General features: G+C 56.0%; 3 protein-coding genes and 1 long non-coding RNA gene across 17 annotated transcripts; 3 read left to right on the top strand and 1 right to left on the bottom strand.

Moving 5' to 3' along the window:
• Window positions 1–3,162: 3,162 nt before the first annotated feature.
• Window positions 3,163–12,362, bottom strand: STING1 (stimulator of interferon response cGAMP interactor 1). 9 transcript variants are annotated; one of them, XM_065030218.1, is made up of 8 exons: window positions 12,346–12,362; window positions 12,000–12,162; window positions 11,453–11,697; window positions 10,697–10,877; window positions 8,919–9,027; window positions 8,523–8,761; window positions 6,218–6,404; window positions 3,164–4,841 (listed from the first exon to the last, which is right to left on the bottom strand). In XM_065030218.1, the coding sequence occupies exons 3-8, from the start codon at window positions 11,695–11,697 to the stop codon at window positions 4,648–4,650; spliced, it is 1,155 nt and encodes a 384-aa protein (XP_064886290.1). In that variant the 5' UTR covers window positions 12,000–12,162; window positions 12,346–12,362; the 3' UTR covers window positions 3,164–4,647. The 9 variants fall into 9 exon arrangements, with proteins under 9 accessions (XP_064886293.1, XP_064886292.1, XP_064886295.1 ...); XM_065030221.1 differs by lacking the exon at window positions 12,346–12,362 and having other exon boundaries at window positions 3,163–4,841; window positions 11,453–11,723; window positions 12,009–12,280; XM_065030220.1 differs by lacking the exon at window positions 12,346–12,362 and having other exon boundaries at window positions 3,163–4,841; window positions 11,453–11,723; window positions 12,000–12,279.
• Window positions 12,363–20,059: 7,697 nt separating this feature from the next.
• On the top strand, window positions 20,060–50,636 carry UBE2D2 (ubiquitin conjugating enzyme E2 D2). 5 transcript variants are annotated; one of them, XM_065030227.1, is made up of 7 exons: window positions 20,060–20,712; window positions 29,567–29,630; window positions 34,698–34,729; window positions 34,821–34,898; window positions 34,987–35,092; window positions 47,076–47,169; window positions 49,001–50,636. In XM_065030227.1, exons 1-7 carry the CDS (start codon window positions 20,620–20,622, stop codon window positions 49,044–49,046), a joined length of 513 nt encoding a protein of 170 aa, XP_064886299.1. In that variant the 5' UTR covers window positions 20,060–20,619; the 3' UTR covers window positions 49,047–50,636. The 5 variants fall into 5 exon arrangements, with proteins under 5 accessions (XP_064886299.1, XP_064886300.1, XP_064886304.1 ...); XM_065030228.1 differs by having other exon boundaries at window positions 20,077–20,643; XM_065030232.1 differs by lacking the exon at window positions 20,060–20,712 and adding an exon at window positions 20,794–20,863.
• A 6,767-nt stretch (window positions 50,637–57,403) lies between these two features.
• Window positions 57,404–70,522, top strand: LOC110359647 (uncharacterized). Its single transcript, XR_010466218.1, has 3 exons — window positions 57,404–63,302; window positions 65,892–66,432; window positions 67,783–70,522. It is a non-coding gene; the product is annotated as an uncharacterized LOC110359647 (long non-coding RNA).
• Window positions 70,523–88,214: 17,692 nt separating this feature from the next.
• On the top strand, window positions 88,215–126,063 carry CXXC5 (CXXC finger protein 5). Of its 2 annotated transcripts, none has more exons than XM_065030213.1 (3): window positions 88,215–88,355; window positions 119,202–120,266; window positions 125,040–126,063. In XM_065030213.1, the coding sequence occupies exons 2-3, from the start codon at window positions 119,481–119,483 to the stop codon at window positions 125,082–125,084; spliced, it is 831 nt and encodes a 276-aa protein (XP_064886285.1). In that variant the 5' UTR covers window positions 88,215–88,355; window positions 119,202–119,480; the 3' UTR covers window positions 125,085–126,063. The 2 variants fall into 2 exon arrangements, with proteins under 2 accessions (XP_064886285.1, XP_064886286.1); XM_065030214.1 differs by having other exon boundaries at window positions 88,329–88,434.
• Window positions 126,064–138,276: the final 12,213 nt, after the last annotated feature.

The following is a 138,276-nucleotide window of genomic DNA, read 5'->3' as shown; positions in this document are numbered from 1 at the left end:
TCCTCGTCCCACACATCCCACACACCCCTCACACCCCTCACACCCCACACACCCCACACATGTCCTTTTCTCCTGGGAGGACAGGCTGGGAGAGTTGAGGTGTTCAGCCTGGAGAAGGCTCCAGGGAGACCTTATTGAGGCCTTTCCGGACTCAAAAGGAGCCTTTAAGAAAGATGGAGACAGACTTTTTAGCAGGGCCTGTTGCAACAGAACAAGGGGTGATGGGTTTAAACTAAAGGAGGGAGATTCAGGATGGACATGAGGAAGAAATTGTTGCCCTGAGGGTGGTGAGAGCCTGGCCCAGGTTGGGCAGAGAGGTGGTGGATGAACCATCCCTGGAGACATCCCAGGCCAGGCTGGACGGGGCTCTGAGCAACCTGAGCTGGTGAAGATGTCCCTGTCATGGCAGGGGGGCACTGGGGGAGCTTTGGAGGTCCCTTCAACACAAACTATTCCATGATTCTGTAAGTCTCATCCAGTGCAGAAGCAGAGGACAAGGCAGGGCCAGAGCAGCACCAGCCACCCCTCGCTGCTGCACTGAGCCCACCCGCAGGTCACCCGGGGCTCTGTGCTTGTCCAGGGACCAGCCATACTGGGGCTCAGGGCCCTGTGTCAGGCTTGGGGCTGTGCTCCTGTTCCCATGGCTTCTGCTCGGGGGGCTCGGGTTGAAGATACCCCTAAATCTACTCATCACCCCTCGGGTCCCTGGCAGTCCCGGTGCAGTGCTGGTGCCCCTCGCACAGCCCTGCCTGCCCGGGCAGCCGTGGCACCGAGGCACGGGGCATTGCTGTGCAGGGCCCTACCCCAGCGCTCGTGATGGCTGCGGACACGTGGGGCTTTAGCCCGCCCGTGGCTGTGGGCACAGCAGTGGTGAGGGCATGGTGCTCGGCATGGTGCTCGGCAGCATGGCCAGGCTGCGGCCCCACGGCACCTTCAGCAGCTGGGGAGTCCCAAGCCAGGTCTGGAATGCTGCAATTAGCACAAAAACTCAGCAGATTTCTGCTGTTAGGGAGCTCAAGGGGAAACCGGTTATCCACTGTTCGCCAGCTTGGGCAGCAGCTTCCACTTCCAAGGTTTGATTTTCCTGCCTGCGATCCAGCTCTGCCTGCGACTCTGCCAGCACAGGCCTGGCCTTGCCGTGTGCTTGGCCCTGGCTTTGCCCTTGAGCACGGCAGGAGCTGAGCCTTTGGCTGTCAGCATGGTCTCTGCTGGAACAAGGTTGTGCTGTCAGGTTTGCTCTGGGCTTGTGCCCGTCCCTGGGCTTGTCAGCCACCTTCAGCCCAACCTGCCTGCGGGCCGTGATGGGCAAGATAAGAAGTGACTGGATGGGAAGGGAGCAGGGCCTTGGGAAGGAGCCGGGGTCTGTGTCTCACGGGGATCCCCGGTGGATTTGTAGAACCATAGAATCACAGAATGTCCCGAGCTGGAAGGGGCCCACAAGGATCATGGAGTCCAGCTCCTGTCCCTGCACAGGACACCCCACAGGTCACACTATGAGGACGTTGTCCAGTCTCTTCTTGAACACTGTCAGGCTGGGGCCGTGACACCTCCCTGGGGAGCCTGTTCAGTGTCCAGCACCTCTGGGTGAAGAAACTTCTCCTCATGTCCAACTGACCCTCCCTGGCACATCTTCTGCCATTCCCTCAGGTCCTGCCTGTGCCCGTGTTGCTGACCGCAGTCCCGGTGCCACAGTCGTGCATTTACCTCGAATCTTGGCAGGTGCCCATGGCATTTGCTCTGTGCCCTTGGCAATGCTGCTCCCAAACAAGACGTGGGTGATCAGGACCCCTGCCCACCAGCCCAGGGCCAGACCCTCAGGTGCAGGACTCTGCTCGCTGCACCCAGGGCTTTGTGTCCCACCACAAGCGGGAGGTCCATCGCCTGCAGCTCCACAGCTCTGCCTCCTCCCTCCGGCCGGCGCAGCACATGGCGACAGCCTCGGCAAGGATCCCCCACAGCTCTGCAGAACAGCTGGCTCCCTGCAGCGGCCTTTGCCGCCGCAAACCCTCCCTTCACTGCCCTTTCATCTGCCATTTGTGTCTTTTGCACAGATGCAGCACCCAGAGATTAGGCTGCAGATTAAGGTTTTACTGAATCCTGGAATGGGTTCCAATTCCCAGTTCCAGCGGACCAACATGCAGCCAAATCTCCTCGGAAAGCTCTGGAGCTGTGGAAACATCTCCAGTTGTGTTCTGCTGTGTGCCTGAAAGGTGGAGCCCTGATATTCAGCTGGGGTGCTTCACTGAGCAGCAGCTGCCAGGTAAGAGCAGTTTTATCCTGGGAAGGAAAGCCAGGGAGAGGCAGAAGGAACTGGAGCTATTTCATGAGTGGATTTAGATGAGAGAGGAATAAGCTGTAGCCGATCCCTCTTTACTTGGGGTCATGCTGGGGGCAGAATGCCTCAGCCCAGAGCACATGTCCAGGCCAGGATAGTGGTACCAACCTGTGAGGGACAGCACATGGTGTCCCACAGGGCTCACAGAGCTCTGAATGTCCCTGGAGCTACATGGGCACCGTGTGAAGGGAAGGATATCCCTGACATTCTGTGATTGTCATTCTGCGATCCTGCTCAGCCACAAACCCCTTCACCTTGGCCTGGGAGCAACAAAAAGCCCAGTGCCCTACCGTGATCCTCACAGCTGCACTGGCTCTGTCCTCTTGGCTGGTTTGTCACCCTGCAGTGCACCACGGTCCTCACATGGGCTGTGTGTGCTCAGAGCCGGGGAGCTGGGCTCTGGCAGGAGCCATGAGGCACAGACACGGCGAGGAGCCTGAGCCGGCTGTTAGAGCCATGGCATACCTGTCACAGAATCACAATCCCAGAATGTCAGGGGTTGAAGTGCCCTGGAAAGCTCATCCAGTGCAATCCCCCCATGGAGCAGGAACACCCAGATGAGGTTACACAGGAAGGTGTCCAGGCGGGTTGGAATGTCTGCACAGAAGGAGACTCCACAACCTCCCTGGGCAGCCTGGGCCAGGCTCTGCCACCCTCACCCCCAACAAGTTTCTTCTCAAATTTAAGTGGAACCTCCTGTGTTCCAGTTTGCACCCATTGCCCCTTGTCCTATCACTGGTTGTCACTGAGAAGAGCCTGGCTCCATCATCCTGACACTTACCCTCTACAGGACCGGAGAGACAGCAGCCACACTGGAGAAATGGTGTCAGGGAATGTGGCTTAACTGGGGACTCCCCAGGATCCGCAAAGAGAGGCAGCAGCATCCCCCAGGATGTCTCTGTGTCCCTGGCTCCAGGCAAACCCATCCAGGCAGCTGTGAATGGCGCCAGGCACAGCACTTGTGTCACCGTCCTTAGCCAGGTAGTTGGGTTCCCTCCTCCGAGCCCCTGGACTCCACAGTCCCCTGGGGGTCTCCATGGCCCAGTGGGTGGTTACGGCTGCGTCTGGGCCCTGGTGCTGGAAGCTCAGGCTGAGTACAATCCTCTGGGATCTCTCTGGGACCTCCTGCCAAAGTCCTGGGAGTTGGGAGGGACCAAACGTAGGGATGCTGCAACATCGGAGCCAACAGAGCTGCCTCCTGCCCCCCCTTGCCTCCCAGGGCAGGACTGGCTGGCCAGATCCTCCTTCAGCTCCTGGAAAAAGGGGAAACTGAGGCACAGGGCCATGGGTACACAGCTCGGGGCCCTGCACCAAGCTCTGCCATGGGCTCTGGCAGCCTGGGGAGCCCTGGGGCCACCATTCTGTCCCATGGCACGCAGCTCTGACCACGCCATGTCACTTGTGCTTGGCTGCCTGAGGGCAGTTGGCTCGCCTGCCCCATGGCCTGCCCCAGGGGCACCTTTGGTATTTTGCTGTCTGCCCGGCTGGCTGGGCTAGTTGAGGGTCCTGCACCCCCAGGCACGGGGGGCTGAGCACCCAACACGTGATGTCTTGCACCAGAACCCTCATGCAAACCCCCCCAGGGCTGCACTTGCCCCTTTCCCAGCGCTCCAGGGGTCTGGCACGTCCTGTGGGGCTGGAGAAACACTTCTGCAGAGAGCTCGGGAGGAACATGGGCACAAAGGGCATCAGATGGCGCTCAGCACAAAACTGCTGGATGGAGCAGAGGCAGGGAGGCTTCCCGCACTGTGGCACCACCAAATGTCACAGTTCCCAGGCCTGGTCTCCTCTGCTTCCTCCTCCACATCCTGAGTGGGTGGAACATGGGGATGTTTGTGTGTGACATCAGGCCGGGAGTCCCGTGCATATTCCATGTGCCTGCAGAAGCCGTCAGATGGGCCAGGCCGGATGGCTGGGGGTGTTGGACCCAGCGCACATGTACACACCATGTCTGGGATTTCCAAAGCCTCCTCTGACAACACAGATGTCCAAGGGCAGACAGCACATCATGCCCAAGATTCAGGATAATGCACTTGCCCCAGAAGAAAACGCTTTATATGACACAAATCAAAGCAGATCGAAAACCAACAATTAATATACGAGATATACATAACCAAGAAGATGGGAACTGTGCCACAGGGCTGTGGTTTGAGTCAGCTGTTCCCAGTCCACGTGGTGCACAGGAGGTTGTGGTGGGAAGTTCCTGCAGGAGCTGCGGATGGCGGCCGCGGGCGGCACGGGATGTGGGAGGAAGGGGCTGGGGCCGGGGAGCGGAGCCCCGAGCCGCGGTGCGGGGCGGCCAGCGCTGCGGTTCAGAAGCCGTCGCTTCGCAAGGGCTGCGGCAGGTCTGACGCGCTGATCTGGAGGTTGAGCTCTGTCGAGGTGAAGGTCGTGGATGGGCTGCAGGGGCGAGTCCCCTCGTGCACGGTGTATTCCTCACAGTGCTGCTGCCGCAGGTGCCAGAGCAGCTCTCTGGACAAGAAGTGGGTCTCTGCTTCACCTGACTCTGCAACAGAAGAAAGACAAAACCCATTGTCACCGGTCTGGCACGAGGCAGCAGCCTGGGCAGGGAGCAGAGTTGCTGGGAGATGCCTCCAAAGATGCAGAATTTCCTGAGAAGTCAAAATACGCCTCTTACTTCTCCTTTCAGCATGCCAGAAGAAATAAATTGAAACAGAGAGTGCAGGAAGGAGAGCAAAAAACAGGCACTATGTGCTGGATTTCTAGTAGTGTTTGTTGTGTTGGATATAAATGCTCCTCCCCATCAGGGAGAGCGTTGAATCTCCTCTCAAAAACAAGGGGATCCATTTCAGCAAGAAGCAGCAAGCTGTTCTCAAGCCCCGCTGCTCTGGCGGAGGTGAGAAGGGGAAGAAAAGGAGGATAGTAAAGGGAAAGCCTCGCTCTGTCCCGTCCCCGCTCAGCAGGAACGGTGCTGAGCCCGCACACCCCAGCACCCGTCCTGCTGCCGGGGGCTGCCAGCCCCAGCAGGAACAGCAGCAGTGACGGGAGCTGCTCCGTCCTCGGCAGCCCCTGTTACACCTCAGCCTTGAGGGAGCGTTCCCGCTGTCCGGGCAGAAGAGCATTTGTCTCAGGTGACTCTGGGTATTGGACAGGGACCAGCTCTGCCAGCGTCCTCCCCACTCCTGAGACCCACAGCAAGAAATCCCTGTGTCAGGGGCAGGGACCCCCCAGGGCCATCTGACAGTGTGGGTCAGGAATAGTGTGGCCAGCAGGCCCAGGGCAGTGACTGTCCCTGTGCTGGGCACTGGGGAGGCCAAACCTCAAACCCTGGGGTCAGTTTTGGGCCCCTCACATCAAGAAAGGCCTTGAGGTGCTGGAGCGAGTTGAGAGAAGGGAACGGAGCTGGTGAGGGGCTGGAGCACAAGTGTGATGGAGCGGCTGAGGGACCTGGGGGTTCAGCTGGAGAACAGGAGCTGAGGGGAGACCTTCTGATCTCTGAACTGCCTGAAAGGAGCTTGGAGCCAGGGGGGTCGGGCTCTGCTCCCCAGGAACAAGCGCCAAGAGCAGAGGAAACGGCCTCAAGTTGCGCCAGGGGAGGTTGAGGTTGGATCTGGGGAACAATTTCTGTGGGGCATTGGAACAGGCTGCCCAGGGCAGTGCTGGAGTCACCATCCCTGGAGGGCTGGACAGACAGAGATGAGGTTCTCAGGACATGGGGCAGTGCTAGGGCTGGGTTACGGTTGGACTTGTTGATCCTGAGGGTTTCTTCCAACCAAAATGATTCTATGACTCTGTGTCTCTCTGTGGGAGGTGTCAGCCAAGCTCTGCACAGATCCCATCTCCTGCCCCTCGTCTGCCCTTACCCGAGGTCACTCAGGCCTGGGGGAGCATGGGGACCCCAACCGTCCCCTGCCTGCTCACCCTCGTAGGCCACGAGCCGGTAGGTGCCCACGCACTCCCGGGAGCCTCTCAGGATCTCCTCCAGCGTCCTGTAGAACAGCTTGGCCTGCTCCACGCGGTCCTCCCGGCTGAAGGCGGCACAGTCATCCTGGGACATGGCGTGGAGGGACTGCAGCGGGGTGGCGTACTCCACTGCGCAGTGCCAGAGCTGCGGGAGGGAGGACAGAGACGTCAGGACAGGGGCACCGAGCGCCCAGCAAAGTGCCGTTGGGGTCCCCAGTGCTGGGCAGAGACTCCTGGGCAGCTCCTGCCCTGTGCTGGTGCTGGGTGCTGGACCCCGGGGATGGGGCCAGTGTCCCCCTGCCCTCAGCTGGGTACAGCTGTGCCCAAGCACCGGGTGGGCTCCGGGAGCTGCCTCCCTCCCGTGGGTGCTGGGGTGCAGCCACTGGCTTTGCAGCATTCCCAAGCCCGGCCTGGGGAGGAGTTTTCCCCATGGAGCTTGGTCCTCCTGGAGATGCCCCTCGCCCGTGTGTGATCACACCTTGGTGTGTTTCCGCTAGAGATGAGAACATCTGAGCACCCCGATGGAGAGCAGGGGAATGGAGAACATCACATTAATGTTTATAAATATATAAAGGGTGAGTGTCAGGAGGATGGAGCCAGGCTCTTCTGGGTGACAACCAGGGACAGGACAAGGGGCAATGGGTACAAAACAGAACACAAGAGGTTCCACTGATGTATGAGAAGAAACTTGTTCCTGGTGAGGGTGTCAGAGCCTGGCCCAGGCTGCCCAGGGGGGTTGTGGAGTCTCCTTCTGTGCAGACATTCCAACCCGCCTGGACACCTTCCTGTGTAACCTCATCTGGGTGTTCCTGCTCCATGGGGGGATTGCACTGGATGAGCTTTCCAGGGCCCTTCCAGCCCCTGACATTCTGGGATTCTGTGAAATGCTGGCAAGGTGAATGCACAGCTGGAAGGAAGCTGATCAAACAAACAAGGAGAGATTTGCTAAGGCCATCAAAAATTCCAAGGAGGAGCAGGGTTACCAGTAACTCTCATACTGGGATGAGGGGATGGCTCAGCAGATCTTTTATGCAGCTGCTTTCCCCACAGCAGATACTGAGATTTATGGTAGGAAGGGAGGGGAGAAATAAGCAACCCAGGAGGGCAGGCCCTATGTGGTTGGGTTCCACCTCATACTCCGGTTTGGCTGGTCTGATCTTTCTGCAACTCTCCTTTCCTTGGGTAGTTTCATTAATGGTCCCGTTCACTGGGGACTTGGAACGTAGCTCCCAGTGCCAGAAATCATGACTTGCCTAAGACAAGAAGGAACAATCTATCCTTGCAGTGGGGGTACTGATGGCAAACTGGACAGTTTGTGTGTGTCAGAAGGACGAGGGACGGGCTCCCTGGGTAAATGCGGAGCAGCAGGAAGAGCTGCCAGCCTGGAGCACAGTCACCGCAGTGACCAAGCCAGTGTCACTGCCACGTGCGCCCTCGGCACTGCCCGGCCAGCGAGCTGGGGACAGCGGGTCAGGACAGTGCTGGGCTGCGGAGCTGCTGGAGGTCACTGGGTGTGAGTGACTCAGCGGGAGCCCGGCAGATGAAACAGCGTCAGTGTCTGCATCCCCACGGGGAAACCCAGCGCTGCCCGCGCTTCCCCGGGAGCAGGGCCAGAAAAGAAGCCCTGTCGGGTTTAGAACCAGCAGCTCAGTGCTCAGCACCATCAAACGGCAAAGTAGGGGGAGCCAGGTGAGAAGCATCGCTCTGCTGATGCCTCCACCCAGGGCTGGGTCAGCAGGACCAGGGGGTTCCCTCCTCCAGGGGTGCAGGGCAGAGGCCCATCTGCCTGGAGGCGTGGAAGGAGGGGAATGCAACAGGAGGTGGAGGGATTTGGGGCTCAGCCTGGGAAAGAGGTGACTGGAGGAAGGGGAGAGTCAAATTATATAATGACTCACACAGACATTTTCAAGCATCTCTTCACAACAAAAGGAAAAATTCACTTGTCCTATGAGAAATGGACCCCACATCTGCTTTCTTTCTGCTCAGTTTCCTGCTGTTTTCCAGACTGAAATCAACTCCAGGAGGGGTTCAGTGAGCCCAACGTCCCCACAAGGGCTGAGCCGGGAGGAGGCAGCCAGGAGGACGGGCTGCAGGGGCCGGCACGGACAGGACCTCTCCATCTCACAGAACCTGAGAGCTGGGGGTACCTGACAGGAGAGGGGACACTGTCCTGCCCTCACAGCTGCCTCTGGGACAGAATCTGAGGCCAGGGAGACCTTTGGGCTGAGCCATACTGACCACTCTGACGCTGCCCTCAGCCTACCTTGTTGTCTTCATCCCTGATGGCGTACAGGCTGTGTTTATAGACCCTTTTTTTGGTGCCAGCTCGGCTCAGGGTAGTTTCGGCGAGGTCTGTCAGGTACTGGATATTGCTGTCAACTTTCTCCAGGTCATCATAGACGTCACAGCTCAGAGGGATCAAGATGTGGAGCTTCCAGGTCTCCCTGCATGTCAGCACGTTGGGGTTGGCTCTGCTGAATTCCTCCATCGACTTTTTCACCCCTGGTGGAAGAGAATATTGGGCAGAGGGGCCTGGTGTGAGTACAGCTGCTTTCTACCTCTGTCCCCATTCCCCTGCTGACACTGTAGAAGCGAGAGGATTGTTATCAGGAGCTATTTCTATCCATAGGCATGATAATGCAGGGAAAGAGCTACGTACGTGGCAGGACTATTTTTAGGTACCCAACGTAATAAGACCAGGCCAGCCCATGAGCGACGTTCTGCTTGGACTTCTCAAACATCTCAGACATTTCCACCGCCGAGGGCTTCTGCAGAGAGAAGGACAGACAGACCAGCGGCGATGACAGCAGACACCAGTCAGTTCCCTATGGGGACTGCGGAGCAGCCGCCTCCCCAGCGAGATCTGAAGAGTGTAACCTCATCTGGGTGTTCCTGCTCCATGGGGGGATTGCACTGGATGAGCTTTCCAGGTCCCTTCCCACCCCTGACATTCTGGGATTCTGTGAACCTGAGTGACCAGCCCTGCTGGCCCTTTCACCACCCCATGGGCCAAATGTCCTCGACGGCCCACACAGCCCTGCAGATGAGGAAGCTGATGCTGGGGTGAGCTGGACACCCTCCTGGCTGCATCCTCCACTGGGACTGCGTGTCCCAGTGCAACCCGTGCATCTGCCCAGTGCTTCCAGCATGCGGGAAGAGACACCCCAGCGCCCGATGGTGGCATTTCCAGGGCCTCTGCCAGCTCTGTGTGTTCATTTAGGTAGAAATGGGTGTTGAAACCCCACATGCACCTGATGGCTGCCCTCCCAAAGCACCTTTCTGTCACCTGTGTGACCCCTCTCGCCTCCCAGCTCTGCTGGGTGAAGCAGAGCCCTCCCCATGCTGCAGAGGTCCCCTGCGCTGGGCTCTGCCACCACAGCACACCTGATCATTAACCCTTTGCAGACCCCGCAGGCTGCTCTTCCCTCAAGCACCAGCTTGACTGAGGGAATTAAAAACACACATTTTTGTGTCACGGGAGCTACGGCTGCAGCAGGGGGTGGCCGTGTTCAGTAATGGCAGCTGGGCCCCACCAGCACGCGTGGCAGTGTGGGGCTGAGATCAGCGTCTCGGCTGAGCTAACGAGAGCGTTTCTGCTGCTGCGGGGCTGTATGTGCAGGGGCAGAACATGAGGAAGGTCAACAAGGGCAAGCGTGGGGTCCTGCACCTGGGGAGGGATAACCCCCGACACCAGTACAGGTTGGGGTGGACCTGCTGGAAAGCAGCTCTGCAGGGAACTTGAAAGTTCTGGTTGACAACAGGGTCGCCATGAGCCAACAATGTGCCCTTGTGGCCGAGAGGCCCGTGGTACCTGGGGTGCATGAAGAAGAGTGTGAGCAGCAGGCTGAGGGAGGTGAATCTTCTCCCTCTGCTCTGCCCTGGGGAGGCCACGTCTGCAGTTCTGGGTCCAGTTCTGGGCTCCCCAGTCTAAGGACAAGGAGTTACTGGAGGGAGTCTAGTGGAGGGACACAAAGATGCTGAGGGTTCTGAAGCATCTTTCTGATGAGGAGAGACTGGGAGAGCTGGGGCTGTTCAGCCTGGAGAAGCTGAGGGGGATCTTATCAATGCTGATAAATATCTCCAGGGTGGGTGTCAGAGGATGGACCAGACTCTGTTAGTGGTGCCCAACGACAGGGTGAGGGGCAACAGGCACAGACTGAAACACAGGAGGTTCCATCTGAACATGAGGAGAAACTTGTTTGCTGGAGGTGCCAGAGCCTGGCCCAGGCTGCCCAGAGCGGGTGTGGAGTCTCCTTCTCTGAGACATTCAAACCCGCCTGGACATGACCCTGTGCGATCTGCTCTGTGACCCTGCAGGGGCTGGACTGGGGATCTTCAGAGGTCTCTTCAACCCCAACCAGTCTGAGATTCTGTGACTGCCTGGGGCTGCTGCGCTCCCTGGGACACCCGGCCGGGCAAGAGGTGTTGGTGCCTTACGTTCAGTCCCAGCACGAAGGTGAGGAGATGGCCCAGGCTGGCCAGGATGAGGTGGAGGCCCAGCTGCCACCTGTCTCCATCGAAAAGAGCCACGTAGGCTGAGCCAGAGACGAGCAACGAGGGCAGGTGCCGGTGCAGGGGGACGCAGGCGCTCAGGGCCCTCCAGAAGCTGCCGTGGTGCCTGCGTGGGAGAGGAGACAGGAGACAGGCAGGTGACCACCCACCATCCCTGTCTGCAGCACTGGCCAGGGGATGGTCCCACTGCCCTGCCAGTGCCACTGACCTTCTGGAGCAGCACAGAGCCCTGTGGGACCCTGCCCAGCACCGGTGTGCACCCAGGCTGGGGCTTCTGCAGCACCCCTGGGTCTGGGAGGGCAGCAGATGCAATGTCACCTTGGACGGCAAGAGGAGGTTATCGCCAACAGCCTCTCGTCCTCTGGCAGTGGGTGAGATTGGGGCTGAGATTGGCTCCCCAGGGAAAGGGCGCACTTGGAAGGAAAGGGAGATGTCAACAGATAATGGGAGAGATGGGCAGGCAGGAGAAGGGAGAGGAGGAGAAGAAGAAGGAGGAGGAGGAAGATGAGGAACTGAGAAAGATGCAAGGCTGATGGACAGCAGCCTGTGCTGCCGGGGCACAGCAGAGCATCACCACAGAGGACACGCATGGGGTTAGAAACAAGGAGGGGATCCCTCCCGACACCCAGAGGCTGCTGTGCCCCTGTCCCCCCAGGAAACTGGGAGACAGCGCTGGCTCACCTGGACTGCAGGTGGAAGATCTCCTCAGCCAGGTAGCAGATGCCCTTGAGCAGCACCCCGATCTGCAGGGCCACAAAGTGGGAGACGAGGCTGCGAGCGGCGGGCGTGAGGGACTCCCCGGCGAGGTACAGCGCCGCGGTGCTCAGGGCCAGCAGCAGGTACATGGCGCGCCGTGCTCGCCCGCCCCGCGCCGTGGGGATGAGCAGGGCGGTGGGGCGGCTCTGCCGCCGCAATTCCTGAGACATCTGCAGCAGAGCGGGGTCAGGAGGGACTGTTGTGGAGTGGAGAAGGGGATGCACATGCACATCGAGCACACTGAGCACATCGAGCACACTGAGCACCCCGGAGCACACAGCAGAGCCGACCCTCCCTTTGCAGGCTGCTGGAATGCAGCAGGTTCCATCGCGCTGCCCAGGCCACCTTGGGGCTGTCTACGCGCCCACGTGGGCTCAGCTAGAGAGAGCCTGGGTGGCCACCCCACTCCCAAATCCATGCCAACCCCACGCCAGCCCTCCCTGCCCCGCAGCCATGGAGTCGCTCCTCTCACCACACCCACTGCAGCAGTTACCGCCGCCAGCGCTGATGCTGCGTTACTGGGCTCCGGGCTCCAGCCTGGGCGGCCGCGGCTCTTCTAGACGCTGCTGCTGCAGACGGACCCAGAACCCCGGCACCGAACAGGCTGCTGGTGCCACAGGTGGAGCTGCGTGGTTCTGATAAAAATCAAAATGAAAGAAAATGAAACTGAAAATGCAGGCAGAAGCAGCAGAGCCCTCCCACACAGGTCACACACAAGGACGTCCAGCCCATGGGGACTCCAGGCGCCGGGCAGCGCTGGGTGGATGTGGCGGGTTTCGACATCCGTGAGGTTTCACCCTGGGAAAGTCCCCACGTACCTGCCAAGTCACAGCAGGGCTGATTGGAGCTGGAAGGAGGGAGGAAACCAGAATTTATTGACATTGAATTATTAAGGGCAGCAGATTTCAAAGGTTGCTTTTATTAAGCACAGCAGTTCCCAGGGGTGAAACACAAGTAAATCCCTTCTAGCAGAGTGAGTGACTCACTTGATGCAGCCTGTGTCCCCCGCAGCCCCCGGAGGTGCTGGCTGGTGACAGTGCCACGGGCACTGGTGACACAGCAGCGGCTTCCTTGGCCGGGCTCTTGCTGGCCAGGCAGGTCCACGAGCCTCCCACATCCATGGTTCCAGTGACCACAGACCCAGAGCAGCCCAGGTACTCCAGGCCTTTGTTGACTCTGTTGTTAGAACTGGGGTTTGCCCTCAAGTCTCCCAGGTCCCTGGTCTGGGCAGCAATCTGTAGCTGAGCAGCATCGCCCATCCTAGAGGAAGATTGACTTGGGACACACATACACAAGTCCATAGGACCTGGTGTGATGCACCTGAGGGTGCTGGGCAAGCTGGCAGTTGACACAGCCTCCCTGATCTCTTTGAAACAACATAGCCATCAGGAGGTTCTGGTGAGTGGGAGAAGGCAAACATCACAGCCAGCTTCAAGCAGGGCCAGAAACAGTGCTTGGTGAACTACAGCCTTCCCAACCTCTCCTCTGTCCCCGGGAAGTTGATGGAGCAAATCCTCCCGGCAATCACTGCCGAGCACCCGAAGGATGAGAAGGGAACAGCCAGCAGGGACTGACAAAGGGCACATCACACCTGACCCACCCGAGTGCCTGAGATTGAGAGGATGAGATGATGGGATGATGAGATGAGATGACTGGCCGCGTGGATGAGGGCAGAACTTTCACTTCAGCAAAGCTTTCAGCACCATTTCCCATGGCCTCTGTGAAGCCAAACTAAGTAGGTACAGGCTGGGTAAGGGTGTGACTGTCCAGAATGTGCTCTGGGTCCGGCTGCATTTGCCCAGGAACGGCTGTGGAGGCAAGAGCATTCTGAGGGACCCTGGCAGCCCCTGCAGGCACCGTGCCGGGGTTTTCTGCGGGCTCCAGCATGCACACAGCACGTGGATCTTGGTTCATCGTACCCACAGGTCACATTTAATTCATGCCTTTGCAAACCCAGAGGTTGGGAGGAAGGAAGAGATGCCGGAGAGACTGGCAGCGTGCTACCTGGACTCATCTCAAGGTTATGGGACTCTGTTTCGGTGGTATCTCGGAAACCTTAGCAAACCCACTTTACAGGGATCTGACCAGTGTCCCCAGCCTGGGCAGCGCTTGTGGATACAGCCAAGGAATGGTTGATTGCTCCTTCAGCACAAAGCTTGGCTCAAACATCAAGCGAATCCCTTCCTGCTCCTGCACTGGCTTGTCCCTGTGCCCGGTGTCACTGCCCAGCCCCGGCTGGTGCTTTGGTGGAGGTGCCCAGCCCTCGTCTGGCGGGTCCCCGAGCCGGTGCCTCTCCTGCCCGGGAGCCCAGCCTCTTGCTATCAGTTCGACCTTCAGCACGCTAACACCCGGTGTTTCCGTCTCTTTCACTTCTGCTCTGAGCCAGCCTTTGCCACACAGTCCCCAACCCACCTCGTACGTCAGCTGTTGCCGGGATGCTAATCGCAATAAAAAAGCAGCGTGGAAGAGCTGTTTGGTCTGCCAGAGCCTGCAGAAGCAGATGACAAGGCTGAAGGGGGCTGAGGTTTGGAGCTAAGCAGAGTTGCACCTGCAGTTCCAGGCCAGCTGCAGACGAGGACAAAATGAGAACTGCCACTTTCTCAGCCACATCGTGTCACCTCTGCAGCACTTCGCTCCTGAACAAGCCTCCCAGCCACCCCCAGCCCCCCCAGGCTCCCTGCCACTCTGACGATGGGACTGAGCCTATGGTGCACAGCGCAGAGCAGAGCTCTGGTGCCTGGTCCAAGAGCTGAGCCTAAACTCCGGGAATGAGATTTGAATGTCTCCAGCGGAGACATCTGCGACATCGGAGCTGGCCTGGGGATGGAGAGCCCAGCTCTGCAGCCAGCAAGAAGCAGCAGCACCACAGCTGCCGCTTTGCCCTCCCCGGCTTTATCTCTCACTGACAATTTGCACTTCTAGATTGTGCCCGGATTGATGTTTCCTCTTTCCCTGCTTGCTGTTATTCCCTCAAGGGAAGGGGACAACAAGTCATGCATGATGCCAAAAGATATTAAATGTGTAAAGCCACCTGGCAAGTGACCTCCCCAGACCAGCGCCGTGGCACTTCCAACCCGGCTAGTGCTGACACCTCTGTCTGAGATTTGGTTGCACAAAGAAATCAACTCTCTGTGAAGCAATCTATAAATGCACCTACACTGCAGACCCCGCTGAGATTAGTAGAGGTTTTTAAACCACTAGTGTGTCAGGCAGCGTAAACCCCCCACGCACCATGTGCCACGGCTTTTTGCTGACCACACAGCAACACGTGCACCAGCTGGTGCTTATTGCTGAAAATCACCAGACTGGCGGTGGCACAGACAGACGCACGGGCCACCCTCACCTTCCCCACGCCCCTCGTCTTGGGCCACCTGCCGCCTTGGGCAGGTCCCACCAATGCATCGGTGGGGTGCTCCTGATTCGGACAAATCACAGCAAAACCGCCTCACCATGTTATTGGAGGTGTCCGTGGTCACCTGCTGGATAACCGACCCACCAGCGCCAAACCAGTGAGCACTAACCTCCCACCCAGCTGGGCCTTACTGGTTTCCACACTGCTGCGGTGAGCGGAGACCAGCCAGGGCAGCTCGGTGGGTGGCGGGTGGGCGTCCCAATGCAGCATGGACCTCAGCACCACGTTCTAATATTTAAAGGGTGGCTACAAAGAAGGTGGAGATGCCCTTTGTACAAGGAATCAGGTGGAAAAGACATGGTGCAATGAGTATAATTAACTCCTGGGAGATTCCAAATGGACACAGGAGTGAATTTTTTTTTTCCAATGAGAATAACCAGCCATTGGAATAATCTCCCCAGGGAAGTGGTGGATTCCCCAACATTGGACACTTCTAAGATTCAGCTGGACAGGGCTGGTCCAGCTTGTCTAGACAGGGCTTTTGCCAAGAAAGGCTGGACCAGTTGATCCTTGAGGTCCCTTCCAACCTGGTATTTGATGATTCATATGATCCTATGATTCCCTGCCGCTGCAAACACCTTTGCTGGCTCTGTGGGACCAGACTGGACCTCGGCTCGCTCTGCCATTGGTATCTGACTCTGCCGGGTGTAACAGAGGGAAGAATTTGTGTGAAATTGTCCGTTCAGGTCGTACTGCCGGGCAGAGCAGGTTCGGGGCGGCCCCCAGCTGGGGCAGCCGGCAACACACCAGCTCTTCTGCTGCACGTCCACGGGGCTTCAGCAGCTCCTGGAAGAAACACCAACCAGCATGGGAAAAAAGTGCCCTCTGAGTCTGTTTTATAAAGAAATGAAGGTTTCAGCAGCTATGGAGACAAGTAATTCTCAGCTCGTGGCCGCAGGAAGGGATGCGGATCCCTTGGGCAAGGGGCAGAGCTTTCTTCTCCCTGACCTTCTGCTTCACTTCTCCACTGCTCCAGCTCCATTTTTCTAGGAGGTTATTGTCTCTGGAGTTTGATTACTGGATGCCCAGCACTGGTAAAGTGTGGGCTTTTCCCTTTTCCAGCTGTGTGTTACCTCCTCTGGGGTTATCTTTTCTCACCTTCTGACAACCAGTGGTAGGACAAGGGGCAATGGGTGCAAACTGGAACACAGGAGGTTCCACTTAAATCTGAGAAGAAACTTGTTCATGGTGAGGGTGGCAGAGCCTGGCCCAGGCTGCCCAGGGGGGTTGTGGAGTCTCCTTCTGTGCAGACATTCCAACCCGCCTGGACACCTTCCTGTGTAACCTCATCTGGGTGTTCCTGCTCCATGGGGGGATTGCACTGGGTGAGCTTTCCAGGGCCCTTCCAACCCCTGACATTCCGTGATCCTGTGATTTTGTCTGAATCCTTCCTGCTTGCTGAAGCCCAGAAAAATCAGATTTAGCCAGCTAGGCTGGGAAGTTTCTACTCCTTTAAATTTTTGTGCCTTTCCTTAAGCATGTCTTTTTTTTTCCCTAGCACAGCACTGCAACCCGACCCTGCTGAGCAAAGCCGGTCGGAGGGAGATGGAAAAGGAAAGGCTGGAGTCATCTGAGGACAGGGCGGGCTCAGCTGGCTCCTCCGGTGATGCTCTGCTGCTTTTTGGGCGGGTGGCGTTGGCACGGGCCGGCGTTGGCAGGCGCGGGCAGCAGATCGCTCCGTGCTTCTCTCTGGAACAGAAGCGAAGAGCACAGTGCTTCCTGCACAATGAGAGACCCCATACCCCCCAGGTACTGCAGGACCAGCTCTCAGAAAGGCAGAGAGCTGCAGGTGGAACATATAAGATGCCGTGCTGGGGTGCTGCACAGGGGACCAACTGGTGCGGGGAGGCAGCACCTGCCTGACTGGGAGCGTTTGCTCCGCAGCGATGGCTGGGGAGCAGCTGGGACTTTTCGGAGCAACCTCAGCCAAAAGCATCTTCTCTGGTGCTGGTGACCAGAACTCGTCCTTCTGGAGAACAGGAACATGGTGGGATGGGAAAAAATGAATAATTTTTTATTCACTGGGCAAGTGTGTGTGCTGGGGACATCTTAAATTACACCTTTAGAATTAACTGCTCTGGCATTCTCATGGGGTATGAAGCTATTGAAACTTCAGTAGCTCTGTGGCCAAACCAGCAAGCAGCTGCATGCGACTTTCTGAACTTTGATACTTAAACTATATATGGTGTAGTCCCACAGTCCTGTACAAGGAAACCAAGCTACTCCTAATCCTAGATGCTAGTCCAGCGAGGTCAGGGTTAACTGTATCTCACATGGGAGTTAACACTGCATTTTCAAGAAGGTTACATGTAGTCCTTGGGGATAAGAGGTTAAAATGTGAATAGAGGGGAAACTAGTTAGTAAATTAAAGCTTGAATTATGAAGTAATGTTAGATTTTTTTAAAGTTTAATGGATACTGTGGTGAGATGAGTTATAGGAACACTGCAAACATCGCTTGTTCTTTAATGTTTTGTGCTACTGGATTATAGAGTGCACCAGAGCATCAGAACTGAAAGCCAGGTTTGGCCCTTTCACTCGGTTTAGAACGTGGGTCAGTGCCACTGTCTGCGTGTTGGGGCAGGGGTGGGAAGAGGCTGAGAAACGCAGGACACCGGCAACAGTCACAGGTGAGGCGAAGAGAAGCGAGGGAGACGGGCAGCAGGGGGGATAAGGAATTCCTGACAAGCAGAAATGGAGAGACACGAGGCAGCTGGGTGGTGAGAAAGGGCTGCAGGCAGGGCCGCAAGGGGGAAATCTAAACAAGGAACCTCAGCAAAGCGGGAAAGGGAAAAAGAATGTCAAAGACGTGAAAACCATGGTGCGGTGGGGCAAAATGCCAGGAGGGGAAAGCCTGACCTCGAGCTCAGCCGGGCCAGGTATTCCCTGGCTGCGCTCCCTGTCGCTCAGGTTAATGTTTGCTTGTGCCTGATGGTTCCTGCGTGTTACGGCGTTTCTGGACGTGTCCGAGCTGCCGTGGAAAGTGTTCAACCTATTGCCACACCAGGCCAAGATCTAACTGTGAATGTTGAGGGAAACAGAGACACGGCCCAGTGTCCAACTGCCCACAGCAAGTTCACGTCACCCACCACAGCTACAGCCGAAGCTCAGAACCTGCAGCCCAGATCTGCCTTCCTGCAGCCCTCAGGGGACGGATTTTGTGAAAAACAACAAAAATGACTTTCCTACTTCCATCTCTTATCTCTTTGAGAAGTTCATGTACCTCTGGTAAAAATCAGCAGATCATCATTATCCCTGGTACTAAAACCACCACAAAACTATTTTCCGATCTCTTTATTTTCCAAACGGTTGATTCCTGGGTTGAGTTTTACAATGCTTTACTAAGAGAGGATTTTTTGAAGCTTGACAAGGAAAATCAGCCATCCAGACTGCTTCTGGTGCTACCGTGAAGGAAAAATAATTTTCCAATCTGGGGACAAAATCCAACACTTTTTTTCTGAGATGAGTTTAATCTTGGCTGCTGTGCAGACCTCTGAGAAGTCATAGAATCACAGAATGTCCTGAGTTGAAAGGGACCCACAAGGATCATGGAGTCCAACTCCTGTCCCTGCACAGGACACCCCACAGGTCACACCATGAGGACGTTGTCCAGTCTCTTCTTGAACACTGTCAGGTTGGGGCCGTGACACCTCCCTGGGGAGCCTGTTCAGTGTCCAGCACCCTCCAGCTCCTCATGTTCAGATGGAGCCTCCTGTGTTTCAGTCTGTGCCCGTTGCCCCTCACCCTGGCGTTGGGCACCACTGAACAGAGTCTGGTCCATCCTCTGACACCCACCCTGAGATGCTGATCCCATTGATCAGATCCCTCTCGGCTTCTCTTCTCCAGCTGAACAGCCCCAGCTCTCTCAGTCTCTCCTCATAAGACACAGAACCCTTCAGATCGTTGGCAGCACCCAGAAACATTCTCTGATGGCCTTTTTTCTGATACAAGCTGCTTAGTCACCTGTAAACAATTCCTATTATTGTCCATACCGCTGATTTCCACGGAGATGCTGGATGGAATTAATTTTACTTCTACATTTGGCATTGGGTCTATGGATGCTGTCACTGCTGGAGAACATTCGTCTCCCCCGGTGACACCGCTGGCCCCGTGGGCGCAGGGAGGGTCCCGAGTCCTGCACTTGGTCACCGAGCTTGTGCTCTTCACTCAACACTGTGTCTCTGGTATGCTTGGCAAGCTCGGTGTTGTATTGGAGGTACTTTGCCATGTAAATAAAAGCCTGTTCAATGGTTCAAACCTTTATTACGCAGCCACAATGTGACCTGCTGGGCGGACTCTTGGCTGAGGGAGCTGGGGCTCTGGAGCTGGACAAGAGGAGACTGAGGGGGGACTCATTCATGGGGACCAATATGGAAAGGGGGAGTGTCAGGAGGATGGAGCCAGGCTCTTCTGGTGACAACCAGTGACAGGACAAGGGACAATGGGTGCAAACTGGAACACAGGAGGTTCCACTTAAAGATGAGAAGAAACTTGTTCCAGGTGAGGGTGGCAGAGCCTGGCCCAGGCTGCCCAGGGAGGTTGTGGAGTCTCCTTCTGTGCAGACATTCCAACCCGCCTGGACACCTTCCTGTGTAACCTCATCTGGGTGTTCCTGCTCCATGGGGGGATTGCACTGGATGAGCTTTCCAGGGCCCTTCCAACCCCTGACACTCTGGGATTCTGTGGCTCTGTTCCCCCACTCTCCCAGCCCTAAAACTGCGTGACCACCTGCCAGCCCCGTGTCTCTACCCACGGGGTCGCTGGGCCAGTGTCACCCCCGCAGGGCACCCCGTGTCACCAGCACCACTCCTGGCGCCACTTCATGTGTTCCCGGGGGTCTCTGCCTGCCCCAGCCGGGGTCACCACCGGGCGGCGACCCATAGGCCCCAGCCCACGGCCGGGAGGATGCCTCGGGCCCCCCGAGGCCTCAACTTCCACCACCCGCAGACCCACGGGGGCGGCGGCGCCTCCTCCCGGGCCGCGCCGGCCCAGCCCCAGCCCCACAGCGGCGGCGCGGCCGGGACTTCTTCCGGTGCCGCCTTCTCGCGAGAAGCCGCCGTCACACGCGCTCGCGGACGAGCCGCGCCTCACGCAGCCGCTGTATCCTTCCGCGCTCTCCCCCTCCCCCTTCTGGAGAGTTCTGTACGGCGGACGCAGGACAAATAGTCCACGCCGTGCCCCGCTCTTGTTCTCCTCCGCCAGGGCCTCCCCCTCCGCCCCCGGCCCGGCCTCGGCCCTGTCGCGGCGGCCGACTCCGCGCCGCCAACCGCGCCGCCATCCGAGGGCGGCGGAGCGCGTCGGGGGGGGTCGGAGCGCGGTGGCGGAGTGATACGCGGAAGGCCAGCGAGGAAGCGCCAGCGCATAAAGAGGCGGCGGAGGGATGCGGTAGGAGCTGCGGCAGCGGCAGCGAGCTCCAGCTCAGCGGAGCCGCCAGCGAGCAGCGCGCCCGGCCGGCCCGCCCGAGGCCCCGGCCCCCCCCTCCGCCGCCGCTGCCTTCTGGGGGGGCCCCCTCCCTCTTTCCCTCCCCCCTCACTCTCTCCTTCCCCTCCTCCCTTCCCCTCCCCCATCTTCTTCCGCGCCGCCGCCACCTCCGCGCTCCTCCTTCCCCCCCTCCCCCTCGGAAAATAGTCCCCGCGGGCTGCCCCCTCCCCGCCCGCCCCTCCTCGCCGCCTCGCGCACACAATGGCGCTGAAGAGAATCCACAAGGTAAGGGCAGCGCCCCGCGCCCCGGCCGGCCCGGCCCCGCCGACCCGCCGCCCGCCTTACATAACCCGGGTAGGCCGCCGCCGCCCGGGCCTGCGGGAGGGAGGGAGGGAGGGGAGGCCGGGCCGGGCCTTGCCCGCCGCCGCGGGGTCGCTCCGCTGCCGGCCGCGGCCTGGGGGGCTCCGGGCGCCTTTCCCCGCCCGCCTTGAGGGGCCAGGGGGAGGTGGGGGCGGAGGAGCCGTTCCCCGGCTGCTCTCGGCGCTGCGGGCCGGGCGCGGGGGCTGCGGGCCTGCCCGCTCGGGCTTTGTTTGCTCCCCCGGGAAGGTCCCTCCTCCCCGGGCGCCTCCCTGGGGTTTGGGGCTGTGCTCTGGCCCCGGGGGCGGCCGGGCCCTGCCGAGGCAACGTGGCCCCGGGAGCCCGGGCCCTGGGGCCGCGAGGGGGCGCCGGCGGTGGGGCCGGGCCGGGCGGGGGCTGCGCGGCCTGGGGAGCGCGGGGCCGTGGGGCCGGACACGCGTGGGGCCCCCGGGAGACGCTGGAAGTTTCGGCGGAGCTTGTTTGGGCTCCGATCCTCCCTCAAGGAGCGATGGGGTTGGGTACTGAACGCGGGGTGTAGCGAACTTGTCATGTTCAGCTCGTCCGAATAGTGTGATTTATCGGTGTAACGGAGCCGCTGCTGCTCTACAGCCTGAGTCATCCAGCAGGGAAAGGTGTGGGTGCCGGTGCCCTGCGCTCGGTGTCCTGCCCTTTCAGGAGAGCACGGCTGCTGAGCCCCCTGTGGCCTTAAAACCCGGCTCTGCCTGGTCATCATAGTGTCTTTTAGCAGGAAAAAACCCTCTGTCCGAGAGCGGAGTATTGAAGTTCCCTTGGTGAGCCAGGCAGGGAGTTTATATCCTTTTCCCTACTAAACGTGTAGCTGTCAGTTTGGAGTCTCCACGCAGGGCTCTAGAAGCCAGTCCTCCCAGTAGGGTTTCTGGTCTTGATTACTGTGCAAATCTGACTTTTGTCTAGAACCAGGCGTGAATCTACTGCCTAATTTAGGGTCACTTTGCTAGCTCTGTCTTGTTATGTATGTAGCGTCAAATTTGGATCATGTGTTAACATATTTGCTTTGATTGTAGGTTATCTTGAAGTTTTTGTGGAGCTTCGTGTGTGGTACTGATCAAATTAAAGCTAAAGTGAAGAAGAGAATTGAAGAGAGCTTGAAGGCTTGTGTGTGCTCCTGGAATAGATAGAGCTTGAGAGGGAAGGACTTCAAATATAATTTTAGTGTATTGAAACTTCATATAAGCGTACAGTAATGGGTTACGTAAGGAAGTTGTTGTCCAGCTGAGTGTTGCTCCTCTGTGATATTCAGTCATGTATTTTACTGATATTCAGTGTAACATGAGGGCTGTTCTATGGAGCGTTTGTGGGTGTTTTGAAGGAGCGATTCCTCCTGGGGAGTGGGCTGTGCCCCCCAGCATCACTGCTGATAGCACAGGGTTCCTGTGGACTGGCTCTATCTCCTGCCAGGTCGCTGGGAACGTGCGTTATTGCAGTTCAGTGGGTGCTGAGGTTCAGGATTCAACACTGTTTCAGAGCACTTCTGTTTCTAGTCTCTGTTTTTTAACAGGAGCGGAGCTGAATGTGTCGAGTCTTTGTTAACATTGCGCTCATGGTCTGATTGTTCGTGCTGCTTTTCAATGATAAAGGATCCTGTGGGATAATGGGGGCTGTGTAAGGTTACAAGAGCCTTTAGAGGCTTGGGAAGTGGGGCGAGAGTGTCGCCAAAGCGATGGTGTGGATTGAGCTCTGCAAAGTACCAAGTGTTTCAGTGGAATCGGAGCGGTGGCTCTTGAGGAAGGAGGTGATGGGGCTGTAGGCAACACTTCCAACAGAAACAAAGTATGTGAAGGTAAATAAAACCTCTTTTTCTGGCAGTCCAAATGCTTTCAAAGTTAAATGGTAGTTAAGCTACAGACTGGAAAAGAGCACTCTTGAGTTACTGTGGCTGTCTTGCTCAGCTACTTGAGTAATAATCACTGGCTGTTTACACTCGAGCTATTTTAAACCCCGTGGAGGGTGTTCCTATCGTCTCATTTTTGTTCTGGTCCTGGGAAGAGCAGCGGTGTCCCCCACACAGTGACCGTCCCTTTGGGATAGCAAGGGAACAGCAAATTTCCGACCTTTGCTGTTGCACCTTGTGGCAAGAACAAAAGCCCGCGGAATGTGGATTAAGTGGAAATAATCCCGGTAGACTTGAGTACAAAGGAGTGATGGGAAGGAAAGCTGCTGCTTAGGCATTTTTAGAGGGTGTTATCAGTCTCAGTGTATCAGGTCTCAGTCTTGCCCCTGGCTCTTGTGCTTGGCCGTTTGGGTTTTATGCTTGACTGCAGACTATGAGGATTTCTCCGAAATGTGTGTGTCCTTGGATAATACAGGGATGAGAACTTGGAAACCAGCAGAAAACCTCAAGGGTAAACCTTTGATACAGTAACACCTGAAATGGTCTCTTGCATGTTGCCCTCTCCTGGGCTGGAAGAGGGGCAGAACAAGAAGTTTTCTGCAGGTGGGTAAGTGTTGTTGCTGCTGTGCGAGATGGCTCGAGAACCTCTGTGGTCTGTCCCAGCGTGTCTCTGGGGACTTGCTTGTTCTTGTGGTTGTTTAGAGACTTGAGCTGGGATAATGCGTCTGCACAAAGCAGCAGCTGTTCTTGAAGCAGATGCTCCGGAAGAGCTCAGACGTGAAACCTGCTATCAGATTCCTGCTTGTATATTCACCGGAGCCTTTCAGGCAGTGATGTTCTTAATTCTTGCTTAGGTTCTTATGCAGGTCTTAAACTTGGAGGTCTTTCCTTGTGAGAGATGTTTGGGATGTAGGAAATGATGCCAGCCAGAGTCCCTGTCAAGTGTGGGGGTAACAGTGAAGTATAGCAACTTCATTGTTATTTTATCATGGATATATTTTTCTAAAAATAGGTCGTGTTTCTTTGAGATTATATATATATATATATATAAAATCTCAATGTGAAGATATCCAGAGGCAGGATGGGAGGGATAACTGCTGGGCCGTAATGAATGGTTTCCATTTTAAGGTTTCAGCAGAAGTACTTTGGATTCAGCCACATCCTCATCTGTGTGCCTTATCTTTAGGGGATGTGTTACCTATAACTGAACAAGTAGGGCACTGTTTGGAGTTCTCTGAATGGGAGAGCAAGTAAAAGGTTAGTTTGTTGGCTTTTATGGGTTTCTCCCACATGAACTGGTTGATGGACCCTGTAACGAGGGGGAGGGGGAAATCAGAAGCTGTGCTGAAGTAAAACATTGTCTTGTGGCAGAGCAACAGTGGCTTATTACTGCTTATAATTTAGAGGCTCAAAACCAGGTAATGTTTTGCAGAACTACACTCTGTGCCATAGCAATGTCCCTGTTGAGCTGTGGAAGATGATGGGCTTGCTTGTAGTCCAGAGCTGCTTGACCTCCTGAGATGTTTGAATATTGCTTGTGCCAGGACAAGCACTGCCCGCGGGTGGGATGCGTTAGACCGGCTAGTTGAACAGCATTGGTGTTGAGTTGTGAGCTACCTTACTGGGATACTTGGGGTTGTTTCTGCACAACCAGATCTGCTTTGCAGCAGCTGGTGGGAACAGCTCGGTCCTTCCGTTAACAGCCTTGTCTGCCGGTGCAGCCCATCTGCGGTGCAGACCTCCTGTGTCGCTGGGACAGGGAATGCTGCTGCAGCTTCTGCTGGCCGGCTTGGCTTTCTGGTACGCAGATTCCACACCAGGAGAGGGTTATACATTCATTGCTTTGGTGTTCTTGCTGTTCAGGCTTTAAAAACAAAGTGGGGGTGACAGTTACATCAGAGCTTCTTTATAATGTGTACCTGGGGTACTCCTGTGCTTCATGCAGCTGGATTCTTGTGCTACTGAACTACTTGCCTTTTAACTCTTGCAGAGTTGCAAGAACTCAGTCAGTGGATCTGAGCCTTTTCAAGCATTGAAAGAGCAGATTCTGTCAAGGGGAAAGGATTAAAATCTTTCTGAAAATTAAAATGAATCTGTTAGTAGGAGAGGTTACCTTAGAATGGCAGATACTCTGGAACCGTGGAAGTCCTGCAGAGCTGTGGATGCTGTAGGGCAGGGGGGTCCAACCATTTTCACCACATCAACCTCATGGTTGCCTTCAAATTGCTGAATGTAGTTTTAGTACCGTATGAATGTAACTACTCCTACTGCTGTAGGGAATCAGATCTGACCTTTGTGTGTGTGAGCAGAGGGACAGCTCGGACTGGAGCAGGGAGGGAGATGCTGGAGAGCAAGCTGACAGGCTGTGGATGGTCCCTGGCTGTTTGCAGTCACACGTCTGGTGTGTTGAAGTGTGTTTGGGGGATGCTGCCATGTACTAAGGTTTATTAAAACTGCTGGAACTGGCTGCTGGAGGATTCTGGCTCTTTTCTTGCTTGGTTGGCTTTTTGATGTTGCTAGTCACGTTAATTATTTTGACTAAAGGCTGTATTAGCATTAATGTAAAATCCTTAAAAATAGGTTTATGGCCAAAGCAGTCTTTACCAGGAGCATGGTAGACTTAGGAGAGAATTGTTGTCTAGCGGAATAAATTTGAACTACTTTAAATTTTAACTACTTTAACAATGTCAAGGTTTAAGGCAAATATCTTTTGGAGTTTAAAACTAATTTGAGCTTAATGTGCAGAGATAGACTTTGAGGTAAAACTTGAAGCACTTGTGTTTGATACCGGCTGTCCCCCGTGCCTGAGGTGTCACTGGCTTGGGCAGTGCGGTGACGGGCTCTGTCACTTCAGCACACTCCAGCTTCCTTATGTGTTTTCCTGGAATCCCTGAGCAGCGGTGTCTTTTGTTGGGAACTGATCAACACAAGTAAATCTGATTTAGGGGCCTAAATGCCCATTTCTTGTATGAGTTTTTTAGCTTTTTTCAGGATAACCAGCCCAGGAGTGTGGTGGTAGAAGTTTCATTCAGCTTTGCCTTTGGGCGAGACACCTTTTGCTTTGCACCACGTTTCCACTTCCTCGTTTCTGCGGAGGAACTAATTAATACTTTCAACTCTAAGCTGGGTCGGGTTAATGGTATGATCTGCAGCAGTGGGCCCAACCTCAAGGGTGTTTTGCTGTAGGGAACAGGGCAGAAACGTGAAGTTCTGTGAGTTGGCTTTCCAGCTGAAGGCACTCAGTGGTGAGGTGGCCTCCTGGGACCTGAACAACTCACACCCAAGGCTGCTGGATTCTTAGCTTTTTAAGTTCCTAAAAGCAAAACCTTCTGCATGTTGTTTAAGGATCAGAAACTGTCTCAAATGGGAACTGGCTACAGCTTGCTTCAGGTATTGGTTGGAAATCGGTGTTGTCAAGATTAGACTTGACCATTGACCAACCAGCCTTCCCAGATGGTGAGGAGCTGGAGAAACCTTGCTGGGCCTGATACGGCAGGAATGGCTCTGGTTTGTAGATGATACCAGGCTGTAATTGAATCCTCTAGGTTTGAGTTCCACTTTTATGGGAACTCCAGAGTTGTTTGTTCAGGTAAACTAGCTGGTTTTCAGTCTCCCTCAGGAATATCTGAAAGCAAAGACCTCACTAGGTGTGGGGTTGTGTTAGCAGGGCTGTGGAAACTGCACCAAAGTCTTCAGAAGGCAAAAATAACCTCTTGGATGCAAAAGCTTGGGACTGTGCTGCAGCAGTGGGTGCTTGTCTCCATCTGCACCTGGATCAGTGCAGCTGTATGCAGGTACCATTCCTGTTTTTAAACTTGGCTCTGCAGGTCTGACAAGTGAGCAGGAGAAGTTTTACTGGCATGGCAGCCTGAAGAGAAGTGTGTTAGAAGCAATTGTCTGTACCCTGCCAGGAAATCCAGAAAGTGTGTGTGTGGAGATGCAGTGCTCTGCTGTGACAAGTGGCTGTGTCCAGAGCTGCCCTGTGAGCTTCAACATCTTCCTTATCTGAGCTGCTCTACAAAAATTTAGAGGATTTCTATTACAAGGGTTTGAGTTGGGAGTTGGTGCTAAACTTTTCCAAGTGCAAGGAGCTTATGTGCTGCTTTTTACACAGGACTTTTAATCTGTGACACTTTGAATCTGTGAGTTTCTAGAGCAGAACCTGAAATGCTGCCTTAGGTGACAACAGCGTTGGTGACACAAGTGGTATGAGCATCCATTGTAAAGTCATCTCTTTTCAAGGGAGATACTGTGCGTGGCTTCAGAAAAACAGTATTCCTTCTAGCTGGAGCTGAAGGTGGAAGAGGAAGAAACAGTATTTTGATGAGGAAAGGGCTGCTATGAACTAAACTTCATTGTTGCCTCTACATCTGTGGTGGGACATACCTGGTGCTATCACTGGGGCTGTGTTGTTTCGTCCAGTTTGGTGTAACAGTGATTTTTTTTTTATTTTTTTTTTTTGAGCAGCGGGATGTGGGATGAATGTTGGGGCAGCTTTGGAGCTGTGTATTCTACTAGCTGGTAGAACACATGCTCAAGCTGCAGCCCCTGTTTGTCACTATTTCCCTTTTCTAATTGGGAAGGTGCATGCTAGGCTTTGAAATATAATCCATAGTAGGTTGTGGTTTTACATGGAAAACATTGATGCTTAGAATTGTACTTCAAGTTTAGTGTTGTTGCATCATATTTATGCGTAAAACAGGAGTGAAGGGGATGAGAAATGGTAAGGAAGAGAGGTTGAGATGTGTGTGTGGGTTTTTAATAGATGTGTTTGGGATTTTGAGTACTGCAGCATTAAATAGTGTAATCCAGAAGATTGGAGTTCAATAGCATTTGGAAGTGTACACTGCATAACTTCAGAAAGAGTTGGTGTATTCCTGTTTTTAAGTTTTCATGCCCATACTTCTGAATTAGTGCATGTGGAGACTCCCTTCATTCTCTGTAGCTGTGACTGTAGAGTGACCATGAAGAACCTGTGTCCCCAGTGAAGCTGCGTGTGTGACCGCACGTCCCGTTGTGCTCACTGTACAGGGTGTCTCTTGCTGGTGCTGAAGCAGAGCATGGTGCGATCGACTACTCTGTGCTTTTCGGACTGGTGCTGTCTGAATGCTTTTATAGTACCTGCACTTCTCTAGGGTAGAGCAGTGTTCTCCTGTTGCTCAGTACTGTACTTGATATTTAATGTCCTGGAGTTAAAGCAGAGAGGTGTATACAGGTGGTGGGGAGGGAGAGCGTGTTACTGATCTTTGTGCAAGCTGATTCTTTCAACCAGAGGTAAGGAGGGAATCCTCACTTGGCTGAAGTTGACTACTATGAACTGATGTGTGTAACTGACAGTGCTGAAAGGCTTTTGTCCTTTGGAGGATATCTGAAGATGCCCTCTGCTTTTGGGGGACAGAAGGCTCTTCAGCAGGTGCTGCATGCTCAGTATTTACTCCTGTCCAAGTCTGTGATGAACCACAAAGAGTGGAAGCAAGGTTTGCTTGGGTCAGTGCTGTGAGAAGCTCATAGGACCATTAGAGAAGCCTCAGCAGCCTGGTGTTTTCAGCTGGTCTCTTAAGGAGCTGGGAGACACCGAGAGCAAAACCAGACTTGCGTGTGCTTTACAGGAGCCGAGGTGTGCAGAGCTTCGCATCTCCACTGCAAGACGTGGGGACTGCGTACTGAGGGGATAATCCCAGGATTCACCTGTTTGATGTAAGGCAGCATTCTTGTGTTGTGACAGAAGAGAATTTGGTGACCTACCAACTCACGCCTAGAACCTGGAACTCCCAGGGTCTGTCTATTCAAGAGCTTAAGTACTGCCTGTACAGAAAGCCACTAAGTGGTGGGCTTTTTCCATTCCTGCAATCAGCTTGCCTTGGTCCTTGTCCTTGAATATTGTATCTATCAAAGCCTCAGAAGTCTGGTACCAGAGACTCCACTGTGGGCTGTTGCTGGGAAGCTGTGCAGGCTGGGAGGTGAGGAGCTGAACATACAGGGGGCCAGGGACTGCATGGGAGCAGCTCCTGAATGTCCTAACAGCTGCCTGGTGTTTAGCTTTAGCTTTCTAGACTGACCTAGCACAGAAAAAAGTTGTTTGGGCCTGTCATGCAAAGCAAGTGAGTGGCTGAGCCAGAAATAGAGCAAAGTTCGACTGTAAAGTTTTGCTCTATTTGCACTTCCCACTGAATGTCCACTTCCTGAGCAAATTGCTCGTGTGAGATACTGGTGACAGTGTGCGGACTCTTTCTGATCCAGGCTGAGATTTTGCTTCAAATTGAAACTTGTTGCAGTTCGGAAGTATTCTGAATTGCTCAAACCATTCAGCTGGAGCAATTGAGACTCATAATAGGGTTTCTTCACAGGAAAGCTTGACTGACACAGCTACTTAAGTGAGAATTTCCATTCCTGGGCTAGCGGTTTTATAGGTAGAGAAGGCTTTGTATTTCGTTCTGTTTAACCACCTATATTCACTGGTGCGTGCATCTGCAGATGAAACAATTATTGAAGCTTTGTGTACTGCAGAAAGGCTCCTGCAGGTGTGTGATGATAAACTAGATCAGTACAGCTGGAGTAACCTGGGAGCTGTTACAATACCGGGGATGAAATAAGGCTGAGACTGAGTTGTTGGATTGAGGCCATTGTGTCTCTGACTTGGAGATGGTGCAGTAGGTGATACCCTGGTAATGCTTGGGATTTCTTAACTTCTATTATCAATGAAGGCAAACCTGATAGACCCTGGGACTTGATGAGGATTGCAGTGACTTAATAGAGTGTGGAAACCTAGAGAGGAAGCTGCTGCATGTGCCAAATGTGTTACCTGGATTTAAGATGCAAATTTGCTTTCTGGGGTCCTGGCTGTTAGTTTTTTGGTGTTACTACTCTTGTGAGCTTAATCTCCATGACCAAGAGAGGCAGCCAAAGTGCCACTAGCAGCGTTTTTAGCAACGGCATGATGGGGTTGGAAACTAAAAGAAACAAACTTTTCCTGTTTTTCAGGAGTTGAATGACCTGGCACGTGACCCTCCAGCACAGTGTTCAGCAGGGCCTGTTGGTGATGACAGTAAGTATGCTACTGCTAGCAAACACTTGCAATCTCTTTTCCTTCTAAAGTGGAATGTCCTGTTCCTTAACAAGGAGAAATTATCTGTTTCTTTTTCTTAGAATACTAGATGCTAATCCTAAATTTGTTGTCCTTCTGTATCTCTTAATACCTTTCTTGTGTATCACAGGAGTTTTGTGTTACTCCCATTTTATTCGCTGGGCAAGTGTCTGTGCTGGGGACATCTTAAATTACACCTTTAGAATTAACTGCTCTGGCATTCTCATGGGGTATGAAGCTATTGAAACTTCAGTAGCTCTGTGGCCAAACCAGCAAGCAGCTGCATGCGACTTTCTGAACGTTGATACTTAAACTATATATGGTGTAGTCCCACAGTCCTGTACAAGGAAACCAAGCTACTTCTAATCTTAGATGCTAGTCCAGCAAGGTCGGGGTTAACTGTATTTCACATGGGAGTTAACACTGCATTTTTAAGAGGGTTACATGTAGTCCTTGGGGATAAGAGAGGTTAAAATGTGGAGGGGAAACTAGTTTATAAGTTAAAGCTTGAATTATGAAGTAATGTTAGATTTTTTTTAAAAGTTTAGTGGTTATTGTGGTCAAATGAGTTATAGGAACACTGGAAACATCACTTGTTCTTTAATGTTTTGTGCTACTGAATTATAGAGTGTACCAGAGTAACAGAACTGAAAGCCAGGTTTGGCTCTTAAGTTTTAGGCAGGATTTCACTCAGTCAAGAATATGACTGGTGGCTTTCTCATGGAGCAAAATCAGAATGTCTAAAGCCTACTGTCATGACTTGACTTGTTGCTTGGTTTGGATGCAGCTGCTGAGCTGTGAGATGGGAAGTGCAGGTGGAGCGCCCCGAAGTTGCCCAGCACAGTTCTGTTGGAACCCTGTTGGGTTCCGTGAGGGACAGCCCGGCACGGTCCCTCTGACCCACACATCAGCCGGCTGTCCTGCTGCAAGGCCGCTCACCTTTGTGCCAGCTGCAGTTGTTGTTCTGTCCTTTTGAAGCTTGAGGAGCAGTGTTCAAGCAGGAAAAAAGCGGTTACTCTATAAAATCCTACCCTGAGTTGGTTTTGTCTAACAGTTTTATAGTAGTATGATCTACTTTTATCTTCTGCATGGATTTTTCCCTAGAGAGGAGGGCAAGATATCGTGTGACTTGACTTAATGGTGTTTATATGGATGCTTTTTTATCTTAGTTGGAGGTCATGTTCCCAGTCTGGTTTGGTTAGCTATGACTAAGACAACTTAAATTGTTGCCCCATACTTTATGGTGCTTCTCTGTGAGAGGCCTTTAAACTGCGGTGGTTTTGCAAGCTGTGCAGCCCTTTCCATATTAACTGGGTTTTTATGCTTTCTGGTGAGCTACTTTGTTACAGCAGCGTGAAGCTCTTGGGTTGTAGCTTAGGGTGAGCAAGGTCAGTAGAATGTTTGCAGTGAGACATGAACACCCACAAGTTCACCTTTTGCCTTATAACTTTACCATGGGTAAAGTTATATATGGGTAGATTAAGATACTTGTTTTATGCATTAAGTGCCAATGCATAAAATGCCAGAGATGAGGAAATGTTTCTGTGTTCTTGTAGCAGCTGTGCTGTGTAGGAAAGGCTACAGAAAACACCTAAGAACTGGGATGCCCATTGAAGAGTGTGCACTGAACTCGCTGTGCAGTGCGGTCTCTGACAAGCATGCTGTTCAGCGAAGCGTCCCAGCTCAAGGGTGGGGGATACTGAAGTAGGGAAACCCTCCATGTATGTGCTAAGAACTCTAAGCTTAAGTATCTTTTCTAAAAGGGGAAAAAAAAATTATCTGCCAAGATCTTCTGAGTCATTTCTGAACTCTTCAGAAGTACTGAAGTGTATAGGAACTTACACATTGCTGTCAATCTAGGACTAGCTTTAAAAAAGCACTTGAAACCTGAGAACAGAAATACTGCAGTTAGTGGTGATGTTGCTGTCCAGCAATGCTTTCAAACGAGTGAAAGCTGTTTGGTTTTGAGGGGTTTTAGCAGTAGTGTCCAGCTGTTTCTAGGTACTCCCCATCTTATTTCTGCTTTCAAAGTAGTATTTTAAAGATGCCTGTAGTTTCATGGAAGAGAAATGACTGAGATGTAGAGCCACTCTGAGGCTTTTCTGTCCTTAAATTGGCAAGTGTGATTTGTGCCATGATAAACTACTTTGTCACTTCCAAAGACTATTGAAGGTGATGGAGATTGTCTGGTGGAGGAGGTGGTGATGTCAGTCGGTGAATGCTTATAATGAAAAGTTATAACTGAACACAAAGCTTTCAAGTAATATTCAATTTGTCTCCTGTGCCACCTTTCAGAAAGACTTCTAATGAAAGACTTTCACTATTGAGAGCGACGCTCGGGGTGTATGTGAGCGAACAGCAGCGACAGCAGTGGGAAGGTGCCTCCTCTGAGCATCCTGTGCTCTGGGGCTGCCTCATCACAATGGCATTTCTCAGGGTTCAGGACGTGCTGTGCTTGCAGAGTGATGTTTTGAGGCTAGTCCAGCCTGTGCAAATTGTCCCCAGTTTTAAGCTTCTTGTCCCTCTAGTTCATAAACTTTGGAGAGTGAAGACCTGTTTCCGCCTTGTTACCTGCAGGGACCAGATTTTCTTTACCTTGGCAATGTCATTTTAGCCCCTCTTCTACCCATCTCTGGCCTTTGTTTTGGAAATATCCTTGGCACTGGATTACATTGGTACACTTAGAGTCCTCTGCAATGGCGCAGTTCCTTCCAAACATGCACCTGAAAGTCAGCAACCCCCTTACTTTGTAAATAGCTTTTTAAATAGCTGATTTCAAAGTCAAGAACCAATTGAAAATAAGCTCTGCATGACAAATCCATCTTTTAGTTTATCAAACTTCTGGATGTTGTGAAAATCTAAAGCTTGGGTTAAACAAGCACTTTCCTTGAGTCTGGGTTTGGGGCAGGCAAGAACCAGCCCCAGAGCTTGTAAAATGTTAAGATTTGCTGTGAAAGTGGTTTTCTTTCTGGTTTCTTGTTGGGTTTAAGACAATAGTCAAATCAGTTTCTGTTTTAGGTGTGCAAAGGTGTGCAGGTAATGTCCAGTGCTGTCGTGTACTCTGGTGCAGTCACGGTGAAGCTCACCAGCATCCACTGATGCGTGTGAAATCCTTGATGTTTTTCCTGTGATGAACCACGGTGGTTTCTGCTGCCCCTCTGTCCTCCTGGTCTGGGTTCCTCACTGTCCTGCCACAGGTGACAAGGGCTTCCTGTGCAGCTGTCGGACCCTTTTAAAATGGGTGAACACTACAGATGAACTCATGAGCTGCTGCCTTGATTTCCTGACTCTACACTGACTATAGAGTTTCTCAAAAGCCCAGTGGGTGTTACCAGCTGTTGTAAACCCTTTGTAACAAACTTGCTGCTCCAACCAAACGCTCTCCTCTTGCCTTAGCAGGGCTGTTCCCACTCTGCATTTCCCTTCCTTGTATGAGATCATTCCCAGTTGTAATGCCTGTACCACGTGTAATTGAAAACTGCTCATGCTAGATTAGAACAAGTACTGCCACTCTGGGCTGGAGCATCTTATGGCACATGTAGGCTTGAGAGCTGTAGGCGCCAGTTGCAAGTTGAGTATTAACACACAGCTGTGGGTGTTGTCAGCTCCTGTGTATTAAAGACTTGTCTTACAACAACAGGGGACTTGTACAGCTCCCCAGCTCTGAAGATATGGTGTAGCTGACATTTATGCAGACGGAAACTTCCCCGGTACTATTTCACAAATAACTAGTGAAGGTGGTGCTCTCTGCACAAGCTGGCTCAGCCTTTGGAGAGCTTAACTGCTGGGGAGAGTCCAGCGCAGCCACCAAGATGCTGAAGGGAGTGGAGCATCTCCCGTGTGAGGAAAGGCTGAGGGAGCTGGGGCTCTGGAGCTGGACAAGAGGAGACTGAGGGGGGACTCATTCCTGGGGATCAAGATGGAAAGGGGGAGTGTCAGGAGGATGGAGCCAGGCTCTTCTGGTGACAACCAGTGACAGGACAAGGGGCAATGGGTGCAAACTGGAGCACAGGAGGTTCCACTTAAATTTGAGAAGAAACTTGTTCCTGGTGAGGGTGGCAGAGCCTGGCCCAGGCTGCCCAGGGGGGTTGTGGAGTCTCCTTCTGTGCAGACATTCCAACCCGCCTGGACACCTTCCTGTGTAACCTCATCTGGGTGTTCCTGCTCCATGGGGGGATTGCACTGCATGAGCTTTCCAGGTCCCTTCCAACCCCTGACATTCTGGGATTCTGTGAACACAGGAACCCTGACAGCTTCCTGACGTGCCTCATGCAGATGAACAGCTTTGATTGTTTTCCTTGTGTTCTGCAGCATAAAGACATTCTTCACAAATCTGTATTGCCAGTTTAAGATGTTCACCTGGACAGATGCATATGAGTGAGACTTAACTGAAGTCTGTGTAGCTTGAAGTGTGCCATGGCACACCTTGGTCCCGAGTATTGAGCGGACTGTCATTCCTGCATCCTCTTAAGACTTGTATTGCTTTCTGCTGCTTTAAGGAAATCTTGATGACTTTGTGGAGACTAAGCTTAAACATTCCATTGAGATCCTACTGGTGTAGGTTACCTCTTTACACATGGTATATACCAAGCTTAGGCTTACTCTCCATTTAACCAAGGATTTGTGTAGGAGAGATCCCCCCTAAGCAAGGTGTGAGTTTGTACTGTACCTTAGCAGGTTGCTCTGCAAGGGCTGACGTTGGAAACTGGGCTTTGATTCAGGTGGTTCATTGGAAACAACAAAGCTCAACCCACTGATTTGTTGGTGCTGAAATGGTGACTGTAACGATCTGTTTGTTTATGGTACTGGGATTTTTTGCAGGGCACAACACGTGTGGTACCACAGCAATCCCAAAGTGCGGACCAAGTCGGTGCAGAGTGTTGGTACTTGGTTTCATTTTTTGGCTTGCTTCCCTGCAGCCTCTCAGAAGGCTGTTTTAAAATAGGCTTTCCTGTGCTGCTTTGTCTGGAAGTAAGTAGTTCATTACTTGAGCTTCTCCAAACTGAAGTAAATCTTTCTCTTTTTCAGTGTTCCATTGGCAAGCTACAATAATGGGACCAGTAAGTATGAGAGAATTGATGTTCATAGCTTTTTATGACTAGTCTTCTTGTAGTACCTCCTCCAACTGCAATGATTCTTTTTCATTAACAGAATGACAGTCCCTATCAAGGTGGAGTATTTTTCTTGACAATTCACTTCCCAACAGATTATCCTTTCAAACCACCTAAGGTGAGTGGCTTGTACCATAAATCTCTTCATTACCATGTGGTGTAATGTACATTTGTGAGCCTACACTGAAATTTTCCTTCTTCTGCAGGTTGCATTTACAACAAGAATCTATCATCCAAATATTAACAGTAACGGCAGCATTTGTCTTGATATTCTACGATCACAGTGGTCCCCAGCACTAACTATTTCAAAAGGTACCTCCAATGCTCATTTAATTTTAATCTGAAATGAATTACTGATTAGGATTTAGGATGTAAGAACTGCTGTGTCGCTGCTCAAGCCCTGGGACATCCTGGTGAGTGCAGGGAGCTCTGGACGTCCCGTTTCCCTGTGACCATGGGGGACTGGTCATCTTTGCTGGTACATCAGATAAGTTTCGCTACACCAAGTACCTACTTTTGCCACCTCACCTCAAAGTCTAATAAAAAACCCACCAAAATTAAAGCTGGCCTGTGCCAGTGGAAGAATACAGTGTTCAGAATGCACGTGGAATAAAATGCATCAGGGAACAGCTGTGGCCTTGAAAAACACTAAATCTGCTTTCACTCTGTTATCTTAAAGTCCCTGTTTCAAGGGAGCATCAGAACTACTTGTTAGTCATTTTTTTAACAAAGCTTTCAATGACATGGACTACCAAAGCATTTTAAAACTTAACTAGCTTGCCCTGTTTTTATTACTTTTTTTCTAGTTAAAAACATCCTTGTGACAGGTGTTTGCTTGTGGTGCGCTATCCCTTCCCTGATAGAGTAGTATTCCTATTATTTAATGCAAATAGGGAGTTTTAAATGCCTTGAAGATGACCCAGGACTGAGTTGTATTGATTTTTGTCTAGTGAAAATGTAGCCCTGTGGTTTGTAGATCCAGCCATGGCAACTGAGAATACTTATGGTCTCTTCTGTGCATGGACCATGTCCTGACTATTCAGTTTTTGTAGCTTCACACTGTCTTTGTAGTTAAACACTACAGATATTGCAGGCCTAGAGCATCCCTTACATTGTGTCCCAGCTCCATGATGCTGCCCTTTTGGCTGTAATTTTTGCCTTCAGCTACATGGGATCTTCCCAGGCTCTTTGTTCAGAGCGATGACTCCTGGTGCCCTCCCTTGCACACCATAACTGTCTCCCTTTCACCGAACTCATAAAAGTTCCAGCCTTCTCTGTCTAACTAAAGGCTTCTGCTTTTATATAAACATGTGGAAAGCCAAAATAATATTGTCGAGGGTTAAGATTGCGGGGTGACAATAAAACCCTGGCAGATGTAGTGATAACCCCCTCTCCCCCCCTCCCCACACTTCCCCCTCCCTCTCCCCCCTTTTCACTAAGGAGAGGCGATTGGGAGGAAAGGAAGGACAGAGTGAAGAGAGTTGGAAAAAAATTAAAGATGTTTTACTAATGCTACTAATAAGAATAGAGAAAATAATACAAAATATACAAAACCAATCTTGAAAGTCTCAGCAACTGCAGAGCCGGCAACCAAAGTCCTGGACTGGACTCTGCAGCCAATCGGAGCTGGATTCAGTCTGTCACTGGCCTCAGTTCGCAGGGACGACTAGCAAGGTCCTCTCCTAATGTCGGCCATAAGCAGAAGGGAAAAGGGAAAAGCACACGGGATCCTCGTGATTTCCCACTTTTATATGAAGTATTCACGTGAATGGGATGTTATACACAGTTGGTCAGTTTCTTGCTCAGTGGTTTCTTGTCGCCCCTCTTGCGAGATGTCCATCTGTGCTTATCAATAAGTTTGCATTCCATTGCTAGGTTTACCAAAACATGTGTCTGGTTCTCCAGGAAAATGCAGTTAATATGAAGGCTTTAGCTGACAGGCAAATTCACTAAAAGAGAAACTTTTTTTTAGCAAAACCAGGACAAATATCTTGTCTCTTGACCAAAGTGAATTGGTGAGAGCACAAGGCTGAAAGTCTCCCCTGTGGGTTGAAGACACTGAGGAAGTGATGTCAGGAAAGGGAATGCGATCGTGAGGTTGACGCAGCTTAACTTACAGATGCTTTCAGCCAAGTACTAGCTACTGTAACAGCACCAAGTTGGTACCAAGTACTGATGTCTGTCATGTTTTGATTAAATTGCCATATAACTGGTTAGAATACAATAGTTGGAGAATATGGAATGTGATGTGGTATCTTTATTTGTTTTAAAGCCTAAAGTGACCATACAGGCAGCAGGTGGTAGATGGCATGCTTGAACACACTGGAGGATAGACTGGAATTAGGACAGCTGGAAAAAGGAGCAAGAATCTAAGAGGTGCTCGTTTCATGAAGGAATTAAAGGCAGCCAAAGAAATTCTTAGAGTGACTTCACAGAAATTCAGAATAGTTTCTCAGAAATAACAGGGGTGTCTTGTCAGAGGGCAGAGCTCAGCTTAGGGGCAAGAGCTGATGCTTAAAAGAAGCATTCCTGCCTTGAACAAGTATAAATCAATTCCACAAAGGCAACTTCAATCATTTAGGGTGGAAATCTCATTTTCAGTAAGTTTAGAGCTGTGTCGTTGTGGACTTGGGGCTGTTTCAGCTCTCTAGTAACTCTGAGCCTTGTCAAAGAATAACTGTGTTCCTAGCAGGGAAAGCTGTTGGGTTATGTAATTAAAAACGAATAACAAGACTGAAGTTATTCAGCATGAAGTTTACATCCCTTCCAAAGCAGCAATTTAGTGTTTGTAGTATAGATTTTAGAGTATTTCTTAAATTGTGCCTCCCTTTAAAAGGGGACGCGATTGGGAGCAAGCTGTTAGAACTTAAAATCTGTAAGCAGATAACTAGAACACAGCTATAAAAAACCCTGTACTTTACTGATAGGGAAATTGGGGAACACTAGAAACAATTCTAGCAAAGAGCATCCAGCTCACATGGGCCAGGTGTTATGTTGGAATTCATGTGTTTTTCACCCTAGCCTGCAAGGGGAAAGGTGAAGGGCTGTGCAGTGGTTTCATTTTCATCTATAGTGCTACTTTTTTGGTGGAAAGACTGAAAAAGTTGGCTGTTCCAGAGGGCACTTGAAGTATCACAGAATCATTTTGGTTGGGAAAGGCCTTTAAGGTCATGGAGTCCAACCCTTAATGCTGTATCTGGCCTGGAAGCCCCCCCTGCCCTCTTTGGGCGTGATCATAAGGGCTGGAGTGTGGGACTATTGGAGCAGGTTTATTGCAGACTGCTAAATAGATAAGGACTCTTCTGTCCCTTGGTGAGCAACTTTATCAAGTGATCTTGGCTGTGCCAGCGGAGGTGACTTGCATCTTGGCTTTTTGTTTGGTCTTCCAACATGTTTGTCCCTCTTAGACTTGTTAAAATGGGTTCTGAAGAACTGAGAGAACATCACTGAGTGTCTCAGTAGAATAGCTAACTTGCTTGTATTAGCAATTCTGAGGTAAGTGTTTCTTAAAGAACACGTATTGTAGGATAAATCATCTCAAAATAGTCTTAAACACACCTTGGGGGTTAATTTAAACTCCAGAGCTTAAGCAGAATATGTAAGCTTAAATTAATGTTATCTCAAAGTCTACATAAATAAGAATCCCTGTTGCCTTAAACAGGAGAATAAAGTGTTTTAATGTGATTATAACTGCTCTCAGCCATTTTTCAGAAAATCCTACTTTGTCTTGAATTTAGCAAGTGCATGTGCAAGAGTTAATACTAAACTCAAGTACTCATTCAGCAAAGGCCAGGCTGACTTGCTCTGTCCCCTCACAGTTCTCCTGACCATGTTTTATAAGCTACATGGCTCATTAGTTATATTAAATATGTTGGAGTACTCTGCCTGGTGAACAGCAGTGAGTAACTTCTGTCTCATTCACTTCCAGAGTTCACCTTGCACTCTTGAAGCTCTTCCCTACCAGTGCAGTGTGAATTTTCTGTGGTGCTGCTCTTACAGGTGTTGAAGAATTGCATTACTAAGACTTCCTGGGTAGGAAATCCCAAGTACCCAGCACCTTAGATGAGCCTGATCCTCCTAGTGCAGTTTTCCAAATCAGGAAATTGGTTTCTAATCATCCTCTTGGGTTTTAATTTGCCAGTTGTGGTGCTTACGTGGCTGGTGGGGGCTGTGGCTTTGTATGGTGAGGATCAGTGTCTCCGGATGTGCTGTGTTGTGGTTCTGGGAGAAACTATGATTCTTGCGTTACCACTGTCTTGCAGCTCAAATGTAGTACTTGTGTCACTAGAGGAGGCTCAGGGGATCTTGACAATGTGTATAAACATGTGAAGGGAGATGACAGAGCCAGGCTGTTCTTGCTGGTGCCCAGTGACAGGACAAGAGGCAGTAGGTGCAAACTGAAACCCAGGAGGCTCCCTCCGAACATCAGGAAACGCTGGCACAGGTTGACTTGGGAGGCTGTGGAGTCCTCACACTTCAGGGATATTCAAAAGTCACCTGGACAACATGGGCAACCTGCTGTAGGTGGCCCTGCTTGAGCGGGGGGATTGGACAAGGTGGTCTTCTAAGATCCCTTCCAACCTCAGCCATTGATACACTGGGCAAAACTCTTGTCACCAGAAACGGTTGAACCAATTTAACAGGAATTCAAGTTGCTTTGAAGCAAGAAGGTTAAACTGCTCAGATGTAAAGGTTCCCTTACTGGTAGACTGGGTAAGATTGCTGGAAGAGTTTGAAATGAGACTGTGGTTAAGAAATAGGATTTAATTGAGTGTAGTCTGGAGTTGCTGTAATTGACTTGGATGCATCCTGCCCATTCACAGTCGGAAGCCAGTCACACGGAAGTTAGCGCTTGAACATCTTGGGCAGTACAACACAACCTGGTTTTGGTTGTGTGTTAATGTTACAGGGTTAATGTTTGTCAGTGCTGATGAAACTTTGTGACAACTGTGTGCCTCATGTGTAAAGGGCCTGAAGCTCAAAAATAGTGATTGTGTAGGTGAATGCTCCTTCCAGGTGTTGGCTTTCTTCCTATTTTTGAGGAACAGAGATCTAATGGACCTTGGTGTGGAGGAGCCCTCACTGGTGTGAGAAGTAGGACAGCTGGATCAAGCCTCTGAAATGGAATTAAGAATTCTCTCAGACGCGTTATGTGGCCAAAGCTCAGATTTACGCTGGCAGAGATGTTTCATAATCCCTGGAGTACCAGGCTGAATGAAACTTGAGCTGACGAAGTTTGTTACTTTCATATTCAGCAGCTTGGCTGGATGAGCCGAATCCAAAAAGCCCAGCACTCTGTGGCCTGGTCCTCTGGAAGGTGACAAGTTACTTTCCATCGAAGAACTTACTGGTGTAATTCTGACCCGGGGCAGAGCCAGCAGGATCAGCTGCTTTCGCTCCTGTGACCTCGCAGTGCTGGTGTGGTGGGTGAGAACTGATACCTGCCCGTTTTATCCAACTGCTCAGAGTCAGTGCATGAGCTTTTCCGTGGCGTGGTCATCTTGAGAGTGCTGTGCCGCTTCAGGTAGGACGGGCAGCTGAGTGAGTGTCATCCTGACAATCTGCCAAACGAAGTAACTGTCTTGGTATCTCCTTGTTACTGTGATAAAACTTTTGTTGGTGCAGTATTTGTGCTTCCTTAGGGATGGACCTTCCTTTAGTGGGCAAAGGCTGGCTTGGCCTTGTCTGAGACCTTTTTCCCTGTGCAGGAGTTGAGTCTACAGCAATAACTTCTCTTTTAAAAGGCATTTTACCTCTTCTCCTCACTCTGCACGTCCAGTGGTGTGCTCTTTGTCTTCAAAGAGAGAGCTAAGGCTTGTGATCTGGTTTGCTGCCCGGTGCCAAAGAAAACACATTCAGATGAATTCTAGATTGGATCTCTTCTTCAGAGAGCACTCATTGCACCAGACAGCTGTTGAATCTGAACACACCAGTTAAGATTGTTTTTCGGTTTGGGTTTTTTGTTGTTTGTTTGTTTTTCTTTTATTTCTTTTTCCTGGGTAGGTCATTATCTTGGAAGAGTTGGTGCTTGCTTCATCTCCCTGCTGTGATTCAACTGGAGATTCTGTTGCTCCTCAGTACCTTCTCCTCATCCTGAAATGTCCCGCAGATGAGTGCTTTACTGGACCAAGTTGGTTTGCAATTCCAGCTGGACTTAAATAGTAGTATCTATAGTGGCTAATAGCCTGTATTAAGGGAACAGCTGGAAGTGATGGATATTAGACTCATTCAGGCTTTGCAAGCAAATTGGATGCTTTAGTTTTGTGTTTGACTTCTTCACTGAGAAAGTGGAGATAATCAGTAAGTCTGTGCTTTATAGGTCATGTTTTGGGCTTCTGTATGAAAAACACTTGTGCTGGTTTAACTGAAAAAGTTCATTTCCTTCATGCAGTTAGAAACCTTTCTTTTTCATAGCTAGCACGGTCATTATTTGGACTTAGTTTGAGGACAAGAGAACACCCTGGGACATTCTGAGCCCTGCCCACAGGTGTGAGGCAGTGAGGAAGGGGATGGATGGGGCAGAGCTTGACTGACACCCAAACTGACCCATGAGTGTTCCAGCCCATTAGTGTCAGGCTTCATATTTAAGCGGAGTCAGGATCTTCCATTCTTTCTCTTGCTTCTTTGCTCTTTTTGTTGAAGCTGGGGGAGCAGTTTGGTATGTTTAGTTTGACCTTTTGCTGTTTTGCAGCGGCCTCTGGGCCTTTTATCCTTTTCTTCTTGCTTTGGGACCAGGTGCTGCTTCCTGGGACGGGCTGCCTGGTGTGGATGGAGTTTGTGAGGAATTACATTGAGTATCTTTTCTATTCTATTTTTAATATATATTTACTAGTAGTGTACTTTTATTTTATTAAACTGTGTTTATCTCAATCCAAGTTTCTCCCCTTTTGATTCTCTCCCATACTTGGGGTGGTTGGAGAGGGTGTGAGTGGCTGTTGTGGTTACATTGCCAGCTTGGGTTGAACCACGACAAGCACCTCCACTTCTTGATGACTTGGGTTCTCTGTCTTAGTACAGGGTGGCAGGGCACAACTGATACTCACCTTTCTAGTTCTGATATCTAAAGAAACCAGAATGCTTAGCTTTTGGGTTAGTCATGCCCTAACAAGGCTTAAATATAGTTTGTGATGACCTGGACTGTTGAGCTTCTGTGGAACTCAACCTAGCCAAATTGACTTGAGCAACATGTGTAAAGGTGAGTTAAACACTGGCTCATGCTCAGCTGCTGCTGCTGCCCCTCAAGGCAACTTCCAGCAGCAGCTACGTGCTCTTGGATGTGTGTGTCATACCTGTGCGACTTGGTTACGGACTCATCCCTGACATCAACAGGAGATAATTGCTGTGGATAAATTACTGGGCACCTTTGACTTCCTCCCCCTGTTGGCACTCCAGGGGAGATGTTTGTCTGCTGGCTGTGGAGCTGCGGGCTTATGCCTTTTAGGATGGCCTGTTCAGCTCCTGAGCTCCAGGAGCTTGATGTGCCTCTCAGCCTTGTCTGGGCTGGTTGATGCTCCAGTAGACAGATGGAGGTTTAAATGGTTTTCTGTATTGCTCATTTGGCTGGTGCTGGAGAGATCTGACTTCATTAATTGTCCTGACTAAAGACTGAGCTGCTTCATAGCAGAAGCAGCTCAGCCATGGAGTTTACATATTGAATGTGTGTCTCCCCACACCTCTCATCTGAGGTGTGGCAGAAGCAGGAGGATGAAATCACTCATCAGAAGCAGCTGGCTACTCTTTGGGGTGTAAGAGCACAGCACAGGAGCTGAGAGGATGAGGTTGATTGTGTGGTGATGAACTAGCTGAACTTGTTGACAAGCTATAAATGGCACGATCCTCTGCACAGAGGAGCTGCCTTGAGACAGATTGTCCTTGAATTTTGGAGTGTTATGTACTCTGTCAAGGGAAGTCTTGGATCAGAGTTGTGCTGCGTTACGCTAGTAGACCTCATTTTGCATCAAAGAGCACATTGCTGGAGCATTCTTGATGTTAAGTGATCGTTCTGCTTGATGAGAGTGTGTTTGTATCGCTGCTCTGTAGGGAAGCAAAGCCCATTACTTTTTTAGGGCCGCTTTGTTAAGTCTCTCAGTGAGTTTGATTCTCCTGGTTCCTTTGGTTGCTGGAAGTACGTACGTGGTCCAGGCCAGTCTGCAGCCCACTGAAGGGGAAGTTGATTGTGTTGTCTGCAGTGGGGAGCTGGGATCACAGCAGAAGGGCTGGAGTTCAGTAGGCTGCTTGGTTGGTGACATAAAACTGAAGAAAAAACAGTGTTTTTTTAAATGAAAGGGAACCTTAAACTCGGTGTTTTAAGTCACTTAATGTTTTGTTGCAGCCTGGACTGCTTTGACAGTTAAGAGTGAAGAGATGAGAACTGGCTGTACTTGAACCCCTTGAATTGATGGGAAGCAAAATTTCTCTATTTTTCTATTACTGCTAAAACTCCAAACAGAAGTTGTGAAGCGCGCACACTTGTACTGCGGCTCTTTCCAAGACTCGAAGGGATCCCGCCTACCCGACACCTCGAGAGCTGCTTTGCCAATGGTCGAGCAGGGCAGGCTGTGGAACGATGTCCCTCACCTGTCCTGAGTAGTTACTCAGCCTGATTCTGTGCTTACAAAACTTGATTTTTGTCACCTTTTTAGTTGTTTTATACTAGTGTTGTAGTCATTTGATTAGTAAGTGTTAAGGCTTTGATATGAAATTCATTGCAATAGTACTTGATGGTGGAAGAAGGCGGTGTGGTGTTTCTCTCTATTCCAGAGTGTTCGTTTAGTTAGTTACTCTGCATTGAAGAACTCCTGTACACTACTACTAAGGATAGCTTCTCTTTCCTCTTGCACTTGGCCCCTTAAACTTTGGGAAGGTACCTTTCTCCAAGGGTTGTTTTGTGTGGTCTGGAGGCTGCTTATGTTGGTAGGTCTAAAACACGTGCATATACACAGTGTTCTGGTGGAAAACCTCAAGAGGGAAACTTCCTGAATTTATTTTGAACAAATAGCTGGGTTCAGCAGGCTATTAAAATTAAAACAGTTTAGGTAACTCAGTTAAAAATGTTTCTTGCTGAGGCTATACAGATGAAAAGGGAAAGATGTGAAGCTACCAGCAAGAGCAGGCATAATGGAGAATAGTTTTGATTAATGAAGGCTCACAAAAATAAAACAGCTGAATGTGGCATTGCAGCTTGAAGCCAAATAATTGTGTCCATTTTTTATTCAAGGCTTTTGGAATAATACTTCTTGTAAAACAAGTGAACTGCTGAGGAATGAAAGCTAGACATAGTTTTGGAAGTGACTAGATTGCCAGAATTCACCATGGGAAGCATTCAGCTACTGGTGGAGTGGTAACAAATCAGACTGCTTTAGTGACATGGGAGTGTGTGTGTGTGTTTTTAATGGCAGCAAGAAGCAATGACACACTCATGTCAACAGCCTCTAAAGCAAGAACTAAAACTCCTGGGCTGGGACAGGGCTTCTCTCTCCTTCTGCTTTCAGCAAAGGTGCTGGTGTGCCTTGCCAGCTTAAGCTGATGTGTGGGCAACGTGGGGCTGCTCGTGCGTGGGAGGACACTGTTACCGTGGTGCCCATGCTGAGCAGCAGCTGGACCTTTGTTCTGGTGGGGCTTTGTGAGGGCATTGGGAGGTGTACGAGGAGGAGCTGCCGCCCAGCCCCACGGCTGTGGGGAACGGGGCATTTTGGTGGCCGGGGAAGGCAGAGAGGACTGCACAGGCTTGCAGCTGGGTTCTGCTGATGAGGAGTGAGCCATCTCCTTCAAAAAGAGTCCTTGGGAGTAAAGGACTGTGGTAAGATAAAACTTGAGGGGGGTAGTTATAATAGCTGACCAAAAGACTTTGGTTGGGTTTCCTGTAGCCTCTGTTAAAGGGAGGGGACAGATGTTTGCTGTTTTACTCATCCTACCAGCTGAAGAAATGCAGTGACCGAAGCAGTGGAGTCTGATAACTACCAAGAATACTCCACAAAAGTAGCTGGAGCAACGACTGTATTTGAAGTTAAACTGACAGGCAGCAACAGGGTGTAAGGTGGCAGAAAAATTCCCATTACTGAACACTTGTTTGAGCCTTACTCAGCGGACATCAGGAGAAAACAAGTGCTGGAGCTGTTGGAAGGTGCTAAAGGTGCCGTGTCCCTTGCCAAGGGACAGCAGTTTGGAACTGGCGGCTTCAGGTGCCTCCAGTGCCAAATGAAAATCTTCACACTGTATTCTGAGGGGTGGTTGAATAGATGCTCTGAGTGTCAGATGATGGTGGAGGATAATTAAGCTCTTAACTTTTTTGAACTCTACAGCAGAAAATTAGGAAAAGGAGGAAGAGGTTGTTCTTAATCTAGAACAAGAAATATGTTTGCTTAAATCAGGAACACCTTGTTACTGAACTTCTAGAAGCTTTTAACTTGAAATTGATAATTCATTAGTTAAGACCTGGGGAAGCTTTCACTTTTGTCACACTTGAAAAACTTTTCTGAGTTGACATGAATATTGGCCAGAAGGCCACCAGCACCCTGGCCTGTATCAGAAATGTGGCCAGTAGGCCCAGGGCAGTGACCGTCCCTGTGCTGGGCACTGGGGAGGCCAAACCTCAGATCTTGGCGTCAGCTTTGGGCCCCTCATGCCCAGAAAGGCCTTGAGGTGCTGGAGCGAGTGGAGAGAAGGGAACGGAGCTGGTGAGGGGCTGGAGCACAAGTGTGATGGAGCGGCTGAGGGACCTGGGGGTTCAGCTGGAGAACAGGAGCTGAGGGGAGACCTTCTGATCTCTGAACTGCCTGAAAGGAGCTTGGAGCCAGGGGGGTCGGGCTCTGCTCCCCAGGAACAAGCGCCAGGAGCAGAGGAAATGGCCTCAAGTTGCGCCGGGGAGGTTGAGGTTGGATATTAGGAAAAGTTTCTTCCTGGAAAGGGTTGTGAAGCATTGGAACAGGCTGCCCAGGGCAGTGCTGGAATCACCATCCCTGGAGGGTTGGACAGGCGGAGGTGAGGTTCTCAGGATAGGGGGCAGTGGTGGCCTTGCAAGTTTGAGGTTTACAGTTTAACTCAATGATCTTAAAGATCTTTTCCAACTTAGATTATTCTATGAATATTGGACCTATTCTCCCCTTTCTCTCTGCCTGTATCTAGCTGTTCTTTGTCTTGTGATCTCTTTTAGATTGTCTTAAAAACAAACAAAAACCAAAACAAAATGGCCCCAAACAAACCAAATCACCCCAAAGCCCAGCCCTGCCAGTGCAGCACAGGCACGCCATGCTGTTCTTTCACCTCTGATGGCATCTCTGGCACAGTAGCTCTGCCACCTCCTCCACAGCACCGTAGCAACTGATGGAAGTTTGAACAGATTTGTGTTTAGTGCCTCCAAACCTGGAGCTGCTGTCACCTCCAACTTGGATGTATTGTGACAACTCCACTGTTGCTGTGATTGCTGAAGGGACATACAGAGTGAGGCTGTTGGAGTAAAACAAGCTGCGAGAAAGGGATGCAGAGGAATGTTTGGCATTTCTCTGTGGGGGCAAGACGTCCCTGACACACCTCACGTTGTGTCGTCCCAATGTGCTTTGCTTATAATTTGCTGCCTTCCCATCTCTTTCCGCTTCGGTGTGGACACAGGAATGTGCACGTGCTACTTGTAGCTTTGTGGGCAGGATCTGGGCTCCTTTAGGGATGAAGGTGGTTGCTGCCTTGAGCAGGATGTGGCATCTGGAATATATATGGTACATATTTATAGTGAAACCTTAAAGTTCAGGGCTTTCTCGATTAATTTTGAATACTGTTCTACAATTAATCCATCTCAACCTACCTTATGCTCAGAAAATAATTGGATAAAGCCTCTTAATTCTCTGCAAGACTAGCATTTTTTTAAACAGTCCTTAAGTAGCTGTGAGCAGCTCATGCTGCCTTTATCTTGCTTGGGTCTGGCTGCTGTTTGACTTCTGCTTAGTTCCTCAAGTCATGACCAATGAGGTTACCTGGTTTAGGGCAACGCTGAATTTCAAGTGCAAAAGCAAGGCTGTTTTCTGAGAAGACTTCCAGGTATGGTTTCAGATTGCAGGGTTCTGCCTGAAGTAGATACGCCTGTCCAGGAGGTTACCCCTTGTGGTGACAATTAAACTTGTGGTCGTGCAAAGCTGTTTAGTTAAATGGTAAGAAGTTTTGTTCAAAATGACTTGGCTGAAGTGTGGGGGACTTCTAAAAGATGATGCTGGAGGGGAAGACAGTGGGTGGACTGACTTGTACAGGTGTTTTCAGGTGCACTTAAGCTCTAATTGAGTATCTTGTTTTATTTTTCTCTCCTCAGTACTTTTGTCCATCTGTTCTCTGTTGTGTGATCCCAATCCAGATGATCCTTTAGTGCCTGAGATTGCACGGATCTACAAAACAGATAGAGAAAAGTGAGTATGGAAGCCAAAAACCATGTAACGTTCTTGACAGCAGAGTCCACACTTGAATAGGAAAGGGAAACTGAAAGGACCTGCCTCTTGGGAAAGAGTGTGAACTTTGATTTGCCTTTTTCACTTTAATTGTGGTCTTTTTAGAGTTGTTTTTTTTCCCTGGGATCTGGGATGCAGCTTTTCTACCAGCACTGCATTGCTGTAGGGAACAGGTATAAATGTCAGTAGAAGTGAAGGGTGTAGAGGCCTCCTACTTGTGTGGGTTTGTTACTGCATTCTCATTCCACTCAGGGATCTCTCACTAGCGTTATAGCTGTTAACTACCAGTTTTCTTGATCTAATGAAAATGTGGACAGTGTGAATCTGTTTCATACAGAGCTCTTAAATTGGATGTGACCAGCTTTAGGAGCCTCCACTGCCTGCTTTAATTCTACATAACCAGCAGAGGGAGAACAAGTTACTCTAGTAGGAGAGTGTTTCTGTGCTATTGGTGATGGAATCATTAAAAAATTCCCTGTTTCATCTTCATTTGACAACTCAAGGGAACTACAAGTGGTGTAGAGGTGGGGTGGGAGTTTGCATGATGTTAACAGTGAGAAAGGAGAGCCCTCTGGTCCCAGCGAGGAGATTTAAATTGCTTTCTTTGAAAGCAACAGCTTGGTGACCATGGTAAACACTTTCCTACACCACTGTTCCCTTCCAGGTCTGATCAGTAGTGTTTAATTTCTGAAGCTCCATGGTCATCTGATGAGAACAAGAGAAGAAGGAAGGGAAAATGATCCACAAACTTGCTTACTCTGCTGCATACTTGAGTATGTTAGAGAAGCTCATGCATCCTGTTGTTAATGAGCTGCCGGAGCAGCAGTATGTGTTTTGAGATGCAGCTAACAGTGACTGCACTTAATGTATGCAGACCTCTCCTATTTTTCCAAAAATAGGGGAATTTTGTGCTTAAATATAACTGGACTTGCTTCTTGAGTAGTCTCAGAACAGTGAAGTAACAAATGCTCTCGCCTTCACAAGTGGATTGTCAGATTCTTTAAGCTAACGCATGTTGTCTGGAGACAGAATTCCCGCACAGGAGCCCAGTACATAAGGAGGAAACTCCTTGCTATAAGTGTTTTATGCTTTTTTCCTACAAATTGTGTAGAACAAGAACAAGCTTATCTCTGACAACAGAAGGTACTGGTATCACAATGACTGCTTTGTTTTACTGAGCTTCCTTTAGCAGTGGCTCTGGCTAGAAAGGATATTTGGGCTCAAAAAGCTACAAGCAACTGGGGAATAGGAGCATATTGTGTCTTCAGAGTAAAAAAATTCTGGTGGACAAACAGTGTCCTCATAGTCATCGAAACAGCCAAATGCAATATGTAGCTTGAACCAAGGCTGCTGGGGTTTGGCAGCCCAGCAGGTACCAGGGACCAGGCTGAACTTCAAGGAAGGAAGAATGAGGTGGGAGGGGAACATCTATTCTTTTCCAGAATGCTGAAATTCAAACAGACTGTAATAGTTTCCCTGGGGATGCAGCGGTTGGGGCTGCAGGTAAAGGCTGCTGGAATATCCTTCCCCACAGACTTGCACTAGCTCTGTTCTGTGGCTTGAGTCACAAAGATCTCATATTCCTGTTGTAAATATGCCTAGATAGTTATTTTCCATGAAATGCTGTGGCTTTTCGTGTTTCCTCTGTTTGCCTAATATTTCAGTTTGCTCTTAAATTTTACAAATTCATGATACTACTGGAGAAAATATAAGTTCAAGTGTAGACTGTAGTGCTGGAGTGGCAATGCTGTTTGGATGTTATGTTGAGTAAACCCTCTTTTTATACATACAGGTACAACAGAATAGCTCGGGAATGGACTCAGAAGTATGCGATGTAATTAAAGAAATTATTGGATAACCTCTACAAATAAAGATAGGGGAACTCTGAAAGAGAAAGTCCTTTTGATTTCCATTTGACTGCTTTCTATGAGCCCACGCCTCATCTTCCCCTGTGCACATGTTTACCTGATACAGCAGTGCTGCGTGTTGTACATACTTGGAACAACAAAATAGAAATACTGTATTTCCCCGTACCAACATTGACTCCTAGCAGAGAAGTGTGTGTGTGAAAAGCTGGTTCTTCAGTCATAACTTTGTGAGCCTAAAAGCATTCCTGGGCAATTTAAATTGGGTAATAAAATGCGAATGGGTGAGTTATGGTGGATTTCGTATTCCCAGGGACAGTGTTGCTGATCCGTGAAGGCTTTTAAGTGGAATCCTTTTAAACTCATAACAGTTATGAAAAGCAAGGTGAAGAACTTGAAGCTGTTTCTGTATTCATTTTATTCTGAAGGACCTACACCTTAGGTAAATGTTATGACCAATGAGATAAACTGTACCCACATCCTGTGTTTAAGGTCTAAGTTTAACCGGTCAACATTTAAATGGATTGGAGCTATTAGTGCATCAAGTGATGTTGATTTGTTTCAACTCTGTCCCCTCCTTCATACTTTTTTTGGTTTGTATGTGGTTTCTCAGTTAATACATAGCTAATAGCTCTTATTTTTCTTAAGTTTTTTAACTGCTTAGGTCTTTCTGGATGTAAGGGTAAAAATCCATTTGACGGAAAACTTGTGTATATTTAAAGACCCAGCTGCTCCCCTGGAGCTTGTACGTTCAAGAATGATTAATCTGTGTAATAAACTGATTACTACAGTCATTACATATAACTTTGTGTGAATAGGCTTTTAATTTTGAAGAGAAGCTTGTTACAGGCTAAAACTACCGGTGGATTTCTCTCAAACTCTTGCCTTGGCAAAGGGTTGATTTGGAAGTCGTGAAGCAGTTTGGTTTGCATCACACAAGGCTGTACACCTGACCGAGACGTCAGCCTAAGCACGTACATGGAATCAGGATGTGTAGAGTGCCAGGAACTCGACTGTTAAACCAAATAAGCAGTTTACTAAATGAGAATCTGAGTGACATTTTACAAAGCCTAATGGTATTACTCCCACTTGCATGGGACCTAACACAATGCATATGTACTGTAGGTAAGTGAAACCATATGTAACTAAAATAATGGATGTAAAAGGGTAAAAAAGAAAAAAACCTACCAAACACATCAGCACAAACTTTCATAAAATGTAGCTTTTACATAATTACTTTGCACTAAACATTTGCAAATGTTCATACAGTTTTAAATTGTACTTGTATGTGTCTTTTTTGAACAAAGTCTTCACTTGAATCTAGTGAAAAATGTAGTTTGAACCTTTTCTTTGTATACAAGTGTATTTGCCAGCATCGTTGGTGTGAAATAGGTGAGTCTGCAAGTTTATCTCCTTAGTAGAATTGTAAACGAAGCCATCGCCTATGAGGGAGCGGCCGTGGCCTCCGGCTCTCCAGCCACAGGGTCTGTCCCGTCCGCTCCCAAATGCATCTTTACACTCTTGCACAAATGAGGAATAAATGTCCACTGCTTTTGGTCTAAACCTGTTCCCCTTGTCTCATCTCTCGATGTCCTCGTGTCCGCACAGCTGGATGTAAATGTCTGCGGTGTTTCTTGGAGTCCTCGCAGTAGGTGGCAGCGGGACGTGTGGAGACGGCTGCGCAGGTGACGTGACACGGCTGCTTCGGTGGAAGGGAAACAGCCTGTGGCCGTGGTTCCTGGCTTAGTGACAATGTAGGGATGAGAGGGACAAACGTGGTGTGCAGGAGTGTGAACTGGCTGTTGGCTCATCTGGAACTCTTGGTGTGTCGTGGCACAAGGTGATGTCTTTACCGGCTCAGAAGGCTGTGGGTGGCGTGTCACCGGTGTGACCATGGAGAAAAACTCGTGTTGTTGAAGCAGGTGTGCAAGCTGGGGCTGCGAGTGTGTCCTGGGCTGGCTTCACCTCCCGCTGATCCTGGGTGGTTCTGGTGTGTGGCTGGGGCTCTTGCCAGCCCTGTGACCGCGGGGACACCTGCAGCCCCACGCTGGGGACCAGGGTGTGGGGGTGGAGTGCCTGCACACCTTGTGGGTTACCCTGAACTGCGTTACAAGCGAGCCACCTTACAGTTTTTCGTATTTGGCTGTTTTTTGGCATTGGTGCTTACTGGGAGAGATCAAAGGCTGCATAGGAGAGCAGGCAATAAGTGTGGAAGTTGAGGATGATGGTTTCCTTTTCTGACGGGGCAGCAGTCGCATCGATGAGGTGACTGGGAAGTGATGTGGCCACATATGAGTTGGAACAGCAGAGTTGTGGGTGTTGAAACAACATCTGCTCGTGCTGGTGCGTTTGAGCAGCTCAGGCTGTCCGATGCTGTGGCAGGTTGTGGGGCAGTAGAAGTGAGACTGGACTTGGCGGTGCCAGGTTAGCAGTTGGACTCTGCTCCTACAGGCATTTTCCAACCAGAACAATTCCATGGTCCTGCCCTTAGGGAGGATGTGCTGTCCCGCATGGGTTCACCAGGTGGTGTTGAGTGTTGTACTGTGGATTAGATAAAGGAGACTTTTTATTTTTTCTAGGTTTTAACTTAAAACCTGATCCAGCTTAGCCTTTTGGGGGACTAGAAACTTGCTCTTTTGTGTATTGTGCATGTTCTGATATAAAACAGCACGAAAAATGAAGGCTCTGCTCATTGCCTTTCTAGGAACTCTGAGCTCATCAATCATGACACAAACTTTTTCAATCCTTGTCCAATTTGTTCTTTTTTTTCCTTGATCTAGTGTTTTAAGTGAACTGCTGCACTCTGCGTGGCTTTTGTTGTGCTGGCACTTCTGTGGATGTTCATACAACTTATTGGTTTTGTCATGTGCTTTATTCAAAAAGCAAATTGTTGGGCTGCTTAGATTCCTCCGGCTCTGGCAGTGCTGTAAAGCTGAAATGCTGGGCCGGGGTATGTTCCTGTGCCCATCAGTGCCTGTGCTGCAGCAGAGTGAACCGGAGGGAAAGAACTCCACCGAGCTGCCCGGTGTGGATGTTGGGTAAGCACCGTCACCCCTGCACACCTTCTGTGCTGGGGGCTGCCTCTGGTTTGGTGTTTGGGGCCGGTTGTGTTTGTGGGTTGTGCTCATCTACAAGAGAACGTGATCCCGTGTGTTGCAGAACCGTTCCGGTCGGTGCAGGAGGTGCCAGGCAGCTCAGGGCCCTGTGGGGCCGGTACCGGGCAGCGCGGGAGGCCTGAGCGCTGTGCTTGGAATATCCAGCTTGTCCTTCAGTAGCACGTGCTGCTGCGGTTCTTTGAGAGCTTTTTAGCAATGTGAGAGTGGTAGACTTTAAGTGTTATTTATTATTACCTTTCTATACCAATGCTTTCACAGTATCACAGAATGTCAGGGGTTGGAAGGGCCCTGGAAAGCTCATCCAGTGCAATCCCCCCATGGAGCAGGAACACCCAGATGAGGTTACACAGGAAGGTGTCCAGGCGGGTTGGAATGTCTGCACAGAAGGAGACTCCACAACCCCCCTGGGCAGCCTGGGCCAGGCTCTGCACCCTCACCGGGAACAAGTTTCTTCTCAAATTTAAGTGGAACCTCCTGTGTTCCAGTTTGTACCCATTGCCCCTTGTCCTGTCACTGGTTGTCACCGAGAAGAGCCTGGCTCCATCCTCCTGACACTCACCCTTTATATATTTATAACCATGAATGAGTCCCCCCTCAGTCTCCTCCAAGCTAAACAGCCCCAGCTCCCTCAGCCTTTCAAGTAGGCTTGTACTGAAGCACCTACAGACTTTGAGTCTGCACCCACGGAATGATGTAGAAAAAACAATGGACTGAACTGGGTGTAATGTTGTGTCCCAGTAAAGCGAACTGTAGCCTGTCCCATGCCACCAAGGCCATGGCTTTCCATGCCTTTTGTAGCAGCAGCTGCAATTTCTGACAGTCTTGGTGCTGTTGACAGCAGCAAACCAGCTCTGGAGCGGGTCCTGTTCCCAGCTCTGTGCAGGGGACAGTGGGAAGGGCTTTGCCCAGTTGACTGTGATTTCTCTTGTGCCCTGAGCAGCTCTTGCTGGCAGAGGAAAACTGCTCAGAGCAGTGAACAGTCACTGTCACCTTGCTCTGAAGAACCAGGATAAGATAAACTGTCTCTGAACATACCCAGGTGGAGGAGCCCGTGTCTCAGCTCGGAAGCCCCTTCTGCAAGAGAAAAAGCCCCAGTACATTTGGGTGGGAGTAAACTGTGCTCCCGAAGTAACTTTAGAGCAATTTTGCTCTCCTTCAGCGTTAGGGAAGCCTACCTTATCTCCTACAGGTAGCCATAGAAGAGTTTCATCCCCCAGCTACTGTTTCCTTCCACTCCTTGTCTCCTTTGTATAGATTAGAATGAGTCCGTGATCAGTTGGAGATGTGAGTTGCTTGGGGGTTTGGCAGAAGCTGTTTCCTACAAGGACGAGTGTGTTGAGGGCACCTGATGGAAGGTTTAAATGAGGAGCTGACCTGTGTGGCTCTTCTGGATGTGTGGAGACCAACCCCTGCCCCAGTGCCTGTGATGGCGTTTTGGGGGTTCCTGCAGCCGCTGCCCCCCTGTGCTGGAGCGTGTGTGGCTGGGGCTGCGCTAACTCCGCTGTGCTCTTGGATGTGCTGCAATTTGATCATTAAATAATTCCCTTAATGTGACTTGACTGTGCCTTTTTTTTGTTCTTTACCTGTGACTCTTACCTGTTGTGTGTGTGGTTTTTTTGTATTTTTAACTTTTTTTGGCTCATTTTCTTTGCTCTTGTGGCTGCTCCCCTTCTCCCCAATGATCCGGTTCTGCACTGTCCCCAGCCATCTCCAGGTGCCTTGCTCTTGTTCTGTGTAACTCCGTGCCAAGCCTGGCTTGCTCCCTGCACACAGGCAATACTTTTGGGCAACGCTGAGGAACCCTGGCAGTTTACTACCCATTTCTTGCTGTAGAAATGTTTTCAGCAAGCCCAGCACTGCCCTCTTGTTGCAACCTGGGTTCTCAGACAGAGCTGCTACTGATCCCCATGTCTGTGATTCACCTGCTGTCAGCTCTGTAAAGCTGGGATCAACTCAGTAAAGCCGGGATCAGCTCTGGTGCAAGGGCGCAAGGCACATGTGCTGTGGGGGGGAGCCAGAGACATCTTGACTGTTTGGGGGTTCCCACAACTGGCTTGGGGGGGGTTACTCTGCCTCCCATTTGGCATCCACAGGTTTTGTTGTTGTGTTTTTGCCTCAGAGCATCCCCCTCCTTCCCTGTGTGACAACAGTTTTTGTCATATAATTCAGACAAAGCATCTCAGGGTGAGTGGGGATCAGATGTATTCACAATTCTTATCCTTTCTGGAACAAATGTGTTCTTAATGAATACTCTTTATGGATAAATCCCTTGCTGAGTTGCTTGGTGAGAGATTTATCAGTGAGTTTGTCAGAGAGTTGCTTGGCTGTACTTCCTTCCTTGCCCCCAGCTATGGGGAAAAGTCATTCAGCTCCCACCCATGGAAGTTCTTGCTGGTCTGGAGCTTCTTGTAGACAGCAGCTGGGTCACAGAGTCACAGAGTGTCAGGGGTTGGAAGGGCCCTGGAAAGCTCATCCAGTGCAATCCCCCCATGGAGCAGGAACACCCAGATGAGGTTACACAGGAAGGTGTCCAGGCGGGTTGGAATGTCTGCACAGAAGGAGACTCCACAACCCCCCTGGGCAGCCTGGGCCAGGCTCTGACACCCTCACCGGGAACAAGTTTCTTCTCAAATTTAAGTGGAACCTCCTGTGTTCCAGTTTGTACCCATTGCCCCTTGTCCTGTCACTGGTTGTCACCAGAAGAGCCTGGCTCCATCCTCCTGACACTGCCCCTTTCCATATTGATCCCCATGAATGAGTCCCCCCTCAGTCTCCTCTTGTCCAGCTCCAGAGCCCCAGCTCCCTCAGCCTTTCCTCACATGGGAGATGCTCCACTCCCTTAATGGCTTCCCTGATTTGCCCCCTTTTTTATTTTACATTTTATTTTTCATATTTATTTTTTTTCAACCCACCTTGGCTGGCACCTTGCAGGATGACAGCTCAGATTTTTCAGGCAAACAAAGGAGACTGAGCGGCGCGGTTGGCGTGACCCGGGACGGTGTGTGATGGCTCTGGACGTGCCCGCACTGTTTGCTGTAACTAAGCAGGTGCCGGCTGCGACTCGTGGCAGAGATAACGGGTGTGCGTGTCGCCCGGCCGTGGCACCTCGGTCGTGTGCTGCGTGTTGGTCTGGCTGAGTTAGTGCCTGGGATTGACCCTGTTGCATTTATCGCTTGTTTGAAGCTCCATGCATTCTGTTTTTTTTGCTGTTGTAACCCTAAATAGCATCATAAAGTACTCGGTGTTTCAACTTGCCGTCCCTTCTTGGAAAATGCTGATGAAGAGGCTGTGGGAGCTTCTCCATATCCTCCTCATGGGAGGACAGGCTTTTGCCAAGCAGATGTTCCTGGGCTCGTTGCTGGGCTCAAATGCTGTGGTCTGAGATGATGTACAGCAGGTAAGCACAGACACTCTGCTGGCACCTCTATTTAAATGATAAAATCTTTCCTCAAGTCACATCTTAGAAATAGCACGACAGAATCATTTTGGTTGGAAGAGACCACTAAGGCTGAGTCCAACCATAACTCTGGCACTGCCCCATGTCCTGAGAACCTCACATCTGTCTGTCCAGCCCTCCAGGGATGGTGACTCCAGCACTGCCCCGGGCAGCCTGTTCCAATGCCCCACAGCCCTTTGGGGAAGAAATTGTTCCCAGATCCAACCTCAACCTCCCCTGGCGCAACTTGAGGCTGTTCCCTCTCATCCTCTTGCCTTGGTCGAGTAACTTAACTCACAAACACCGTGGCCTTACCTTACCCTGAACTCCATGAGATTCTTAATCCTTCACACTCAGCCTCATTTCTCCTTTTTATTGCTGCTCTTTTTCTCCTGGCAAACTCGTCTTTCTGTGGTGCTGTGTGTGTCCCAGCCCTTGCCCTGCGTTAGCAGCCGTGTCTGAGCACAGACACCCTGGCTGGGCACCAAGCCTGTGTCCAGCAAGAGCTGTGGGACCATTTTCCCTGTCCGGGCGGGTGTAGGACTGGGGTGGGGGAGCTGGAAGCCTCTCGGGCCTCTCCAACCTCAGAGGGAGAATCTACCCGTGCAATCACTGTAAAAACTGCTCGGTGTTTCTAGGTTTGGGGTCTGTTTTGTCTGGCTCTGTGTTTCAACCTGTGCTGCTGCTTGTGATTTTTTGTTTGCTGGGAGAGGAGTTGGAGCTGGCGATGAGACCAGGAGTCCTCAAACCTCTTGGTGTGAATGGGATGTGCTGAATTCATGCCTTCTGCCCCTGAAGTGAAAGAGCCCAGACTGAGTATTCACACACAGAAAGAAACCCAACCCCAAAACTCCTTCCAAAGCAAGGCCACTGGGTGTCACATCCCTGCTGCTTTGCCCAGGAGAGGAGGGGATGCTGGGGCACCTCTTCTGGATGGGGACACTGCTCCCAGCAGGGATGTGGCACCTTCACCAAGGGTGCTGGGCAGGCTGCAAGAGACCCCTTGAGTGCCAGGGGGTCCTGGGGCAAAAGTTGCTGCTGCAGCTGGGGCAGCGGGAAGGGCAGGCTGGGGTCATGGGGGAAGCACTTGACACCCACCAGGAAGAGGAGTTTATCACCCCAGTGTGAATGGTTGGGCCAGATTTGGGCTTTGCAGCTGGGCACGAGGGGGTGGATGCTGGGAGCCCGGGGAGGGCGAGGATAAGGGACGGGGGGTGCGGGACCGCTGGGTGCCCTGCAGGGCACTGGCCACCCCACGGGTGAGCACGTGGCGTCGCTCGGTGCGGGTGAAAAAAGTACAGCCGGAAATAGGAAATAAACCGCTAGAAAGGGGGTGACCCCGGCAGTGAGGAGCTGCCCGCGCGGCCCCTGCGCTGTGCGGGGGCTCCGCTCGCCGCTGCCGGGGGGGGGCAGCACAGCCCCGGGAACGCGGCGCTGCCGGACCCGACCCGGCCGGACCCGACCCGACCCGACCCGACCCGACCCGACCCGACCCGACCCGACCCGCCTGCTGCCCCTGCTGCCCCATCCCCCGCCCCTGTCCCATCCCCCCCTGCCCCTGCTACTCCCCCTGCCCCTGCTATCCCCCTGTCCCTGCTATCCCCCTGCCCCATCTCCTGCCCCTGCTATCCCCCCTGCCCCATGTCCTGCCCCTTTTATCCCCCCCTGCCCAATCCCCATCCCCTGCTATTCCCCCTGCCCCATCCCCTGCTATCTCCCCTGCTCCATCTCCTGCCCTTTTTATCCCCCCCTGCCCCATCCCCTGCCCCATGCCCTGCCCCATGCCCTGCCCCATTTCCCCCAGCCCCATCCCTGCCTGCCCCTGGGCTGCCAGCGGGACAGGGCACTGAGAGCACTTTTATGTAGGAAGCTGCTATTGTTACGAGTTTTTGTTGTGATGATGATGATAAAAAGCAAGCCTCCCCCAGGAGATGAGGTGATGTGCTCTGCGATGCTCCAGTGTCCCAAGTCCTCCCCCAGGTGTCTCCTGGGGGCGCAGAGGGCTTGTCCTGCTGCTGTGACTGCTCAGCAGCCCCTGGGAAACCTGCTGGGCAATAGAGGGGACCCAGCACAGGGGAGGTGGGACATCACCTTATCGCAGTCCTCTCTTGCAGATTTAAGGCCAAGATGGGGGGTGCTGGACCTGCCCCCAGCCCCATCCTGGCAGGAGTGGACCCGCCAGCAGGAGGCACTTGGGGGCCGTGCAGCGCCGGGCTGGGGGCAGCCGGGGCTGGTGCCTCCTCCTGGGCCCTCACGCCTCTGCCGAGGTGCTGCTGGCACATGGGGGGCCTGGCCCTCGCTGCCCCCGTGCCCCACAGCCGGGCTCTGGCTCGGGGTGCCCCCATGGCACCAGCTCCCCCCTCCCTGGCCTGGCTTGCTCCATGTCCTTCCAGCTTGCGCCGTGAATAATTCACCACCTCTGTCCCCGTTGTTTCCTTGCAGGTATTTATAGCCTGTGATCACGTCTCCTTGGAGGCAGCTTGCTTTGCCGTGGTGTAAATTTAGCTCCCGCCGTCTCTTACATGTCATGCCCTCCAGTCCTTGCAGGAGCCCTTCCACGCAGCTCCTCGCCAGTGGGTGTTGGAGCCCCCATGCTCCCCCCTCTGCTGCCACAGCCCCGTGGCTGCCCCCATAGCTGCCTGCTGCCCACCCTGCCCCACGGGGCCGTCCTGGGGCGCAGCAGGGAGATGCTGTGCAGTGCCGTGCTGTGCCGTGCTGTGCTGTGCCGTGCGTCCTCCTCTCGGCAGCCCGGCCCTGGACGCCAGGACAGCTCAACTCGCCCCCGGCAGCTGCACGGGGTGACTGAGCCGTTCAGCTGCTGCGGCACGGGGGACGCTTTGAAATTCCTGGACTGCCATCTGTGCTATGCAAATCCCCCAATCTGACGGCTGCATGTTGGACCCGCTTCCGGACCTGGCGACGGGAGCTGTTATTATCTTGCTCCTCCTCCCTTCCAGCACCCAGCGGCAGATTTGGGGCAGCAGAAACATCGCCCTTCCCCACGGGGAGAAGCCTGACGTCCTTTGGCAAAAGGCCCTTGGTCTGCCCTGGCTGGGCCACGGAGTCAGCAGGGAATGTGTTGGCTGGGGGGCTTGAGGGGATGGTTGTGCCACTGGGTCACCGTGAGTCCCCAGGGTGCCGGGTCTGGTGGCTCGTACCGCGGTGCCCTGCGAGCCCCTGTGCTCCCAGGCAGGAGGTGTGCAGCCAGGGCTGGGGCCGAGGGGCAGCAGGGTCAGTGCCGGGATGGAGCCGGGCGCGGGGTTGCGTGGTTCAGCTGTGCTGTCCTCAGGTGTGCTCCGAGGGTGGGGACTGGTGGGGACTGACCTGCGCTTCACCAGGGGGACAGGATCCAGGGCTGACGGGTGTCTCTGAGCAGTGTTCCCAGCACCGAGAATTGGGCAGGAGGCGGGTGCAGCCACTGTAGCACCCACGGATGTCCTGAGTACAGGGTGAGTGCTGAGCGGGTGGGTGGCACTCAGGGCTGAGCTGTTGCCACAGGACACCCTGCTCCCCCACCCCAGGGACCCTGTCCCCAGCCTGGAGCTGCATGAACCACACACAGACACAAAAAAAACCAGAACCAAGCACTGTCCCCCCCCGCCCTTTCCTCAATGTGGAGCTGGTGCGCAAACACCTCCATGAGCTGTCCTGGCTTTTCCCCCAGCTCACCCTGAGATGTATTGGGGCGTGAGGCTGTATCAAGGGTGCTGAGGTGGCAGCGAGGGGCCACTGTCCCCAGTGTGGCCCCCCGCTACGTGCTCTTTAACCGCCAAGCTGGTGGGACGGTGTCCCCTGGCTGGGGCTGGGACAGCAGCAGCTCCCTGGGGTGACGAGGGAAGCGGGGGGCAGGTTTGCCAGCTCTGATCGGGGAAGGTAATTAATGAGCATCCTGCGCTGCTCCCCGCTGTGCCTCCATCCCCGGGGGACCCCTCGGCCGGCAGCGCGGGTACCGCCTGCTCCCGCCGGCGCTGGGGGCTGGGGGACTTGGCGGCACGGGGCCTCGTTAATATTTTAGGAGCTCTTTTGTCCACAGGGGATGAGGAGGCTCGCTCGCAATCGCCTTTCATCTCCATGAGGCCTCAGCATGGGCTCCAGCCTCTTATCTACCGCCGCCTTGCCGCTTCGCTACAGCCAGATTGATACGGGGCTTGGGCTCTTTTTTTTTTTCTGGGCAGGGCTGGAAAAAAAGCCTGGATGCTCCTGGCCAAAGGGCACCCGCAGCGGTGGCAGCTGCCGCAGCATCCCTGCCTGCCCCTGCCTGCACCCCTCCAGGCAGGGCTCTGCCAGGGGCTGGACATGCCCCCTGCAGCCCCGGGGAGGGCTCAGAGGTGGCTGCAGCGTCTGGACATGCGTGTCCCCCCGTGGTGGCAGGGAGAGGGGATTTGGGACGCATGTGCAGTGCCTGCGGGGTCCCTGACCACAACTGAACTGGGGTGGGATGCACTGGGGGCGGCTGCGTCCCCAGGGCTCTGCCAATGGGTGCACTGAAACAGTGTCATCCAGGGGGTGTCCAACGTGGCCGTGAAACACCAGCCCTGGCTGGGAAGGGGCAGAGCCGGGGCACAGCGGGGTTGGTGCGAGGAGGAAGAGGGTGATGAAGGAGCAAGTGGCTGGAGGGCGAAAGTGGGGGCTGAGCTGCACTTCTGCTCCCCACAACCTGGAGATCACAACCAAAGCTGGGAGAGCAGAGGGTGCCCTGGGAACAGGTCTGGCTCAGCTCTGGGGCTTTTCCCAGTCATGCCCCATGGATGGTCCTCCCTTGGTCCTCTCTCGGTCCTATCGCTTGCTCGGCCGGTGCCGGGCTGTCCCCAGCTCCCACACTCATGGGCTTGGCCCTTCTTGTCTCCCGCAGCAGCATTGCTCATGGTGCCTTTTCCTCAGTGCTTGTCCCAGATCAGCAAGTGGTGTGGGCTGTGCTGGGTCCTTGCTTGGGGTCCCTGGGGGCTCTCCAAGTCACCCACACCCATGCACGGGCTCTGCTGTTTTCAGTGTTGCATTTCTCTTCCTGGCTCTGTCCATTGTCCATCCCTTGTGTCACTGAGGAACAATGGAGCAGGAGTCACCTTGCCCTGGGAAAAACCCAACCCACATGCCTGGCCAAGTTCAACTGTGGGGGACGGCCTTGGCAAGAACAAGATGTAGCTGCCCATGTGTCTGTCCCACCAGAGCCAAACCCATCTGTCCGTCCCTTTGCACAAGCAAGAACTTGGGTGCTGGGAGGAGATCGTGCTGATGGACTTCAGGGGAGTTTGCTGGCTGTGTCCTGCCAGTGCTGATGGCTTCTTCCCATGGGAAAAATCCTCCTCCATCTCCTTCACCCAGGGATGCACACCAGGGGTCAGAGCTCCTCCATCCCGCAGCGGTGGGGAACATGCTGTCCCCAGGGATCCGAGCATCCCTCCTGCCGCTGCCGCGCTGCCGGCTCGCCCCAGCTGGCAGGCCCGGCTTGGGGACCGGGGGATGGCTGGCGCCTGCGCTCAGCAAGGCGGTGAGCTCACGGGTTTAATTTTCTCAAGGCTTCGTTTGGCTCTGACATGTGATCCTCGTTACAGGAAGGACGCGGCAAACGCGATGTCCCCTGGGGCTGGCTGGCTCGACCTTGTGGGAAGAGGTAAGAGCACATCATAGCTTTTCCGCCCCACTGGTGTTGCTTCCAACAGCAATTTAATATCTCCCTGATAACCCAGGCTGAGTTTCAGGCACTGTTAGGAAAAAAAGCAACAAAGAGGCATCCGCTGACAAGTACGTGTCCTCAGCTGAGGTCCCCGGGTGTGGGTGTGTGTGGCTGGCCCTGCACCGTGGCCCGTGCTGCCCATCACCAGCCCCAGGCCTGTTCTTGTCCCCTGGCAGGGAGCAGGTTCCCTGGCCAGGGATGTGATGCCCTCCTGGAGTGGCAAGTGGGGGCCATCACCTGCCGTGCTTGGTGGATGGGGAATGGCCACTGGCCCCATCTAGGACAAGGTGGGAGCTGTCACAGCTCCAGCCCACCCCGTGGCAAAGCTGCCGCCACACCCCAGCATCCTGACCCCGTATGATCCCACCCGGCTCCCACCCCGGGGCAGCTGCTGGTGGGGGGCTGGGATGCTCCTGTGGGCTTTGCCCAGCCCCGGGGCAAGTGCTGGCTGCACCGGTGCTCCTGCACAGGCAGTGAGGATGGGACTCACCTTTGGGTGCAGCGGGGATGGGACTCGCCTTTGGGCGCAGCAGGATTTGGGACGGGCTCAGCTCGCATACACAGCCCTCTGAGCTCTGCTCTCCAGGCTGGTCTGGCCAGACACAGCTCTCCAGGTCCAGGTCTCTGACCATGGCTCCCCAGACTCGGCTCTCGGAGCTCAGTTCTCCAGACTCTGTTTCCCAGGCTCCTTTCCTTGGATTCAGTTCCCTCTGCCCACCTCTGTGGGCTCTCCGGGCTCCGTGCCTTGGGCATGGCTCTCCAGGCTTTTCAGGCATGGCTGGAGGTCGCTCTCCATACTCGACTCCCCGGGTACCCCTTTTGGAGGTGTCTCCCCAGGCTCGGTGCCTCCGTGGTGGTTTCCCAGCAGCTCCTGATCTGGGCTCCCCAGCCAACCAGGTGCCAGCAGAGGGCCTCCCTTACCAAACAGAGCGTTGCGCCGCCACCAAATTATAAAACACATTATCTATTTTGCGAAACTTTGTGCGAGTACCAGGAAATGGGCTGGAGTTTATTCTCCTCCAGAAGACCGGAGACAACGTGTTCCCCCCTGCTTCTTTTTTTGATGCCGGCACTCGACATGCATTAAAGCCGCGGGAGTGTTCATCATTAAAATGGCAATTGTGAAGCGAGGCAATAAATTTAACATCATAAAAGGCACTGGGAGGGTCTCGTTCATCTGTTGCTCTTCAAAGGAAAGTGTTAGTTGCTTCCAAAATAAAATAATTGGGAAGAAGCAGGTGAGAGGGAAACGGGTGGCAGCGTCCCCGCCTGCCGGGGTGCTGCACGGAGCCAACGTGGGGCTTTGGCCGGGAGACGTGACCCTTGGGGCTGCACGTCTGGGGCTGCTGGCGGGGGAGCGCTGAGGCTGTGGCTCTGCAGGTGTTGGGGACATGTGGCTGCATCTCTCGGGGTCTGCGCGTTGCGGGGGGACAAGCAGAGGAGCGAGGGTGTTGTGAACATCCCCCCTTCTGTGGGTGCGATGGCCCTGTCCCCAACCCAGCCGGGGTGAGGGGGACAGGGAAACCCATCAGCCAGGGTGGCAATGGGGAGGGACCCCAGCTCTGCCCTCAGTGGCTGCGGGGCCAGGGGATCCCCCGGGATTGGGGCTGCTCTGTGCTGGGAGCACCCGGCTCCCACCGCCGCCCCGCCGATGGCCATCGCCCCACGCCAGCCCCGCGGTGGCGTCTGCCGGCAGAATGAGCCGTCGTATGGGAACCGTTTGCTAAATAATTCAGGAGATTTCTTTTTTCCTTTTTTCTTTTTTTTTTTTTTTTTGTTGAGAAAGCCGGTTTGCTTGCTTTTTTTTCCTTTAAGGTCGTAGTATTTTCCAAGCTGGGTTTCGAGCGGGGGGGCGCGGACACGCTCAGGCAATACCGCCATGTGTTTACAGCTCCGCTCCCGGCGTTATTTAGGGATTGTAAAACCACAGCGGCTCACTCGCTCCCCCTCGCTCGCCGCAGCCAATTTTTTTCCTCCATGTGGCTCTCGCTGCAGCGGCAAAGGTCAGCCCTGCTCCTTTGAAAGCAGCACCCCCCTGTTATCAGATTTAGGAGTCCTGGGGGGAGGCTGGAGCTGAAATTCAGGCAGAGCCAGCTGGCTGTGCCCCGGAGCGGGGGTGCTGGTGCTGGCCGGGGGGCACAGTTGGGCTGGAGGGTGGGATGGATGGACGGGCGGATGGATGGATAAAGGGGGGGGTTGCAGCAGGGTGAGCCCCCGTGCCTGAGAAGCGAAGGGACAACAGAGCTGGGGGGGCTGACAGCAGCGAGCGTGTGAATAATGGGGGCGAAGGTAATAATACAGCTGATTAGAGGCGGCTCCTGCGAGGAGATGCTGAGCGGCCTCGGGAGGGGGTTATGCTGTGAGATAAAAATCTCTGCCAGGGTGAGGTGACCGTGGTTTGGAGCCCCACAGAGGACGGCTGGGGGTGGCGGCAGAGGGGCGAGCCCTACAGAAGGTTGGGGGTCACAGTGACGGGATGAACCCCACAGCAGAGGGATGGGGCACAGAGAGGGGGCAGCGCCCACGGCAAAGGGCTGGGGACCGCGGCAGGGGGCTGGGAGTGGGTGGTCCCCTGGGGTGCTCTGCTCTGGGAACAGGGCAGCAGCCCTGGGCAGTGGAGGGGAGGTTCGGGAGAGGGCACGCTCCCCATGGGGACATGGCCTTCAGTGGGGTGATCAGGCAGAGTAGTGGGTCCAGGGGGGTCCCTGGGGAGAGGGAACAAGGCAGGAGGGAGCAGAGAAAGGGGTGAGGGCAGGACCCGGCCATGGGGCAGGACCCAGTTGTGGGGCAGGACCCGGCTGTGGGGCAGGACCCGGCTGTGGGGCAGGACCCGGCCATGGGGCAGGACCTGGCCATGGGGCAGGAGGTCCTGGCAGCGCTGCCGGCAGCCCCGGTGCCGCTCGCTCCCGGGAGCCGTTCCCCGCTGGCCCTGTCCTGGCCCAGGCGCCGCCTTCAAACTTTGCCAGCGGATGGTTTTTAATTAAAACCAGAGGACGTTGCTCTGCGCCCCGGCCCTTTGGGGATGACCACTGCTCACATCCTCCGCCTTTGGTCTTCCTGCTGCACAGCTTGACGCAGGGAGATGAAAGTCCCCCCCGCCAAAAGAGCACCAGAAGAAGGGCGGTTGTAAAATCACGTCGCCGAGACGTCCCTGGCCGAGGGTCCGGTGAGGTGCTGGCTGCCCGGAGCCACGGCCGGGCCAGCGGCAGCCTGGGGAGCGGGGCTGTCGCCTTCAGCCCTGCTAAAAATAACAGCTCGGAGCGCGGTGAGCGCCGGGCGCCTAACTGGAACCAGCTTTCCAAACTCCCAGCTGGAAGCGGCTCTTGATGCCTACACCAGCCTTTCTGGGAAAGAGCAATTAAAAATAGCGAAGGACTGAAAGCGCCATCCCTACCGCCCGTCCTGCCCCTGCCCGGGTCGCACACGGGGAGCCACGTCTGGGGGGGCAGCCGTGTCCCCTTGCTCAGCCTGGAGAGGCCAGCAGGGCCTGGAGCAGCGGAGATGATGCTGCAGGAGTGTCCTGGGGGGATTCAGCTTCCCTGATCATGGGAGAAGGGGTGCAGCAGAGCCAGAGCCCCCCCAGAGAGTGTTGCTGGGGCTATTCCACCCTTCTCTCCTGCCAGTTGCCAGCAGCCAGCTGTGGCTGCACCCAGGCTGGAGCTCAGAACAGCAAAAGGCAGGCTGTCCTGGGGGGGTTGGACAGAACAACACCCTGCAGGCCCCTCCAGCTGTCTGGGGTGGGAGAAAGGCTCTGGGGGGGACGCAGGGGGCTCAGAGCAAACCACAGGGCTCCAGCCGACCCACCCCCACGGGCTCCAGCCCATCCTCTGAGGCTCAGCCCCCACTTCCACGGACCCCATGGCTGGGGGTTGCTGACCCCCGCTGAGGCTGGCGACAGCCCCACACATCTGGCCGGTGCCACCTGCCCGATGCCCTGTGCCAAACTTGTCACCTCTTTGGCCAACCTGCCGTCGTGGGGCTGCTGTCCCTGCTCCCGCTGCACCCCCAGCTCGCTCCCCATTTCTCCCCGCTCTGACCGCTTCGCCTGTCCCCAGCCAGGACCAGTTTGGTCCCTTGGGGTCCCTTAGGTGGCTGGGCACCCTCCCAGCGCCAGGGCTGCTCTGGGCACCCACGCTGTCACCCCGAGCCACGGGTCGCCTGCCAGAATCTGCCTGCGTTTCCTTCCGCCTCCCTAACGAGGGCAAACGAGGCCAGGGCAGAGCCCCCGAAACTCCCCCAGCGGCGGCTCCCCTGGCGTTCGTTTCCTCTCCGCTGCATTCGTCTCGTTACGTCCTAATTCCCTAACGAAGGGCCATGAGAGAGGAAGTCTTGCGGAAGCCCGTCCTGGCAGCACTCTTCCTGCTACCAACCCGCGCTTCAGCTCCGGCACAGCGTGGTTTCCTCGGGATTGGACAGGACAGAGTTAGTGTATTTGGACTGGCGCAAACCACCCGGCTCTCCTTCCCCTCTGCGCTGAACAGGGCCATGCTCATTCTTCTTCCCGTTTCGCATTTATCAAGGTCACAAACAAGGATGTCCCATGCCTTGCTCCAAAATACTGACAAAATGCTCTTTTTTTCCCATGCCATCAGTATGCCGTGGGTTTTGAGGTGCCTCTGAGCACCCCAAGAGCTCCCCATGTGCCGAATCTGCCGGCTGAGCCACAGTCCCCCTGGTGCCTGCAGGATGGCGTTTCGGCATCATCCTAGGACAGCAACCCTCCCATCTCAGCGGGGTTTCTGAGCACCAATGTGAACATCCACCATCACCAGTTCTCCTCAGCAGTGTGCTGACGCCCTGATCGCCTCTTCGTTACTGCTGCTGGGAAGAAACCCTCACCCTTTTTCTCGTTCCCATGGCCCGGGAGATTCCTGCATCCCTTGGCTTCCCTCAACAACTTCCAGCTCCCGCAGACTTCTTTACCTCCCTCATCACCCGATACTGGCCTCCAGATCCGTGAGAAACAGGGTGACAGTCCACGCGTGGGGGCTGGAGGAAGGATGGATGAACAGACACCACCGAGTTTGTGCAGCTGGTGAGGAGCAGATCTGCCGTGGCTTGGCATGGTGCTCAGCCCGGCTGCCCGCTGGCCATCCCTGCCAGCTCCAGCAACGGACGTGATGCCACCTCTTGGTAATAAAATCCTTCCTCCACACATATACATACACAATCAGGGACGGGACTTTTATCGTTGTTTTTTCTTTTAGAGCCAGCCATGTCCATGCAGTGACACTGGAAACATCGGGCAGACAAAGCAGTGTGGCTGGGTCTCTGTCACGCTGTCCTGGCAGGGATGGATGTGCACATGAGCGGGTGCAACTGGGTTGCGTGTGGGTAAAGAGTTTAATGGTCTAGAACGCTCCTTTTGGGACGTGTAGAAAAAAAGCAAAGCTTTGCAAAGTGGCAAACATGGGGGTGTCTGCCGTCTGGGAGGCAGCCCCGAGATGCTCCTGCTCGCTGCTCAGCAGCTGCGGCAGACCAGCAAAGCTCTTGAGAAGATGAGGATCTGCCCTGCACCCTCCTGAGGGCGTTTTGCTTCTGCAAAAACCCCAGAGAAAGCCCAGGGCTGGGGCTCAGCTGGGCAGGGGTGTCCTGAGGGGGTGCGCGCAGCAGTGATGTCCCACACGGTCACGAGGGTCTATGGAAAAGGGGCAGCTCATGGTGGCTCCACCTGGAGAGCAGCTCCGGAGCCTGGCAGAGATTGAAAAGGGAGATGGGGCTTCTCCTGCCTCCTCTGCGCTCGCTGCTGTCCCGGGCAGGGCTGGTTGAAGGCAGGTGGGCGCAGGCAGGAGCACAGCAGGGGTGGGGGAGCAGCCTGGTGGGTGCCCAGCTGGTGCGTGGGCCCACGGATGCTGCACACAGGAAGGAGAAATGGGAAAGCGGCTTCTTCACATCCCTGGGCTGTGGGTGCTGTGGGAAGGCAGGAGGGGGGCAGGCAGAGGGGCAGAGCCTGGGGGAGCCCCTGCCTTGTGCCCAGAGGGGACAGAGAGCCCATGGGGCTGGGCAGGTGGAGGGCAGCACTCATGGGGCTGGACTGGGCTCCACCGGTGCCCATGGGCATTGCCAACGCAGTCAGGCCAGGAGCAGGACTCTGCCAGTAGCCCACAGTCCCCACCAAGGCTGGTCCCAGACACAGACTAAGCCCCTGCACCCTCCAGCCCAGGAGGGTCCAGGGGGATGAGGTGCAGGCAGGAGCCCTTTCTCCTGGAGCCATCGTCCTGCTCGGCCCAGGGAGGTGCTGGGACCTCCCAAGGGAACAGGCATTTTCAGACCTCCTGGGTTTGGATCCTGACTCCTGATGGACCTGTCAGCTTGGGGCGGGGGGACAGAGCTCCATCTCTGCAGGGCTGTAGTGAGAGATCAGTTCCAGACTGCTGGGTATATGCTGGGATGATGAATATATGTCCCAGAGAGGGGGGCATGTTGCTAATATGGATCTGTTTTTCTATACACCCACATGTCCATCTTTCCCCTCCTCTTCAGCACCGGTTGTTTCCCTGACTGAAGATGATGGCTAAAGACAGACTCCTCCATTGGCCCATGAATGCCCATACCCACGGGGACGGGAGCACTCATGAAGAAGCACAGCCAGCTCTCTGGTGACCACCAGAGCTCAGCTCTTCCCAAGGATCAGCTCTCTGGCTGCCTCAGGAGCAAAGACAGATGCCCAGAGAAGCCTGGGTGCTCCTCACTATGGTGGTCAACAGCTGGAGCTGGGCCTACAGCGGTCCAGGGGCTTGCATTTTGTGTTGAGAAGACATCCAACACCGAGAACACATCCAGCATACCTGGGACATGGACAGAGTGCCACTACAAGATGAACACTCAGCGATACCTTCATGTCTTTAGAGTTGCCAGCTTGGGTCCTGGAGTGTGTCACCACATCTGCCTTGCTTCGAGGAGCACAAGGAGCAGGAACCTGCCACCTCTCACCGGTGGCTTCTGCACACAGAAGAGCTGGTCCCCTGGGGCAGCTGTTCCCAAGAGCCACTGAAATGCTGTGAGTGGGGTCAAGACGTGGGCAACTACGTGTCAGGGTGGCATCTCCTGGAGCCAGTGGCCGATGGAGGGTGGACTGAGAGTGAACTGTGAGCTGGGCTTGACCAAAAGGGGTCATTTCAATGAGGTGCAGGGAAAATCAAGCCTTATGACCACAGGAGGCAGTGGGAGAGGGTTGCGGAGGAGCAGCAAGGGAGGGGGTGGCACCCTGAGAGGAGGAGCCTGTGCTGGTGGGAGGTTGGAGTGGTGAAGGTGCCGCAAGGTGTGTTTAATTCCCTGGGTGGCTTCAACGAAGGACGCCCTAGCAGCACGGCACAGTTTCGCCCAGCTGCGCTTGTCTGCAATACAGCCACCCCTGCTTCCCCAAAATACTTGGGAGGGCTGGAGTAGGCCAACTCCACCACCCTCATCGATGCTGCAGGGAGCCTATTTTAAGCCTTGCTAACGTAGGAGGATTAAATTTGGCTGGCTGAGACACGTCCTGCTCCCAGCTGTCCCCCAGCCTCCCCTGAGGTTGGCAGCTCTGCTGCAGGCTCGGCTCATGATGCAGGAGGCTGCCCTGCACCCCCGGGGTCGGCCGCCCTGCCAAGGGGAGCCCAAATCTGGGGCATCTTCTTGGCTGCAGAGGCACCCGGCACAAGTTGATGGTAAAAACTCTTCCAGGCATTGGCATCAATGGGTTGACCGGTGGGAAGCGATAGGGGATCAACCCCGGTGATACAGATGGGTCTGAAGTGTGCAGAGGTCTTCAGCACCATGGTCCCCTCTACAGGGCCCTTACTGGGGGAGCGGGGTGATGGGGGAGTCCAGGCCTTCCCCTGCTGGGGCAAGGGCAGAGAAACACCCCTGGGGATGCCTGCCCCTGCCTGTCCTGCCTGCCCCTCTCCTTCCTGTTCCTGCCTGTCCTGCCTGCCAAGGATGCAGGTGCCCGGGCAGCCCTGCCGAGACCAGCTTGGTGACCCAGCCCCACAGGCATTGGGCTCTCCGCAGAGTGCAGGTCCTCTTGCTTGCCCTCGCTCCCCCAGCCCCCGCATACACTCTGCGTTCCTGGTCAAGCGTGTTGTTTTATTAATTTATGGAGTGCTTGTTGCTGGAGGCCTTGCAGAAGAGCCTCATGGAAAATTGCATTTTGCCTGCGCAGATTTATCTGCCCGCGCCTGCCGTGTGTATTTAAGGGAGCGTCACACCCAGCCCAGCCGTCACTGGCTGCGTTACCAAACGCCGTCTGGAGCCTGGGCAGCGAGGGACAAATGTTCGGCCGGAGGAAATGAGGCAAGTGGCGGAGGGGAGAGCGCTGATTTACACGTGGCGGGGCAGACCACCGCCTCCTCCCCAGCACCGCACCGGCCTCCGCCGCTGGTTCCTGCTGCCACGGGGAATGTCACTCGATGGCTCTTCCTCCGTTTGTTCATTTGGAAGATGGGGGGTAATAATACCCGTCACCTATTCGCGAGGCTGTTGTGAATTTTCATGAGCTACCATCTGAACGGGGCTTTGAGCAGGAAAACTGCTGTATCAGCTCTAGGCAATGATAAACAATACTCAGCATTTACATATTCAAAGCACTTTGATTAACTCTTGGGGTTTTAAGGACTTGAGTCGATTCCCACCCGAGTGCAATAGCAGCTGGACGGGGTGAGCTGGGGGAGAGCTGGGGCTTCACCCCCCGGCCAGGGCCAGGGGAACCCCCACCACAGTCGCACAAAGCACCTCCTGCCTGAAATCCCTGCATGATAAAGGAAAAACAAATAAGGCTCATCCAGGCTTGCGGAAGGGGTGAGATCCCGCAATGCGAAGCGGGAAGCAGGCGCAGAGTGAGGAGTTTCGTCAGTTTTGCTGCAAAAGCTGTAACCAGGTGTTAAATAGCTGTGAAATTCTAACTTGATTCATGCAGGAGTTGCCAAATAGATTTTACTTTTCCTTCTTTAAAAAACAAATTAGAGAAAGACGGGCCTATGCTTTCCCTGAGGCAAAGCGCTGCAGATACCGTGTGGCCTCCTCCCCAGCTCAGCTGCTAATGCCACAGGGGCAAAAAGCGAAGGAGACCAAAGCCAGGAAAATGATTTATCATTTTACTCAGCAGATTTTTATTCTTTCTTACCAAGTCTTTTCAGTCCTCTGATTTTAAATACCACCCCTCCCAGTCCAGCGGATGATCAGTCTCCCCCGGGGTGCTTGCTGCAAGAGGATCCTTCAGCATTATTATTAAAATCACTGCCAAACAATAGCAAAACCTGGTGAAACTTTGGTCCTGCCGAACCCAGCGACTTCAGGCAGCGGCCGGGGGCTGCCTGCGCAGGGGAAGGGGGGTGTCAGATCCCAGGCTAAAACCCTGCCTAAGCGCTGCCGAGCCGCCCCGGCAGCTCCTTCTGCCATTAATTAAAGGCGCTCTCGGAAAAAGTCTCTCTCCCTGCTCCAGCGTTGGGGGAACAGCCGTTATCCCGCACCGCACGATTTCAGCGCATCCCCCCCACCCCGAGGCAGGCAGGGACGTGCTGCTGCGACGTCCAACGCTGTTTTACGGAGCCACCGTGTCCCTGGCCCCGACAATCCGGCACCGGCTGGGAAAGATAAAGGGCAGAGCCACAGCCATCGCTCCCGGGCGGCTGCGAGCGCGGAGCGGGGCTGCGCTGGCCGCGGCGCATGTGCACTGCGAGCCAGGCACTTCGCTTTCCTATATTAAAAAAGGTTTCCCCGCCGCCAGGAAGGAAACTTTGGGCAACGTCCCCTGTGCAGCAGCCTGAAAGCAGCAGCCGGAGCGAAGCCCTTGCCAGCTCCGGGGACGGCAGATGCTCAGAGCTGGCAGGGATGGGGCGAGCGTGGGGGTCTGCACAGGCACAGCCGCTCGGGTGCTTGTCCCAGCGCTGGTGGCCGGTCCTGGAGCTCTTTGTGCGCGGTGCTGGAGACACCTGCGAGGAGCCGCAAGGCCCCGGGTTATGGAGCGGGACCAGCGGGAGGGCCGGGTCCTGCTGCCGCGTCTGAAACGACTCCGTGGATTGGGGGACCCCAAACGAGATGTCCCAGCTTCCAGGAGGAAGGATCTGGCAGGGCACTAGGGTAGCCCCGGCTGGGTTTGGAGTCCGGGGCTGATCCCGTCCGTGTCCCGCTGGGTCACAAGGACACGGTGATGGGGCAGCATCACCCCAGCAAAACTCACTGGAGTCCCAGGGGCCCGTGTGTGTGTCCCCCAGCCCCCCAAACGGCTCCTCCGGGGCCTGGCAGGACACCCCCGGGGCCGGGCTCTTGCCATTCAACCCCTGCCCGGTCCCGGGGTTCACGCATCGCCCGGGACACCGGGCGGCTTCCCGCTGCCCCCGCGCCCTTAGCGCTGCCCCTTCCGCGGGGGCGACGCCGGGGAGGGAGATGCGGACGGGCCCGGGGGAGCCGCCAGCGGGCTCCGGGGCGATGCCGAGCGGGGACACCGGGGAGGACCGGGACGGGGGGGCCGGGAGGGTGGAAGGGGAGGTGGGTCGGAGGGGGGGAAACCGGGGTGCCGGGTGCCTGGTGCCGTGCCGCGGTGCCACCCGCGCCGCGATCGATCCGCATCGACCGTCCCCGCCGCGCTGCTCCACTTTCCAGCCAATGTCAGGCGGCGGCGGCGGCGGCCCGGGGAGCCCCGCCGGTGGCACCGCACCCGCCTGGCGCGCCGCCCGCCCGCGCTGCCCCGAAGAGCCGGCCTGGACCGCACCGCGCCGCGGAGCGCACCGCCCGGCCCCAGCGCCGGAGCCGGGCAGCGGGCGGGGCAGCGGACCGGGAACGGGACCGGGCGCAGAACGGGGAACCGGGCACGGAACCGGGAACAAAACGGGGCACGGAACCGGGCACAGAATGGGGAATCGGGCACAGAACCTGGCACCGGACTGGGCACTGCGCAGAACACCAAACGGGGCACCGAACCGGGCACAGAACCAGGAACAAAACCGGGCACGGAACCGGGCATAGAATGGGGAACTGGACGGGGCACAGAACTGGGCACTGTGCTGAGCACCAAACTGGGCACAGAACAGGGGACAAAACCGGGCACAGAATGGGGCAGAGAACCAGGCACCAGAACGGGCACTGCGCTGAGCACCAAATGGAACACCGAACCGGGCACAAAATCGGGCACAGAACTGGGCACAGAATGGGAAACTGGACCGGGCATGGAACTGGGCACTGTGCTGAGCACCAAACGGGGCACCAGGCTGGGCACAGAACCACGTGTCACACTGGACACTGCTGCAGCAGGCACTAACCTGGATACCAGAACAGGCAAAGAACTGGGCACTGGGCCAGGCACTGCTGCAGTGGGCGCCAAATGGGACATCGAACCAGGCAAAGAACTGGGCAACACAGCTGGCAGTGCTGAGCAAGGCACTGAACCAGGCATGGAATTGGGCATCAGGCTGGGCAGCATCATGCCAGGAACCAAACCGGCACTGAATGAGGCACCAGATCAGGCAGGACTGTGCCAGCATGGAACTGGGCAGTGTCACACCAGGCACCAAACCAGAAACTTAACCAGGCACTGTGCTGGGCGCAAAACCTAAGTGAACACTGTCCTGGGCAGCACCAAACTGGGCACTGCTGCACCGGGCACCAACCTGAACACAGTGCCAGGCAGCACCACACCAGCACCGATGTGGGCAGTGCCGTACTGGGCACTGCCACAGTGGGCACTGCACTGGGCATCACTGCGTCAGGCACTGCCAGGCTGTGCTGCACCAGGCGTAGCCGCACCAGGCACATCCACTGCGTCGCACTGGGCGCTGCACTGCGGTGGGCAGCACAGGGGGCACCACTGCACCAGGCACTGCACCGCTGCCCTGCACCGGACCACTGTCCCACAGCATCACCCTGCACCAACACCTGGCACCCTACACCACTACACCAACTCTGCACGATCCCACTCTTCCCCCCAGTCCCACCCCAGCACTGCACCTTTCCACTCAGGGTGACGCTGCGCCAGGTCTGCACCCTGCTGGCCTTCACACTTGCTCCCTGTGCCAGCAGATCCCTGGGAAGGTGCACGTGTGCCCCTAGAACACCAGCACCGCAGCCCTGTCCCCTGAGTACCCACGGGGGACTGCTCCTGCACCCAGCCCTGTCACCCTGAGAGCCTGTCCCAAGGGTGCAAGTGTCACCTGCCACCCACGGTTAACTGGGTACAGCAGCAACAGGTCTGCCATCCCTGGGCTGCCAGGATGGGCATAGCAGTGCCCCACCACACTCATGCCTTTGGGATTTTGGAACGGGGACTGATGCATGGAGCTGGAGGCTTCACCCAGCTTTACCCCTGTGGCCCCCACAGCACGGCCAGGCCTGTTGTCCCCCCCAAGTGCCTGCAGCACCAGGAGGGTGCTGCGACCATCGTGCAGCTGCAGGAGGATTGCCGGCTTGCGTTATTTCCGTGATAGCGCCAAAATATGTCCAAACACTGCCTCCATTATCTCCTCCTCGGTGCTCAGCGCAAGTGGGAGAGCGACCCGGGCATGTTTTGAAACGCAGCCTTTGCGCTAGGTACACAAACCGGCGACTTTAGCCTACCACGGAAACGCTCGCCGCCGACTTAATAGAGCAGCTTTTGATTGTGTGCGTAACGCTTTCGAAACCCGCCCGCCACTCGCCTCAACCGCTTTACAACCGGCAATGCAAACAGTTGAAAAACAAGGCTGGCCAGAACCTGATTTGAAATCAGCTCCTAATAAGGGTCCCACCGGAGGAGCTGCGTTTCGACCGTACGTTAAGATGAGAGCGCTAGCGATACGTTTTTCAAGGCATTCTTTGTGAAAAAGCTGGGGAAGAGAGATTTTAAAGTACCTAGTGTCACAGCACAGGCAACTTCAGAGGACGGTTTTAAGGAGCAGTGAGTAACTGGAGGGACCAGGAGAAGTGTTGGGAGCAGCAGGAAAGGGGGGAAGCTGGGGTGTCTCAGGGGCAGTTCAGAGCCCCTGTCCCCACCACCCCACCACTTTGGGCTGGCATCGCCCATCTCCCGCTGAGATGTCCCGTGCTGTCCCCAGGGCCAGTGTCCCTGTGTTGCTGGGGACAGGCTGGAGAGGCTGACTGGGGTTCATTGCCCGTGGGGGACACGCCAGCACCCCGGCAGCGCGGGGAGCGCTAAAGATCACATAGTCTATTGGGTAAGTGCTGTGTGCAGCCAGTCTTCCCAGTGAGATGGCAATGGGTGCCAGGAGAAGAGGGCAGCGGGGGGGTGGCGGGTCCCAAAGGTGGGTTGAGCACCCCCAATGTGCCACTGTCACCCATGCCTGGGGCCAGGGCAGGTGAAGTCAGGAGCTTGGGGTGGCTCTGGGAGGTGACTCAGTTTCCCCGCAGTGATGCTGGCGGGGGGCCCCGCTGGCCGGGCGGCCGGTGGTGGTGGCGGTGGTGGCCGTTGGGCTGTCAGGCGGGCGGCTGCAGAGGCTTCCTGTTTCTGCAGGATCCGGCTGGCATTGTGCCGCACAGCGAGGGGGGCAGAGCCTCTTCTTGCACCTGCCCAGAGCATCTGCTAGGGAGAAAATCTCCATGGCAACTCCGCCGGTTCCTCCATCCCTGTTCCATAGGGGACAGGGGGCTCTGCCTCTGTCTCTCCCCATGCAGCCGGGATGTCCCCACGGTAGGGACAGGACACTGGTGCCCTGGGAGATCGGCTTCTGGGCAAGGACAGCTTTGCTGCAGGGCAACATGGAAGCCTGATCCCTCTCTGAGGGGGCTTCTAGGTCTCAGACCACCAGTGACGGGAGGTGAGATCTGGGATCCACCCAATTTAAGCACCAGCTCTGCGCTTTGCTCGCAGCCTCAGGGAAGGCAGATGGTTTCCCATCTTCCCTGACACATCCCACCAGGACACTCCGAACCTCCCTGTGCCTCGGCTGGAGTTGAGACCTTTGCTCTTTCCAATGTCTGTGTGAGGGAGTTTTGAGGAGGTGGCATGAGGTCCAGCAGGGCCAGGGCTCCTGAACCTGGAGCTGCAGGGTGCAAAGTCCATGTCGCTCATTTGGGCACCGTCCCCTGAGGCTCCTGATGGGGACTGCTGACCATCACGAGCAGCCCCAGCACCTTCCCCTCATATGGGTGCAGGGGGAGAGATGGGAGGTCCTCTCTTGGACACAGAGGTCCTTGAATGTCTGGTGTCCCTCGGGATGCTGAGCAGTGTGAGCAACCTCAGCCAGCTCCCATGGACCCTGAGCACCCACCGTCTTGCTCTGCCCTTGCTGCAGGGGCTCTGCCGGGGACCGTGAGCTGTGGGGACTGGAAGGGGCCATGGAAGAGGTGGGAGGAGATGGTTTCCAGCCAATATTGAAGAGGAAAGGGAGGGAAACGAAGCTGGAAACAACATTCATGAGCGCTATGGAGACTCTCCTCACATCATCTGGCTCTGCCTTCTATAATGGTACAGATGCACCAAGGGGCACACTGGGTTTTTTTTTTGAAGGTCTGGAGCGACCCAGTGCCGTGCAAATCCTCTCCTGTTTCCAGGAGCAACTGGGATGCTGGGGGAGAACCCCATCTCTCCGAAGGCCACCAGTCCCACCAGAGCCTCAGGTCTCACCAGTGACCAGTAACTGGATGAGGAAAGCGCAGCCCTCAGTCTGGGTGAGGGTAGGACCGTTTTTCCAAGTGTAGACAGGTTGTCCCACTACAGCGAGATGCCCAAATGTTTTGTTTCTGCTGCCAGGATGCTGCCAGTCCTCTGGACGAGAAGCAGCCTCTGCCCCAGAAGGTGTGTAAAGGGAGGATAAAGAGTGGGACAACTGAAGGTGTGCCCTCTCTGTTTTATAAAGGTGGGAAACTGAGGCATGGGATGATTTAGGGACTCAGTCAAGCCATGTGTGACACGGGTGGTAACTGATGTCGCATGCAGATGGCCCGAATCCCAGGCTCTTTTCTGAATCACTGCTGAATTTTCCGAGAAGCAAAAAATAGCAATTTTTGATTGCCTCTGAAGTACCCGTTGAGGATGCTGCGCCCTCAGGAAGGAGCGAGCGGTTAGTGGAAAGTCTGCCAGGGCAGCGACCCGAGTGCAGGGAGACGGTCCAAGTGTGGAGGAGCAAGGGACAGAGATGTTGTCCTCCCCAGGGCCATGCTGGAGATGAGTATTTGGGATCACCTGTAAACGGGAGCACGTGTCAGCAGCCACATCGCCATGGAGATCTGCTACGGCACATGGTGGTCCCCTTCCAGGAGGTCATTCATGCCTGGAGAGTTTGGTGCAGCTTGAACAACCTGCTGGTGCCACGTGTCAAGAGGGTCCTCGTTGGGACAGTGTCTGTGCCCATGCCAGGCTGCCAAAGCAGCACCAAAGTACCACACCTGGCATGAGGACCTGGGTGCTCTGGGACCTGTAAATCTGACCCCACAGCCAGGGTGTTGCTTGAAGGAATCTGGGTTCCACCTCTGGGCGGCGTTGATCCCTTCCTGGGGACCTTGCTGGTGGGTTCGAGCCGGGTGCTGGGGACTGGGTGTCCCTTTTCCCAGCTGCTGGTGAGACACATGTGCTCTCAGCCTGGCTTTGCCCCATCCTGGCTTACGTGCCAGGTGGTGGAAGAGTTTGGCCTTTGCTGCAGTCAGAGGGAAGCGCTTGTTGAGAACTGGCCATGTGTGAAGACAAAACGGAGGGAATGTCACGTCCCGGCGTTGCCGTCGCCAGGGGCAGCCGAGGGGGCTGGGACCACTTTGGGGGTCAGTGCTGCATGAGGAGCTGCAATGGGCTGAAGTTACCAGCTTCACCCCTCTCAGACATCTGCTGTGTGGCTCGTGCAGAGCAAAAGGACCCCAGGATGTCCCCAGGGGTGTCTGAGCCCCAAACCCTCCCGCTTGCCCCACTGTGAGGGTTGTGTCCGTCTGTCCCGCTGTGCCAGGACCCCAGTGGAGGTCCCCAGCTGCCTGTGGAGGGTCACATCCTGACCAGGTGCTGGACTTCTCCAACAGGTTGAAGTGGGGAAGAATCGCTTCTGAAAGCGAGAGGTTTCATGAGCCGCCCCAGGGCTGGGTGTCACTGGGTCGGGTGGCTGGTGTCCCTGAGCTGGGACAGTGCTCCTGGCCCAGAGGAGCTCGACCGCTTGGGATCTGGGCAAGGACTGGACAAAATGTGCTCATCACCTCGATTTGGACCAGAATCTGCTATTTTAGTCACTGTGACCTGACGCTCTGTAGTTGCCCTTGAAAACAGCCGCCGGGCAGTGGCAGGGGCTGGGTTTCAGCAACGCCTCCAAACCCCAGCTGTGGGAGCAGCACCACAGGGCGGTTCCACGGAGAAGCCCCGAGGACGAGCGTGGAACAGGGTAAAATGTTCGATCCAGATAATGCCAGAGCTCCGGGTTCTTGCGCTATGTGAGAACAGGAAAAGATGGCCAAGTCCAAGGGAACGATGCTGAAGTCATCTGCGTTAAAAATGGCACCAAAATCAGCCTTTTCCTGTGAAATAATTTGGCTGGAATGAAATTGTTTTTCCTGATGGCAGCCAGCTCCTTCAGGGGTTAACTGCAGCCCTGTCTAGAGAACTGTAAAAGGTGTTTCCGAAATATTTCCACTGCCCCGTTGTTTTTATGGCCAGGAAAGGCAGGGCAGGCCCGCCCGGGCAGGAGGGGGCTGCTGCTGGCTGCGCAGATGGAAACCAGGTTGGGGAGAGCTGGGGGAATCTCAGGCTGGGCATCAAGTCACCGGCGGTAGGGGTTGCAGGGAGAGACCTGCCCCATGGGGGTGACGGATGGCCCCCCCTGGATTGGGACACAGGGTGAGGCTGCTGGGATGGAGGTGATGGGGTCAGCTCTGGCCAGTTGCTTCCAAGGAGGGTTATGGAGGGTCTGGAGACCCTGTGGATGGGGTTTTTTTTTGGGGGTTGTGGAGTCACGTTCAACCAGTCTAATTCTCCCACCCTTTCCCGGTGTTGATGGTTGGGAACTTCATGAGTCTCAAACAAGGGAAAGGATGGAGAGAAACCACCCTGCCGATGGTGGATCTCAAAGTCCAAGGGGGTAGAAGCACAGAGGTCTGCAGATCTGAAGGCCACGGGAGATGCTGTAATGCTGTCTGGGTGCTCTCCCACACGTGCCCTGGGCTATTTGACTTCATTGGGGTGCCCTTGGGTCAGGCTTGGACACGTGCGGGAGGCAACAGCCTGAGGGACACAAAGGCTGCTGGCCCTTGGTGTGCTGGTCACCCTGAAACTCATCCTAAAAACCACATTGCAGAGAGCGTGGCCAGCAGGCAAGTGTTGCTCTGGCCCATGCCGAGCACCCAGGAGGTTCCCCCTGCCTTGTCCCTCCTTCCAGCCACCTCCAGCACTTGCTCCCTCCCGCTCTCCTGCGCAAGCCTTGGCTGTCCTGCTTCCCTGCCTGCAGGCCAGACAGCCTTCCAAGTGCTTTGTGCTTAAGCTCAGGCCCAGAAATTTGTGTCCAGACTGCAGCAAAGAAGCAGGAGCCAAGTTTGATTTGGGCAAAAAGTATATTGAATTCCCTGAGCTGTGCAGCACAGGGCGGTCCCAGGGAGCCCAGCTGGGATGGCGGTGGGCTGGGGGGCGGGTGGGCTCCGGGCTGCACTGTACCTGGGAAGGGGCATCCCAGGCTTAAGGATAAATGGAGGAAAGAGGTAATGTTTAGTGATGGGATTTCTGCAGCCCTGTGGCCGGGGCCGCCTTGCAGCCACGTGCATGGGTGGCTGGCAAGAGCAGGCGTTCTGTGGCCACACTCACCAGGCTGGGTTGAGGGGAATTTTTATTTTCACTCTGAGCCTTTTCTCACTCTCAGAAGTAATGACATTCAGGACCCAGCATTAATGCACCATTAAGACTGCAAATTTCAGCACACAGACATCAGGAGATGCAAATACTCGGGGCTGCTGTCAGCTGTGCCTCTGCTGTGACAGCGAAGGAAGGGGCTGGCATGTGCCTGACCTTTGCTACCGCCATGAAATCCCCAGTGACGCTCAGCTCCTGGCTCTCGCCTCCCTCCCCAAACCCTTTGTCTTCCCCCACCTCTGTCAGGGCCCACACCCCCTGACAGTCCTGGCGGACACATGGTGGCACAAGGTGGTGTTTGCACTCATCTGTGCCCATCCATGGAGAGTGTCCCTTGCCTTGGGACCCCGTGCTCATACTTGTGTCTTGGGGTGTGCCCAAGGGTTTCCTGGGGAGTGGGATGGGGGGAGGCAAGCTGTGCCGCAGGTGCTTGGGCTGTGCAGGGCTGTGTCCATCCATAAGCCACCAAAGGTGACAGCCTGAGGATGAGGAAGAGAGGGGCTGTTGGGGAGGATGCTGCAGGAGCCCTTTCTGCAGCCAGCAGGCACTGCCTGTTCTACCTCACTATTGTGCTGTGCTCTGCTGGCAGGGACCTGCTTTTCCATAAATTTGGGTGGAAGGGAGAGTTTGGCAGAGCCCTGGGCTGCAGGGGAGGATTTATGGCTGCTTCGTGTTCTTCTTGCAGGGCTGAGGCTCCTGCAGACATGCCCAGCGAGAGGACAAGGAGAAGGAGGAGGAAGAGATGGAGGAGGGAGTCCACACTGGCCTCTGTTCAGGGAACAGGGTCCTAGTCCCTGATCAGGGGAGCGTGGAGGCTGGACCAGGCAGGACAAGGAGGGACATGGAGCAACCATGGTGCTGGGGGGCCAGGGCAGGGCTGGGACCCCCGTGCGGGGCTGGAGGTGGGTGATACTGCCCAGCGTGGGCCACACACTGTGTCTCACAGTGATGGGGAAGCGGTGAGGAGACACCTCATCTGCCTCTGGGAACCAGCGACATCTCCCAGCTCCAGCCTGGCCACCTGCCTCGGGGCACCCGGAGTACCTCAGTGCCTGGAGCATCTCAGGCAAAGCCACTGGCTGCTGCGGGTCCCAGTGACGTGCACCGTCCTCCTTGAGCAGGCACCAGCATGCTCCTGGGCATGTTTGCTGACAAAAGATGGGTTTCTACCACCAGCCCATTGCCTCCTGCATGGCTGCCAGCCTGGGGAGTGGTCCTGGGTGCTCCCCCACCTCAGGCAGTGCACGTTCTTGCATCCCTCCTGGAAGACATCGAGCCCAGGAAGCATCTGGGGCTGGGTCGTGGGGATGAAAACATGCTCTGATAGCTCCAGCTCCCTCTGAGGTGATGAGTTGTGTTGGCCCACACTGCTGGGAAAGGACTTTTTCCCTTTCCACTGAGGTTTCAGTTTCCCAGGCAGCCTGAAGTGGCACCGGAGCCTTCCCGGCGGAGCCTCGTGGCTCTTCATTCTTCCCGTCAGTCCTGCCCGCTCGCTTTAACTTGAAACAATAGTCGCCCGAGGAGGGAGGCGCATCTCAAATGTCCCTCCTCTCTCCTTTGCGGCGAGTGCAAAATAGGTTTCGGCCACATTTCCAGATGGAAACGTGAGGCCCGAGGATGGATAAAGAGTTTTCTTAAGGCTTTGGAGCAAGGTGTGGACAGCGCTCAGAATAGCATTGCGAAATCTCAACTGCCAAGCCCTTAGCCTAACCAGAAGGTTATTCTTCTTCCCTTATGCTCATACATATCCATTAGGATGAGACCATATGTGTGAGATGTAGATGAATTTCTTTCCTCTTGACAAGTCCAGTTGGTCTTCCTAGGTAAGGAGATGGTGGTCTGTTCCCATCCAACTCTAGCCTGGCTCTTTGCCGCGATTTCTTGGGTTGCGTTTGCCCCAGAAGGAATGGAACTACGAGTCGGAGCTTCAGGCCTCGCTCTTCTCCACCCTCCGGGGCTGTTGATGCCAGACGTTCCCAGGGAGCTGCAGACGTGTCCCCTGAGTGTGGGGACCAGTGAGTGCGGGGAGGAGAGTGGCAAGGTGGGATGGGGCAGTAGGGAGGAGCTGCGGGCTGGTCCCCAGTAAGGACCCGTCTTCCCAGCCAGGTTACAGAGGCTTCCTGGTGAAAAGGCAGTTTCTCCGACAGCAGGAGAAGTGGGCAAGCGCACCCCAATGCTCCTGCTTTGCAGGTGGCTGCATGAGGTGTCTCCCAGTAGACCTTGATGTGACCCTTGCACATCTCAGCTTACCCAAGAATTTGGTGCTGCTCTTGTTGAACTCTGATGTTAAAGGGTCCCTTGACGATGAAGCGAGGAGAGATATCTTGGAGGTTCCTTTGGTGGTTAAGGATGTGATGTGAGAGACATGCAGTTTTTGCTCAGCCCCTCAGCTTCCTTTCTGGAGGAAGAGTCACCTGGACATAACGAGTCCTTTTGACATCTTCCAATCCATTACAGGCTGCAGATCAGCACAGAGGTGGCATCAGCCTGGATGATGGATGGTGTTTAGGTGATCAAGAGGGGACAGCTTCCTATACCAATAGAGTCGGATCTGTCAGCTTCTTTCAATACCATCGATCACGCGTTGCTGCTGACGTCTTTTACAGGCAGTAAATGGGAGCAGAGAGGAGCGCGGTGGGTTTGGGGTGCTGCTCCAGGTGTAAGAGTCAGGGGAAGATTTTGCCTGAGGTGGGGGATCTAGGCAAAGGACACCAACCCAAGCAGAGAAGGCAGTGTTGGAGAGTCCTTTCTGCAAGGAAGGGTGTGCACAACTCACATCCTGGCTCCCCGGTCAACGTGTGTCAGTCACAGCTCAGCTGCAGCGGCATCACTGGGAGGAGGGGATGGGAAACGGGGGGACATGCATCCAGGTGGGACCTCACATTATGCACCTTTTCTCAGGGCCTCGTGAGCGTGGGAGGTGACAGAGCATCCTTCGCCTGCCAGACTCGGCCTCCCCCAGACTTTCTCACTGCCAAATGGGGTGCAACCTGGGCGGTCACGGGGGGACCTGACCTGCCCCCCCAGGGATGCAACAGATGATGAGTGTTTTTCATGGGGAGTCTCGTAACCCTCAGGGTTAAGCTCTGCTCCAAGGTTGCCCTGCTTCTGTGTCTCCTGGGAGATTCACCTCTTCAGAGCATCCCCTGGAGCTGGTGTCCATGCTTGCAAGGGACTTCTGGTGGGCCAGCTCCCCCAAACTAGGCCCTGCCATGGTGCAAAGGGATCCCTGTGAAATGGAGATGGTGACCTGCTTAGGGAACCTTCTCCTGTTCTGGTGGGACATTGTTGGCTGCTGGACACCAATGTGTCCAGGGGGGTGCTGCCGTGATCCAGGTCTTATGCTACAAGCTCCAGGCCATTGCTTCTCTGTGGCCTTCACCAAAATGCAAATGTGCTCAGATGAGACTCCCCATCACCCTGGGGAAGGCAGAGCCCCGAGGCTGCGGGAAAGCGCCTGGGCAGGACCTGGGGTGCAGGCAGCACGGCGGCTGGTGTGCTGGGCAGAAGGGGATGTCCTGCCTGACACCCTGGTGCCAGCACAGTTTGCACAGTTGTTTCTCCATGTCTCCTGACTCAAGCGTGCCCAAATTAGCTCTTGCCACAAGTAACGCTTGATATTTCCCAGGGAAATCATTTAACTTGCACGGCTCTTTCTAAAATTGTGGTTGTCCTGATCCATCAATGTTTGCTGGTTCGGGTGGACAGCTGCTGCGGGCAGGAGCGGTTTGGAAAGCCCCATCTGGCCCCATAGTCCCCGCAGTGGGGGATGCGAGGAGGGACCATGTTGAGCAGGTGTCTTCTCGTCACAGGTGGTGGGACTGAAGGATCCTGTCCTACCACAGGACTGATGCTGGATTTGAGACAGTGATACAGGGCTGGCCAGGATATGAAACACGGGAGGACATGAGGGGAACAGGAATAATTTTGCCCCTGAGTCTGGCTTGCTCTGCATTTCAGCTCTGAGCTAAAGGGCAACCACCTTGGCCTGAGAATGGATGTTTTCATGCCACTAGTGTCTTCCCCGACCCAAGTGCTGAGCAGTGGTTTGGGGTGAGCCAAAACTCTGCAGATATTGGGAAAGCTCCATGTTAACGTGACCCAGGACCAGTGTCCCCTGTCTGGCTGTGCATCACAGCGCTTGCCTGCCCCTCTCTCGTAGGACAACGCTTCTGTAAGCTCCCAGCAGCCGATGTGGGCAGCAGGAAGCACCAGGCAGGGATCTGCACCCCGTGCCCAGCCCCGCGGCTGCCTGCCCTGCCTGCGCAGGCAGATGGCTTTTGCAGGACGCTCCGGATGTTGGAGCGAGGCTATTTTGGACCACGTGGGCGTCTGAATTCCAGGCGAATCCCCGGCTCAAAAAAAAAAAAACAACAAACCCCAAAGCCTGCCGGGGTCCCCGGAGGTGGAAACGCTGCAGCTCGAATGTCCCCGTGGCACGTAGCCCACCCACAGCTACGCCTGTTCGCCCACCAGCCCACCTGCCCCTGGCCCAGCGGCAGGACCTGTCGCACCCACTCGCCCTTCACCCAGCGCAGTCTGCATGTCCAGGGTACCCGGGTGGCCGTGGTGTGCCTTTGTGGCACCTGAGCAGCTCCTCAGCCCCCAGCAAGCGCTGATGCGGGAGGGGGTCTTGCCTTTCTCCTTGCTGCGGGCTGGGGGATGCTCTCCACGCCGCACTCCCCCCTTGCTCTGCCACGCCGGGTGGGAGAGGGCAGAGGGAATCCGGCTGCCTGCCCTTCTCCCAACCGCCGGCGCGGCGTCTGTTTGCTTTGAGGCCTGGGTCCCTCCTGCCAGGACATTCCCGGGCAGCGGCTGCTGCCATTTGCAGAGGAGCTGGGGGGACAGCCCAGACCATGGCCCCCCCAGTGCCACACGCCTGCTCTGCACCCATGTCCCTATCCCCAAGCCCTCTGGGGACCCACGCTGGGCTCCCACTAGGGAACCCTGTGAACAGTGAGCGTTCGTGTTCCCCCCCAGCCCTTTCTAGGAAGAGGTGGCCGGTCCCTGCCATGATCGGCTGCAGGACGTCCCTGGGAAGCGGGGCCAGCGCGAGCCACTGTGGCCAGCGCCCGCCACGTGGGAGACAGCTGGGGTTAAAAATTAACACAACCAGAGCCTCAATTAGCGGGTGGTGGGGCCGGTGGAGGGCTACGTGCTGCTCGGGGCACCCCCTCCCTGGGACTCGAGGCTTTTGCAGCTGGGAAGGTGGGGACTCCCGTGGCCTCCAGCCAGGGGACATGGGGGCAGAGGCACAGGCAGAGCCTGCCAGTGGCAGCTGGCCAAGCATGACGGTGGGTCACATCGACCCCAGCCCTGGTGGGCACACTCTTGGAGCTCAGTGCCCCAAAACCGTCAGCTGCTCCAGCTTGGCTATCTGGCACCATTGAGGCCAAGGGGAGCAAATTGGCTTGTCCAGATTCCTCCTGCCCGGGGTCTGGGAGGTTACGTGGGGAAGATCATTTCAAGAGGCTTTTGATGGCTGAAGAGATCCCACTCTCCACCTCTCCCAAACCAGGGATGTCACCAAGGTCTGGGGCTCCTGGTGCAGTATCTGGCCGGATTTGTGTCCCCTCTGGCAGCAGACACCCCGCACCTGGCATGGAGGAGGTGATAAGTGAGTGCCAGCTCTGTAACCCACTTGGATGGTGGCGGCTGTGCTGGGGGGGTTGGGTTGAGTGTTGTGGAGCGTGTTTGTGTTCTGGAGGCTGTTGGGATGGGACTCCCATGTGTGCAACCTTGGCAGCCCCCCAGCTGCTGTCCCGCAGCACCCTGCTGCCACCGGGGGGGGCCACGGACCTGTGTGACCCCCTCCCCACTCCAGGGTCAGGCTGCCCAGCATCACCTCCATTTCCTGTGTCCCCTCCGTTACTCCCAGCCCTGTGCCTCTGTCCAGAGCTGGGCAGAGGTCCCAGATCCGCTCCCTGGCTGGGGTGGCAGCAGCGCAGACCGCGTTGTGGGGGCCCGGTGCCTGTCTTGGTGGGGGACATTTGGCACTGGTTCTGGCAGGCAGAGACTGGGGGCAGCGCTGCTGTTTGCAGGCAACTTCCACCCTGTCCCCTTGCCATCGGCCATGTCCCTGCAGCTTCCACCCCCGGCCCCTGTGGCCTTCATCCCCCATCTACTGTGCCCTCTACCCTGCCCCTCTGGCCCTCCATCCCTGTCCCACCTGCCCTCTATCCTCATCTCTGACATCCTCCATCCCTGACTTCCTCAGTCTCTATCACTGTCCCTGTCATCTTCTATCCCCATCCCATCCATCCTCCATCCTTGTCCCCGTTGCCTGTCCCCTTTGCTCTCCATCCCTGCCCTCCTGTTGCCACCCGCTCCCATCATGACACAGGAACAGGGTCCCATGGCAGGACAAAGGCTTGTGGGCTGCATCCCCAGGCCGACGCCCTTGTCCCCATGTTCTGAGGATGTACCAGTTCGGGGGCACTGGGGGACCCTGTCATCTCCGAGGCTGCAGCACTGGGTGCCAGGCAGCAGGTACCAGCTCAGGGATGCTGGGGAGCCTGGAGGTTTGCTGGGGAGAGCTGGGCTGGAGCCCCAGCTTTGCTGCTGCCACTGTGAGCAAGTCCCTGCTGGGCTCTGTGCCTCAGTTTCCCCTCTGTTAGAGGACTTCAGCTCCCAATAAAGGAAACTTTCGTTTGTGGGAGTTTTCCAAATATGCTGAGCTATGGAATCCTGCTGTGGCTGGGAGAGGACCTTTGGTGGGCGGCAAACTCCAGGTGCAACTGCTATGGGCCGTGCCTTTGCGAGTGGGACATCAGTGCCCTGCAGCTCACAGGGGCACTGGGAGTCGGCGTGCACTTGGGTCCCTAAAAATAGCAAAAAAGGGCAGAAGAAACAGCCTGTGTGAAGCCCACACAGGTGAGAGGGTGTTGTTTGCTGGGCAGGATCGCCGGTGTCACCGCAGCCGGGCTGGGGTGCGGTTCTGGGGCTTGCTGTCCCTTCTCCCATGTCACCTCTGCCACCTGCATCCCACACGCCTGGCACGAGACTCTTCCGATGCCTGTTATTGGTGGCAAGACGCTTGAATGGTGTAGGCAGGTGGGCAAGGAGCACATGGTGGGGGGCAAGCAGAGGAGCTGAGGGGGCTGGTGGCGATGCCAGCCAGTGACAGGGCACAAGGGGTGCCCAGAGGGATGGGACAGTGACCCCCATTGCTGCCACCCGGGAGGGAGCTTTTTGGGAAGGCAGAGCATCATCACAGCGCCCATGTTTGAAAATTCAGTCGTTAAATGTGCAAAAGGTGCATAACTAATGAGATGCGGATCAAATACAAACAACGTATCTGTGCTGCTTTCTTCCCCGCCCGCCCCCCCCCCCCATCTTACATTTTTTGTTTCATTTTGAGGCGGGAGCGGGGTGGGAAGCGATTTTGCATTCCTGTGAAAAAAAATCAACGGCAACACAAACCCAGTTTCATTTTTGTCAGGGTTTCTGCTTTTGGGAGGTTTTGGGTATTTTGCTGGCAACTGAAAAGGCTGCAGGAATTGGGGGTGGTGGGGCTTTTTTTGGGCTGTTTGTCCCTGGAAAGCTGCTCTTGGCTGAGCAGTGGGGGTTTGAAGAGTTTTTTAAACTTCCAATTTTTCAGTGCCTGCCCTTCAAAGGAGAAAAGAAGAAATGTCCCTGCAAGCACCAAAAAAAACCCTGCCAAAAAGTTGAGCAGAAAACTTCTGGGGCGAGTGTGTCCACCCCTCATCCCTGTAGGGGCCAAAGCTCTGGGAGATTTGTCCCCTCCCTCTGGGTGACTTATCAGTATCTGCTGTTTGTTCAGGGGGATTTCACGGATGCTCTGCCTTGGGAACAGGAAAGGGCCCTCCCCGTGGCAGTGGCAGGTTGGGGTCCCCATGAGGGGGACAAGGGCATGTGGGCACCCCAAAGGGGACATGGAGGTACAGGGGGACAGGGCACATGCTGGGAGCCACCATAAGTGGGGACACAGAGGGGTGGGGAACACTCTGTGGTCACCCCACGGTGGGGGACACAGAGGGATGGGGAACATTCTGGGGTCACCCACGGTGGGGGACATAGAGGGATGGGGGCCACCTGCTGAGGTGAAGCTTCATGGGTGGATGGGGGTTGGAGGAGCCCCCTGGCGTGACACCCTACAGAGCACATGGCTGGTGGATGCAGGCCAGGGTGACACCCCTGAGGCTGGGCAGGGGACAGCCCGTGGTGGGGACACACACAGGGGTGTCACCCCTCAGGACGGAGGGCAAAGGAGGACGCACAGCAGGGTGACACTCCACTGGGAATGGATGTGGATTTGGGGGGCACAGTGGGGTGATACCCATGGGGGCAGGAGGGACATGGGGGTACACAGCAGGGTGACACCTGTGGGCATGGATGAGACACGGAGGGCACACCACAGTGTCACCCCTGAGGGTGGATGGGACATGGGGGTACACAGCAGGAGGCCACCCATGGGAACAGATGGGACAGGGGGTGCACACCACAATGTCATGCTGTGGGGGTGGGCAGGATGTAGGATGCACAGCAGAGTGAGACTTGTGGGGGTGGATGGGACATGGGGGGACGACACCATGGTGACATCCTACAGGACCTGATGGGACACGGGGGGGCGTGGCACAGTGGGATGACACCCGTGTGGGTGGATGGGACATGGGGGAGCAGACTGTGGTGACACTCATGGGGGTGGTTAGGACCCCACAGTGACACCCGTGGGGGATGGACAGCCCATAGGGGGCACAGTGAGGTGACACCCGTGCGAGCAATGGGACACAAGGGGCACAGCATGGTGGCACCCGTGGGGGTGGCTGGCACAGGGTGGGCACAGCGGGTGACATGGGGGGTGCACAGCAGGTGACATGGGGAGTGCACAGAGGGTGACACAGGGAGTACACAGAGGGTGATATGGGGGGTGCACAGAAGGTGACATGGGGTGCACAGCGAGTGATATGAGGGGTGCACAGAGGGTGACACAGGGAGTACACAGAGGGTGATATAGGGGGTGCACAGAGGGTGATACGGGAGTGCACAGGAGGTGGCCCGGGGCTGCACAGTGGGTGACACAGGGGTGCACAGCGGGTGACAGGGGGGGTGCGCAGAAGGTGGTATGAGGGATGCACAGAGGGTGATATGGGGATACACAGGGGGTGACCCGGGGGTGCACCCCGACATGAGGGGGGGAGTGAGGGGTGTGCGGCGGGCGGCGCGCGCGTGGGGCGGCGGGGGGCGCGCGCGGCGCGCGTGGCTGGGCGCGCGGGGCGGTCCGGTCCGGTCCGGGTTTTGCCGGCAGCCGCGGGCAGCGGCGGCAGCGCCGTGCAGCGATTCGGGGCTGAGCACTCCCAGAGCGAGCGGCGATGTGGAGGTGGGTGTGCGGCGGCGGCGAGGCACCGTGCCCGCCTCGGCTCCCCTCGCCCGGGCCCCCCCTCCCCGGCGTCGGGCAGGTGCTAACCCCCCCCTCCCCCTGCTTTTCTTCCCCCCGGCTCCCGGGCAGCCCCCGCCGCTCCCGGCAGTGCTGCCCGCGGTGGCGGCTCCCGGACCGCCGGTAGGTGCCGGCCCTCGGGGCCGCTCCGGCGGGCGGCGGCGGCGGAGTTGGAGTGTGTGGGGTGGTGGGGGTGGTGGAGAAAGGGGAGGGGGGAGAAGAAAAAGTTTGGCGGGGGGCGGCTGCGGCTCGCCCCGCTCCGCCCGGCGCCGTTACCGGGCTGCCCGCGGCGGCGGCGGGGAGCGGAGCTGGCCGCCTGCCCGCCTGCCCGCGCCGGGGCCCGGCCGGTGCTGCCTGCGCGGCGCCCGAGCGGCCCCGCCGCTTCCCGGGGAGGGGCGGCGGGGTAACGAGCAAAGTTTTTCTCGGTGCGGCTGAACCCCCCCTCCCCGTCCCCTTGGCCACTACCCCGCTCCCCGGCAGGGATGCGCTGGGAGCCGGGGGGAAGAATGGGGACGAGCTCCCCCCCGCCGCCCCGGGCCGCCGCGGCATCGCCCGGTGGTTTCCCGGGTGACAATGGTGGCGGCGGGGCCGGGGGGCGGCGGGGGCGGCCGCTCCGGCAGCGCCGCGGCGCCGGGGGAAGGCGGCGCGCCCCGGGCAGCGCGGGGCCGGTCACTGCCACCCGCGGCGGTTCTCGCGTGGGGGGGCGGGGGGTCACCCCCACCCGGCACCTGGGGCTCGCAGCGGCCCCTCCGCGCTCAGTTCCCCGTGGGGAGCTCTCGCTTCTCCCGGCGTGCGCCGGGCTCCGGCGGCAGTCGGGCTCCTCCGGCGGTGGCCGGCAGTGGGGTGGCCGTGGGAGCGGCGCCGCTCGCCATCGCCCAGCCATGTGCAGGAACTAACCCAACTTTATTATCCCTCCCCCTTCCTAAGTAATTCCCCCCCCCCCGGCTTCGCCGTCAAATGGGATTCCCACATCTCCCGCTCCCCCCCACCTCCGGTGGGGAAGGCACCCATCGCACCCCGAGTCCCAAAGATCCAGCCGGATCCCCGCGTCCGCTGTGGAATATCCCTCATATGCGCCCGACGCGGGTGCTGCCAGCCCCAAAGCCATCGTGGGTTTTATGAGCGATGCCTGATCCTGGGATTATGGCACCAAACTCCGCTGAATCGCGGCCCCACGAGCTCCACGGCGGTTTCCCGCCCCCCCCGTCCCCCTTTATTTTATTTTTATTATTACTGTGGTTCTTTTAGCTGCATCCCGCAAACGGCGACGTCCTTCTTGCGGGCCCGTGTTTGCTTTGGGTCGGTTTATTCTTTGCTGGGATGATTGATTGGGGAGAGAAGGGGGGTGGGGTGGGATGGGGATGGGGGGGGCCAAAGCGCCGCCGCCGGCCCCGCTCAGCGTCCCACGCATAAACAAAGCTGCGCACACATCCTGCGATAACGGATCACATGTGTGCGCCGCCCCGTCGCCCCTGACCCCGGCTGGGCAACCTTTACCCCCCGCCGTCCTCTCCCTGCAAACGACCCCGGGAAAGGAGGGGGGGAAGATAGGGGGGGCTGCTGTGCCACGGGGATTGGGGGGGGTTGAGACAGGATTTGGGGAATGGGGGATGCACAAGCCTGGCTACCTGGGGCGCAGGGCCGGAGCCGGCGGAAGTTTTGTTTCTCTGGAAACGGGCCCTTGCTGTGTCAGCAACCCCTTTGTGCCGCTTTGTCCGTTCCTCCCCGGCCCCCTCGCCCGGTGGCGGGGCCGCACCTGGGGCTGCGGCGGGACGGAACCCCCCCTGCTCCCCATCAGCTTGCTGCTCCCCGGGGAGTTGAGTTGCAGCCCCCTCCCTGGGAGGGCAGCGGGGTTGAGATGAGGAGGGGTTGGACGGGAAAGTGGGGGGAGTGATGTGGTGACCCCCCAAAGGTCCTGCTCAGCGGGAGCGCTCGTAGGCATGGAAACCCTTATCCGTCCATCTGTCCGTCCGGTTTTCCTTAAAATTTCTATCTGGAAAAGCTTTGCAGAACCATCTTCATTAGCAGCAGCCCCAGTTCCCAGCATCCAGACCCGGCAGGGACGCCAGCTCTCACCTCCTCGGTGGTGCCGGCGGCTCTTGCCACCGCATCAAATTCAAATCAGTCACGGTGTCACGTGGGCCGAGCTTCGAACCCAAAAAGTGTCACCGTGCGTGGTGGCCCTGGCTCCTGGCAGATACCCGGAAAAGGCCTGGCAAACCCAGGATGCCGGTACCGGCATCACCCCGATGATGCTGGCAGATGTTGCTCTGTGACCTCCGGGCTGGTGTTGGGGTGTGTGTGTGTGGGGGGGCGTCACGATGACGGGACGATGGGGATGGGGACGCGCTGGCGTGTGACAACAAAAGCAAAGTAACAAAGGACCCGCCGGTGGCGCTCAGAAGTTCATGCCGGCCCCCCACCGTGGTTGTCCGGCACTGTCCGGGGATTGGGTGGCCTCATGGGCAGGGAGGGGACTTTGCCTGTTTGCCAGCGGGGGTTGCAGGCAGGGGTTTGGGGGTGTTTGTGCCAGGCTCCGCGCACGCCTCCCCCACCCCGCCACGCTGGGAAGGAGGCAGGAGGCGGCCGAGTCGTCCTTGACATGGACTTTGTGGCGGGCATGCGGGCAGCCGGCGCCGCGCTGCCAGGCGCCTGCCTGCACCTCCTGCCCGCGGCGCAGGGAGGGCAGGCAGGGCAGAGGGGCTCCGGGCGCCGTGCCCCGAAATTCAGCCCGTCTTTCCTTTTCCTCCTCCTTGCCAAAGCTGAGTGGTGGGGGAAATGCTATGTGGGCATGAGGTGGGGGGCGATATTTTGAGGATCCCTTGTCCTGCTCCTCTTGTCACCTGGGCTCATCCAGGCTGGAAATGGGCAGGTGTTGGCAGCGCAGGTGCTGCTTGCCTGGGACCTGAGGATGCTGCAGGGCTTGGGGGTGGCGTCCTCTCCCCAAAGTTGTCCCTTCTGCCACAGCTCCTACCTGAGGGGCTGGAGGAGGGCTGGATCCAGGGTGCTTGGCCCTTGCAGCCAGCCCCCCTACATCTCCTGCAACAGCCGTTCAAGGCTCAGCTGGGGCTGGACCCGGCCCTGGTGTGTCCCGGACCCTCCACCTCTGTCCCCCCAGCAGGGACGTTCCCCGGGCTGGCGGGAGCGGGTGCTGCCGCTCCCCCGTCTCTCCTCACCCCGCTGCCACGTTTGTTTTCCCAAACTCCGACCGTACGAACAACCTCTTGATTAAGTGTATTAATAGTTAAACTTTCAGCTCATAGCTTAAACTCACCAGACCACGAAAAGCTCCCTCCTTTACTCATGCTCTGTTGCTCAACTAAAATATTGCACTCAAAAGGGTTGTTTTTTTTTTTCTTTTTCCCCTCCTTTTCCCCTGACTCAACTTTGACTCCTGGGAGCGTGGGGGGTCTTGCAGGGCCCCCCCTCCCATCTTGGGGGACCCCCTGTTGTCCCACTGCCCAGGACAGGGCGGTTGGAGGGCCTTGCCTGGCTGGGTGTCCCCTCTTGAAGCCCAGCCAGGCTGGGGAGGAGGATGGGAACCGCCATCCCGGGGAGATAGTGGCCCCCTTCCCTGCTGGGGACATGGGGAGGGGCTGTGGTGGTTGTGGATGGGATGGAACTGCCAGTGGTACCTGGTGTATGGGGTCAGGTGATAGTGCAGGAGGAACAGTGAGAGGTTCAGCCATGACAAATGCCAGGGTCCTGCAGCTGGGTGGGGGCAAAGGGTGGGTTGGGAGCAGCCCTGCAGAGAAGGACTGGGGGATACTGGTGGGTGACAGATGGGACATGAGCCGGCAATGTGCACTTGCAGCCTAGAAACCAAATTGCATCCTGGGCTGCATCCCCAGCAGTGTGGGCAGCAGGTCGAGGAGGGGATGCTCCCTCTGTGCTCCGCTTTGGTGAGACCCCCTGCAGTGCTGGTCCAGCTCTGGGGTCCCCAGCACAGGACACACATGGACCTGCTGGAGAGGGGCCAGAGGAGCCACAGGAATGATCTGAGGCTGGAACAGCTCTGCTGTGGATAGAAGTTGCAAGAGCTGGGGTTCTTCAGCCAGGAGAAGGGAGACCTCATTGCACCTTTCAGTATATAAAAGAGGCTTGTAAGAAAGATGGAGAGAGACTTTTCTCCAGGACCTGTAGTGATGGGACAAGAGGCCAAGGTTTTACACTGAAAGAGGGCGGGTTTAGGTTGGACATAAGGAAGGAATGTTTTATGATGAGGGTGGTGAGGCACTGGGACAGGCTGTCTAAGGAGATTGTGGATGCCCCATCCCTGCCAAGTGTTCAAGGTCAGGTTGGACAGGGCTCTGAGCACCCTGGTCTGGTTGAAGATGCTCATGGTCTTTGGAGGTTTCTTCCCATCCAAACCCTTCTGTGTTTTGCTGAAGGGGGGCAGTGGCATAGGATGGGCAGGAGGGGAGAGCGAGGGGGTAGCTGGAGGAGGAGGCTCTGCCATGGGGAGCTGGGCAGGATCAGGCCTGTGCCAGAGGGACCTGCCCTGGGGGAGCTGGGCTGTGACTATTGCTGGGGAACCTGCCAGGTGAGCATCAGGGCACGGGGGCGAGGAGCTGCCTGTGTCCCCATCTGTGCCCCGTGTCCCCTGGGATGCCGGCAGTGTTGGAGCCCTAGGAGAGCTGCAGGGAGAGCCAGGCAGCAGGACAGTGAGACACCAATGAGGGGCTGTGGGTGACCTGTGAGTCCCATTGCCTTTGGGAGCATCCAAAGGGCACGTTTCACCCTGGACAATCACCCTGAAAACCAGGGTCGAAAGAAGCTTTTGGGTCCATCAAGATCTCAGCGCCGATGGTGCAAATGTGCCGTGGAGCAGGTCCTCACCCTGCCCAGTATTCTCTCCTTTCAGGGCTGGGGGTGCATCGATAACGTCTTTGGAGTGGTTTCATCCTGGCTTGCAAGCAAGTGGAGGGCACTGACGATCTGAGATGACAGCCCTTGCCACACATGGGTGGCAGCCTGTTATTATGTGAATAAAAGGATTTTTAAGGTCGCAAGGTTTTCAAGAGGCTGCCTTGGTGTCTCTGGTTTCCACCCATCCATCGTTATGGCATGGAAGAGGGACCTGAGTAACGACCCTTCTGTGTCCACCTCATGAAGGTTGACTCCCAGGCCCTGGTCTTCCCTTGGGATTTGTGGGTCTGGCGCTATGTCCTTATACTCGAACAGTGTTGCTTGTACCAAAGCATCTTCTCTGGAGACATTCAAAACCCGCCTGGACATGTTCCTGTGCGACCTCACCTAGGCGTTCCTGCTCCAGCAGGGGGATTGGACTAGATGATCTTTTGAGGTCCCTTCCAATCCCAAACATACTGTGATACTGTGATCTTCCACTGCCTGAACTTGAACATCCTTTGTGCTGGGAGTATGAGGACACATCACCTCCATAGAGTGATGCCTATGGCGTGGTGGCCCAGGTGTGCGTGGGGCTCAACCCTCGGACTGGTGGCAAAGAAAGAAAATGCTGGTTTGTGATTTTCTGTCTTCACTCTCCCAGCTTAGTGAGGTGGGAGCTGGAAGAGGGCTTAGGTCACTGGCTGTGCCGCAATACATGTCTTCAGTGGGGACATGATGTAGATGATGGATGGGACCTGCACCGCAGTATGAGACGTAGCCTGTTATTTCTGGGTCACTTCTGAGATGGGCTACATCCCGAGGGTCTGATTGTCACTTTCATGGCACCAGACATTGGGTGGTGGCTTGGCTGGGGAATGGTGCTGTCCTGGCCCCGCAGGCTGTGAGGTGCTTCTGGGTGACTCCAGTGCTGCCACCCATGAGACCCCACCTGACCCTGGCATATGTTTGCTCAGCAGTTGTTTGGCTGCCTGGTAATGGCCCAGCTTGAGCAAGGGTTGGGTTTGTGCTCTGGTGTGATGAGATGGGGTATGGTCACCCCCAGTGTCCTCTGGTGCTGCTGTCTCTGGTCATCCCTTGGTTTGCTGGTGGTTGCCGCTGTTGGAAGGCAGCACTGCTCTAGCCTGCGGCTGTGGCTTGATGGATGTTTCATTTTTGGCTTTGCAAACCTTCCTTGAGTTCCTGCCTCTGCTCCAGCTCTTCATAGGGATGTCTGGGCAACATCCATCTCCCATGGTCTTCCTTATGAGAGTCTTCAGCTGTGTCCCAACGAGCAACACAGTTCTATCTACTCAGACTGGAGGTGGTCTGTTAGTGCCTCCAAGGGTCCTGCGTCATCAGTTCTCACTTTTTGCTGGGACCCTTGTGACTTGGGTGCCTCTGTCTCCCTTGGAGGCTGACAGAGAAGCAGTTTGGGGTCCAGGTCTGAGTCCCGAGTTCCTCACTTGAACATCCCAACCCTGAAGGGTCCCAAGTGTTTGCAGGTCCAGGTGCTCTCAGCTCTGCTGCCTCCATGCCCTGCAGCCTCTTCTCCTCCGCACCCGCTTGCCGCTCGGAGGCAGGTTCCTGCTGTCCAGCCTCTCCTGGAGCTGGAGCGTGGTCAGGGAGGACCATTCATGCCTAAGGAGCATTGATGTGGTGGGAACGGATTAAGACCTTCCATGCTGGTACACAGCCTGATGGAGGGAGAGGCCCATGCTCTGCCCTCTGCTTTGCAGGGCTCTGTCTTTGGGTATGGGTCCATGTCAAGAGAGGGAAAACTGCCTGCAGATGTTGTTTGGAAGGTATATGGGGTCTTCCCTCCTTTCATAGCCTCATAAAATGGTTTGGGTTGCAAGGGACCTTCAAAGATCATCTAATCTAACCCTCCCTCAGAAGATCTAGGCATGTATTTCACTAGACCAGGTTCCTCAATGCCCCATCCAACCTGACCTTGAACACTCCTAATGATGGTGCCTCCACAACTCCTCTGGGCAGCCTGTCCCAGTGTCTCACCACCCCCATTGTAAAACATTTCTTTCGCATGTCCAGTCTGACCTTCTTTGAGTTTAAAACTGTGCCTTGTCCTGTCACTACATGCCCTGGTGGGAACTCTTCTTCTGTCTATCCTGTAAACCTTCTTTATAAGTTGAGAGGTCACTCAGCAGGTCCATCTCTGGACTGGTGGACTGGGCCAGGGGGAGCTGGGGGGCTGGCTTGGGGACAGGCAGGGCAGTTGGACCCGGGGCCAGGAGTGCCAGGCTGGGTTGTTCTTCCCCATCTTCCCCTCCTGCATCCATGCGTGTTCGGGGTCACTGCAGCGGGGTGGATCCAGCACCCGTTGCTGCCGGCTGGGGACTGTCCCCCATTCCTGCCACCCGTGGGAGCGAGTGGCCGAGGACGGCTGGCTGCGGGAGCTCCCCGTGCCCTCTGCTTTACCTTCTGCATCTCCCTAATCTGATGACCGGAGGTATGCGAAGCATTTCAAATATGGCCTCGTTAGCTGGCTCCGGACAGAGCACGCAAGAGGCGTTTCTTCACACTCCTATTCCAGCCGGCTGTTGCCGTTCCCTCCTCCCACGGGCATCCCGTTGCCGCTTGCCCCGCGCTGGCTGGGCTCAGCATGGAGCCGTCCTGCCCAGCGGCGGGATGGATGTGTCCTGGTGCAGGTCAGCTCTCGGCTGCACTGGACACCGTGGGCAGGTGATGGGTCCCACCGTGGTTTGAGAGTGTCATTGGGCAAGGGGCGAATGTGTGCCCATGCTGGGGAGCAGGTGTCCCCTCTGCCCGCAACCTGGGCGGGTGGTCTGACCTCTCAGCCCGCCCAGGGGCTTGGAGGGGCAGCCCAGGAAACAAGTGATGGATGGGGTGGGGGTCCCAGGGAGTCCCCTGGGAGCAGAGGACTCTCTGGGAGGTGCTGGGTGGCGGATGGGGGATGGGGGCTGCTGGTTGCGGTGGGAAGTGGACCTGGTGGGGCGCACAGTGCAGCTCAGTGCAGGGGTGGGAGAACCCAGGGTCCCCAGGTCACACAGGCGCTCCCCAGGGACATGGTGGCCCAGCTCTGGCCAGCTCTCTAGAGTGGTCCTTGTGCTGTGCTCACAGAGGTGCTGTGGCACCCACCTCGGAGTGCTGTGCACCCCCCAGCCCTCCCTGGGAGTGGCACGGAGCACCCTGTCCATCTGTCTGTCTGTCCCATCCCCTGCATACCCCAGTGCACATCACCGGATCAGCACACTAAGCTGCCGCTGGACGTGGCCCTGCGCCAGTGGTGCTGCTGCACTTCTGCCCGGCCAGAGCCGCCTGCCCGCAGTGCCAGTGCTGGCGGGGACCCGCCGCTTTCCATGTCCCCAGTGTCCCCTGCTTTGCTGCGGCAGCAGCGGGAGCCTGGCAGCGTCTCCCCGCTCTGCTGAAGGAGCTATTTAAAGCTGGGGCTGGGGGAGAAAAATGAATGTAGGAGATGAAGATGATGAAGGTGGCTCCGGCCGCCCTTGGGGACAGCTGGCCCAGCGTCAGCGTCCCTAGGGAGGGGACACCATGGCCCGGCATGGTCCGGCATGGCCCCGGCAGGGCTGGGAGCAGGACGCCAGGCGTTTGTGCTTTAATGCATCAGGACAGCTTGCAAATTCCAGGCTGGCGCGGCGAGGTGCCGGCCGCCGAGCGTGCGCTGTCTCGTGGCCGAGAGGGCCGCGCTGCCATAACCGGTTAGTTGTCTCGGTGGCTGCCGGCGGGCACGAGGGCTGTCGGGGGGCCGGGGGCCAGAGCGGGGCTGCGGGCAGCCCCTGCCTCCCGCCGTGCTGGGGGTCTCTATGCAGCCCCTGCTGCAGCTGAGACCCGGGGCAGCCCTGCTGCGGTGGCAGTGCAGCAGCAGCGGGAGGTTGGCCTGAGAAAGGCAGGTCTGCAGGGACCCTGTCCTGTAGGGACCCCTGTCCCCCCTGTCCCCACTTTCTGTAGACCCCCCTGACTTCCCCACCTGCAGGGACCCTTCTGCAGTGCCCAGTGTCCCCTCCTCATGTCACTCCCTTCTGCAGGGACCCTTGCCCTCAGTTCTTCAGGGCCACCTGTCCCCCTGCTCTGCAGAGCCTCCTGCTCCTTGTCTGCAGGGACCCCTGTCCCCTCCACCTTCAGAGCCCTGTCCCCCCTCAGCATCTACAGGAAACCCTGTCCCCCCTTTTGCAGGGGCCCCTGCTGCTTTCTGCAGAGCCTCTTGTTCCCCCTTCTGCAGAGCCCTGTGTCCCCCCCGGTTTGCAGGGACCCTTGTCCCCATCTCTGCAGACCCCCTGTCCCCCATCTTGCAGAGCCCAAGGGTGATTCCCAAGCATGCCCCCCCAGTACTGATGAGGACCCAGAGGCAGATCAAGAACCGAATCCCTGGGAGAGGGTACGCGCTGTCATCTCTACACATGGGGAAACTGAGGCAGGGAAGGGCAGCACTGCTGCCCACGCTCCCGGTACCGCCGCGGTCCGGCAGGCTGGGGCCAGTGGCAAGGACATGCTCCTGGGGATCCCCGCGCACCCCATGCAAACTGTCAATTGATGCTTTTCCACTGAATCCTTCCTAAGAGGCGGTTTCTCATCCTTTGCCTAAATATTTCCTAAATGAGCCGAGACCCACAGCTGAGACCATTGCCTGACGTGGCCGCGTATCACCTCCCTCTCCATGTCCTCACATTTGAGTTCTTTAAATAAAATAGCCTTAAAAACACATATTGGCCACCTTGCTGGGACAAAACAGTGTCACCTTGAGTGCTGAACCCGCAACGTTGGGGCCCTGGGTGCTGGCCGGTCTCTGTGTGTCCCCAGCCCCACTCCTGCCATGGTCGCCGCATCTCGGGGGGTGGAGGATGGGGCTTTTTCTCTTTGCGAAGGCGTTGGGGGATTAGCGAGAGGATTAGTAAATATGACCCCAGGTAAAGATTAAGACCCAAATAAAAAAGGAAAAAAGGTGTTTTTTTTCCCCCCATGCTGATGCACCGTGAAGATTAAAACGGGATGAATTCAGGCAGTGACGGCAGCTCGTTTAGTGTTGGGGTGGGGGTGGTGGTGGTGGGGCCTATCAGTGGGTCTGCAGATTCCAGAGCTGGGGGGAATGGGGGACCTGGGGGGTTGTGGCAGGTCACCGGGGGTCCCCAGGGGCTGGGCTGCTTGTGGCTGGTTCTGGCCAGAACTGGCAGTGGGTGATGGGGAGGGGATTTTTTGAGTGGGGGGCATATTGATAACTGCTGCCAGCCTAATCCTGGAAATAACTGGTGCTCAGCACAGGGTGGTGGCTTCAGCAGCTTGTCCCACAGGCTGATAGCACGAGAAATAACGCTGGGAAGCACCCGTGGCAGCCAGGAAGGCAGCGGGGAGTGAGAGCCCCCCCCCCCGCAGCTTTCCCCATAGCTGTGGGACCCGCTCTTGTCCCACCCGAGCCCCCCCGGCCCCATCCTGCCAACTGTCCCACTGTGCAGCTCCCTCCAGGGGTTTACTAGGACCTGGTGCTGAATATTCAGGCAATAAAACTCCTGGGATTTGGCTGGGCCTCCTCCCTTGGTGGCTTTGGGACTGTGGGGCTGGGGGTGCTCCAGGCGGGGTCCTGGCAATCTCAGGGGTGATGTTCCCCTGGGAAGTTCTGGGAGGGGGGGGCAGAACATAGGGATCCCCTCCAGGACACAGGGGGTCCCCCTGTGCTGATATCCCCCATCCCTGCCATGGTGATCCCATGTCACTTTGGTGATGGAAGGGAGAGATGCTGAAACCAGGGCAAAGGAAACTGAGGAGAATACGATTGGGAGACCCCCCCAGCCTGGGCTGTCCTGCCTTTCTGAAGGACTATGTGACCAGTATGTGTACTGGGAGGAAACTGGAGTGGCCCTCTCTGGGGAGAGCAACGCAGGCCGGACAGCAGTGACCCTGGTGTCCTTGTCCCTTCTCCTCCCTGTTGGCCCAGGGCAGGGCTGGCCCTGGGGCAATTCCCCTCCTGGGAGCCCAGACCTGTCCCTGCACCCATGGGTGCTCCAGGGGGTGTGGTGGAGCCATCCCTGCTCCGAGCACCTCATGGTGTGTTATCCCCTCATTGGGGCTGAGCCTTTTTGGGGGGCTGAGCACTGGCTTGGTGGTCAGACCCTGTTTCAGGAGGCTGAGCACTGGCTTGGGTGTCAAGTACCATTTTGGGGGGCTAAGCACCATTTTTGGGGGCTGAACAGCATTTTTGGGGGCTGAATACTGGCTTGGGGGGTCAAACAGCAGTTTGGGGTTTTGAGCATTGTATTGTGGAGCTGAGCGCTGTTTCCATGGGCTGAGCACTGGCTTGGGGCTCAAGCATCATTCTGGAAGGCTAAGCACTGGCTTGGGGGTCAAGCACCGGTTTGGGGGGTCGAGCGCTGGTTTAGGAAGCTAAGCACCATTTTGAGGGGCTGAGCACCAGCATGGGGGTACAGCACCATTTTAGGGAGCTGAGCACCAGTTTGAAGTCTGAGAACTAGCTTGGGGGTCGAGCACCATTTTGGAGGGGCTGAGCATAAGCTCAAGGGTCAAGTGCCAGTTCAGAGGGTTGAACACCCGCTCAGGGTTCAGCCCCAGCTTGAGCGGCTGAGCCCTGGCTTGGGGGTTGAGTACTTGTTTGGGGGGCTGATCGCTGGTTCTGGGGTTGAGCCCCAGCTCAAGAGGCTGAACACCGTCTTGGGGGTCGAGCACCATCTCAAGGGTCAAGCGCTGGCTCGGGAGGCTGAGCACCATCCCTGCAGCTGGGCGCACCAAGGGTAATGCTGGCAGGTCCAGGCACCACTCATTCGGGTGTTTCACAGTCTGTGGGGTTGGATCCGGCGGTGCTGAAGACCATCAGGCAGCTGGGGGCTGGATCCTGCCTGAGAGTGCTGAGGTGGGGCACCCCGCTGGATGTGCTCCTGCCTCGCACCCTGTGCTGTGCTGCTGGGGGCTGGTGGTGCCTGGGGGGGTGGTTCCTGCTCCCTCGTTGCACCCTGTCCCACTCCATACTTGCTCATATGGGGTGGCCACGGGATGGGGAGTAGCATGAAAAGCTGACTCTGGGTCCCTTTGCTGGCACCAAGGGGGTGGGTGCACCCCTGCCTCAGTTTCCCTGCTGCAGCGGAGCTCCTCCAGGGCTCTCCCCGCTGCCTCCTGCCCGGGGGGTTTGGTTGTCTGGCTGTTCTCCCACCGTGCTGTTGTGGGACATCGTTGCCCGGACAGGCAGGGCAGGCAGGGACGGGAAGGAACGTGGTGCCCCACGACAGGGCTGCTGGTACGCCGGGTGATGCTGGGTGCCGAGACATCCCTCTGAGTATTCTCGAGAGCTGGGGTGTGATGGGGTGTGCTGGCAGGTGCTCCATGGTGGAGCCTGAGCCTGCTCTCCTGCTGATCCCAGCAGCTGTCACCAGCCAGGAACAGAATCCAGCGGGACCTTCTCCTGGAGCAGAGCTGCCCCTTGGGCTGGTACCCGCGCCATGGTGCTGGTGTGTGTGTGCAGAGAGCACCGTCCTCCTCCCGCTGCTGCTGTCAGAGAGGGCAGAGCCGCACAGTCCCCTTCCCCGGGGACATGCGGGTCTGGGACAGTGTGAGGAGAGGATGAAGGGGAGCCCGAGGTGTTTCCCAACCCTGGGACAAGCAAGGGCACGAGGCCATTTTTTGTGCTTTGTAGGTCACCTTGAACCCTGCCAGTCCTGGCTGTCCTGGGGACCCATTGGTCACCCTGCCTGCACCTGGGGTGGCAGCTGCTGCACCCTCCCTTCTGCCCCAGGGGAGCCCAGGGGACAAGAGCTGGGCCTTTTCTGGCGCCAGAACTGTGTCCTGTACCAGGGCTTGTCCCTCGTGCCGCTGCTGCCGCAGTATCTGCTCTGGTGGCACCGTTGGGCTCCTCGTGGTGTTGCCTTTCTCTCTGTGTGCTGCAGTCCCCCTCCCTGGGGATGCCCCTGTCCCCCAAGGGGTGGAGGACAGATCCTGACCAGGAGGGGGATGCCTGTGGCTGCATACCCAGTGTCTGCATCCACAGCGCTCCCCGCCGTGGGTCTGGGCTCTCTCTGCGTCCCCAGCAGGGGACATGCCAGTGCCATGTCACCATGGGCTTCCTGGGGTGTGGTGGCACTGGGAGACAGGTGGGATGTAACAATGGTAGAAGGTGCCCTTGTAGGAGAGGGAGGAATGATGATGCTGGGAACACCAATCTGAGTCCCATCCTGGAGGACAAAATCCTGCTCTTCCCTTCCCTGGTTGGCTTTGCCCTGGGATGCTGCCACTAGCTGCCCCCCGAAAGCTCTCCTGTGGGTGACCATGGGGCAAAGGGCCAGGGGTCTCCCTACACCCATCCCAAACCTGCCCAGGGTCCCCCGATCCCGGAGGCCAGTGGCCTGGAGCAGCTGCTGGGTCCCTCAGGAGCAGGTTCACCCCACCTGGCCCCACTGCCCTGAGCACCCGATATCATTTATTTATTGGGCGTAAAAAAAGCAATTAAGGAGAACCTTGGAAGGACGGGGTTGGGGGAGGGCCCAGGGCTGTCTGTGGAGTTTGAAGGTGCGGGTGGGTGCCAGGGCGTCAGAAGCTGTCACTGGAGTGTGGGCAGACACTGTGCAACACAACTGTCTTTTCTGCTGGATGCAGCAAAACCTCTGTGCTCCCTGTCACCCTCGTGGATGCTCGTACCAGGGTGGCCATGGCATGGGGAGAAACATGAAAAGCTGACTCTGGGTCCCTTTGCTGGCACCAAGGGGGTGGGTGCACCCCTGCCTCAGTTTCCCTGCTGCAGCGGAGCTCCTCCAGGGCTCTCCCCGCTGCCTCCTGCCCAGGGGGCTTGGTTGTCTGGCTGTTCTCCCACTGGGCTGTTGTGGGACATCGCTGCCCGGACAGGCAGGGCAGGCAGGGACGGGAAGGAACGTGGTGCCCCACGACAGGGCTGCTGGTACGCCGGGTGATGCCGGGTGCCGAGACATGCCTCTGAGTATTCCTGGGAGTCTGGCTGTGAGTGTGTGTGTATGGGGTGCTCCAAAAGACACAAACCCCCTGTGCCCTCAAGGCTGAGACTTCCCTAGACTCATCCCACAGGTCAGAATAGCTGTGGGGTGAGGGGGATGCTCAACCGCATCTCTCCCCGATGCTTCAGCTGCATCCGGGATGCAGGAGCTGCCTCGCTCCAGAGGGACCCTCTGGTGGGGGCCCCCGGCCGCGCTTTGTGCCGGCGGGGCCGTGACACGTAGGAAATCACGTGGCTTGGGAACCGGGGTCTTTACGGGAAGCGAGAACCGAGCTGGGGGGGGACAGGGACAGCTCCGCCCCACTGGGGCTCAGGATCGGGCCCCCAAAGCAGCTGCCCCATGGCTGTTCCCGGCAAGCCGGGTGAGGGGCGGTGAGTGGGGGCGAGCAGCCGTCGTCCCCCCCGGAGCAGATGGTCCCTCGGCAGCAAGCTGCCCCTTCCGCATCGATTCCCCGCGCTGGCCGTTGAACGATTGCTTTCCGGGGTTAATTAAACTCTCCTCGCTGAGGGCTGCTGGGCGGCGGGGCCCTACCTGCCTGCAGCCCTGGCAGACCCCCCCGAAATGGAAGGGATGAGCCTGTATCTGGGGTTTGCTTCCAAGCCAAACCCTCACCGGTAATATCCATCTGGGATTGCGGCCGCGGTGCCGGCAGGATCGCATCACCGGCTGCTTGTCTCTCCAGGGCACTGGAGCAAGGTCGCTGCCGAGCCAGCTGTACCTGCTGCCTGGGCAGCTCTGGGGGGCCAGGGCAGGGTCTCCCTGGCGTCTTCCCTCCCAACCACTGTTATTTTGGAAGCAGTTCCTGCTACCTTGCTCCCGTAGGGTTTGTGCTGTGACTGACCACATCTCTGCAATGATTTTGGGGAAAGGCGTCGAGTATTTGGCAGCCGGAGGGTGCCTGTGGCGCAGCGCGGTTTGCAGAGCGGGTCGCCAGCCCTGCGATTGTTGGGAGTTGCTGCTTCTTGCATATCTAAATGTGCCCTTTCAGCGGGTGCTGTCGGTCGAAACTGCCATCTTTTGCCTCATTGTCAGCCTCGGCGAGGTTACGCATCGTTTGCTGACTCACAGCCTCCTGCTCTAATTACTCGGCTCCACTCCTTCCCTGGAGCCGCCCGGCCAGTCCCGGCACATCGCTCCCGGCAGCCGGGCTGTGCTGCTGCTGTGGGGGGCTGGAGCCGGGGCACTCCGAGCAAACCCCTGCCTGCACCCCTCCCTGCCTGCACCCCTCCCTGCCGGCACCCATTGCTGCCCGCAGGCATTGCACCGAGTCACCCAGCACAGCCAAAAGCTCCTTTCCTGGTCACCACCTCCAGCATCCCCCTGCTCGCACCCCCCGGGGTGGTTTTGGGGTGCAGCATGGGGAGTTGGTGGGTGCTGGCAGGGTGAGCACGTGGCATTGCCCGACCCATCGTGCAGACGCGATGCCGGGGGGATTCAGGGCTGGCTGCCTCGCTGGGCATCCCCCGGTCATCGCCCTGCCGTGGGATGCTCACCCCTGAGTAGCCTGGGCGCGCAGCCCCCCTCGGCGCAGGGAACCGGCCTCCCCCCTCGGCGGCAGCGCCGGCTGGGACGAGCCGCACACTAAACCCGTTAGCTGAGCCTCTTTGATCCCCGTCTGATATGATCAGCCGGCCGGTAAGCTCTCAGCCGGGCCCAGCGTGATTTCCAGCCTCGCAGTGATTCGAACAGACGCCACAATTACCGCCGGGGTCAGGCTGGTCCCGCTCCCAGTCCTGCTCCTCCGCGTCCGCCCAGACACAAAGCTGCAAGGGAAAGCTCTGGCTCTGCCCTTAGTATTATTTATATATTTTTTAAAATATCCCCGTAGCCCAGGTTTGCCAGCACGGTGTCGTGTTGGTGGGAAGCGCCTGCTCTCCGCTCCGGCATCTTGCTTCTCAGCAGCTTGTTCCTTCCAGGTAGAGTGGGACCCAAACCCACCCACCCCAGCGAGGCACATGGGTGCTCAAGTTGGCTTTAGTGCGTTTAATTTTGATCTCCTCGTGCGATTCGGGTGGTAATAGTGGGGCAGAAACAACATGCCTGCAAATCCATCTTGCTAACGGAGGTGAAACCAAGCCGGGTAATCCGGTGGTAACGACAACGCTCCAAGCCGGGTAATACACTTGCGCTCGCCTTGGAAGAGGAGATATTTTATTTATTTATATATCAAGAAAAAAACCCACATATATGTGTTTGCACAGGCTTCTGTCTGTCACAGAATGGTACAACCACGCATCTTATCTTGTAAAGCCATATTTTGGCCCTTTTTTTTCCCCCAAGAAAGTGAATTTTAAGCACCGGGAGACAGTGATGGTTTCTTTGGAGCTGTTACGATCTGCCATGTACAATAAATCCGTCTTAGTTTGTGGATTATTGGCCCAATAGACCGTAACAGCTCTGTCAGCCCCTCCTGGCGTGCTGTGTCCGGCGAGCTCAGCCTTCTGTGGGTTTTCCTTTATTTTTTTATTTTTAGCAGAAATTTCCTAAGGATTTTTCCATGCCGTGTGCATGTACAGCGGCTGATAGGGAAATCACAGGAGCTCAGTTGTGTGCCCATTTTGTATTTCCCCTCTGAAAATACCCAACGGCACAAATCTACACGCTGGAGTCCAAACCCCTGGAATACGCAGAAGCAGGAAGGCAGAGCTGTCGCTGCCGGAGCATGGGGGGCTGGTGTGGGGCTGGTCTGGGGCCGCCTCGGCAGTGCAGGTTTTGGGGGACGGGGTTTTTTGTTGCTTTCCAGCAGGGTTTTTCTGGGACAACCCTGCTCCTGTCCATCCTTCCTGGTCCCCTGTGCTTGATCCAAGCCTGGAAAACCAGGATTTCCCAGGGATGGCATAGGATGGTGTGCTGGCTCCTCCATCCTCACCTGGCAGAGTGCTCCTGTCACCCCAGCCTGAATTTGGGAGGGGTCTGAGCCCCCATGGGCAGGGGAACTTGCAGCCGGTCCTGCCCCGATGCTGGGAACCGCCCGGTCCCGCTGCCTGGGCTCAGCATGGCCCTGGGTGATGCAGCGGGGTGAGATGTGGGGTGAAATGTGGGGTGCAGTTGTGGGGCATGGGGCGTGGATGCAGTCAGGGGGTGCTGGTGCAGGCAGGAGCCGCCGCGCTGCCCACTTTTTACCTGGGGCGTTCCTCCCCAGTCCCTGTTGTCTCTGCTGCCCCATGGGGATGCCAGGGGCTGGTGGCACAGGGTGGGGGGGATCAGAGCTGTTGTAGGACTGCGGCATCTGGGGGGACACACACGCATCTGCCTTTGTCCTCGAGACCGAGCAGCGGACTGTGCCTGGAGGAGGGTGCGTAGGGTTTGGGATGGGACAAGCTGAGCAGTCAGTGCCGTCAGCAGTAGCCGGGCTTGGGATGGGGCTGGCGGGTGGCCCCGCCGTGGCAGGGACGGCCGGTGCCGGTGGTGCCGTGGGGGCTGCCGGCCGACGGCGCCTTTAAAGTCCCCCCAGCGCCAGCGCTGGGGGAGCCGCTCTGGTCCCAGCAGCTCCGTAAGCCCATTAAGAGCTCAGGGAGCCTTACGCCTCGGGGGGCTGCAGGAGGGACTTGCACTACTTCGGCTTAAACCCCTTGAGCTGAAGCGGGGCCGCCCGCTGCAGGGACATGAGGACGTCCGTGACCATCCTCCAGAGATGACATCCCAAATCCCCGCGGGTGCCAGGCGCTTCCCTCGGCTGCAGGGAACGGTGACGACTGCAGCCCTGGGAGCACCCTGGTGCGGGGCTTTGGCTTTGATGCATCATTAAAATTCATCATTGGGGTAAAGAGTTACCTCTTCCTCTGTAAAATCCTTAAGGATGATGTTCCCCCTCCCGGCGCTGAAGTTGAGCTTCATATCATTTAGGAGAAAGGTGCAGGGAGGCTTTAGCTTGGCGAAGAGGAGACTGATGGGTGACTCATTAATGTTTATCAATATATAAAGGGTGTCAGGAGGATGGAGCCAGGCTCTTCTCAGTGACAACCAGTGATAGGACAAGGGGTAATGGGTGCAAACTGGAACAAAAAAGGTTCCACTTAAATTTGAGAAGAAACTTGTTCCTGGTGAGGGTGGCAGAGCCTGGCCCAGGCTGCCCAGGGAGGCTGTGGAGTCTCCTTCTGTGCAGACATTCCAACCCGCCTGGACACCTTCCTGTGTAACCTCATCTGGGTGTTCCTGCTCCATGGGGGGATTGCACTGGATGAGCTTTCCAGGTCTCTTCCAGCTCCTGACATTCTGGGATTCTGTGAGGCTACGTGGATCCATCCAGGCTGCACAAGGATGGGGAGGCCACCCTGGTCATGGGGAACCTGCTCAGGGAATTTTTTTCTCTTAACCTGGGTGTGCCCAATGTCAAATGTGTGAAAAACTACCAAAGAGGAAAAAAACCTCAAGGATGGGTCTTGGTGAAGCCCTTGGAATGGCAGTGTGCAGTGTTGCCCCCACCCTGCTCCCAGCTGCACCTCGGATTTGCTGACCACCCACCAGAAGACCACGGAACACATTGTGGACAATAATTGAAATGCCGTTGGCTCATCCTGGCTGTGGGGACAAGTTTCATTGTGCCCGATCCATCACCTGCAGACCGTTCCTGCTGCTGGGACATGGAGGCTGCTGGGGCTCCCTGCGCAGCTTGTCCCACTGCCCCTGCTTGTTCCCCAGGCTCCCCTGGTCTCTGCCACCATGGGGCAAGTCACCAGGGACAAGGTGTGTGGCATGGTGGTGTCAACGTGGGGAAGATGGAGAAGGAGGAGATGGAACAGGCTGGAGAAAGCAGCAGGTGGAGGAGAATGTCCATCGTGGAAGCTGAGTGTGGGTGGTGGGGATGTCAGCCCTTTGGGTTGGTGCCCTGTGCTCTGAAGGGCCCGTGCCTGCCCTCTCGGGGGCGTGCTGGTGCTGCAGCAGGAGGACCCGTCTGGACATGGGGACGTGGGTGTTGGGTTTCAGGAGGACATGGGATCAAACCCTTTTGCAAGGGTGAAGGAAGATTATTATCTTGCAGGGGGGTCACCAGTTGAGCACCAGGTCTCTGGTAAGAGGCTGGGGCTCTGAATGCAGCCAAGGCTGGCTGGGGAAGGGGTGACCCACCACATGGCAAGTGCTGACTGTGACAACCACATCCAGCTTGTTCCCTGCCATTCCAGCTTGCCACCCTCTTCCTCAGCTTGTGAGGAAGTGAGGAAAGGCAGAGGCATTGATATCTAAGTAGTTTTAGTTGTAGACCCTCAGAGCCTGGAACCAAGAAGGACCAGTGAGTCCAGAAGGATGCTTACACCCTGTGATCAAGTCTCCTCCAAGCCCATCTCCAGTGTGATAAGCTCCCATCACCCAGCGTTTCTTTCATGATCAAGGCTCAGTCTTGCAACTCTTCCCCATCTTTTTCCATGTTGCGACGTCTTGTTAGGTGGATTATTCCACGACAGCTCTCCTTGAGGCCTCATGCAAAGCGAACCCCTCTGTTTCTGACTCTGTGTCCTGCAGCTCTTTCGTCAGAGGGTCACCCCCATCCTGACTCGTGTCATGGCTGGTGGTGGCCAATTCCTCCTTCCCAGGGCTGGTTCTTTGAGATCTTCAGCTTCACCCATCTCACTTCTTCTTTGATAAGACACGGTGTTGGTGGTTAAATTACCGTAGAATCAGAGAATGGTTTGGGTTGGAAGGGACCTTCAAAGTCAGCCAGTCGGCCCCCCGTGCTATGGGCAGGAACATCTTCACCAAACCAGGTTGCTGAAAGCTCTGTCCAGCCTGGCCTTGAACACTTCCAGGGATGGGGCATCCACAGCTTCCCTGGGCCTTGTTGGTACAAGTCTGTGCCAGTGTCTCACCACCCTCATGGTGAAACATTTCCTTCCTTATGTCCAACCAAGCCTTTCAGTTTAAAACTGTTGCCTCTTGTCCTGTCACAGCAGACCCTGGTCAAAACTCTGTCCCCATCTTTCTTGTAAACTCCCTTCATATATGGAAAGGTCGTGTGGCTGTGTGAGAGGCATCCACTGAAAGTCTAAGTGCTTCGTAGTGGTCCAGTTGCTTTCTGCAGCCAAACTGGTATCTGATCAAAGACAGAAGCTGGGCCTTGTTGGTACAAGTCCTCCCCACCACATCCCTAAGGCAGGACTTCTTGTCCCAGCAGTTTGCTGGGAACAATTGTCCTCACGACTCTTCTCATCAGCTTGCCCAGGACTGCTGTTCTTCCATCCTTCTGCAGGGAAGGCAGACACCCTTCCTCTTGGGCTCGTTCTTGAAGAAGCGTCAAGAACCAAGAGAGCTGTTGGATGTCTTCTCTGAAGGAGAGCTTGTTGTGGGGTGGGAGCTCTGCCTGTGCTCCTCTGGCCTCAGAGGCGTTTGCCTGTCCAAGAGCACAGCATGTGTTCGGTGCAGGGCTCCTTCCTGGCTAGGGTCCTGGTTGAAGGTAGAACTTCTCACTTGCAACATCACAGTTGGTCACCGTTGAAGCCCTGGCAGCCAGGATGGGGCTGTTCTCGCTCGCTCATCCTGCGGTGCCCCAGCATCAGGGTTCCCTGAACACTGGACGTGGTGCAAACCTTCCCTGGCTCCGTTGTCCTGGAGGACAGGGAGCTGGCTGCTCCCTGGGCTTCCCCCAGTACGAAAGGGAGAAGCATCATCTCTTTATCCTGGGGTGCTCCAGCTCGGCCATTGCATTGGACGCTGCACCAACATGGTTTCCTTGGCTGCCCTTGCCCTCGAGTGTGTGGACAAGTTGGGAGATCTGTGTCTAGTGCTATGACTGCATGTCACAGGGAAGACAAAAGGGAGAAGGGCAGTGATGGTCGCAGGAAAATAAGAACTGGTGGAACCAGCGTCTGCGGTGTTCCCCATGGTGAACCAAAATGACACAGCACCTGCAGAGCATCACAGGTCCTGGAGGTGTTGGCAGCAAATGTCCCTGTCCTCTGGTACCCGCTGGCCTTGTGGTGGCAGCTGTCCCTCTGTCCAGGTCTCCAGCACCGTCCTCGTGCTCAGTGTCTCCCAGCCCGGTGTGCAGAGCCCGGCAGGGCTGCCCTGAGCTGTCCCTGGCTCTCTGGTTTCCATCCCCATCTCCGGCAGGATCTGCTCGGTGCCGGGGTCACCCGTGGCCTCCCGGCCGTGCTGGGGAGCAGGAATGTTCCGGGGCGCATGGCAGTGAGCTCGGGCGAGCACTTGCATCCAAGACAGAGCGTGCTGTGGTTTGCTGTGTATTATTCTGGATTTAAAAGGAAAAAAATGATTGCTCTTTCCCAGTTCCTGCATTTCCTGAGAGCAGTCTCGCTCCTAGCTTATCTTCAGACAGCCTCAGGGGTATTCCCGTGGAGTTTGGGAGTTTAATCAGGCATTGCTGGGGCATGTGAACTCTGTGTCGAGCCGCCGTTCCCATGGAGGGGAGCGCCTCTCGCAGATATTTGGGTTGGCGAGCCTGGGCTGGGGGCTGGGCTGGCTGGGAACACGCTGCGCCTTTCCTGGGGATGCGGCTGGGAATGGCAGGGGGTGACAACCCGTCTGGGGGGCGACAACCTGCCCTGGGGGGTGATGACCCACCCGGGGGTGGCCTGCGGGCAGGGTGGGTGGTTCCTGGGGCAGGGGGTTTGGCTTTCGCCCCTCCAGCCCTGCTCTGCCACCTGCCTCCCTTCTTTCCCAGCCTGTGGATTTTCCTTGTAGCGTCCTGGGCAGGGTCCGCTGCTCCCGGCCTGACCCGCCGCCCTCACCTGGTCCCTCCAGCCCTGACCCAACTCCGCCGCTCATTTTATTTCAGGGGATTTTGAATTCGGCAGAGAAACAGGACCCAGGTGGAAATGCCCGACGCCGGGCTCTGCTTCACTGGTGAAATCGAGCGCTTTTGTTGCTGGCTCTTTAGCAGGCAGTATTTCTTTTTTTGGGGGCTGGATATATTCCTGGCAAGTAAAATGACGGATGCTCTGTTTCGTTTCCAGTGGCAGCGTTTCAGATTCCTTGCTCCAGGGCAGGAGCCGAGCGAACTCCGATTCCGGAGCAGCTCTGGTACCTTGGCAGCTTAAAGGCCATGGGGCTTGCTTGAGTGACAAGCAGCACCGAGTGCGGGGAAAGCTCTAGAGAGGCGATTTTGTGCGGTGTGCCCTCCGTCTCTTGCAGGAGCGAGAGCCCGCTGAGTGGGGAGGCAGCTTTTTATTGTCTTCGTGCTTCGGAGGCAGACCAGGTGGTGGTGGAAAGGTGATGCACAGAAGGGTGGTGAGCCCGGCCTGGCTGATGAACAGGAATGCTCCCTGAGTAGATGAGGAGGAGCACAAAGTCTTGGGGCTCGGCTGTGTCTCTTCCCCCTGGGAGCTGCTGGACCCCTCGTACCTGGCTCGGCCAGCACCTCCCGTTGTCCCCGGGTTGCAGGAATGGGTGCGGGTCCGGCAGCCCTGGGAGCACCGTCCTGTGGCATCAGGCAGCCCATTGCCAGGGATGCTGGGATGAAGCGTGAGGGATGGAGGTCCATGCACTGGAGGGGGGACAGGGCAGATTGGGGAAGGCTCCTCAGCCACTTTTGTCCCACCAGGATGGACACAAAGTGTGCACAGGGCTGCAGGCAGGGCGGGGGGTGGTGCTGGCAGCAGGCTGGGCTTGCCTGTCCCTGCCCGAGTGCCTCTGCCCTTTTTTCTGCTGGTGGATATGACCCCAGCGAGGGGTGCTGGCAGCTGGGCAGTCAGACCTGCCCCCAAAACCTCTCAAGCCCGTCCAGTCCACTGGGGTTACTCGGAGCGATTCCCCCAGGCACCAAGGCGGGCTGTGATGCCTGGGTCATCGGCCTCATTGCTGCAGTGAGCTTTGGCAGTGCTCAGCGAGGCTGTGAGGCTGCGAGGGGTGACCTGGGCTCCCTGAGGGCTGCTACCCCCTCCCAAAACCATGCCGGTCTTCTTCCCCCTGTCCCCAGCTCTGGCCAAGCAGCCTTCCTCCTGTTTCTCTTCTTCCTCCTATTTTCCTCCTGCCAGTGAAGCCAAGTAAAATGCTACGCTGACCAAAAATAACAACCGCCGGCAGATCCAGACAATGGATAAACCCCCGGCGAGGGCGAGGGCGACCCGAATCCTCCCGGAGGAAGACGGGATTATTCGCCGTCCTCTCAGACATCTGTCAATAGCCGCCGTGTACGGACCCCAGCAGCTTTTCGACAGTGCCACCGCCTCCCCGGTGGTAACTGCGATTCCTCCAAAGCAGTCGCCTTCGGGAGCGGGTTCATGCGGGGGGCTCAGGGGGGATCATGCGCCTTAATCGCACTGGTGCAGAAGCAGCAGGGACCCAGCCCTGCGGGGTGTTTCTGGTGTGGGCGGCACAGATGCGTCTTGGATACCCATGTCTTGTTCAGCTCCCAGAGTGGTGCCGGCCAGGCTGGGTGCTCACTGCACCCGTGCTGGCACAGCTCCCACGCTCGCTTGGTCCGCGGGGTGCAGACATCCTGACACTGCTGCCTTTGAGGTGGGGGTCTTCGCACTGTGAGGTTCCCAGCACCCGTTAATGACCAAACTCAAATGCACTGAGCTGGCCTTGATGCTCTCAAGTGCACACTCATTCTGCCAATGCACTTCTTGCTCGCCAGTGGTGACGGTGACACAGGGGCTGGCGTGGGTGCACCAGCCCATCCCACCACCAGCTCTTCTGGGACCTGGAACAGCTGCTCTGTTTGTGCTCTGCCACCACGGAGCTGCGTGGTGGGACATGGAGGAGTGAGGTTTTGAGAGGGCTGGGGGCACAAGAGAACCTCCCTGGGCTGGGGCTGCTCTTAGAGGTGGCACTGGTGGTTTTGGGGCACTGTGGAGGTGTCACTTGGAGGTGGCACTGGTGGATTTGGGCACCATGGAGGTGGCACTGATAGATTTGGGGCTCTTTACCATCAAATATTCCCATGCGGCTGCACCTACAACTTTTTTTCTTATTTTTAATTAACTTCTTGGAGATCTACGCCGGCTGATCAGTCTCTCTGTGACCTGGTTGTCAGTTAGACCCCAAGTAATTTACTCCGTAATCACCCCATCTGTTAACAGGAGCGATTCACACGTCTGAGCTTGGCCTTGGCGGGCTGTGTGAGGGTCTCCTGGGGCAAAGCCTTGTCCAGGGCCCCACAGCCCTTTGCAGTGGCTCTCGGGGTGCCCGTTGTTGCTGGCATCTGTTACCAGGCAGTGCCTGCCCCCCGTTGACCTTGGCCCATTCAGCCTGGTCTGCTGGAATCACCTTGGGGACCTCCCTTGGTGGAGGGAACGCCAAGGACTAGCTGGACCAAAGTGCTGGGGTCCCTCCAGGAGGGTCTGGGGGGACTTTGGGGTGTGCAGGGGGTTCTGGTGGGCTGGAAGCGATGCTGCGTCTCCAGGGGGGCAGCGGTGGGCGATGCCAGGCGGGGGAGTGGGCGAGCGGCAGAGCCGTGCCACCGCGCGTGAATGTCAGATGCTGCTTGGCTGCGAGCGGGGCTCGTGTGAGCGCAGATCTGTTCAATCCCATTTGGAGGGTGGGGGGAAGGCGGGGGGGGCCCTTCCTGAGGCTCAATCTGGTAGGTTTTAGTTACAGTCGTTTTAGGATTTGGGCAGCGAATTGGCACAGCGTTGGCACGGGGAGGCGGCGGGGGGATTGATGAGTGCTTGGGAGGGGAGGCTGCCAAGGCTCCCTCGTCCCCCCAGATTGGGGAAGGGGGAGTCTGTGCAGGTGGGGAGCAGCCCCCGGGGCTGAGCAGTGCGGCCGTCACCCTGTTCTCTGGGCAGCAGCTGGACGAGCGGAGGAGGAGGCGTCTGGCGTTGTCCGCAGGGCACCCGCAGCCCCGCAGTGCTCGGGTGGACGCTTCCAATCGTGTTATCTCCATAACCGCCCGGCTCCGGCCGCTCCGAGTGGCAGCAGAGATAAGTGGATTTCCAGGGAGCGCCTGGTCGTCTGACATTTAAGACTCCTTAATCCGTAACCACCACCACCCCGCGGAGCCAGGACGCAGCCACGTTTCCCAGCCGGGCAGCGTGGGGCGGCCCCGGGCGCAGCTCGGTCACTGCGGTGGTGGCTCCGGCTGTGCCGGCACTGCAGCTCATTGGGCAGCCAGATATGCACAGGCCTGGCCGTAGGGTGAGGTTCAAGGATGTGCATGGAGGTGGTGGCATCCCTGTGGACATCCTCGTCCTCCCACAGTGGTAACCTCCATGGATGTCCAGGGCACATCGGTGATGGGCTCTGCCTTGCCTGGGTGCATTTACCTGTGTCAGGCGTCCCTGCGTGGCTGTACCTTACCAGCACAGTGTGCCAGGAGGTTCGGAAGCCTGCAGCAGCCATGGGGCTACTTGAGGAAACCCACCACCACCCTTTGCTGGAGCCCACCTGGGGAGGTGGCGTCACCTCCTGCCTCTCAGCTGGTCCCCTGCCGGATGGTGGCACAGCCTCACCGCGCTGTGCCGGGAGGACACGCCTGGCAGGACACATCCCTGGCCCTCGCTGACCAGGCTGCGTGTGCATCCAGAGCTGCTCTTGGGAGACACCACCAGAGCAGAGTGGCTGCCTCTGCGGAGGAGACGGGTGAAAGCCACTCTGTGCACCATGATGATTCACCATCTGCTTCCAGGGCTAACTCCAGATGCTGGATTTAATCTTCCATAGCCTTTTTAATTCAGGAGTTGGCTTCTTAATGTCCCTCAGTGCCACCTCGGCAGCAGACATGAGCAGAGTGGCTGCCATGACCGGCCCTTCGAAGGGTGTTCTGGAGCATGGGAGATGAACTATGTCCATGCGAGTTGCCCATCTGTCGACCCATCAGACCTCTGGCTCGTTAACCTGCAAATATCCAGCGTGAGGCTTCACATTTCTGACACTGCCCAAACCTCCCCCAGGCCTGGGTGTCGTTGTCTGGAGAAAATGCAGTGGCTGATGGTAATTTCCATGGTGCATCCAGGAGTCGATCTTCTGGCTGGACCAGTTTTGGGGAGGATGATTGGGAAGAGCGGAGCTTGGGGGCTGTTGGGTTGACAGAGGTTGCAAACAGCGTGGGTGATGAGTGTGCTTGTCTTTGCCTCAGGGTGTCCGTGCCTGGTTATCACACGCTGTGTTCTCCCCGAATGGATCTCCTCCAGGGACATTCAGCCTTGGCAAATTGCTGCTTGATTTTTCCCTTGGTTCACCTTGTTTCTCTGCGCGGCTTTGGCAGAAGCAGCAGCCCAGAGGTGACAGTGCCATGGGTCTGTACCCTGCCTGGCTGGGATCCCAGCAGCTCAGGACTTGCTGCTGCGGTCAGAGAGGTCCAGTAGCCCTTTGATCTGGCACCGGCTGCCTGACTTCTGCTTGGTGAAGCTGTGATGAGATGTCACCACTGGCTTTGACTTGACCCATCTCACCCAGTGGAGGGAGCAGCAGGTCGACTGCTGTGTGAACTGGGTACTGGGCAGCTGAGCCGGGTGTTGTGGCGCTGGGGCTGGAGCTGCCTTGAACCTTGTCCTGGTGTTGTTTGTTCTCGTGAGCCTTTGACCTGGGTTGCAGCTGGACCCTCTGACTCATGCTGGTGCTGCAGTGCAGTGGTCCTGTCCTACCTACTGGCTTTTCTCATCTCAAGGTGTGTTTCAGACACCAGGATGCCTCAAGGATGTCTTGGGACTCCTACCCTGCAGTGCTGGCCACCCCGAGGTCAAGTCTGTGGCTGTTGGCCAGTGTGGTTGACGAGCATGGGGCCCACCTCTGGCCCCCCTCTGGAGCTGCGGGTGGTTCCTCCAGTTGGGCAGGTGCCTCTGGCCTTGGAGAGGGATGGGTGCGGGTGGTGGACGCCATCCTTACCTCTGCCCGTGGTGCAGCCAAGTCTGTCCATCCATCCTTCTGTTCATCTGTCCATCACCAGGACTTTCCGAGGGAGGTGGGAGCCGCCCTGGGCGGGCGGCCATGTGGTTAAGGGGGAGGAAGCGGGGACAAAAACCCAGCGGAGGGGACAATTACCGCCTTTCTCAAGGCTGAAAAGACGACGGAGTCCCTTCCGTCCTCTGTCTGCTCTGAGCGGACAAACCCGCCACCCCTGGTGCCCACCCAGTGCCCAGGGATTAGAAAAAAGCCGAACTTTTATTTTCTCCCTTTGTCTCCGGAGCCCGGGAGCAGCTCAGCTTCGCCTTTGCTGCTTTCTTCTCCCTTTACGGCCGTGTCTGTGCACGGCTGACCGACCGGAGGCTTTTCTGGGAGGAGGCTGATTTATTTAAAATTAAAGGAAAGTAGAAGTTCTTTCTCGAAGGCGAGACTTTTTACATTGGCAGGAGCTGATGGCTTTCCAGCGATGCAGTGAAATAACACAGAGTAGGGGGCTGGAAATCACAGTTTGTAATTTTTTTAATGAGAAACGAAGCTCCTCTCCTACTGCCCCCCTTACAGTGAATGGTGCCCATCAGCAGGGAGACTCAGTCCATCAGATGGGGATGGTTTCTATGGGTGCTGGACCTCCAGTGATCCTTTTGTGCCCTTTTCTTTTGTCGGAGCCATTAGGACCATTGCAGCACGGTCCTGAGGGCAGCACTGTGCTGGGATGCAGGAGCTGTGGGGCAGAGTGAAGAGGGATGTGGGGGTGCTGGGCAGCCCTGGGGGAAAGAGAGCCCCCTTTTCCCCCGAGCACGGGATAGCACCGCTGCCTTGTCCCAGCCAAGCATCCTGGGGTGCAGGTTTTTGGGGTGACCCACAGAAGTGGTTCTGGGTGGAAGTGGGCAGGGTGAAGCGGGTGACACTCAAGTGACAGTCTGGCCTGGGTGCTGTAGCTCACTGATCACCCTGAGGCACCCGACTTTCAGGCTCTTCCCACAGCTGCTGGCTCAGCCTGTAGTTGGGGGGAGCGGGGTCCTGCAAAGGGCCGGGGACGCCCCGGGGTGGGTTGGGGCCTCCTGACCTTGGTGGTGTCCCCTTGAACCCTGGCGTCCCTCCAGGCTGCTAAGCTGCTGGTGCAAAGGCCCGGGCGAGGGAGCCCATCACGTGCCCCTTAATGCCGCTGGACTAAGCACCTTCTGACAGGGACCCAGATGACGCTGCCGTCACCTTCCCATGGGATGGGGGCTGGAAGAGGGGCAGAAACAGGATGGGGGGGCCCTTGTGGTCTTTACTCGGGTCAATCATAAAGAAGGGATTAAGATCATTCATTCTCCCCCCCGCTGCAGTTAGCAATCCAGCCGGGCAGAGGCTGGCAAGGAGCGCCTGAGATGCCTGCTGAGCTAGGTGGTCCCCCGGTGTTGGGGTGCATGGAGCACCCCCTTTGTGCAAATTAGCCAGGCACCCCATGGCAAACTGGTCCTGGGGTGCCTGTGGGGGACAGCGTAGGGACACACCTGCCACAAGCTCTGGGGGGCTGGAGGGCAGCGCCGGGTGGTCACACATGGCAGGAGCTGTCGACGGCAGAGCGGTGGCTGGGACAATGGCAGGGCTGTGCGGTGGCACTGCTTGGCACAGCTCAGTACCGTTCGGTATGGCTGGGCACAGCTGGGCACAGTTCGGTACAGCACCCTGTGCCAGCAGCCAGGCACAGCCTCGCGCGGCTGCACCTGAGGGGAACACAGCGGTGTGCCCCTTGTCCCCGCAGGTGACAGGGCAGCTGCGCTGGGTGGACCGGGGTGGTCTTGTCCCACAGTGCCACCAGCCACAGTGGTGGGTGCTTGGGGGTCTGTGCTCCAGGCTCTGCAGCCGTCAGTGCTGGTCAGAGGAGGCTGTGGCTGGTGGGGGCTGGGAGCTGCTGGCACCCAGTTTAGGCAACAGGGTGGGACCAGCGGGCAGCTGCCTGCTAGAGCCAGCTGGGAAAGGCTGGCCGGTACCGCTGGCTACAGATGTGAAATGACGGAGACAGTGACCAACAGTGTTCCTCCAGTCAGCGCTTCGGCACCTGGACCCCGCCACGCTGTGCCGTGGGGCTGGGGATCCCCTTGGTGTGGCGGTGAGCCCCCGGCGGGCACAGCTTGGGTGCTGTGCCAGGGCGGTGTGAGCTGAGCTCCTGCTCTCTCTTCTGCTCTGCTCCTGGTTAGGCCGGAGACCCTGGTTAATGCTGCGTCAGCACCACGGTTACAAGACCATGAGGCTGGTAAATCCTGGGCCAATTGTCCCAGTGCTGGCTCCCTGCTCGGCGGCCGAGCTCCCACCACGCCACGGGACGGAAGAGGCGCAGGACCGCAGGAAAGGCGGCCGCGAGCAGGCGGCAGATAACGCCGCCGGGTGCTTTATCTCACATCCTCCCGTCCGGTGCTTTTCCTGCCGCGCTCCCCACTCCAGCCCTGGCGCCCGGTGCTTTGGGTGTTAAGGTGTGACCCATCCTGACGCCTCCAGGGACGGGTCCCCCGTCTCCCCAGCTGCTGGGGTGGGTGCCCCAGCTGCATGGCGGCGGCTCACCCACACTGCCAGCACTCATGTGGGGGGCACCCCGTCCCGCTCCTCGTGTCCCCCCGCCTGGCTCGGGGAAGGGCATCCTGTCCTGCCGCCACAGCCCTCCCTCCCCACGTGGTCTGGCCAGCTCCAGGCTGGAACCCGAGCCCTGCATCGATCCGCGCTGCGTCTCAAATCCCGCAGCAGCTGAAGCAAGCGGTTTTTGTGCGAGGGCGGGGAGGTTTCTCCGCAGGCGAGCTGGCTCTGGCACTGGGCTGAGACAGGCTGTCTTCCTCTGTCAGGGCTGTGGTGTTTGGCGCAGGGACCTTGTCCCCGTCAGTGCCGTAATGGCGATGGCTGCAGCTTGGCCTCTGAGCTGTGTCCATGGGGAAGGGTCTGGGGCTGCAGCAGGGCTGGGGTTGCATTGCACCTCGGCTGTGACAAAGGGGACACAAAGGGTAATGGATGAGCAGGAGCGGGGTGCCGGGATGCCCCTCGCTCTGCTGCATCGTCCCCCGGCAGGAGCAGGAGTCCCGGCAGAGCTTTCTGCACATGGCCACATCCCTGCCCGGACTCTGGAGGCTGCTGGGGTGGAGGGACAGGGTGGGCGAGGGGCCTCCTCCCAGCGCTGCCCTCCCCCAGCTGCTGCCGGGGTGGGGACGTGGGTTCCTGCTCCGCTAAGCCCTGCAGCTTTTCTCCTCTAAAGCCTGATTACTCTGGCGGTGCCTGTGCGTGCGTGCGTGCTCGGGAGGGGAGGAGGAGGAATTTCACAACAACAAGTGTTTGCAGCCACGCTGGGCCCAGCTGCCCCGGAACCGCCTCAGGGACAGCGGCATCGCCCCCATTCTGGGGAGTGGTGCTGAGTGGGGCTCTTGCTGTCACCGCTGAGCCCCTGCCTCTGCTGGAGTGGCTGGGTGCCCGTGGTGGGCGAGCGGGCAGAGAACGCCGGGGCATGGCAGGAGGTCAGCACTGGGGCATAGAGGTGGATGCTCTGGCTCCCTGGGGGCTTTGGAGGTGGACACCAAGGCTGCCCATGGGACTCTGAGGCAGACGCTGCAGCTCTTGGTGGGGTTTGGAGGTAGACGCTGCAGTTCCCTATGTGGCTTCCTTCCCCTGCCCAGCACTGGTGTGCGGTGCTGGCCTGGGGACAGGGGTCCAGGACAAGGAGAAGGAAAAGAAGGAGGAGCGGGATGGTGAGGGGCACAGCTGAACCTGAGCTGGGTGAGCAGCATCATCCCGGGGAGTGTGGGATGCAGCCCTGCAACCTGCCGGCTCTTTGGCACCCAGCTGGGGGGACATGGGTGGCCGCAGGGTGGGGAACTGAGTACCCCTCGCATGAGCTCTGGCTGCCGGCTCGGGAACATCCCATGGGCGCCTGCGGTCCTGTCCGGCGTGGGGCCACACGCCGCTGGAGTGGAGCAGGAGATGAGCCCCGTGACTGCCCCGGAGCTGCGGCCCCTGGGGGAGGAGAGCTGGGCACACAGAGCCTTTAAGCATCACGATGCCATTGCTACCAGGCCAGGACTTCCCCAGTGACCCCCCAGTTCTGTCTGGATGGCGACGCTTTTAAAGAGCAGCGGAACGGATCCCCACCGAGGTCCGTTCCCTGGAGTTCCTTTGTTCGTGGTGCTGAGACTTCCATGGCAGGGGGAGGAAGGGCCGCTTTGAAAAGCCCGTTGGCTCTTGCCAGCGCTAACTCTCTTTTCTTTTCCACTTCCAGAGCCGCGTGTTGTGTACCAGAGCCGCAGAGTATGTCTGTGCACTGAGATCGGACTGAAGCCCTCGGCAGCCGGCGCTGGAGGAGACGCCTTGTTGATGAACGTTCCCATCTGAGCATTCCCTGGCGGCTGCTGCTACCAGAAGGGCTTTGGGGGTCTTTCGCTTTGGCATTGGGGGTGGGTTTTGGGGTTTTTTTGCATTTGCCTTTTTTTTTTTTTTTTTTAAATTTATTTTTTTTTTTTAATTTTGGGTTTGGTTTTGTTATTGTGCTCTGGGCACCATGTCAAATTCGGGCTCCCATCAAGACACTGGGAACAAGCCAGAGACTGAAAAAAATAACCAAGATGACTCTCAACCCCCTGTCAACTCCGAGAGGAGGAACAAAAGTGGAATAATAAGTGAACCTTTGAACAAAAGTCTTAAGAAGTCCCGTCCACTCTCCCACTATTCCACCTTTGGTAGCAGCAGCTCGGTAAGCGAACATTCAGAGAAAGGCAACCTCTTAGCTAATGGCAACGAAGCAACTGTGGATAAAAGTCATTCTACCTCAAAGCACAAAAACATCTCTAGTATGCTGAGCAAATTAGACCGGGTGTCAGAGCTCTCCGCAGAAGGACAGACCGCCCTACAACAGTTTGCTCAGTCGACAGAAATGCTCAAAAGAGTGGTACAGGAGCATCTTCCTCTAGCGAGCGACCACGGGACTGGTATCTCTGACATGGAGGCAGTCTCAGCTGCAGAGACAATGAACGGCCCCTCTGATTTTCCTTACCTGGGGGCTTTTCCCATCAACCCAGGCCTTTTCATTATGACCCCTGCCGGCGTGTTTCTGGCAGAGAGCGCGCTCCATATGGCTGGCTTGGCAGAGTATCCCATGCAGAATGAGTTGGCATCTGCCATCAATTCGGGGAAAAAGAAACGGAAAAGATGCGGCATGTGCCCGCCCTGCCGAAGACGGATAAACTGCGAGCAGTGCAGCAGTTGTAGGAATCGCAAAACTGGCCACCAGATTTGCAAATTCCGAAAATGTGAAGAACTCAAAAAGAAGCCTTCTGCAGCACTGGAGGTAACCGGCCCCTCTCAGGCACCCTAACCCCTCCTCGGGCTGCGCTCCTGGGTTCGGATCTTGCCCTAGATAATAAAACGCCTGGTACTTCTTACTTTTTTATTTTTCCCTTTTCCATTGACAGTTCTCACAGTGAGATGTGTGCTCTGTCCAGTGCCCCCAGTCCCTGCCCTCCCTTATGTATGTTGGTTGGCCTGGGGAGGAGGGCTGGGGTCTTCCCCTGGGGTCCCTGGGTGCAGGGGGCTTTACTCTCCCCTTCGCAAGCACGGGCAGCAGCAGGTCCTGCTTGAATTCAGTGCTGGTGTCCCTTGTCCTGGGGGGCTGTGGCTCCCCAAGCCACGGAGCAGCTTCTGACCCGGCCATGGGGATGCAGGAGACAGCTTTTCGGGGCAGAGCTTCAGGGTAGTCGGTGGCGGTGAGACCCACGGCCACGGTGCGGCCAGAGTCCAGCCCCTTCGCGCTGAGCGGGAGCAAAGGGGTGCTTGGTTTGGGGTGGGAAATGGCTGCAGCGTGTGCCAGGCTGTGCCGAGTGTCCCTGGGCCGGTGTCTGTGCAGGCGGTCAGGGTGAGTCCCTGCAGCACTCGCTGGGGGTCCCGGTGTCCCCAGTGTGAGGCTTTTGGAACATACTCAGGCTGTCACCACCTGCCACCAGTACAGACTACATCCACCCGTGGGTGTTGCCGTTGGCCGAGAGCCACTGCCAGCCGCCGTTGGGTTGAGGTGGTGATGGCCAAATCCGCTGGGGAGGTGCGATATTTGCGTGGGGGGTGCTGGAAAAGTCCAGTGACTTGGGTCATCATGTGGGTCTGAAATTCAGCCAGGGCTGTGGGCAGCTGCGGTGGCGTGGTGTGGCATTCCATGGCATGGGTGAGGCACTGGGACATGTTGCGAGGGTTGTGCAGGGGCACATTGCTCTGGCAGAGCCTGCGCTGGGCCAAGACCCATCAGCCAGGTTCCTCGTGTGTTAGAGTTAAGCCAGGTTTGATTTTGCTGGGAACTGATCTTGCCATTGGTTATTCTTCCCCCCGTGGAGCACATCCCCAGAGCTGGTGAGGGCTTAAAGTCACCCAGACATCAGCTGGATCGGGCATCCTGGCGCAAGGGCATTGCCCATCCTCTGGTTGTCCCGAGGAGACAACCCACCGTTTTCATAGCCACGCTGTACGTTTTTCAATTAGCATCAGCTCTGAATGAATAGTGAAGGAGAAAAAAAAAAAAACCTGTTTGGGCGGTGGGGATGAGGAGAGGGGGACTGTGTCTTTCAAAAGCCGCTGTATTGCTAAATTATATTCTTGTTCTAATTTGCTGAGTCAGTGATCTGGAAAAAGGGAGAAAGGGAAAATAAAAAAGTTCATCTTTTCCGAACAGTCCTAAATCGGGTCAATAGACTCGGGGCTCGAAGCAGCCGGAGGAGCTGCTCCTTTCTCCCAGCGCTGCTCCGGGCCTGGAGATGATAAATAGCCCATGAAACAGTCACCCCCTTGATTGGTTTCCCCATCGTGTGGCTGGCTGAGAAATTGAAGCCACTGAAACAAGGCTCTTCATGTGACAGAGTTGGACCCCACTGAGGGTGGGTCCCCATCCCTCCTGGGCACAACCATAGGTCTGTTGAGGCTGAAGAGATGCTGTGCTGGTGGGGATGGATGCCTGCGCAGATGTGGGTTGCTCCAGGGCATCACCATCCCCTTTTCAGAGCAGATCCTCCCCTCTGTCAGGATATCCACTTGTGCAGTGTATTGGTGTTGATAGAGTTGACTGAGATTGTGGCCATATGTAGCTGGGTCATGGCTGCTGGGACCCCCGCTGATGTCCCAAGACCACCTGGGTAAATGACTGAGTTTTTAGGCCTCACCCCATGTCAACCAGCGTTGGCAGTGCGTTGCATTGGGCCAACCCTAGGGCAGCCACTGGCACCTGCCTTGTGGTGGAGAGTCATCTGGTGACACATAAACTCAGGACTCCATGGACTGCTGGTCCTGGTGGGGCGTCATCACACCATAGTGCTGATGCTGGCACAGGAGAAGGCTGTTTGGTGGCCTTTTATATGGGGCTGAAAAGTTCGCAGGGCTTTATGAAGCATCATCCTGCTCTGAGGGGACCTGTTCCATTGCCTAGGAGAATGGCAGTGGTGGTGACTCTGGTCTGCCAGCCCTGCATGTTCAGAGAGGCATCCTTGGGAGCCCAGAGAGGGGCCATGGCTGTGATTAAACATTGATCTAAAATCAAGCAGGAAAAAAATTAGAATGAAACGTTTATGACAGCGTAAAAATTGGGGTAAATTCCTCTACCACTGTTAAGCTTTATCTGAACATCTATAGAGCACAAATAACTGGTCGCCATTGATGTCCCGGTGCGGTGGTGGCCAGATGAGGCTGCTGAGGCAGGTTGGATGCTCAGAGCAGGCAGCAGCGTATCCCTGCCCTGACCAGGCTCCTCCAGGCTCTGCCAGGGCCAGCAACCCCTGGAGTTTTCATGGGGGCCGGTGGCCAACCCTGGACAGGTTGCCATGGGCTTGTCTCCAGAGCTGTAGGTCACACAAAGGTCATGGATAGTAGGGATTTGACTTGATAGAGCTGTTCTCCATCTGGAGAAGCCTTGGTGAAGTGCCTTGGTGTCCCAGCTAATGCTGCTGTAGCGTCACCACCCTCGCATGAGTCTCAATGGAGAGAGACTTTTCACCAAGGCCTGTTGTGACAGGACAAAGGAAAACAGTTTTAAACTGAACATAGGGAAGAAATGTTCTATGATGGGAGTGATGAGACACTGGTACAGGCTGCCCAGAGAAGCTATGGTGCCCCATCTCTGGATGTGTTCAAGGCCAGGTTGAACATGGCTTTGAGCAAACTGGTCTAGTGGAAGATGTCCCTGCCCATGGTGGTGGTTGGACTGGATGGTCTATGAAGGTGTCTTCCAACCTAAAGCCTCCTGTGATTTCATGATTGTGGGGACAAGGGCGGGATCTATCCTGGGCATCCATGTTAGAGCTGGTTGTCTATTTTCCTTCAATAACGGAGAGGTGGAGGTGTCTAAGGTGATCCGTATCAGACATCAGACCAATGGGTCCTCTCAGACCCATTGGGAGCTCCTCCCTTTGTTTCTCTCTCCTGGGATGATGTACCTCAGTAGATGGCCCTTGCCGGCAAGTCTGTCACACTCAGCCCTGCAGGTCCTGCATCCCACACCTTGGGCGGGATCCAGCATTGCTGATGTGCTGTGCCACAGCCCAGGGCATGGTTGGCCAGAGGCACTTGTGTCTTCCCCAGATGCCAGGTTATGTATTGCAGAGACCTTTGGGGAGGCGCTGATGCCTACAGCTCTCTGCCTGTTGGCTGCCCCAGCTCAGTTTGCCCTGAGGACCAGACACAGTCTAGGAGCAGGAGAAGGTGCAGCCTGTCAGCAGCCCAGCTGGGCGTCACCATCTCTTGCCCTTTCTTGCCTTTTATGCCCCCTCCCCTTGCCCAAGCCCCATGTTTGGGTCATGGTGTCTGTGGAAGTGAGCACGTTGGGGTCTCTCCCTCATGGCTGGGGGGGACACACTGCCCTGGTTACTCCTTGAGGCTTAGTGGGTGTCTTGAGCCAAGAGAAGGACCCAGTCAGAGCTGGCTGTCTCCTGCGTGGGGTTAGGGACCCGAACATGGCATGGTTTTGACTATTGGGACAACACGAGGTGCCCTAGTCCTGCACAATGCCAGGAGCTGGTGCTGGAGCTGAGGCTGGCTGTCCCCACGAATGCCCTGTGGCAGTCCAGCTGCTGCCCCGTGCCTGTCACCGCAGCCTGTGGCTTGTTTCCCATTGGTTTCTCTTGTTTGGAAATGCAGGAACCGAAGGGCCCTCTGAGTCACATCCTTGTCGTGGTTGTGTGGCCCTATCTGCTGGCTAGCATGGCTTGGCCTTGCTTGGGGGCTGTTGGCATTGAGAGACGTTGTGGTCCTTGCGTACTCCACCCATGGTCTCATGAACATTGCACAGGCTTCCTACTTCATCCATCTGGGAAACATTCTCCCTCCAGAGGACCACAGAGTCACTGGGGCCATTGGCCCACACCACCTTTCCTGGAGGTGGCTTCAAAGAGGTCTTGTCTGTTGTTGGGCGCTTTGTTTTGTGTTGGACTGGGCCCGGTGGGACTCATCCCTCTTCCCCTGCGAGATGCCTGGAGGTCCCCTGTGGTACTCAGGTCTGCTTTGCTGGAGACAAGGTTGTTCATCATGGCTGGGTGGCAGCAGCATGATGTCCCCTGTGTCCTGAGCTACTCCTGGGTCTGGTGTCCCCAAGCCCAGCCAGTTCACTCCTGCCTCAGTTTCCCCCTAAATGCCCTCCTAAACCCAGCTGTTGGCTGGGCTTCTGTCTGATGGGTGCCTGTCCGTGGCAGGGAAGGTGGGGGCTGGCAGTGAGGGGTCCACCATACTTGGCCATGCCAGCTCACCGCGGCCCAGCCATTGTGCTCGCTATCGGCTGAGGGGAAATCGGGGGCCGCGCCATTGTGCCGGCTGCGGCGTGGGGACACAGGAACAATGGCTGAGCTGCTGTGCCGGGGAGGGGGGGCAGTGGGGGGAGCCCTGGCTTCCTCTGGCCACCATCCCGACATTTGCCGGTGGGCTGGAAACCTCAGGATGCGCGGCTGTGCTGGGGGGTGCTGAGCCCAGGCTGGTGCCAGAGCCTGTGCCAGGGATGGAGCGGGGGGGTGCACAACCCCGGTGCCACACGGCTGTACCGGACCCGACCTAATGCCTTGTCCCTTCTCCTGCCCCCCTCCCTGTCTCTCTTCCTTTCCAGAAGGTGATGCTTCCCACAGGAGCCGCGTTCAGATGGTTCCAGTAGGAACGGGGATCCCAAAGCTCTGTCATCCAAGTGCAATGTCACTGCTTGCTTGTGTTGTCTCAGGCAAGGGATTTTGGCTGAAATGAATGGATGCACCTGTGTCTCTTTAGAACCAAAAATATTTTCTCGCAAATCTCATTCCTGTTTTTATAATTTTTTTTTTTTTTTTTGCGTTCGTTTTAACATCTTCGAGTCCTAGTCAGACATTTAACTGCTTTTCAAATAAAAATAATTAAAAGAAAAAAACAATGGATCTGTAAAGTACCAAGACTTAATAGACAGAGTATGGACAATCAGTTTCTTTCTGTGTTTTGGTGTTGATGTTGTTTATGTGTGAAAGATGCAGTACTTGTGTAGGGAATGTAAATTTACAGTAACCTTTTTAAATCTAGTTACTAATAAGCACTACTGTAATTTAGCACAGTTGTTTAATTGCACCCTCATTTATACTTTTTATTTGATTCTTTCCCATCATACAATAGAGTGGATAGTTTCTAGAATGCCTCAACTTCATGTTTATAAATGAGAATATGTTTAAAGCGATGTAGTATCCCTTTTCCTAGCCATTCACCTATGTAAGTTTAACCCGCAAGAGGTTCGGTATAAAAGGTGGAAGAAAACAATTGCTACACAACCGGCTGTCTTTGAAAAAGAGAAAAAAAGGAAAAAAAAAAGAGAAAAAAAGTCATTGTTAGTTTATTAATATAGAACAAGAAACACTGCGTACAGAAAAACCTCCTAATTGCAATGGTTTACTCCTAGAAGTAATTTTTGTAAACTTACTGAAGTTAAAAAAATCAAAATAAAAATAATATTGCAGGACCTGTGCTGAAGCAGTTACGAAAAGTGATATTTCTCTTCTGTTCAAATCCCCGTCTCTCCAGCTCTCTCTACATCATTAAATTGAAATGCTGTTTGTAATGTTTTAGCGATCCAGGCTGTTTTTGTGAATAAAATGAATGCATGTTTTGTGTCATGATTTACAGCTTTGTTATTTCTCTCCCACCCCCCTCTCCAGCCGTCCCGGCCCCCCAGTGCTGATGGCGGCCGGTCCCCCGTGTCCCCACCTGCCCCGTCCCCACTGCTGCCAGACGCGGTCTCCGCCAGGTCCCCGGGGATCTTGCCGGTGCCGTCGCACGGTGGTGACTGGTGCGGGCGGGATGGTGTGATGGGACGGTGCGATGGGCTGAACCGGAGCCACCCCGGCTGCCCAACCCGCAGGGTTAATCCCGCAGCAGCTGGGCTCAGCCAGCCCCGGCTCCTCCCGCGGGTATTTCCCATCTTGACCCGCCTGGAGTTGTACCGAGGAGCCCAACACCATTTGTTTTTGGTAAAACAATATCATTGACGTACCACAGGGAACCGCAGTGAGGCTTGTTTTGTCGCGACACGTCCAGAATGCGCTCGCTCCTAAAGGTGAGTGGGCTCAGGAGGCTGAGGGGCTGGTGCAGCCGATGGTTTTCTGGTGTGGCCAGCATGGCCGGCACTGGGTCAGTGGGAGCTCTTGTGGATGGAGGGCACAGTGGATGGGCTCAGCCGTGGACAAGCTGGCAGGGCCACTGCCGGTGCTTGGTGCTTGGCATCGCGCTGGCAGATGGGCTGTGTGTCCCCCGCCACCCCTGGGGGGGTCTCCTGGCCACACGGGCAGGGTTGTCCCAGCCTGGAATCTGCCTGGGCCTGGCAGCGCTGGCTCTGCCTCCCTGGGACGAGGTAGCCGGAGCCTTTGTCTCTGGCTCTGGCCAGTGTTTGGGACAGCATCTGTTAGCCAGACGTGTGCCCACAAGAGAGGGGGGTGACAGTGATGTCTGCGCTCCATCCCTGCTGGGCAGTGACCTGTTGGGACTGAGCGGAAAGTCTTTGGGGAAAATTGCCCCAAATGCGCCCCCCAGCATCCCCCACCTGGCCGCCCCACAGGTCCCGGGGGTTTGTAGCCCTTCAACCAGGTCATACCGGTGGCTGAGCACAGGGGTCCTTGTGGGGACAACTGGAGCTTACTGTGACGGTGATGGGGCCAGGCTGGTGTGGGGAGGGACAAAGCTGAAGGCTTGCAGGGGCAGACGGACCCTCTTGCACCCCAGGAGTGCTCTGGTCATGGCAACCCAGAGCGGACCCCGGCTGGGGCAGCACTGGCCAGGGGCTGCGGGGAGCTGGTCCCAGTTCGTGCTGCTTGGGCAACAGCCGAAATCACTTAGCAGGAATGTGCTAGGGGGGGTGTTACGGGAAAAAGGAGTCTGGCTGTTTTTTTATGACTGTGGCTAACGGCTGGGACTGTGTGAACGCACAGTCCTGGCACCTGGGGGGGCCCAGCCCCCACCCCATGCTGGGATTGTGTCCTGGGAGTGGCATGCAGGGCCCCTGACCCAGCCTTCCGTGAACCCCGGGGGCGGCGTGGGGGGGCTGATTCATCCCACCAGCAGCCAGAACTGGGGGCTGCCCCACAGAATGGTGTCCCTGTCACCACGCCGGGGCTGTGCTCGGTGCTGCGGGTGCAGTGCAGGGGCTGCCATCGTGAAGGTGCCGCTGGGGCAGCTGCAGATGAGGCAAACCAGGCTCTGCTGCCTGCCCCGCCAGGGACAGCAGTGTCCCCACCTCTGCTCTCGCCCACCCAGGAAAATACAAGCACAGGGCGTGTGTCCCCCATCACCTCTTGGGCATGTTGTGGCAGCCCAAACCCTCCCTGGAGCCCTTCAGGAAGGTGTGGGGCAGCACCCGGCCCCTGTGGGGGGAGCACAGGGGAGGACGGTGCAGCTGCTCTGCATGGTGCCACTGCCTGGACAGGCTCGGGCTCGGAGACGATGCCCTGCCGGAGCCCCTGCCCTAGTGCCACAGCGAGCCCAGTGCTCCTCCGGCCAGTGCACTGCCAGGGGACACGAGCTCTGCTGGGACCCTGGGTGTCAGCGGAGGAGGTGGGCACTGCTGGGGAAGGCAGCCACACTAGAGCAAACGGTGCTTGCAGGGGGGATGTTGGCATTAGCAGGGGATGAGGAGAGCGGAGGCTTCCCACCATGGGAAAACAGCTTGGGGAGAAAGGACGGAGCCAGAGGGATGCAAACCCTGCCTGCACGTGGGGTGGGGAGGTGGGAGATGGGGTGCTGAGGTTGTGGGCTGGCTCCTCCACATCAGCTGTACCTCATCTCCATGCTGGGCTGCATCTGCACCTCCCCAGTGCATGTAGGTGGAGGCTTTGTGCTCGCTGAGGAGCGCTGCCAAACTTCAGGCATCCCCGGGGGGTGAAGCCCACCCTCTCCATCCTGCTCAGCTGCAATGCCACCATCAGCCACAGCCCCTGTGCTGGGTTGCCCCCACTGCCTGCCCAGTTGCTGCTAGGGATGTGGCATCCAGGCTGCTGTCCCCAGGGCTGGGCACCTGGGTGGCCACTGGCAGCCACGTGGGATGGGGAGCTCGGCACGGCACTGGGCGAGCACTTGGGTGCTACCACAAGGGCTGGCCTGGGGTTGTTATTAATTAACATCCTCATTAAACAGAGTTAGCCGAAGGGCAACACAACATGCTGCAGCCTCTACAGTGTGCTGTCCTAGAAGGTATGGCCACGTCCGAGCCTCTCCTTGACCTTGGTGGCTCCACGTGGGAAGGTGCCAGCAAGTGATGCCAGGAGGAGATGGACCCTGGCGTGGGTCTGGTGCAGTGGCACAGCAGCCATGCCAGCAAGAGTTTGCATGGTGGAGCTGGCCAGGCTGGGAGAGGATCACGTCTGGAGTCCTGACTCTGGGGTGAGCTGTAGCAGAGTCAGCAGCAAGAGCTGCAACCTCTGCGCGGGCGTCAGAGACACATCCTGTCCTGCTGCAGGGACACCTAGTGCCTTGGGGAGGTGCTGGGCTGGCTGAGGGGTGTCACCCATCCCTCTCTGCAGCGGGACCCACTGCTTCCCCTGTGTTTGGGGTGCCTCATCCCGCCATCCCCGGGACTGCCATCCCCGGGACTGCAATTAGTGGCCTGACCCTGGGCTGACCCGTCCCCCAATGCGGAGATGGGGCAGGATGCAGGAAGCGCCAAACAAAATGTGCTTCAGTGGAGCCGGATGGCCGGCTCGCTGCGAGCGCCACCGGCCAGGCGTGACCCCCCCGGCCCGCTCCCGCTGCCGGGGCAGTCACGCTCCCTGCAGGGGCTTGGGGGTGTGGAAGGGGGCTGATGGGACCACGAGGGGCTGTGGGCTGTGAAATCCTCCGTGGTGGGACAGGAATGGTCAGGAGCATGGAGTCCTGTGAGCTGCTGGGTGACCCAGTGGTTCACACTGAGGGCAAGAGGGTAGTAGCAGGTTGGGGTGGTGGGATCAGCTCAGGCTTGTTTAGTAGGGACATCACACATCCTGGGGGGCTGTGGGATCAAGGCAGAGTCTGGCCAGCCCCCCATCTAGCATCTCCTGCAAGGTGGGGCCATCTGTGGATGCTCTGCAGCATGTCCTGGTGCTGAGCAGCCCCACTGCAGCTGGACATGACCAGCACAGGTCTGCCCAGGGTGACTGTCCCTCAGCAGGCAGGGACAGCAGTGGGGGATGCTCAGCCCCACACAGCTGGCTTTGCTCAGGCTGCCTGCTTGTCTTCAAGGCTGGAACCTGGGGCTGCTGGGTCAGCTCGCTTGGGAGCGTTAATCTAAATAAACCTCCCCCAGTTCAGCTCCCCGCAGCTGGCCAGGTGACCTTCCCCATGTCACACAGCTCCTGGGACATTTCTGTCCCAATTTTCAGCCCTGGCTGAAGTTTTTCCTAGTAGTTGCCCGGTTTTCAAATTCATGCTAAGGATCCCTTGTCTCCTCATAGCTTCTCCACTGGGAATGAGCACTGTGTTGGCTTCTTTCCCCAGGAGCTGCTTGAGTCAAGGTGTGGGGTGGGGGGCATGAGGGTCCCACCAGGATTCTGGGATGCTGCTCACATTAGTGTCTCGATATCAGAGCGAGTCTGAAAACGGCTTTTCTCTATGAACATGAACCACGGGAAATCCTTCATCACTTGAAGGCCTGACATCCACATTAATCTACCTCTGGGACTTTCAGGCTTCCTGATCTACCACCACAGGTTAAGATCTCTCTGTGCCTGAGCCGGGGCAGGAGGAAGTTTACCCAGCAGCATCCCTGGAAAGGATCCTGTAGGTGGGAGCTGACACCCATTCCGGTGTTCCACCAGCCCACCCAGGGGTGTGCTGGGTCCCCATCAAGGCAAAGCTGCAGCTCCATTTGGCCAAGTGCCCTGGCTGGCCGCCCTGCTGCGGCGCTGCGGGAGGCTGGGGACATTGCTGCAGGGATCACTGGGTGGTTTCTGTAGCTGGGGCTGCACAGAAGCTGCTCGAGGTTCTCCTGCCCTGGGGACGGACGTGCCACTGGACCTGGCACCTCACCTGCAGCTCAGCAGCGCTGCCTCTGTGAAGGAAGCTGTCTTGTTCTGGGGTCTCAGCTCCCATCCTTGCACCCCATAGTGTGAAGAAGTGCTTGGGCTGTGCCAGTTTTGCTTGTATGAAGGAGAACATCTACTGCATCCCTAGCTCCTCCAGCCTCAGCAGTATATCCCATCCTCAAGCATCCCACGGCAAGGAAGAGTCTGTGGGCAACAAGGACCATCTGGCCTGGTTGAGCAGTAGTGTCCCTCTTTTTAGTCAAGAGCAGTGCCCGATTACTCCTGATGACCATGGAGGTGCCCCCCGATTTGAGCCACACTGGAGCTGTTCTGCTCTTCCAGCCCATGTCTGCTGGCTACAAAGCCCACGACAAGCCGCGGCAGCTCCTGCTAAATCGGGGACTCACTGCTGTGCCAAGGCCGGTTTCAGCACTGCGTCAAGATGTTTTAAGGCCAGAGCAGTCAGGATTTGTGAGAAATAGGTCGGCCTGTGACAGCAGAAGGAGGCTACTCAGTGAAAGACGCTGTGCTATCGGGCAGGGGAGGGAGCGGCTGGCGTGGCATTAGCCTTCAACCTCTGGGTGACCAAGGGTGACTGGCAGTGGCTGAGCAGGGGCTTAGCAGAGGCGACAGGTACCAGTCCAGGCTGGGGGGTTTGCAGCAGCCTAGAACCTGCCTTCCCGTTGGCTAGATGCTGATGCTGACCAGCCTTGGTGAAGCATCGGTTGGAGGGTGTTGTGCTGCAACTGGACGTGGGGTTCGTGAAGGTGTCCAGCTGGCACTGTGGGCAGTGGGAACACAAGACCAGGCTGCCCTGTCCTTGTGCCACCCGCCAGCCCTGCAGCCCCTTGCGCCTCTGATCCAGGCCTGGAGGACGAGATGCCCCCGGGGCAGGAAGGGTGTCCTGTCCTCTCCTGCTGTGCCTTTGGGCCTTGGGCTGGCGCCTCCTGCAGCTGGGCTGGCTGGACACTGTGCCCTGAGCCTGTCTTATATCACAGCCTATCTCTCTGAGCCCAAGCAAGGCTGGGACAAGCTGGAGGAGCTGCTGGCCTGTGTATTGTGGGCAAACCCACCAGCCAACATACTTAGAGCAGATTATACCCAACCCAGGAAGGCTACAAGAACAGGGCAAGCATGGATGAGGCCTCCTAAATTGTTAAGTTCCTTTTCTTCAGTGTGCCAACTGGTGCCACCTAGTTTTTGGCCTTGCCTGTTCTCCTCCTCCTGGTGGAAGAGGAATGATATCCAGGGCATTTCACAAGGCCAGCTTCTGCCATGAGGGTTCCCCATGGACAGGAACAAGACAATAGGAAAATCTCCTCTCTTACTTGCTCATGCCATAGCATCGTTTTGCCCTGGCAGAGCCCTGGGTTTCTGCAGCTCCTCATCACCCCTTGCTGTTGTGGGGGCACCCTCTTGTCTTGGGGGACACGGGTGTGGGCAATGTCAGTGCCTGCTTGCCTTCTGGCCACGAGGGCTGGGACTGCAGCAGTGCACATCAGGCGAGCTCACCTCCAAGCACTGGGAACTCGATAAGTACATCCCGCTCGACCTTTACAGTCATTAATTTCTGCATTTTATCTCACTTGCTGTCCCTGTTCTTTTTAAAGCTCCATCTGTTGCGGGTAACAATACCTTCCTCCAGCAGTGGCACGGCCATGAGCTGCCCCACCTCCGGCAGATTCAGTTTTCCAGCATCAGGAGCAGACCAGCCAAGGAGAATGGACCCTCAGGTCCTGCACCTCTTTCCTGAAGAGCTGGATCATGCTGGACCCTGGCAGTGCTCACAGAGCTCAGCAGCAATCAGTGACCCTCTGGGTGCTCCTGCTCGTGTGGTGGTGGCATCGCCACCACTGACATCCTTCTATCTTCCCATTGTGCACACAGGTCTCCTGCTGAGTGACGTGGGCACCATCCCAGTGGAAGATGATCCCTCAGGACAGCTCTGCACCCAGCCAGCCTGCCTGAGTCAGAGACCCACTTTGCCCTGCTGCAAGGGCAAGGCCAGTAAAGCCAGAGGCTTTAGTCTAGGTTTTTCCGGGTGTTTTTAACCTGCAGCACGTAGGGTGAAACCAGCCTGGGGCAGAGCCCACTCATGTGCTCCCCATGCCCTGCAGTGAGGCGTGGGGTGCAGGTGCTGGGATCTGCTGGCCCCCAGGGCTCCCACCCACGATTGTTCCCTTCTTGCAGTGAGTCCTGACACTTCTCCACTGAGACAGCAGCAGGGGGAGATACAAATTGGCTTTGCTGCAAGTAGATGCGCGTGTAATGGAGGGTCCCCGCCCCGCCAGCTCCGGTCCCTGGATCTCCCAAGCTGACTGGTGGCACCCACCATCATCCTGGAGCTGGTTTCTGCTGCAGTCCCTCACAGGAGAAGCAGGAGCACAGTGGGGGCTGAGGCGCAGGGCAATGGAGGAGGCATGGCTGGAGTCAGGGCAGGGCAAGACATGAGAGGAGGGAGACTGTATGGAGCAAGAGAAAATACTTGTCCTCCCAGCAGAGGGAAGAGAGAAAAGGGCAGGAGAAGAGGTGGGACCTGGGGGTGAAGAAGGGACATGGTGGGAATGGGTGTCCTTGGAGAAAACCCAATCAGCTGGGTACAGGGCATGGTGGAGGTCTTGGCGCCCACACGTCCTACCTGCTCCCATCAGGAGGTGGGTCATTAGGGATCCAGGATATTAAGCCCCAGCCTGCAAGACCAGCAGCAGGACTGGGCTGGGCCCGAGGGTGCAGACCTGCTCGTGCCCTGGGGAGGGTTTGCAGACTGAGTCAGCTCTCCAGCACTGCGCAGAGCTGCCGGCTCTGTCCTCCCACCTCCATTTTCTTACGTCTCCAGACAAAGTGACCATTTATCCGCCTGGATTTCAAGCTGTGTGCACAGCCCAGCGCTGCCCCTTCGGCTGGACACGGGGAGGAAGAGGAATGCAACCAGGCAGGTTTGTGCAAACACAGGCACTGCATGGTCCCCCTCGGTCTTTAGTCTGGTAAGCAAAATCAGCATCTAATCCAGATCAAACAGGACTTTAGCTCCTGTCAAAGGACTGATCCCCTATTCTGCCCAGGCTGTGGTATTTAAAGGGACACGGCCAGGTTAAGTACAGCTAGAAACCAAGGGTTTGTGAAAATAATCATAATAAAAAATAACAACAACGAAAGCTGGGGAGGATTAGTGGGAAGAGAGACTGTAATGAAATATAACTGCTAAAGAAAACTGTGGTTAATGGAGACATCTCCCTGGAGCACTTGAAACCTCAGGTAGTGGAGGAGGAAAGAGATAAGTGAAACCACTCATGAACCAGCAGCAAAACAGAGCAGGATGTTCCTGGATAGGGGCAAGATCTCCTCCTCTCCTCTCCTCTCCTCTCCTCTCCTCTCCTCTCCTCTCCTCTCCTCTCCTCTCCTCTCCTCTCCTCTCCTCTCCTCTCCTCTCCTCTCCTCTCCTCTCCTCTCCTCTCCTCTCCCTCTCCCTCTCCCTCTCCCTCTCCCTCTCCCTCTCCCTCTCCCTCTCCCTCTCCCTCTCCCTCACCCTCTCCCTCTCCCTCACCCTCTCCCTCTCCCTCTCCCTCTCCCTCTGCCTCACCCTCTCCCTCTCCTTCTCCTTCTCCCTCTCCCTGTCTCTCTCCTCTCTCCTCTCTCCCTCTCCTCTCTCCTCTCTCCTCTCTCCTCTCTCCTCTCTCCTCTCTCCTCTCTCCTCTCTCCTCTCTCCTCTCTCCTCTTTTCCTCCCGGGATGTCTCCTGTGCTGGCACAGCCCCGCTGTGCTGAAGCCCCCAGATAGGATTTAGCCACCCGACTTCTCCTGACCTTAATAACTGGCGCTGACTTAACTGGGAGTCTGGTGGCTAAATCCCGCGTGAGTCTGGAAGTGTAGGAGTCAGTGTCACAAGTAATTTATTCCACGCATCTCTCATCCCCCTAAACTTGGGGAAGCCAGTTCTTGACACAGATGCTGGTGCTGCCACAGCCCTGGTTGAGCAGATCTACAGCAGCCTCTCTTTATACCCAGTTTTCTCCTTTTCCTTCTTTCCCTTGCAGCTGCTGCCTTGCCCAGGCTGGAGAGCAAAACCCCACTCAGTCCCCACTCCAAGCCCAGGAACAGGCGCCCACCTAGACCCAGGCAAAGCCCCTGCTGCTCACAGCACCTTCCAGCCCTGGACAAGTCCCAGACCAGCCACCTCCGAAGAGGGGAAGGACACCCCCAAAATATGACTGGATTACAGTGTAGCCCCTGCAAACAAGGTCTGGCCCACTCGTGGGTGCTGCACGTGGATGCTGCATCCTGGGGACCTTGGTCTTGCTCTGTGCATGCCATGGGCCCGATGCAGCTCTTCTGCCTCTTCCCACATGTGCTGAGGTTGGAAAACCAGAGGAAACTCTTCAGCCGGGCTCTGTGGTGCCTGGGCTGGGTGAGTGCAGGGTGCTAATGCCCCATGCTGGGGTTGCCTGTTGACCCCCCCGCTGGCTACATGGGATGGACCTTGTGGCTGGAGAGTTCAGCCTGGGTTACAGCCTCTGCCACAGTCTGAACATCATATTCATATGCCAGTTGCATTTTTTTGGCATCTTTCCCCTCTTTGGAGGGGGTCAAAGCCTGTCCTGCCTCGGCAAGGCTAGTACTGCTGGCCCGGGCAGTAGTGGTCATCCTTGTCCTGTTCCTCCTGAAGGGTCCTGTGCATTTGTTTGGTCCCAGTGACCATTGTTTGCCCTCACCAGGTAGATTCTGCCTTCTCTTCCACTGTCCTGTAGAGTTCTGTTGAGGCATGAAATTCTTCTGATGGCAGAAGATCCTGGAGGAAGCTGTCCTCCCTGCAACAGCCAGGTATGAAGGGCCATCATCACCTCCATCTGCCCCCAGGAGGGTGGACCAGACGGGTGTTGCATTGACTAGGAGTGAAGCCAAGTACCTGATGAGCTAGCACCAGACTTTGAACTGTCCTGCATGTACAGCTTCCCAACCTGGCACTGAAAGATTAGGGCAAAGAAAGCAAGAAAGAAAACACGAACATCCCATTCCCATCTTGCAGTCTCATCACCAGGGCCGGCAGCATCTTGTGCCTGCTTGCCCTGCCTGCTGCCCTTCTCGGGACATGGGGTCCTCAGACCTTGGGGAGCCCCGGCCCCTTGGCTGCCTCTGCTCCGCTGGAGGAGCTGGTTTTCCGGAGGCTGAGCGTATTCTGTGACATTCGCAGCCTGCAAACTAATCTGCAAACAACCATTTCCAGAGGCTGATAATTCACCCAAATGTGTGTGCAGCTCCTCGGGGAACGGAGCAGCCCCATCGGGGCCCAGCACAGCCGTTGCATTCCCGATTTCAGGCAAGGCAGTGAGAAAGCTTCCTGGTCCTGCTTGGTGGGCAAACTGTGTTCTCAGAAATGACCATGAAGTTTAGCTTAAATTTTGGAGATAAAAATGTAGTCTAACTCAGCCACAAAGCATGGAAAATTTCAAGCAGGCAGTTGATGTGTGGCAAAAAGTATACTCAGGCTGTGGGAACAAGCGGGGTTGTGTTGTTTTGGCTATTAAATCAAAAAGCCAGGAGAAAGAAATCAAGTTGGGTCAACCCAAAATGAACAGTTCTAGATATTCTTTCTGAAACAAAAAAGTGTTGCTTGGACAGGAGGAGGCAGTTTTATTCACTGCTGATATTGACTGCATTTCTACATGGATTATAAGTGAAAAGTTGCAAAGTTCCTCTGAAACCACGGAAGTTGAAAAGAAACACTTTGCTTATTCCAAGATAACAGATGCTCTTTGTCCTTTCAAACGGAGCCCAAATTCACAAATAATTATGGTCTCTCTGAAACTAGAGATTTCAGTGGATGAACTATTAGTGTGACCAATTCCAGGCGGGTTGCCTAGCTGGGAAGCCAGGGATTGACCTGAGACAGGTTCTGTTCTTCCTACATCATCACCAAGAGCACACAGAGTGCTGGGCAACCTTCCTTTTGTGTGCTGCTCCCTCCCTGCTGGGCAGCGCTCGGTGGGACGGCTGGTGGTGCCGTCATAGTCCTCTGGCCAGGACTGAGGCTCGACTTGCTGGTGTTGGGTAGTTCATCCTCCCGGTTTTGCCTGTGGATCTAGTGCTGGAGCTCAGAGCAGAGACAGGGGCCATCATCAACCTGCAGCACCAGCCGCGACTCCGTGACTACAGCAGGGCTGTAGGACCCTCCCTGGGAACGCTGTGCAGCTTGTAATACCCCTGCTCGTCCCACCTGCAACGTGCATCTCCACGGCGGCACAGGTTGCAGCAGAGATGTCCCGTGCTTTTGCACGCCTGTGCTCCTGCTCCTTGCCGAGGCAGCCTGTTAGCAGGCAGGACCCTGAGCAAGTCACCAGCCTCAGGGGGCCACAAACACTCCGTGTCCTTCTGGAACAGCCTTTTCAGTCAAATTTCTGTGTCTGTTTTGGCAGGGTGCAGATCTGAGCTCCCAGGGGCTCTCACTCCGGCAGGATTTGGCCCATCAGGAGGAGCTCCTGCCTTCCCTGTCCCTCCTCCCAGCTCAGCTGTGCGGGCTGCAGCATTGCCTCCCCTCCCTGAGGAGGGGTTTGGCCAGGGACACCCGTTAGTCCTTTTGGACGGCTCCTCTTGCCCTTCCTCAAGCAGGACCAGAGCACTAGAGCTGCTCAGGGTGTCATCTGGGCTGGGACAGCCTCTTGCCCCATGCCCCGTCCCCAGGAGCTCCTGTAGCCAACCTGCCTTGTGCTGTGCTTCCCCAGCACTGGTTATGCAAGTGCCTTTGGAAGCAAGACAAAATTACAGCCGGAAGAAATCATCGTATAGCTCTGGTGGGAAAAGATATTATCCTGCATCGCTAGTGAGACCAGCCGTCGGCAGGTAGGGCCCAGAGGAGAGCTGCGTTGCAGGATGATGGCTGATAAGATGCCCGGTCCTGCTCCGATGGCCTCGAGAGAGGGAAGCGCTGCGCTGTGAAGCTATGGAAACGGCCAGGCTGGGTGGGAGCTGTAATTGGGCCACTCGCATCGCAGCCGTGCAGGCAGGTACGCCTGCATCCTTTGTGTGCACGCACGCCGGGAAGAGCGGAGCTGCTGGAACAGCGGTGTGAAAGTTGCTCCGTTGGAAGCGCCAGCTCTGCCGGCAGCTGCCCCCGGCCGTCCTCCCCTCCCCGGCCCCCCGCTCTGCCTTTGAGTCACCTCGGCAGCGTGACGGCTGCATCCGCCCCGCGCGAAGGTCACGCTTAAAAGCATTGGACATGGCTGGGCGCGGAGGTGGGAGAGACGCGGCACAAGTCGCATCGCGTTTGAAGGAGTTGCGGCCAGGGCAAACCTCCCCAACATGCCCTTCGAGGAAGGGGCTCCAACAGCCTTTCATTATTTGCCAAGAAACGTAAGCCCAGAGGTCCGTGAAATTGTCAGGATGTGTGAAATCAGTCACCGCTGGGCAGCTCTCCCGCACGACCATTTTAAATATTTAACACGTTGATTATACAACATTTGTATTGAAATGCTGGTGTGGGCCCAGACCTGAGGCTTTGTGGGGGGGGATTTGGGATTTGGCCGCCCTGCCCCGGGCTGCTGGCAGCCGCCGTGGTGCCGGTGGGGGGGACGGTGTGGGGGCAGCGGGAGGCAGTGGGAGGCACTCAGGCAGCGAGTCGCTCCTGCTCGGGAGCCTCCGAGTGACAAACGCGCTCAAGAGCAGGAATTCATTCCTGTAAATATGTTTGCATTATTTATTTTAAACATTTTTATAAATCATAATAGGAGAGACATCTGCTGTTAAAACTGCAAACTGCATTCATGCCTAGGGCAAGGCGGGAAGAGGCTTTTCCCCGGGAAACCTTGGCAAACTTTGGGGACCATGGCAGGTTTGGGGGAAGCAGGGGGGTAAA

The sequence above is a fragment of the Columba livia genome, chromosome 14 (assembly GCF_036013475.1).
Source record: "Columba livia isolate bColLiv1 breed racing homer chromosome 14, bColLiv1.pat.W.v2, whole genome shotgun sequence".
NCBI lineage: Eukaryota > Metazoa > Chordata > Aves > Columbiformes > Columbidae > Columba > Columba livia.
This window is presented reverse-complemented; position numbering and strand designations above follow the sequence as displayed.

Excerpts from the sequence above, each read along its gene's own strand:
- CXXC5 (XM_065030213.1), top strand. The coding sequence starts at position 119,481 with ATGTCAAATTCGGGCTCCCATCAAGACACTGGGAACAAGCCAGAGACT. Across the intron at positions 120,267-125,039 it reads AGCCTTCTGCAGCACTGGAG|AAGGTGATGCTTCCCACAGG; the intron begins GTAACCGGCCCC and ends CTTCCTTTCCAG.
- UBE2D2 (XM_065030227.1), top strand. The coding sequence starts at position 20,620 with ATGGCGCTGAAGAGAATCCACAAGGTAAGGGCAGCGCCCCGCGCCCCG. Across the intron at positions 29,631-34,697 it reads AGGGCCTGTTGGTGATGACA|TGTTCCATTGGCAAGCTACA; the intron begins GTAAGTATGCTA and ends TCTCTTTTTCAG. Across the intron at positions 35,093-47,075 it reads AGCACTAACTATTTCAAAAG|TACTTTTGTCCATCTGTTCT; the intron begins GTACCTCCAATG and ends TTCTCTCCTCAG.
- STING1 (XM_065030218.1), bottom strand. The coding sequence starts at position 11,697 with ATGTCTCAGGAATTGCGGCGGCAGAGCCGCCCCACCGCCCTGCTCATC. Across the intron at positions 9,028-10,696 it reads CCTTCGTGCTGGGACTGAAC|AAGCCCTCGGCGGTGGAAAT; the intron begins GTAAGGCACCAA and ends TTCTCTCTGCAG. Across the intron at positions 4,842-6,217 it reads CCGGCTCGTGGCCTACGAGG|AGTCAGGTGAAGCAGAGACC; the intron begins GTGAGCAGGCAG and ends CTTCTGTTGCAG.